This window comes from Oncorhynchus mykiss, chromosome 26 (assembly GCF_013265735.2).
Source record: "Oncorhynchus mykiss isolate Arlee chromosome 26, USDA_OmykA_1.1, whole genome shotgun sequence".
Classification (NCBI taxonomy): Eukaryota; Metazoa; Chordata; class Actinopteri; order Salmoniformes; family Salmonidae; genus Oncorhynchus; species Oncorhynchus mykiss.
In genome coordinates, this window is record NC_048590.1 from 9,700,415 (window position 1) to 9,831,569 (window position 131,155).

At 40.2% G+C, this 131,155-nt stretch overlaps 1 protein-coding gene across 50 annotated transcripts; it reads left to right on the forward strand.

The window, feature by feature from the left end:
- The first annotated feature begins 7,039 nt into the window (after positions 1-7,039).
- Positions 7,040-111,684, forward strand: si:ch211-266g18.10 (muscle M-line assembly protein unc-89). 50 transcript variants are annotated; one of them, XM_036964412.1, is made up of 84 exons: positions 7,040-7,274; positions 7,417-7,500; positions 7,596-7,706; positions 8,239-8,382; positions 8,511-8,609; positions 8,700-8,819; positions 9,328-9,447; positions 10,308-10,358; positions 10,548-10,574; positions 19,611-19,874; positions 27,483-28,157; positions 39,857-39,925; positions 40,275-40,418; positions 42,486-42,584; positions 42,824-42,904; positions 46,138-46,161; positions 47,906-47,986; positions 50,264-50,344; positions 50,457-50,504; positions 60,897-60,944; positions 63,030-63,074; positions 65,029-65,073; positions 68,249-68,296; positions 68,474-68,527; positions 68,699-68,746; positions 68,840-68,887; positions 69,138-69,182; positions 69,295-69,363; positions 69,487-69,534; positions 70,011-70,058; positions 70,236-70,289; positions 70,461-70,508; positions 70,602-70,649; positions 70,900-70,944; positions 71,057-71,125; positions 71,249-71,296; positions 71,773-71,820; positions 71,998-72,051; positions 72,223-72,270; positions 72,364-72,411; positions 72,662-72,706; positions 72,819-72,887; positions 73,011-73,058; positions 73,535-73,582; positions 73,760-73,813; positions 73,985-74,032; positions 74,126-74,173; positions 74,424-74,468; positions 74,581-74,649; positions 74,773-74,820; positions 75,297-75,344; positions 75,522-75,575; positions 75,747-75,794; positions 75,888-75,935; positions 76,185-76,229; positions 76,342-76,410; positions 76,534-76,581; positions 77,058-77,105; positions 77,283-77,336; positions 77,508-77,555; positions 77,649-77,696; positions 77,948-77,992; positions 78,105-78,173; positions 78,297-78,344; positions 78,821-78,868; positions 79,047-79,100; positions 79,272-79,319; positions 79,410-79,457; positions 79,707-79,751; positions 79,864-79,932; positions 80,056-80,103; positions 80,574-80,666; positions 80,805-80,852; positions 81,523-81,570; positions 81,782-81,865; positions 87,149-87,193; positions 87,456-87,503; positions 88,421-88,468; positions 91,092-91,139; positions 91,256-91,303; positions 100,582-100,623; positions 108,363-108,407; positions 109,122-109,157; positions 109,371-111,684. In XM_036964412.1, the coding sequence occupies exons 1-84, from the start codon at positions 7,055-7,057 to the stop codon at positions 109,451-109,453; spliced, it is 5,916 nt and encodes a 1,971-aa protein (XP_036820307.1). In that variant the 5' UTR covers positions 7,040-7,054; the 3' UTR covers positions 109,454-111,684. The 50 variants fall into 50 exon arrangements, with proteins under 50 accessions (XP_036820307.1, XP_036820308.1, XP_036820316.1 ...); XM_036964413.1 differs by having other exon boundaries at positions 109,125-109,157; XM_036964421.1 differs by having other exon boundaries at positions 79,885-79,932.
- Positions 111,685-131,155: the final 19,471 nt, after the last annotated feature.

A 131,155-nucleotide genomic window follows, 5' to 3' on the forward strand; every position in this document is an offset into this window, starting at 1 on the left:
AATTTTCCTAAGTCCCTCTTTGTGGCACTTGACCACACAACTGAACAGGTGGAACAAAACTAGGGCCTGTAGGACCTGCCTTTTTGATAGTGCTGTTAAGAATGCAGAGCAGCTCTTTATGGACAGAATTCTCCCCATCCTAGTTACTGTTGTATCAATATATTTTGACCATGACAGTTCAACTTGCTCAATCACCACATTGTTCATTACAAGATTTAGTTGAGGTTTAGGGTTTAGTGAATGATTTTTCCCAAATACAATGCTTTTAGGTTTAGAAATATTTAGGACTAACATATCCCCTTTCCACCCATTCTGAAACTAACTGCAGCTAAGTTAAGTGTTGCAGTTAACTTCTGTGACTGTGGTAGCTGACGTGTATAGTGTTCAGTCATCCGTATACATAGACACACTAGCTTTCCTCAAATCTCGCATTAAAGAACACCCTCTGTGTTCTGTTAGACAGGTAACTTTTCATCCATAATATAGCAGTGGGTGTAAAGCAATAACACATACGTTTTTCCAGCAAAAGACTATGATCAATAATGTCAAAAGCCGGACTGAAGTCTACCAAACAGCCCCCACAATCTTTTCATCATCAATTTCTCTCAGCCAATCATCAGTCATTTGTGTAAGTGCTGTGCTTGTTGTATGTCCTTCCCTTTAAGCATGCTGAAAGTCTGTCTATTTGTTTACTGTAAAATAGCACAATCTTTTCCAAAGGTTTACAAAGGGTTGGTAGCAGGCTGATTGGTCGGCTATTTGAGCTAGTAAAGGGGGCTTATGTGTCCTTAGTTAAGGGAATAACTTTTGCTTCCTACCAGACACTTTCTAGTCAGCTTAAATTAACAATATGGCAAATAGGATTGGCAATATCATCTTCTATTATCTTCAGTAATTTCCCATCGAAGTTGTCAGGACCTGGTGGCTTGTCATTGTTGTCTATCAGATACATAGGCTAAATATAGTAAGACAGGGGGGTGTTCACTCGGTGTGGCAGTTTAAGACTTGTAAATGTAAGAAGTTGGTCAGGTGCACCTTGCGCTGTTCGGATGCTAGAATTATTTTGGATGAACGTGCAAAGGTAACAGGGATGTAGTGCTTCCTTAGCACGGGGGCTAAATAAGTTCTAAATAATTAAGTGATAATGGCAGAGAAGCCGGTATTTGGCGGATATATTGGCATGGGTGTTTGTCTCGGGCCGGCAAACTGTGCCAATATATCCTCTAAATACCTGATTCAAGGGCGTTATCACTTTTATACAACAGGTTACCAACATATTCAAATAATGATTGACATATTTAACAAAAATATGTTATTTTGATTGATTAATTAGCACCAGGTCCTGACAACATCCTTCCACAAGATATTGCTACCCAAGCCGGCTGGTTGTTTGTTCCATTGGTTCAGTTGCCAGAGACTCAACCCAGTCATTAAGTATTTTCTTTCTATATCTATGGACATTAGCTTGCTCTAAATGTTCCATTATCATACTGGCTGGTAACATTCTTATCCCTTGCTACCTAGCTAGCCAACAATGGCTAATTTACAGTCAAGTCATACAGTGCTGCCATAATAACAACAAAGAAGCTGCATTTGCATTTGTTTAGGCTGTTTTCTAGTGACATTTATTCGGATACATTCATAACAATGAGCTAATGAGGCGCAATTTCGCCTGGCATAAAACATTTGCTCTCTCCTCAGGACACTGTTGTTCAGAGGAGTTAACCAAACACACAGCTAACAGAATCACTGAAGCTGGAAAGACTGCAAACTAGCTGCACTTCGTTGTGTTCGACATTTTCTCAATTAACATTTCTTTGTAAATATCCATAAATTATGCCAGCTGATTCATGATTTGGCATGGGTGTTCCGACTTCTGATACGTTCAATATTTTGGGACCGCTAGATATCGAATTTGAATATTGAAACAATGTTGAGGATATCGGAGAGACAGAATGGTTTATACAAATCTCTGATTTTGAACATGAAATGGTAGTCTAAAAGAAAAAAATACATGTGAGATATAGTCTAGATGGTTTTTATAGTGGAGATCAAGTCTATAAATTGCCTGGCTGTGCTGATGAGACAGTGAATTGCGCAGTCAGATGGAACAGAGTAAATAGGCATTTTAATGTCAAAGATTTAGCCGGTGGTAACTTGTGGATTAGACACCGGCTGGAACGTGGTTTTAACCAATCAGCATTCAAGATTAGACCCACCTGTTGTGTAAATTGTATTTAATTACCACAAAAATTCCATGAAAATGATACAATGATAAACTACACCGAACAAAAATATAACGCAACATGCAACAATTTCTAAGATTTCACTGAGTTACAGTTCATATAAGGAAATCAGTCAATTGAAATGAATTCATTAGGCCCTAATCACATGACTGGGAACACAGATATTAATATATTGGTCACAGATACCTTGGTAGGGGTGAGGATCAAAAAACCAGTCAGTATCTGGTGTGATCACCATTTGCCTGATGCAGTGCGACACACCACCTTTCCATTGCGTTGATCAGGCTGTTGATTGTGGCCTCTGTAATGTTGTCCCAATCTTGGTTGTGCGAAGTGGCTGGATATTGGCGGGAACTGGAACATGCTGTCTTACACGTCAATTCAGAGCATCCCAATTATGCTCAATGGGTGACATGTCTGGGGAGTATGCAGGCCATTGAGGTACTGGGAAATTTTCGGCTTACAGGAATTGTATACAAATCCTTGCGACATGGGCCTCAGCACCTCGTCACGGTACCTCTGTCCATTCAAATTGCCATCTGTAACATGCAATTGTGAGCAAATCTCTCATCGAAGGTGAGCATTTGCTCACTGAGGTCGGTTATGATGCCGAACTGCAGTCAGGTAAAGACTCTGGTGAGGAAAACGAGAACACAGATGAGCTTCCCTGAGACAGTTTCTGACAGTTTGTGTGTAAGTTATTTGGTTGTGCAAACTGACAATTTCATCAGCTGCCCGAGTGGCTGGTCTGAGATGATCTTGCAGGTGAAGATGCCAGATGTGGAGGTCCTGAGCTGGCATGGTTACACATGGTCTGCGGTTGTGAGGTCGTTTGGACGTAGTGCCAAATTCTCTAAAATGAAGTTGGAGGCAACTTACGGCAGGCAACAGCTCTGGTGGACAATACTGCAGTCAGCGTGCCAATTGCACGCTCCCTCAAAACTTCAGACATCTGTGGCATTGTGTTGTGTGACAAAACTGTGACATTTTATTGTCCCCAGCACAAGATGCACCTGTGTAATGATCATGCTTTTTGAACAGCTGCTTGATAAGCCACACCTGTCAGGTAAATTGATTTTCTTGGAAAAGGAGAAATGCTCACTAAATGGGATGTAAAAACATTTTTGCACAAAATTTGAGAGAAATAAGCTGCTTGTGTGCATGGAAACGTTCTGGGAATTTTAATTTCAGCTTAAACATGGGACCAATTAAACATGGGACAAACTTCACATGTGCCGTTTTATATTTTAGTTATATATAAATACAAAAAGTATTCATACCCCTTGACTTATTACACATTTTGTTGTTACAGCCTGAATAAAACATTGATTGAATAGATGTTTTTCTCACCCATCTACGCACAATACCCCATAAGTTCTAAAGTGTTGAAAGATTCCGAAAGCACAGTGGTCTCCATCATTGGGAATTGGAAAAAAACAACCCAGATTCTGCCTAGTTCTGGCTGTCCGACCAAACTGAGCAACCGGGGCAAGAAGGACCTTGGTCAGGGAGGTGACCAAGAACCCAATGACCACTCTGACAGAACTACAGAGTTTCTTGGCTGAGACGGGAGAACCTGCCAGAAGGACAACGTCTCTACAGCACACCACCAATCTGGACTTTATGGGAGAGCAGCCAAATGGAACCACTCCTGAGGCACATGACAGCACCCCTGCAAAAATGCACGTGAAGGACTCTGAGATCATAAGGCAAATGATTATGTGGTCGGATGAGAAACATTTTACTCTTTGGTCTAAATAAAATGCGCTGTCTGGAGAAAACCAGTCACAGCTCATCACCTGTCTAACACCATCCCTACCGTGAAGCATGGTGGTGGCATCATCATGTTATGGGGATGCTTTATAGTGGCAGGGAGACTGGTAAGAATAGAGAGAACAATGAATGGAGAAAAAATCCAAGCTAGTCCTTCATGAGAACCTCTTCAGAGTACTAACAACCTTAGACTGGGGCAAAGATTTACATTCCAACAGGACAATGATCATACAGCTAAAGCAATGCTGGAATGGCTTCAGAACAAGAAAGTGAAAGTCCTCGAGTGGCCCAGCCAAAGCCCAGACGAATCCCATTGAATCTAATTTGTGACTCACCAGTTGGATTCGGTCTTAAGTAGCAAAATTTGAAATGGTGTGTGGATGAACGTAGAGACTCAGAGCTACAAAATGATATATCATACACTGCATTTTTGAGGAATGGGAGAGTAATTCTGCTTAATTTTGAGAGAACTTAATTTAGAGAAACAGCATTTGAATGTTTTGGTATCTAGTGAAGAGCTCTTCTTTGTCTACACCCATTCAGCACCGTTCACACCCTCTTTTAAGCTTTAGCCCCATCCACATAATTTCGCTCTCAGACCGTTCAGAGCACACACTTGACGCTCTGGCCAATTATTTGTGTTCCCTCAGGAAAACATGGAAACAGCCTAACCAGCTCTGCTGGCAACAATTTCATTATGATTTTTTGCCCACGTTTACTGACAATGACCATATTCAGCGAGTGTTGTACGCTTTAGCTTAAGCTTTCTGGTGCAGGCGTTCCGCTAGCGACCCACCTCGACAACATCCGGTGAAATTGCAGAACGTCAAATTCAAAATACAGAAATAGTCATAATAAACATTCATAAGTGTTATACATCGTCTTAAAGATTAACTTGTTAATCCAGCTGCTTTGTCAGATTTCAAAAAGGCTTTACGGCGAAAGCATACCATGCAATTATCTGAGGACAGTACCCCGTTTACAAAAGCATACAAACATTTTACAAACAAGTAAAGGAATTACAAATGTCAGAAATAGACATAGCTAGCTAACATTGGGCTCTAACTAGCCAAGCAAATTGCTCTGGGATACGAATAATAACGTCAGCTAGGGAGCCAGCCAGCTAACGTTAGCTATCTAGCTAACAGTACACTTTAGCTTAAGACATGTAGCTAGCTAGGTAAACAATAAACCTAGCTAGATAAACAACATGTAAGATCACACACGTCACATAACGTTAGCCTATGAGCCTGCCAGTTAGCCTGCCAGTTAAACAACAATGAACATAGTGCCAAATTCTGTCGTTGCTACCCTGCATGAATCTGCTGGGAGCTAACCAATGAGGTTCAATGTTAGCTAGCTAACATTAGGCTTTAACTAGCAAAGCAAATGGTTCTGGGATACAAATAATAACGTCATACACTTAATGTTCACTAGGGAGCCAGCCAGCTAACATGAGTTGGCTAGCTAGCAGTACACTTTAGCTTTAAGTGAAACCACTTTCTGTCAAAATTATAAACGTGTAATATCTGAAAATGTAGCTAGCTATCTTACCCATATACATCATCATGCATGTCACGTATTCCATGCCACAGTTTTCCTTAGTTTGAAGATGTAATTGTAACAGTATAATTTTAGACCGTCCCCTCGCCCATACCCGGGCGCGAACCAGGGACCTTCTGCACACATCAACAACTGACATCCACGAAGCATCGTTACCCATCGCTCCACAAAAGCCGCGGCCCTTGCAGAGCAAGGGGAACAACTACTTCAAGGTCTCAGAGCAAGTGATGTCACCGATTGAAACGCTATTTAGCGCACACTGCTAACTAAGCTAGCCGTTTCACATCCGTTACATAATCCGTCTTCTCCAACTCTTTAGCTTTCATTCTCTAATTCCACTGATTTCAAAACTCGATCCCCCAGAAAGTGGAGAGCAACACTTTATGCAGCACCACTACTTTTTTAAAGCTGTGTTCGACAGGATTACCAACACAGACTGACCAGCTCAAACAGACAGAAGCCTTCATACCTGTATATGCCAAACCAATCCAAACTCCTCTCTCAGCATGCCCAGCCCACTCATTATCTCAGCCAATCATGGTTATTGGGAAGGTTGTTGTCCTTTTCTGTGGCTTAACAAACAAGGCTCATAATTTAACATTGGTATTCACATTTACAGATGGCATACAACTTTGTTATTAAGGCACATGAAAATTATAAAAAGCCTCTCCTGTGACTTGTGACATATGCCTAGCTTCCTGAAACGGGTCACATTTAACAGAGATTGAGAAAAGGAGAAAATCCCCAAATCCACATGTGGAAAGCTGATAGACATACCCAAGATGAGTTGGTAATACATATTTAGTTAAATGATGGCTTTACGATAAAAGCATTTTTTTTTATCACGGGACCACCCATGAAGAAACATGGTCCTATATGGAAATGAAATGCCCGTCCAACTGGTTCTGGCACCGCCCCAGAATCGGTAACGCTAAAAACCATCAACTACATCAACCTCCCTTTGACCTCCTCTGCAGCAACCCCAGAAGTTGACTGAGTCAACTTTGCACATCTGAGTCACTGGCATCACTGAGGTCCTTCCCTGTCTGGATGGGGCCTTAGACTTATTAACCACAACAAACATGTGGCTAAAGCTGTCTTATGACAGCTGAGGGATAATACTAGTAGCATTTTTCTTTTAGAGTGTATAATAAGGGTACCAAAAACACCTGAAGATTTATCTGTCTAGAGGCCAGTAAATAACCTATTGAATGTCAAACTATTTGTGTTGTATTTATTTGTGTTAACTGGGTATTGAAAACAATTATACTGCCATGCACTTAACAGGACGTGTACATATTCCAAGCTTTGTGGCATATTTAAAGATATCACTACTATAATAGGAAATATCACTGACATAATAGCTACCTGATTTGTTGAATTTCTACTCCTCACTCAGCCCCAAGATGAATCACTAGTATAGAGTAAGTATGACGATCATGCATTACTTGGCAGCAATTTAAAGCTTTCTCATGCTTCCAGGTGCAGTGGTGGAGTCCATCTCAGCTGCTGTAGCCGATGGGCTGAATGGGAACGTGGTGCCCCCATCATCCCCTCCTAAGGCCCAAGGGTTTGGAATACTCAAGAAACTAACCTTTTCTGTAGAGTTAGTGGTGACTATTAGCCTCCTTCTCTCCTGGATTACTGCAGGCTTCATGATGTTTGATGTTGTAGAATATAAAGGGGTCACTGGTAAGTCTCTTTCTTTGACATTTGTTAAGTCTTATGGAGACCATTAGTTTGAAAATATTTGAACATATTTCATGTTAAACAGTATTACATTTTCTTCCCAAACCCTTACCCTAACCTTGTTTTTCACAATGCTTTTTTGCAGACATTCAAGACGTAGTTTTGGATCCCATGAAAGCTGTTAATGATGCTGTAGAGGGAATGTCCAACATGTTCTATGAGGCTCAAGGTAGCTATATATATATCTTATAATATTTTTACGCAGAATCCTGTCCAATTTAAAAACTGTGTAAAGCAATATACATTTTCTTACTGTGTCCTCAGAATGTGCATTTGCTCCTCATTTGAGTCTGGACCACATGAATGCTGTCAAAGATGTAAAAGACTTATTTATGGACTTCCTCTCTGATGATGACGGTATAAGGATGCCCAATGGTGTTAAAGTGGTCTTATGTTCTTGACATTTTTTGGGGAATTTTTTTGGGGGAGGTTAATTTAGTTTTTTTGTTTCCTTACATTAATGAACGTTAGGCCGGGATTCCAAGCAACACAGATTAATGATATTGCACTGTACTTGACTTTGCACTGCAATATTGATTAGTACTTGTAACTTCCTATCACGGAAATACATCACAAAAACACAACTCTTCTGAAAATCTGTATTTAATTCCAACATTATATGCCATGTTCAATCATTCAAAATGCTAATAGAAAAGTTGCAAACCTGATTATAAATAGAATAAAAATGGTAGAGTTTATTTTTATAGGCAGTGATTTTTCCGTAGATCCACCTACGACACATAATCTACACATTCATGTCAAGTGCTGTGCAATAATTAGTAATCTGTGCCCCCCCACTGTATTAATTTAAAACACCAAATTACACCTAACTTCTGCAACTATTTAGATATTACTACATTGGACTAACAAATTAATATGACATGTTTGAAAATGTTTATTTTCTCAGGAAACTTTTACCTGAGCTACGTTGACCCGGTGATTATTGGCAGGGGTGTGTTCAATGTCACCAATAACTCTATATGTGGAGTCGTGGGTTACATACAAGGCACACTCTGTGTTCTATTGGATGCCATATTGGATATCTTACAGGGTATGTCCACATTGTTATTACATAACATTAATTTCTATAAATATTATTTTATTTCTTTGTTGGTATTGATAAAAAGTAAATGTCCTTAATACATGTGATGAGCTCTCCATATTTTCTTCTATGCTCAGCCCTTATCCATGCACTGAACATCAATGCAGAAGACATAGTGCATGTTATCAAGGACTGTACAAGTTCTACTGGAACCTACATTTGGGACCTGCTGCCAGGTATGCACTTCTGTAGAGCAATTTACAGCAAAATAGTTCAAATCAATGCATGGATTATCAGAATTTTCAGTTCACCTCTCCTATGAACAGGTATCCCTCAAGAAGTGAACATCGATCCCATACTGGTTCTCAGAAGAATGTTTGGGATTGTCATTGAGCAGAAGAACATGCTTGTGGACTATGTCTCCAACTTGCTAATAGGCGATCAAGGTACTTATAAATAGCAAGTAGCTTGTCTTAGAGCACATGTCAAACTCATTCCACGGAAATGTCTGCGGGTTTTCGCTCCACCCTTGTACTTCATTGATGAATTAAGGTCACTCGTTAGTAAGGAACTCCCCTCACCTGGTTGTCTAGGTTTTAATTGAAAGGAAAAACCAAAACCCTGCAGACACTCGGCCCTCCATGGAATGAGTTTGACACCCCTGTATTAGTGGGTATTTTCAGAGAACAGTTATAATAATGTATGAATTTGCTTATTCAATTGCTATGAAGCTGTGTTACTGTATGTCATGTCTTGGAAGTTACCATTGAACAAGCCTAGCCTCTAGCCATTCTTGGTTCATGGTGTGTCTGGGAACACAAGACCACCACTGAACTTAATATTAGGACGAAGAAGAAAAAAACAAATCTTTCAAAGATCCAGTTCTTTCAATCCAATTCTTCTTTTCATATCCTAATGGAACACCACCAGCTAATGGTCTTTTTGTATCTTTAGGGGTCATTCCTGAGATGAACTTTGACCCTATGAAAGTGGTCACAGATGCAGTGCTTGAGATTGCAGATGGGAAAAACATGTTCATGGATTATCTGTCCAACATGCTTATGGATGATAAAGGTATACCTGGTTTGGTGTGACCATCATATGCATTCTATGACATAGGAACAATAATAGGACATAGATAATGTGACATGTGACATACAGTCAGGTCCAACATTATTGGCACCATTGATAAAGATTGCTCAGTATTTGTATTATTTATCAAGGGTGCTAATCATTTTGGACCTGACATCAATAACGTACCATCTCATTCATGATACTGTTCTGGCTATACACCGAGTGTACAAAACATTAGGAACTCTTTCCATGACATAGACTGATCAGGTGAATTCATATGAAGCTATGATTCCTTACTGATGTCACCTGTTAAATCCACTCCAATCAGTGTTGATGAAGGGGAGGAAACAATTTCAAGAAGGATTTTTAATCCTTAAGACATGGATTGTGTATGTGTGCCATTCAGAGGGTGAATGGGCAAGACAAAATATTGAAGTGCCTTTGAACGGGATATGGTAGTATGTGCCAGGAGCACTGGTTTGAGTGTGTCAAGAACTGCAACGCTGCTGGGTTTTCACACTCAACAGTTTCCTGTGTGTGTCAAGAATGGTCCACCACCCAAAGGACATCCAGCCAAATTGGCACAACTGTGGGAAGCATTGGTGTCAACATGGGCCAGCATCTCTGTGGAATGCTTTCGACACCATGTACATGCACTGGCGAATTTAGGCTGTTCTGAGGGCAAAAGGTGTTCCTAATGTTTTGTACACTACACTGGGCCTTTACTTGTTATCTGCTCAAGTAACTCAAATGTATGCAAATCTCTTTACATAAGCACATGATTTTCACATATGAAATTAGGAATAACACGTATGTTTCAAGATATTGACTCCTACATGTCTGTTTTCTTTTGGGTGTAGATGAACCTAGTACTATACCAGCATCTGTGATGCATGTGATAAGGAAGAAAGGTTGGTTTTTGTTCATTTCTCAGTTAGTTAATAATTACCAAACTCTCTTAGAATTTGTTAAGGTTGATTTTTAAGCAAACGCTCACGATACTGTAGATGTACTATTAGGTTGTTTGATGAAATCTCTTCCCTTTAATTTCATCAATAGATTTTCAATCAAATCAATGTTTTTCCTACTTCCAATCCTAGGACAGTTTTTGCCACCCCTGGAAAAAGGTACGTAACAATCGTTCGTACACCTATTGTCACCACTACCAAAGGATGATGTTAATACAGTAACAAATGTAGAGTTTCATCAATTGTCAACTCATTTGATCCGGCTGTGGAATTCTGCTTTCATGTGGTGTGATGTTTGATGACTTGAAATGTTTTTGTTTTGTTTGTTCAGTTGTGTAAATCAAGGTGTATTATAAGGGGCGACTAAGGTTGTCACATAATATTTTTGAATATGATCAGTTACAAGATTTTCCTCATTACAAAATGATCTACATAATATTTTTGTTTTGTATCATCCATGGCAATAGTTGAGACAATTTGAAAATCTCGGTCTCCCGTGTTAAAATCAACCAATCTCATTCAGTGTGCAAAGGTGTGGCTGCCTGTACTAAACATTGTTGCCTTGCAAAATGGATTTGTATTTGTAACATTCTGACACTAGCTTGGTTTTCACCTAATTGGTGACAGATTTTCATGTCAATACACGAGAATCCGCATAAGAAAAAAATCAGTGCGTGATGTAGTGCACACAATTAAAATGTAAAATCTAAAGTTCAACATGTTTCCATTGCGTTTTCAACTATACCGATAGTTTCTTCACAAAACATGTTTGCGTTGAATAGCAAATGTTCCTACTCTTGTCTTGACACATGCACTCTAGCCAACAGCAGGCTGTGCAGGTATAGTCTGCATGATGAGATTACCATGGATAAGAGCGAGAATATTAGTATTTGTCAAACAGCAGTCAAGCATCGATCATCATGTCACCAGAATAAGACCCTCGATATTTATTGGAAGGGCGCATCAACATCACAGTGCACATTCACCACCCTGTGAAGTTCATCATAACTAGTTTCATGTGTAGCCTAATAAACTGTATGGTTTCCCGAGTCGTAATGGGAGGAGGACAACACACCGTTACTCTGATACGATGGTTATTATATCAATATCAATATTGTATCAATACATCAATAATATCCATATTTGTGCATAAAGGCATTTTGTGGTGGTTCATGTCTTTACTATCAAATGAGGAGAGACAAAGTTATCGCACAAGTCAGTTATACTTAAACGAAATCTTTAATAGTGAGAGCTTTTTAATAGAAATGGCTTGTCAACGAATCACCACCGTCTCTGATGATTCATTCAGTGCGGCGACACAAATGCTACTGAGATCTTTTATAGTAAAGATACACCCCTTTCCAGCTACATGACGAACAACAGATATACAGTGCCTTGCGAAAGTATTCGGCCCCCTTGAACTTTGCGACCTTTTGCCACATTTCAGGCTTCAAACATAAAGATATAAAACTGTATTTTTTTGAGAAGAATCATTAACAAGTGGGACACAATCATGAAGTGGAACGACATTTATTGGATATTTCAAACTTTTTTAACAAATCAAAAACTGAAGAATTGGGCGTGCAAAATTATTCAGCCCCTTTACTTTCAGTGCAGCAAACTCTCTCCAGAAGTTCAGTGAGGATCTCTGAATGATCCAATGTTGACCTAAATGACTAATGATGATAAATACAATCCACCTGTGTGTAATCAAGTCTCCGTATAAATGCACCTGCACTGTGATAGTCTCAGAGGTCCGTTAAAAGCGCAGAGAGCATCATGAAGAACAAGGAACACACCAGGCAGGTCCGAGATACTGTTCTGAAGAAGTTTAAAGCCGGATTTGGATACAAAAAGATTTCCCAAGCTTTAAACATCCCAAGGATCACTGTGCAAGCGATAATATTGAAATGGAAGGAGTATCAGACCACTGCAAATCTACCAAGACCTGGCCGTCCCTCTAAACTTTCAGCTCATACAAGGAGTAGACTGATCAGAGATGCAGCCAAGAGGCCCATGATCACTCTGGATGAATTGCAGAGATCTACTGCTGAGGTGGGAGACTCTGTCCATAGGACAACAATCAGTTGTATATTGCACAAATCTGGACTTTATGGAAGAGTTGCAAGAAGAAAGCCATTTCTTAAAGATATCCATAAAAAGTGTAATTTAAAGTTTGCCACAAGCCACCTGGGAGACACACCAAACATGTGGAAGAAGGTGCTCTGGTCAGATGAAACCAAAATTGAACTTTTTGGCAACAATGCAAAATGTTATGTTTGGCGTAAAAGCAACACAGCTGAACACACCATCCCCACTGTCAAACATGGTGGTGGCAGCATCATGGTTTGGGCCTGCTTTTCTTCAGCAGGGACAGGGAAGATGGTTAAAATTGATGGGAAGATGGATGGAGCCAAATACAGGACCATTCTGGAAGAAAACCTGATGGAGTCTGCAAAAGACCTGAGACTGGGACGGAGATTTGTCTTCCAACAAGACAATGATCCAAAACATAAAGCAAAATCTACAATGGAATGGTTCAAAAATAAACATATCCAGGTGTTAGAATGGCCAAGTCAAAGTCCAGACCTGAATCCAATTGAGAATCTGTGGAAAGAACTGAAAACTGCTGTTCACAAATGCTCTCCATCCAACCTCACTGAGCTCAAGCTGTTTTGCAAGGAGGAATGGGAAAAAATGTCAGTCTCTCGATGTGCAAAACTGATAGAGACATATCCCAAGCGACTTACAGCTGTAATCGCAGCAAAAGGTGGCGCTACAAAGTATTAACTTAAGGGGGCTGAATAATTTTGCACGCCCAATTTTTCAGGTTTTGATTTGTTAAAAAAGTTTGAAATATCCAATAAATGTCGTTCCACTTCATGATTGTGTCCCACTTGTTGTTGATTCTTCACAAAAAAATACAGTTTTATATCTTTATGTTTGAAGCCTGAAATGTGGCAAAAGGTCGCAAAGTTCAAGGGGGCCGAATACTTTCGCAAGGCACTGTATAGAATGGGTCACAAGGTTAAGATTTGTATGAAAGTTTTCATTGTATAGACCAAACTGGAACCATCTATCTCTGGTACCATATGGAACAGAAACATTAGCTCGTGCTCTGGTATGCTCTTTAGGTTTTATCACCCAAAGACATTGTAAATCTCCTCTGTCAGTGTTATCTCCCAGAGGCCCATCCACACAATAGCTATAAGAATACTCTATTATGTCGAATAAAACAACCATTTGATGCAATACAAATATTATAACATAATTTGCAATTTTGCCACCATAGTTTCCATCGCCATTTCTCACATATTTCATTTTATAGACACCTAAAAATTTCCTGTTTCCATCATAGCTGTCGTGATCATTTTTTTTAGACAGTATGACTTGGATGGAAATGTGGTTACTGAGTTGTAATAATGCTCTGTGGCGTGAACCTTTTTTTTCACTATTTCATAATCTAATTTTGCATAGTGCCTTCAGAATGTATATGCATACCCCTTGACTTACTCCCCATTTTGTTTTGTTACACCCTGAATTCAAAATGTGTTTTCTTCTCACCCAAATCAAATTGTATTTGTCACATGTGTCGAATACAACAGGACCTTACTGTGAAATGCTTACTTACAAGCCCTTAACCAACAACGCAGCTCAAGAAACAGAGTTAAGAAAATATTTACTAAATAAACAAACGTTTTTAAAAAAGTAACACAAGAACAATCTATAACAATAACGAGGCTATATACTGGGGGTACCAGTCAATGTAAATGTAATGTAAATGTCAATGTAAAACATGGTGGCCATTTGATTAATTGTTCAGCAGTCTTATGGCTTGGTAGTAGAAGCTGTTAAGAATCCTTTTGGTCCTAGACTTGGCGCACTGATACCGCTTGCTGTGCGGTAGCAGAGAGCACAGTCTGACTTGGGTGACTGGAGTCTTTGACAATTTTTTGGCCCTCTGGCACAACCTAGTTTATAGGTCCTGGTTGGCAGAAAGCTTGGTCCCAGTGATCTGCTGGGCCATACGCACTACCCTCTGTAGCGCCTTATGGTCAGATCCCAAACAGTTGCATCTACAGTACACACAATACCCCATAATGACAAAGTGAAAACATGTTTTTAGTCATTTAAAAAAATCATATCAAATCAAATTGTATTAGTTACATGCACCGAATACAACAGGTGTAGACCTTACAGTGAAATGCTTACTTACGAGCCCCTAAACAACAATACAGTTTGAAAGAAATACGGATAAGAATAAGAAATAAAAGTGACAAGTAATTAAAGAGCAGCAGTAAAATAACAATAGCGAGACCATATACAGGGGGTTACCGGTACAGAGTTAATGTGCGGGGGCACCAGTTAGTTGAGGTGGTATGTACATGTAGGTAGAGTTATTAAAGTGACTATGCATAGATAATAACAAAAGAGGGGGGCAATGCAAATAGTCTGGGTAGCCATTTGATTAGAAGTTAAGGAGCATTATGGCTTGGGGGTAGAAGCGGGTTAGAAGCCTCTTGGACCTAGACTTGGCACTCCAGTACTGGTTGCCTTGCGGTAGCAGAGAGAATAGTCTATGACTAGGGTGGCTGGATGTCTTTGACAATTTCTAGGGCCTTCCTCTGACACTGCCTGGTATAGAGGTCCTGGATGGCAGGAAGGTTGGCCCCATTGATGTACTGGCCCATTCGCACTACCCTCTGTAGTACCTTGTGGTCGGAGGCCGAGCAGTTGCCATACCAGGCAGTGATGAAACCATGCTCTCGATGGTGCAGCTGTAGAACCTTTTGAGCATCTGCGGACCCATGCCAAATCTTTTCAGTCTCCTGAGGGGGAATAGGTTTTGTCGTGCCCAATTCACGACTGTCTTGGTGTGCTTGGACCATGTTACTTTGTTGGTGATGTGGACACCAAGGAACTTGACGCTCTCAACCTCAGCAACTGCAGCCCAGTCGATGAGAATGGGGGCGTGCTCGGTCCTCTTTTTCCTGTAGTCCACAATCGTCTCCTTTGTCTTGATCACGTTGAGGAAGAGGTTGTTGTCCTGGCACCACACGGCCAGGTCTCTGACCTCCTCCATATAGGCTGTCTCATCATTGTCAGTGATCAGGCCTACTACCATTGTTGTGTCATCGGCAAACTTAATGATGGTGTTGGATTCGTGCCTGGCCGTGCAGTCATGAGTGAACATGAAGTACAGGAGGGGACTGAGCACGCACCACTGAGGGGCCCCTGTGTTGAGGATTAGTGTAGTGGATGTTGTTACCTACCCTTACCACCTGGGGGCGGCCTACCAGGAAGTCCAGGATCCAGTTGCAGAGGGAGGGGTTTAGTCCCAGGGTCCTTTGCTTATTGATGAGCTTTAAGGGCACTATGGTGTTGAATGCTGAACTGTAGGCAATGAATAGCATTCTCAAATAGGTGTTCCTTTTGTCCAGGTGGGAAAGGGCAGTGTGGAGTGCCATAGAGATTGAATCATGTGGGGATCTGTTGGGGCGGTATGCACATTTTAGTGGATCTGGGATAATGGGATTGATGTGAGCCATGACCTGCCTTTTAAAGCACTTCATGGCTACAGACATGAGTGCTATGGGTCGGTATGAGATGAATATGAGATGAGATGAATAATGTAGGGTATGTAAACATTATATTAGGTAGCATTGTTTAAAGTGGCTAGTGATATATTTTACATCATTTCCCATCAATTCCCATTATTAAAGTGGCTGGAGTTGAGTCAGTGTGTTGCAGCAGCCACTCAATGTTAGTGGTGGCTGTTTAACAGTCTGATGGCCTTGAGATAGAAGCTGTTTTTCAGTCTCTCGGTCCCAGCTTTGATGCACCTGTACTGACCTCGCCTTCTGGATGATAGCGGGGTGAACAGGCAGTGGCTCGGGTGGTTGTTGTCCTTGATGATCTTTATGGCCTTCCTGTGACATCGAGTGGTGTAGGTGTCCTGGAGGGCAGGTAGTTTGCCTCCGGTGATGCGTTGTGCAGACCTCACTACCCTCTGAAGAGCCTTACGGTTGTGGGCGGAGCAGTTGCCGTACCAGGCGGTGATACAGCCCAACAGGATGCTCTCGATTGTGCATCTGTAGAAGTTTGTGAGTGCTTTTGGTGACAAGCCAAATTTCTTCAGCCTCCTGAGGTTGAAGAGGCGCTGCTGCGCCTTCTTCACGATGCTGTCTGTGTGGGTGGACCAATTCAGTTTGTCTGTGATGTGTACGCCGAGGAACTTAAAACTTACTACCCTCTCCACTACTGTTCCATCGATGTGGATAGGGGGGTGTTCCCTCTGCTGTTTCCTGAAGTCCACAATCATCTCCTTAGTTTTGTTGACATTGAGTGTGAGGTTATTTTCCTGACACCACACTCCGAGGGCCCTCACCTCCTCCCTGTAGGCCGTCTCGTCGTTGTTGGTAATCAAGCCTACCACTGTTGTGTCGTCCGCAAACTTGATGATTGAGTTGGAGGCGTGCGTGGCCACGCAGTCGTGGGTGAACAGGGAGTACAGGAGAGGGCTCAGAACGCACCCTTGTGGGGCCCCAGTGTTGAGGATCAGCGGGGTGGAAATCTTGTTGCCTACCCTCACCACCTGGGGGCGGCCCGTCAGGAAGTCCAGTACCCAGTTGCACAGGGCGGGGTCGAGACCCAGGGTCTCGAGCTTGATGACGAGCTTGGAGGGCACTATGGTGTTAAATGCCGAGCTGTAGTCGATGAACAGCATTCTCACATAGGTATTCCTCTTGTCCAGATGGGTTAGGGCAGTGTGCAGTGTGGTTGAGATTGCATCGTCTGTGGACCTATTTGGGCAGAAAGCAAATTGGAGTGGGTCTGGGCAGCTCTCTGCTGTGCTTCCTTTTGTAGCCTGTAATGGTTTGCAAGCCCTGCCACATCCGTCCAATGTCAGAGCCGGTGTAGTACGATTCGTAGCAAATGTATTGAAAATTAAATACAGAAATAACTAATTGACATTATTCACACCCCTTTGCTCTGACACTCCAAATTGAGCTGAGGTGCGTCCATTTTCTTTTGATCATTTTTTAGATGTCACTACAACTTGCGGCTATGGAACCCTGACCTGTTCACCGGATGTGCTACCTGTCCCAGACCTGCTGTTTTCAACTCTCTAGAGACAGCAGGAGTGGTAGAGATACTCTTAATGATCGGCTATGAAAAGCCAACTGACATTTACTCCTGAGGTGCTGACTTGCTGCACTCTCGACCACTACTGTGATTATTATTATTTGACCATTCTGGTCATTTATGAACATTTGAACATCTTGGCCATGTTCTGTTATAATATCCATCCGGCACAGCCAGAAGAGGACTGGCCACACCTCATAACCTGGTTCCACTCTAGGTTTCTTCCTAGGTTTTGGCCTTTCTAGGGAGTTTTTCCTAGCCATCGTGCTTCTACACCTGCATTGCTTGCTGTTTGGGGTTTTAGGCTGGGTTTCTGTACAGCACTTTGAGATATCAGCTGATGTAAGAAGGGCTATATAAATACATTTGATTTGTTCAGGGGCAGAACGACATTTTTACCTTGTCATCTCGGGGATTCGATCTTGCAACCTTAGAAAGAAACACACCTGTCTATCATTTCCCACAGTTGACAGAGCAGAAACTATACCATCAAGCCCAAGGAACTTTCCGATGATCTCTGAGATATAATTATATCTGGGGAAGGGTATAAAACATTTCTACTGTTGAACGTTTCCAAAAGCACAGTAGTCTCCATCATTGGGAAATTGAAAAAATATGGAACTACCCAGGCTCTGCCTAGAGCTGGCCGTCCGACCAAACTGAGAAACCAGGCAAGAAGGACCTTGGTCAGGGAGGTGACCAAGAACCCAATGACTACGCTGACAGAACTAGAGAGTTCCTAGACTGAGATGGGAGAACTTGCCAGAAGGACAACGGTCTCTACAGCACTTCACCAATCTGGGCTTTACAGGAGAGTGGGTAGACTTCCGCCTGACCACTGACAAAATGTTGCCACTTCTGAGAAAAAGGCACATGACAGCACGGCTGGAGTTTGTGAAAAGATACTTGAGAGAGCATAAGGCAAAAGATTCTGTGGTCTGCTGAGACAAAAATTGAACTCTTTGGCTTGAGCGCAAAGTGCTATGTCTTGAGAACAATTACCCCAAGCATACAGCCAAAGCAATGATGGAATGGCTTCAGAACAAGCATGTGAAAGTTTGAGTGGCCCAGCCAAAACACAGACTTGGAATCCCACTGAAAATCAGTGGAAAGACTTGAAGAATATTGTTCACCACCACTCCCCATCTAACTTAATAGAGCTTAAGAAATTCTCCAATTCCAGATGTGTAAAGCTGATACAGACATACCCAAGATGACTCAAAGCTGTAATTGCTGCCAAATGTGCTTCTGCAATGTATTGACTCAGGGGTGTGGCTACTTATGTAAATTAGCTATTTCTGTGTTTTATTATCGAGAAATGTGCTAACATTAAAAAATATATTTGGCACGGGGTATTGTGTGTAGATGGGTGAGATTTTTATTTTGAAATCAGGCTGTAACACAACAAAATGTGGAATAAGTCACGGGTATGAATAATTTTAGTTAATGCATGTAGACTACTAATGGGACAATAATTATGTTTCATGTAAAGCATGAGGTGCCTCTGAAATCGAAATATATTGGTTTAGGAGATGCATTCTCTTCTTCCATGTTGTCTTGTACCCCTCTTGCATTGTTTCTGCATTATCTGTTTGACTGACCACGGACTAAATGTTGCAATTCAAATGTTCACTACTGGTTAAAGTAAATAGATGTTGTCTACAGTCCATCAAGGAAAAAGTTAAACAGTTGGCATCATATTTCAATAGGGATTATTTAATGGATGACTGCTTAAAGATTTTATGTCTGGAACAGTTTTCATCTATGCAACAAATGATAGACAGTCAACACAACCATTTAGATAAAAATGTGTCAATTGAATATAATTGCAGGCTAGATAAAACAGGAAATCAGCCAATCAGAGTTCAGCATGTGGTGTATCTTGTATGAATATGACGAATGTTGGAATGTGTTGCCATTTAATTTCCATAACTCTGTCAATGTCTTAATGTTTGCGTGTTTGCATCTGCACCAACTCACCTCTGACAAATGCTAATGAGATGTGGAGATGGTAAAGTCAATAATAAAGACAGTGGCTTGGTGACACAGTTGCAGAATTGATAGGCACTACAAAGGACGGCGACCCTGCACCTGAAATACGCGTCACTCCAGTTGTGGCGGAGAAGGATGATGCTGTCAAAGAGGCTGAAGAAGAGCAAGGAGACAAGGACAGTACTGATGACAGTTCAGAGGGGGTGAAGAAATACACCACCCCAAAAAAGTTGTGGATCCAAAAACAGATGCTTAGAGTCATGGGATCTAAGGCCCACCTAAGAGCTGGAGAGGTTATGGATATGGATGAAGACCAACAAGGTATTTGGAAATATTTCATATCATTAACTACGATGTCCAAAATGTGATTTTCACATTTGATTTGATAGGGTAGTCGTCATATCAAAGTAAATAGCTATTAAAGTTAATTAAAGACAGGGGGAAATATGTTAATTTGTTGCCATTACATCACTGATGTAGATTGTGATGTTGAAGAGCTTGACCATGAACAAACAATGGACGATGAAGAAATCATGGATGTTAGCAAGGAGGGGGAGAAAGAAGAGGTGAAAGAGGAGAAGGATCATCACTTAGAGTTAGATGAGGAGGAGGAGGGTGATACCAATGAGGTTGACGTCAAAGATAATGGTGTTGAAGATGAAGGCATTTACAATGAAAACAGTTCAAAGGGATTCATGACATACACCACCAAAATAAATGTGCAGATTCAAAAAACGATGCTTAGAAAAGTGGAATCTAGGGCCAATATTGAAGTTGGTGATGAACATCATGAATATGATGGAGAGGAGGAGGCAGAGGAAGACATTGATGATGAGTATAAACATGATGATCACAGTGACATTGACACTAACGATCAAGTTGTTGATGATGATGATCATGAAGAAGCTGAAGCTGATGAGGACAATCATGACACAAATTACCTTGATGTCAAAGATCAAGAGGTTGAAGATGGAGAAGACATTGACGATGAGGACAGATCAGAGGGGACCAAGACATACACCACCAAAATAAATGTGCTGATGCAAAAACAGATGGTCAGAAAAGTGGGATCTAGAGCCAGTGTTGAAGTTGGTGATGAACATCATGAAGATGATGGAGAGGAGGAGGCAGAGGAAGACATTGATGATGGGAATAAAAATGATCACAGTGACCTTGAAATTAAAGATCAAGTTGTTAGTGACGATGATCAAGAAGAATATGAAGCTGATAAGGACAATCATGATACAGATGACCTTGATGTCAAAGATCAAGAGGTTGGAAATGGAGAAGACATTGACGATGAGGACAGTTCAGCGGGGGCCAAGACATACACCACCAAAATAAATGTGCGGATCCAAAAACAGACGGTTAGAAAAGTGGGATCTAAGGCCCATCTAAGAGCTGGAGAGGTACTTCCTAAGGATATGGATAAAGACCAACATTTGGAAATATTTATAATATAATATTATTATGTCCAATGTACAAAATCTGATTTTAATTTATGATCATAAAACATATCAAAGTAGGGAAGAGTGGGGTAACTTGAGTGTAATGTTAAGTTGAGTTACCCCTTGTTTCTAGGAAACCATACACACAATATATAATTTGTCCAAATATTTAGGGAGTCTAGGTCCAAAACATTGATTTTCACCAAGGCAAATCAATGTATTGTGTTAGTCATGATGCTTGTATCTAAACCAAAGTAGAGAACTTTAAGATTGTTCTACACATCAGAGTCTCTATACACTTCAATATGAGGTCTTAAATTTAGCATGAATGTGCATCCTTGTACCTGTGTGGGCTAATATATTCAAAATGTTTGCCTATGGGTAAGTTGAGCCAATGGCAAGTTGAGAAAAATGAAGTATCATTGCTGGAATATAAGGTAACACCAGGGCCTGGCCAATGTTGAAGGTGTTATCAAAAAAGTACAGTGTTTGTTAGGTGTTAAGCTTGTGTTAAAATATGCTTAAAATTATATATATATATATATATATATATATATAAACACACACACACACACAACGGGTCAAAAGTTTTAGAACACCTGCTCATTCAAGGGTTATTCTTTATTTTTACTATTTTCTACATTGTAGAGTAGTAGTGAAGACATCAAAACTATGAAATAACGCATATGGAATCATGTAGTAACCAAAAAAGCAACTCAATTTGGTTGAGGTCGGGTGATTGTGGAAGCCAGGTTATCTGATGCAGGACTCCATCACTCTCCTTCTTGGTAAAATAGCCCTTGCACAGCCTGGAGGTGTGTTGGGTCATTGTCCTGTTGAAAAAGAAATGACAGTCCCACTATGCGCAAACCAGATGGGATGGCTTATCGTTGCAGACTGCTGTGGTACCCATTCTGGTTTAGTGTGCATTGAATTATAAATAAATCACAGACGGTGTCACCAGCAAAGCACACCATAACACTTCCTCCTCCATGCTTTACGGTGGGAAATACACATGCCCGAGATCATCCGTTCAGCCACACCGTGCCTCACAAAGATACGGCGGTTGGAACCAAAATTCTCCAATTTGGACTCCAGACCAAAGGACGAAATTACCACCGGTCTAATGTCCATTGCTTGTGTTTATTGGTCCAAGCAAGTCTCTTTTTCTTATTGGTTTCCTTTAGTAGTGGTTTCTTTGCAATAATCCGACCATAAAGGCATGATTCACACGGTCTCCTCTGAACAGTTGATGTTGAGATATGTCTGTAACTTGAACTCTGTGAAGCATTTATTTGGGCTGCAATTTCTGAGGCTGGTAACTCTAATAAACGTATCCTCTGCAGCAGAGGTGACTCTGGGTCTTCCATTCCTGTGGCGGTCCTCATGAGAGCCAGTTTCGTCATAGCACTTGATGATTTTTTTGACTGCACAAAGTTATTGTCTTAATATGGCTGCAGGGGCAGTATTGAGTAGCTTGGATGAAAAGGTGCCCATTGTAGATGGCCAGTTCCTCAGTCTCAGTAGCTAATATATGCATAGTATTATTAGTATTGGATAGAAAACACTCTAAAGTTTCCAAAACTGTCAAAATATTGTCTGTGAGTTTAACAGAACTGATATTGCAGGTAAAACCCTGACGAAAATCAAAACAGGAAGTGGCTTCTATTTTGAAAACTCCATGTTCCATAGCCTCCCTTTGCTGGATTTAAAGGGATATGAACCAGATTCCCTTTCCATTCGCTTCCTCGAGGTGTCAACAGTCTTCAGACATAGTTTCAGGCTTTTATTTTGAAAAATGAGCCAGAACGATAACATCGCGTCAAGTGGTCACATGAGTTTTGCTCGCGCAACAGTTTGGATAGGTTTTGCTTTTCCCTCTCCTACTGTGAAAGACATTTGCGGTTGATATATTATCGATTTATATATTTTAAAAACAACCTGAGGATTGATTATAAAAAACTTTTGACATGTTTCTGTGGACATTATGGAAACTATTTGGAATTTTCGTCTGTGTTGTTGTGACCGCTCTTTCCTGTAGATTTCTGAACATAACGTGACAAACAAAGTGAGGTATTTTGGATATAAAAATAATCTTTATGGAACAAAAGGAACATTTGTTGTGTAACTGGGAGTCTCGTGAGTGAAAACATCCGAAGATCATCAAAGGTAAACGATTAATATGATTGCTTTTTTGATTTTCGTGACCAAGCTACCTGATGCTAAGTGTACTTAATGTTTTGTTGTGATATCGATAAACTTACACAAACGCTTGGATTGCTTTCGCTGTAAAGCATAATTTCAAAATCTGACACGACAGGTGGATTAACAAAAGGCTAAGCTGTGTTTTCCTATATTGCACTTGTGATTTCATGAATATAAATATTTGTATTAATATTTATTGAATGTAGCACTATGCTATTCAGCGGTTGTTGAATAATAAATAGGGCTACCTTCTGTATACCCCCCCACCCCCACCTTGTCACAACACAACTGATTGGCTCAATGCATTAAGAAGGAAGACATTCCACAAATTAACTTTTAAGAAGGCACACATGTTAATTGAAATGCATTCCAGGTGACTAACTCATGAAGCTGGTTGAGAGAATGCCAAGAGTGTGCAAAGCTGTCATCAAGGCAAAGGGTGGCTATTTGAAGAATCTCAACACTTTTTTTCCTTATTCCATATGTGTTATTTCATAGTTTTGATGTCTTCACTATTATTCTATCATGTAGAAAATATATTTAAAAAAATTTAAAAACCTGTGAATGAGTAGGTGTTCTGAAACTTTTGACCTGTAATGTATATATCAAAAAAGTGATTGTGTTGAATTCTGTTCGGGAAATAAAGATAGACCTAATTTAAAAATGTAGTGGTAATATTTTATTCAGTCCAGAAATTTGTAGGCGGCTCAAATAACCCTGTCCCATAGCCGGAGTAAGTTGTGCCAAGAAGACACTTTTTTTGGATGGGCTATGTTTTCAAAACTGCTAATTTCGAGGGACACACAATATCCTGAAATACACTGAGTATACCAAACATTAGGAACACGCCCTCGCCCCCATTTTTGCCCTCAGAACTGCCTCAATTCATTAGGACATGGACTATACAAGGTGTCGAAAGCGTTCCACAGGGATGCTGTCCCATGTTTACTCCAAAGTTTCCCACAGTTGTGTCAAGTTGGCTGGATATCCTTTGGGTGGTGGACTATTTCTGGACTATTTCTAAAACTATATCAGCTGAATAGCCTAGTTTCACTGCCAAAATTAATATTAAACGATTTAGTATTCAGCGAAATAATAACACAATGTCAAATACAGGTCACCTAGTCAAATAATTAACATCCAACCACATTAACCGCTACTCTCTCACGATAATTTTACTAACGGTCTGTATGTAGCAAAACGTAGCTGCTGCTCATTCCGTTTGCTCGAAAATTGATAAATGGTAAAAAAAAGTAAGGCCTGCGTCCATAGAGACACATTCCAGCTCTACTGGTAGTACTGCTACTACCAGCAGTACTACACCTGCACCTGTCGACTACACAACTTGTTCTGCTTCCATGAGCACATCCAATGCTAGCATCAGTAATTCTACATTTGTTGCTAGCCCAGCTAGCATGGACACTGACAGTTGTGAATCCGATGCAGCCAAAGAGCAACTGCCCCCTTACCCGGGAAAGCACCGAACAGACAGGGACGTTGGACCATCGAAGAGGCACAAATATTATGAGAACTACATTGATTTGGAGTTCACTTATATTGGGAGTAGTGCCTTTTCTAAGACATGTACAAAAGCAACAGATACCATTAATAAGAAGGGGCTAGAAGCGTCTTATATGGTGTGCTACCGAGTGGATAGGACAGGCAAGCCCCATACTATTGTGGAGGTCTTAATTATTCCTGCTGCTGCGGATATGGTTGGGACAATGCTGGGGGAAAAGGCCCAGAAAACTATAACGACAATAGATTCATCAAAAAACACTGTTTCACGACGCATTAGTGACATGGCAGGAGACGTCTTGAAACAATTACTGCTTCGCATACAAGCCAGTGAATTCTATGCCAAAATACCAGCAACAGTGTGTGAAAACCTTGTGAAGACTTACAGAAAACGTTTGACCTCTGTCATTGCCAACAAAGGGTATATAACAAAGTATTGAGAAACTTTTGTTATTGACCAAATATTTATTTTCCACCAACATTTTAATTCATAAAAAATCCTACAATGTGATTTTCTTCTCTCATTTTGTCTGTCATAGTTGAAGTGTACCTATGATGAAAATTACAGGCCTCTCTCATCTTTTTAAGTGGGAAAACTTGCACAATTGGTGGCTGACTAAATACTTTTTTGCCCCACTGTATATGCATATTATATCTGGTCCTGAGAAATAGGCCGTTTACTTTGGGAACGTTATTTTTCCAAACATAAAAATGGTGCCCCCTAGTTTCAAGAGGTTAAGATAATTATTTTCTCAATGTTCATAAACCACTTCGATTAAACTACTCAGTCTGCAACCCAGAGTTTGTAAGATTATGGTTGAATGAAACAGCCGGAGGCCCAGCTACAATAGTCCAAAAATGTATTCACAAGAGCGCTCTCCCCCGTTGTACAAAACCATCAATTTTATACTGGCTCCTTAGCACATACCTTCACACACAAACAGTAGGTATCCTACACACATACTGTATCACTACCCAGCCGACAAAGATAAGAGAGACCTTGAGAAGTACTCCCTGTCCTCTCCCAAATCTCTGAGGCCTAGTCAGGTTGGCATCGCATTTTGTCTTAGACAGTCGGTGTTTTTCCACTACACAGTTTATACTGTTTTACCCTAATTCTGACTAAAACTACACACGTCATCAGATTAATAATTTTAGGATTCTAATCAATTTCATACAATTATAAGGTTTCAGAGTGGAATTATTTCATCATTATCTTTCCACATTTAAATGATTTTTTTTTTTAACCTTTTTAAGTCAGTTAAGAACAAATTCTTATTTTCAATGACGGCCTAGTGGGTTGAACTGAACTGCCTGTTCAGGGGCAGAACGACAGAAAACGGCCTATTATCATTGAGACGTTTCTACAACTTGATTTGGAAAGGCACATATATATAAGGTCCAACAGTTGACAGTGCATGTCAGAGCAAAGACCAAGCCATGAGGTCGAAGGAATTGTCCATCTGGGGAAGGGTACCATAAAATGTCTGCAGCATTGAAGGTCTCCAAGAACACAGTGGCCTCAATCCTTTTTAAATTAAAGAAGTTTGGAACTACCAAGACTCTTCCTAGAGCAGGCTGCCCAGCAAAACTGAGCAATCGGGGGAGAAGGGCCTTGGTCAGGGAGGTGACCAGGAACCTGATTGTCAATCTGAAAGAGCTCTAGAGTTCCCCTGTGGAGATGGGAGAACATTCCAGAAGGACAACCATCTCTGCAGCACTCCACCAATCAGGCCTTTCTGGTAGATTGGCCAGATGGAGCCACTCCTCAGTAAAAGGCACATGACAGCCCACTTGGAGTTTGCCAAAAAGCACCTAAAGACTCTTAGACCATGAGAAACAAGATTCTCTGGTCTGATTAAACCAAGATTGAACTCTTTGGCCTGAATGCCAAGCGTCACATCTGTTGGAAACCTGACACCATCCCTACGGTGAAGCATTGTGGTGGCAGCATCATAATGTGGGGAGGTTTTTCAGTGGCAGGGACTGGGAGTCTAGTCAGGCAAAGATGAATGGAGCAAAGTACAGAGAGATCCTTGATGAAAACCTGCTCCAGAGCGCTCAGGACCTCAGACTGGAGTGAAGGTTCACCTTCACTGGAGTGATGGTTCACCTAACAGGACAACAACCCTAAGCACACAGCCAAGACAATGCAGGAGAGGCTATGGGCCAAGTATCTGAATGTCCTTGTGTGGCCCAGCCAAAGCCCGGACTTGAACCCGGTCGAACATCTCTGGAGAGACCTGCAAATAGCGGTGCAGCAACCTGACAGAGCTTGAGAGGACCGGCAGAGAAGAATGGGAGAAACTGTCCAAATACAGGTGTGCCAGGCTTTTAGTGTCATACACAAGAAGAATCGATGCTGTAATCGCTGCCAATGGTGCTTCAAAAAGTACTTAGTAAATGGTCTCAATACTTATGTAAATGTGATATTTCAGTTTTTATTTTTCATAAATTAGCAAAAATGTCAAACTTGTTTTTGCTTTGTCATTATGGGGTATTGTGTGTAGTTTGAGGTAAAAAAAAATAATATTTAATACATTTTAGAATAAGGCTGTAACATAACAAAATGTGAAAATGTCAAGGGGTCTGAATTCTTTCCGAAGGCACTGTAGATATCTTTGTTAGAAAGAATACTATATTTCTCTTGACTGAGTGATGCTGAATGTAAGATTTGGCTCAACTTCCACCACTCGCCCCTAAATAATGTAAGATTTGAAAAACACCTTAATTTGTTACCATTACGTCACACATGTAGATGGAGATGTTGAAGAACTTGACCATGAACAAACGATGGATGGTGAGGTAATCAATGTTGATGGCCGCGAGGAGGAGGGGAAAGAAAAGAAGATGGAGAAAGAGAAGGTTCATCACTTAGAAGTAGATGAAGAGGGTGATACCCATGACGTCAAAGATCAAGATGTTGAAGATGGAGAAGACATTGACAGTGAAGACAGTTCAGTTGGAGCCAAGACATACACCACCAAAATAAATGTGCCGATCCAAAACCAGTTGTTTCGAGAAGTGGGATCTAATGCCAGTATTGAACTCGGTGATGAAGATCATGAAGATTATGTAAAAGATGAGGAAGAAAGAGAGGAGTTGAAACAGTCAATTGATGAATATGAATATATTGATGTCAGTGGAGCTGAAAAGCTTGATGTTCTTGATGTAGTGGCTGACATTGCAGAAATGGCCCAACTTCCTGATACTGATGGAGATTACTCTGAAATCATTGATGATGACGATGATGATGATGATGATGATGAAAACAACAACAACAGTGAGAGCAAGAAAGCTGGTGTCAAAAGGAAGATAAATGTTCCAATTCCCTTTAAGATGTTTAAAAGACTGGGATCGAAGGCCCACCTTAAAGATGTTGGGGAGCACGAGGATAAAGATGACCAAGACAAAGACATTCAACGTGCCAGAGGTATTAATACTAACAAATGTATTTTCACTTAACTTTCTGTAGAATGGTTAGCATAACTTATTTATCTTTCTATTAGCTATATAAAACAAGTATTTATTCTTATTTAGCAGCAATGTAATACATTAGGGCCTATGCAATATGACTAACGATTTGAGATAATACCTTCATGAGGAGTCACCTGTACACTACAGGATTTTCAATTCTCTAAATTGCACACCTACATCTAGCACTTATATTCTGTAATGACTTGCAGGACTTGGGACAACTGACATAAATGGGATGACTGACATAGGGGACTCCAGTGGTTGGTGGCTTTGATTCCTTGTCTGTAGCCTTTTTATTTAGAACAGAAGCTTATTATATACATTTCAGTATGGAAAGAAGATATTGGACTAAGCCTTGAGCCTATGGAACTAAGCCCCCTCAAGGCTTAGTCCAATATCTACTTTCCGTACTGCCTCAGTTATTCCATCTCTTTTTGTTGAGGCAAACAAATTATAAAATTGACAAATAGATACAATTTATCGATTAACAGTATGTTGAAAACAGTCTCTTTCTGGAACCCTTTGTGTAAGTCATGGTAAAAAATGAAGATAATAGGGCTGCGTGGGTGTGTGTGCTGTTCTGCATTCTGAGGGTAGACATTTCCATCTGGACTGGGTCCCTCCCCCATCATTTTCCCTGTGTAAGCACTAGTGTTATTTTGGGGAACTGACACACGACTTGTGAAGAGCAGAATCAACAACCTCGCTTCTGAATTGTCTAAACAGTTTATTTTAAGAATGAAAGGATCAATTGTTGTGTTAACTTCTCTTCAACATTTAAAATGTGAAGTCGGTTGTGTAGATCGATAAGAAAAAAATAGAATTTATTCACTTTTGAGAACATTTTAAGGCAGCAAAATGTAAAGAGTGTGCAAGGGTTTAGGCACTGGGGGGAATTTGTACTTTTCTAAAGTGGGCTACTTTACCATCTACTGGATTTGACACAATATATTTTGTGAATTGGGCCTTTTTCGAACATTTGCTAAAAACCTGTATGCTACCCAGCCGGCATAGATGTTATCTGCATATGAGAGAATTCTGTGACCAGTGCATCATGTCGTCGATGTGGTGTTTGGCAGTGACAAAGTAGATGCCCAGCAGACCAGTGTCGCTGTAAGAGGAGTGGAAGGCCTTGAAGCATTTTCCCCTGGTTTACATTTGCTCTTTTAATTTTAACTAGGCAAGTCAGTTAATAAGAACAAATTCTTATTTACAATGACAGCCTAGGAACAGTGGGTTATTAACTGCCTTATTCAGGGGCAGAACAACTGATTTTTACCTTGTCAGCTCAGGGATTCAACCTAGCAACCTTTCGATTAATGGCCCAACACTCTAACCATTAGGCTACCTGCCACCCCGGTAGGTGGATCAATTGCCCAGATCTGCAATAGGCTAACTAACAATCATACCACACATATGCAATGGAAATGCATTTAACTTGTATTTTTTATTCGGTACATGGGAATTTAACCTAAAAGTTGTTTTTATGTGCACTAATTATTTACATAAGCGCAGACTTTTATCCGCAACAATTCAATTTGATGGAAATACAACTGATGGGAAAATGGGCAGATTTTAGAATATTCACATGAAAATCTGTCGCAAATTGAATGGAAATTTAGCATTTTTTTTGTAACTATTTATGTATAAAAAAAATATGTACCACAATGGAAATAAGTACCAGACTTAATAGTGCAATCACTTTTAAAACTCTTTGTACTGTGTGTACACTAAGTGCACAAAACATCCTAATATATTTCCTCAGAACAGTCACAATTAGTCGGGGCACGGACTCTACAAGGTGTCGAATGTGTTCCACAGGGATGCTGGCCCATGTTGACTCCAATGCTTTCCACAGTTGTGTTAAGTTGGCTGGATGTCCTTTGGGTGGTGGACCATTCTTGATACATACGGGAAACTGTTGAGCTTGAAAAACCCAGCAGTGTTGCACTTCTTGACACACTGAAACTGGTGTGCCCTGGCACCTACAAAGGTTAAAGGTACTTACTGTAAATCTTTGGTCTTGCCCAATCACCCTCTGATTGGCACACATACACAATCCATGTCTCAATTGTCTCAAGGTTAAAAATCCATCTTTAAACCTGTCTCCTCCTCTTCATTTACACTGATTTGAAGTGGATTTAACAAGTGACATAAATAAGGGATCATAGCTTTCACTTTGATTCACCTGGTCAGTCTATGCCATGGAAATAGCATGGCTTGTACACTCAGTGTATATGTACACTGACCAAAAATAAGTGGACACCTGCTCGTCGAACATCTCATTTCAAAATCATGGACATTAATATGGAGTTGTTCCCCGCTTTGATGCTACAACAGCCGTCACTCTTCTGGGAAGGCTTTCCACTAGATGTTGGAACATTGCTGTGGGGAATTGCTTCCATTCAGCCCCGAGCATTACTGAGGTTGGGCATTGATATTGGGCGATTAGGCCTGGCTTGCAGTCGGCATTCCAATTCATCCCAAAGGTGTTTCGTGGGGTTTAGGTCAGGGCTCTGTTCTTCCACACTGATCGAAGGAAAAAAATAAGTTGTCATGCTGAAACAGGAAAGGGCATTCCCCAAACTATTGCCACGATGTTGGAAGCACAGATAGTCTAGAATGACATTGTAAGCTGTAGCATTAAGATTCCCATTCACTGGAACTAAGGGGCCTAGCTCAAACCATGAAAAACAGCCCTAGATCATTATTCCTCCACCAAACTTTAGAGTTGGCAGTATGCATTCGGGCACATAGCGTTCTCCTGGCATCCGCCAAACTCGTCCGTCGGACTGCCAGATGGTGAAGCGTGATTCATCACTGGTGGTGAGGTTTACACCCCTCCAGACGACGCTTGGCATTGCGTATGGTGATCTTAGGCTTATACGCGGCTGCTCGACCAAGGAAACCCATTTCATGAAGTTCCTGACGAACTGTTCTTGTGCTGATGTTAGGTAGTGAGTGTTGCAACTGAGGACAGACAATTTGTACACACTATGTGCTTCAGCCCTCGGTGATCCCGTTTTATGAGCTTGTGTGGCCTACCACTTCGTGCCTGAGTCATTGTTGCTCCTAAACGTTTCCACTTCACAATAACAGCACTTACAGTTGACCGAGGTTGCTCTAGCAGGGTAGAAATTTGCCGAACTGATTTGTTGGAAAGGTGGCATCCTGTGATGGTGCCACGTTGAATGTCATTGAGCTCTTCAGTACGGCCATTCTACTAACAATGTTTGTCTATGGAAATTGCATGGCTGTGTGCTCGATTTTATACACTTTATACAGCATATCCACTAAGTTGAAGGGCTGTCCACATACTTTAATATGTTAGTGTTTTTTTGACTGACAAATAAAATCAATCAATCCAAACTGTGCATAGGCCATTTGATGAAAGGAAAGAGACATCTGTTACAACACACCAAAAAGTTTAATGACATTAGGAGATTGTCAAGCCAAGCATTCAATACTGGGTAGGCCTATAAAGTAAGGAGGGATGTATTTTCTGTTTGTCGAGATTTTCAATGTTCATTTATTCTGGTGTTGAAAATGAAAACCATATTGACGTGTCGAAGTTGGTGTGCTTTGTTAATTGGTTGTGTGGTGCATTGGCACAGAAACCTGTTGGTGGATTATTCACTGCATAATTTTTATATATTTATAAATATGGCATCAAAATGTTGAAAATCAGATTTCCACCTAGCTGATCATTGTGTGCAGCCGGCTCTGATTTGTAGTGTAATGAAACAGGCAGGGAGAGGGAGCTCGTCCGTGGTCGGCAAACCCTCAACCTTTCTGTCCCGTAGCCCTTTGTGTCGTGCCACAAAAGCATACTGAAGGGGAATAGTTGATATCCACATTTATAAACACCAGGTTGCTACAGTTGTTATTTGTGGTCGTAAACAATATTTGTATGAGTGGGAAGGGCGTGCAACTTATTTTACAGTACAAAGGAAGGGTCATGTGAAAATATGTTTTGGGTGTGGTCAACGTTTTTATTTATCTTCCACTTTATACAATACACATAACGGAGGATCATGTTACAAATATTATCCGTCATGACAATACAAACAAAACAAACATTTGTACAAACAAAAAAACATAAAATATAACTTAACATACTGTTGTTGTCATGGCTGTTGGAAGGAGCGGAGCAAGGTGCAGTGTGGTGAGCATACATTTCCTTTATTAATCCAAATGACGCCAAACAAAACATTAAGCACAACAAAAACAAACCGTGAAGCTCACAAGCAAAGTGCTCCAAAAAAGTCAACCTCCCACAAACACAGGTGGGGAAAAGGGTACCTAAGTTTGGTTTCCAATGAGAGACAATGATCGACAGCTGTCCCTGATTGAGAACCATACCCGGCCAACCACAAAGAAATAGAAGACATAGAACACAAAACATAGAATGCCCACCCCAACTCACGCCCTGACCAAACCAAAATAGAGACATAAAAAGGATTTCTAAGGTCAGGGTGTGACAGTTGTCAAGAGGTGAGTGTAGCTTGTGTATCGAAGTCAGGCGCAGAAGAGCAGAGATGAGTGGACAAAGCACTCTACAAAGGCAAGAATTTGCACAGAACGCAACTGCGTTACCAAACAAATGCCCATCGAACCAGTGAGGCAGCACAAAGTACAAAAACAACAGGTGCAGGGCGATCCAGACGGATACGGTGGAACTCCCGCAGCATTGAAGGGTCCAGCACGTCCTCCAACGGAACCCAGCATCTCTCCCCCGGACCATACCCCTACCACTCCACAAGGTACTGAAGGCGCACGATGCCTCGAGTCCAGTATGGAGCGAATGGAATACGCCGGGGCCCCCTCGATGTCCAGAGGGGGTGGAGGAACCTCCCGCACCTCAGACTCCTGGAGCGGGCCAGCCACCACTGGCCTAAGGAGAGACACATAGAACGAGGGGTTAATATGGTAATCGGGGAGAAGCTGTAACCTGTAACTAACCTCGTTCAATCTCCTCAGGACTTTAAATGGCCCCACAAACCGCGGCCCCAGCTTCCGGCAGGGCAGGTAAAGGGGCAGGTTTCGTGTCGAGAGCCAGACCCAAACTGCTGGCTTTCTGGCGCAGCACGGCCCGCTGAAGGTGAACATGAGTGGCGTCCCTTGTCTCCTCCATGCGCCTGAACCAGTCGTCCACCGCAGGAGCCTCGATTTGACTCTGATGCCAAGGCGCCAGAACAGGCTGTACCCCAGTCCACACTGGAAGGGGGAGAGGTTAGTGGAGGAGTGGCGGAGCGAGTTCTGGGTCATCTATGCCCAGGGCACGAACGCCGCCCACTCCCCCGGCCGCTCCTGGCAATAAGACCTCAGAAACCTACCCACATCCTGGTTCACTCTCTTCACCTGCCTGTTACTCTCGGGGTGAAAACCCGTTCCATGAACGCCCTCTAGACCCTCGAAGTGAACTGGGGACCCCGATCAAACACTATATCCTCAGGCACCCCAAGTGCCGGAAGACGTGTGTAAATAAGGCCTCCGCAGTCTGTAAGGCCGTAGGGAGACCGGGCAGAGGGAGGAGACGGCAGGACTTAGAAAAACGGTCCACAACGACCAGGATCGTGGTGTTACCCTGTGAGGGAGGAAGATCGGTAAGGAAATCCACCGACAGGTGCGACCAAGGCTGCTGTGGAATGGGTAAGGGGTGTAGCTCCCTTCTGGGCAGGTGCCTAGGAGCCTTACACTGGGCACACACCGAATAGGAGGACACATAAGCCCTCACATCCTTAGGCAAAGTGGGCCACCAGTACTTCCCACTCAGACAGCGCTGTCCAATCGATGCCTGGATGACCAGAGGAGGTTGACGTGTGGGCCCAATAGATCAGCCGGTTACGGACAACAGACGGAACGTACAGACGCCCAGCGAGACACTGGAGGGGAGTGGGCTCTGCACATAGCGCCTGCTCAATGTCCGCGTCCAGCTCCCACACTACCGGCACCACCAGGAGGGAGGCTGGGAGTATGGGGGTGGGATCCATGGGCCGCTCCTCTGTGTCATACAGCCGGGACAGTGCGTCTGCCTTCACATTCTGGGAACCTGGTCTGTAAGAAAGGGTGAAAACAAAACGGGTGAAAAACATGGCCCACCTTGCCTGACGAGGGTTCAGTCTCCTCTCTGCCCGGATGTACTCCAGTATGCGGTGGTCAGTACAGATGAGAAAGGGGTGTTTAGCCCCCTCAACAAGCCAATGTCTCCACGCCTTCAAAGCCTTGACAACAGCCAACAGCTCCTGGTCACCCACGTCATAGTTTTGTGGTGCTTCGGTGGCGTACCCGAGCGCTGAGAGAGCACGGCTCCTATCCCAGCCTCGGACGCATCCACCTCCACTATGAATGCCAAAGAGGGATCTAGATGGGCCAGCATGGGAGCTGAGGTAAACAGAGCCCTCAGGTGACCAAAAGCCCTGTCTGCCTCAGCCAACCACTACAAACATACCGGTCCCCCTTCAGCAGTGAGGTAATGGGAGCCGCTACCTAACCAAAACCCTGAATAAACCTCCGGTGGTAATTGGCAAACCCTAGAAAAAGCTGCACCTCCTTTACCGTGGTTGGAGTCGGCCAAGAACAGGCATTTCTCAGCCTTGGCGTACAAGTCATGCTCTAACAGTCGATCCAGCACCCTGCGTACCAGGGACACATGCTCAGCGTGTGTATCAGAATGTCATCAATATACACCACTACACCCTGCCCGTGCAGGTCCCTGAAAATATTGTCTACAAAGGCTTGGAAGACTGATGGAGCATTAATATATCTGTACAGCATGACGAGGTACTCATAATGCTCTGAGGTCGTACTGAGCGCCATCTTCCACTCGTCTCCCTCCCGGATATGCGCCAGGTTGTAAGCTCTCCTGAGATCTAGTTTGTAGTTTGGTGAAGAAGCGCGCCCCATGCATTGACTCAATCGCAGTGTCGATAAGAGGTAACTGTACCTCACAGTGATCTGTTTAGGCCTCGATAGTCAATACACAGGCGCAGACCTCCCTCTTTCTTCTTCACAAAAAAGAAACTTGAGGAGGCGGGTGAAGTGGAGGACCGAATGTATCCCTGACACAGGGATTCAGAGACATACAGTGCCTTGCGAAAGTATTCGGCCCCCTTGAACTTTTAGACCTTTTGCCACATTTCAGGCTTCAAACATAAAGATATAAAACTGCATTTTTTTGTGAAGAATCAACAACAAGTGGGACACAATCATGAAGTGGAACGACATTTTTTGGATATTTCAAACTTTTTTAACAAATCAAAAACTGAAAAATTGGGCGTGCAAAATTATTCAGCCCCCTTAAGTTAATACTTTGTAGCGCCACCTTTTGCTGCGATTACAGCTGTAAGTCGCTTGGGGTATGTCTCTATCAGTTTTGCACATCGAGAGACTGAATTTTTTTCCCATTCCTCCTTGCAAAACAGCTCGAGCTCAGTGAGGTTGGATGGAGAGCATTTGTGAACAGCAGTTTTCAGTTCTTTCCACAGATTCTCGATTGGATTCAGGTCTGGACTTTGACTTGGCCATTCTAACACCTGGATATGTTTATTTTTGAACCATTCCATTGTAGATTTTGCTTTATGTTTTGGATCATTGTCTTGTTGGAAGACAAATCTCCGTCCCAGTCTCAGGTCTTTTGCAGACTCCATCAGGTTTTCTTCCAGAATGGTCCTGTATTTGGCTCCATCCATCTTTCCATCAATTTTAACCATCTTCCCTGTCCCTGCTGAAGAAAAGCAGGCCCAAACCATGATGCTGCCACAACCATGTTTGACAGTGGGGATGGTGTTCAGCTGTGTTGCTTTTACGCCAAACATAACGTTTTGCATTGTTGCCAAAAAGTTCAATTTTGGTTTCATCTGACCAGAGCACCTTCTTCCACATGTTTGGTGTGTCTCCCAGGTCGCTTGTGGCAAACTTTAAACTACACTTTTTATGGATATCTTTAAGAAATGGCTTTATTCTTGCCACTCTTCCATAAAGGCCAGATTTGTGCAATATATGACTGATTGTTGTAATATGGACAGAGTCTCCCACATCAGCTGTAGATCTCTGCAGTTCATCCAGAGTGATCATGGGCCTCTTGGCTGCATCTCTGATCAGTCTTCTCCTTGTATGAGCTGAAAGTTTAGAGGGACGGCCAGGTCTTGGTAGATTTGCAGTGGTCTGATACTCCTTCCATTTCAATATTATCGCTTGCACAGTGCTCCTTGGGATGTTTAAAGCTTGGGAAATCTTTTTGTATCCAAATCCGGCTTTAAACTTCTTCACAACAGTATCTCGGACCTGCCTGGTGTGTTCCTTGTTCTTCATGATGCTCTCTGCGCTTTTAACGGACCTCTGAGACTATCACAGTGCAGGTGCATTTATACGTAGACTTGATTACACACAGGTGGATTGTATTTATCATCATTAGTCATTTAGGTCAACATTGGATCATTCAGAGATCCTCACTGAACTTCTGGAGAGAGTTTGCTGCACTGAAAGTAAAGGGGCTGAATAATTTTGCACGCCCAATTTTTCAGCTTTTGATTTGTTAAAAAAGTTTGAAATATCCAATAAATGTCGTTCCACTTCATGATTGTGTCCCACTTGTTGTTGATTCTTCACAAAAAAATACAGTTTTATATCTTTATGTTTGAAGCCTGAAATGTGGCAAAAGTTCGCAAAGTTCAAGGGGGCCGAATACTTTCGCAAGGTACTGTATGTTTCCATAGCCACCGTCTCTCCCTGTGACAGGGGATACACGTGACTCCTGGGAAGTGCGGCGTCTACCAGGAGATTTTTCCCCCAAAAACCCCCCTGTTGATGGGGTGGTAATTGAGTCGCTGTCTTTTTCGAGAAGGCGAGAGCCAAATCGGCATATTCGGGGGGAATGGGCATGGTGGAGACCTGGTCTGGACTTTCCACCATAGTAGCACCAATGGAAACCCCTAAACACCTCCCCGAGCACTCTCGCGACCACCCCGTGAGAGCCCTCCTTTGCCATGAAACAGTGGGGTCATGACAAGCTAACCAGGGTAGGCCTAGCACCACGGGAAACGCAGGAAAGTCAATGAGGAAGAGACTGATTCTCTCCGTGTGACCCCCCCCCTGCGTCACCATGCCCAGAGGAGCGGTGGCCTTCTAATCAACCCTGACCCTAATGGTCGACTGTCTAAGGCATGAACTGGGAAGGGCATAGCCACTGGAACGATGGGGATCCCTAAACTATGGGCGAATGATCTGTCTATAAAATTCCCAGCTGCGCCTGAATCGACGAGCGCCTTAAGCTGGGAATGCGGGGGAAACTCAGGAAAAGTAACAAACAAAAACATGCGTCCAACAGAGGGATCTGGGTGAGAATGGTGCCTTCTCACCTGGAGTGACGCCAGAGTGCCCTGCCTGCTGCCTCGACCCCCAGAGGAACCAACCCGACACCGACCGGCAGTGTAACCTCTGCGGCCACAGATGGTGCACGAGACTGTACCACCTCCGGTCTCCCTGAGCGCAGCACCTCCCAGGTCCATGGGCATCGGCGCTGTGGTGCTGGGGGATGGAACGGACAGACCCCTGTCTGGACATTCGCGGGTGGCCAGCAGGTTATCCAGCCAAATGGACAGCTCCACCAGATGGTTGAAGGTGAGATTGGTGTCCCTGCAGGCCAACTCCCGATGGACGTCCTCGCACAAACTGCAGTGATAGTGGTCGATCAGGGCCCTGTCGTTCCATTCTGCGCCGGTGGCCAGGGTCCGAAAGTCCATAGCGAACTCCTGGGCGCTCCTCGTCCCCTGCCTCAGAGGAAAGAGACGTTCACCCGCCGCTCTACCCTTGGGCGGGTGGTCGAAGACTGCCCGGAAGCGGCGGGTGAAATCCTCACAATGATCCTCACAATTGGCCCACTCCAGGGTTTTTCCCGAGAGGCCTGAGACAAGGACACCTTCTCACGGCCCGAAGGAGCCGGGTGGACAGTTGCCAGGTAAAGGTCCAGCTGTAACAGAAAATAATTTGCACAAAACGCAACTCCGTCACAAAAAAATGCCCAATGAACCAGTGAGGCATCACAAAGTACAAAAACACAAGTACGAAGTACAGGCTGCCACAAAGCATGGGATATAAAATAAACCCCGTGCAAACCAGCCGTCTATCACATCCATTCTCGAGTGACACCAAATGGAGAGATTGGAGTGGGAATCAGCTTCATCTTAAAATGTCTAAATGGGGTTGCACAACTTTATTGTATAAGCGGGTGTGCTGGGTTAGCCAATTTTCCCAAATGGTATCCCAGTTCAGGTCTTGCCCCAACCTCTCCATTTCACAGTTCCATATTAGAGTGACACCCAATGTAGAGCATTTAACACACAGCAGGGAATCATAAGTGCCATATACAATTTTAGAAATACATTTGTCATTTTTTTTTATTTAACCAGGCAAGTCAGTTAAGAACAAATTATTATTTACAATGACCGCCTAGGAACAATGGGTTATTTACCTTGTTCAGGGGGAGAACAAACCATTTTTTACCTTGTCAGCTCAAGGATTCGATCTAGCAACCGTTCAGTTACTGGCCCAACACTCTAGACTAGAAGGGTCAATCCATGTGTGCATTATGTGGGATGTTACTGGGGCTCCAATAGCTTTTGACAAAGCACTAAATTGTAGGTTACGGAACCATGAAAAGCCTGGAAGTGAATATATTTGTTTGAGGTCCTGTAAAGATATTAGCTCCATATCATTATACTGTTTATGTCTCGCAAGGTATGCACACCCTTATCCACCCACAATGGATATATTAAAGGCGTAATATTTGTCAACAGGTTATGGTTATGATATGAAAATATTTTTTACGATGGGGAAATGTTGAACTGTCCCTAGTGGTGGATTTGGATTTTGAGTGCTCAACCGACCTCTGAGGTTATACACTGAGTGTACACAACATGTCATAGACTGATGATCTGGTGATCTGTGTAGATGAAGGGGAGGGGACAGGTTAAAGAAGGATTTTTAAGCCTGAAGATAATTGAGACATGGATTTTGTATGTGTGCCATTCAGAGGGTGAATAGGCAAGACAAAATATTTAAGTGCCTTTGAATGGGTAGTAGGTGGGTAGTAGGTGCCAGCAGCACTGGTTTGTGTCAAGAACTGCAACGCTGCTGGGTTTTTCACGCCCAATAGCATCAAGAATAGTGTACTACCCAAAACTTAATGTTTTGTACACTCAGTGTAGGTTCTAAAGTTACTTTTCAAATGATGCCATGGTCAGGTTGAATACTGGTTTTGTTAAGGCCTTCTTAGTTACCAGATAAATAATACTATCTGACTAGATAAGAACCAAAATATGATGTCTTTCCTAATCTAATAATCACATTTTCATCTTTACATGTTTCTACAGAAAACCAGTTTACAACCAGAGAATGATGTGCAGTTGTTCTGCATGATGGGAAAATTGCAATATTTAAGTACAATATATTTTTAAAACGGTCTCGTCACACAAAACCATGACACCATGTTACCACCACCCAACCATATCACCTGCTAAATATGCTATTACATTTTTTTTTAATATAACTAATGCATGCTTTAACTGTCACAACTACCTAATTACCATCACTGTAATGCACTACCTTTCATTTTATAGGAACAATTGCAAAATGTCGTATTTCTTTGTGTGATAGTTCTCAGACAATCCAAGGAGAGGCAAGCAAGAGAAGAAGTAGTAGAAGAGGTAGAAGTGGTCCTTAAAGGTAAATCATGTTTTTTTCTTTTTAATTTCAATTCAAATCTATCTATGTCCTTTTTTACAGTTGGGAGGGATTGATGTACTGATGTAATTTGTAATTCAATAATACCCCAAAATAAACCCAAACTTAATTTCCTAATTCCCTGGCTGGCATATGAAGTAAAAACCTACTGTATCTGTGAACATTGTGGGGTGGTTTCCTGGACTAAAAAGTTAGATTTTTCATTGAGTTCGCTTTTTAGGCCAGGACTAGGCTTAATCTGTGTCCAGGAAACTACCCAACAGGAATTGTGCTCTAATTTTACATGAAGAGAAGGAGGCATTTGTTCACAGGATCATGTCTTTACTTACAGCGATGAGGGATGCACAATCCATGAAAGAGGTAGAAAATAAGAAATTGGAGGTCAAGACGGAAAAGAAAGAGGAGCAGGCCGAGGAGAAAGCAAAGCCTGAGGCAATGCCCAGTGTGAAGAAAGCAGAGAAGACAGGACCCAAAGGTAAGCTAGGCTTGCAGTACTGTTTGTCTCTATGGCTTCTACCAAATTATAATGGAATTTACATATCTATAGAAAATCAAGCCTTCTTTACATTATTCTTAACCACAATAAACATACTGTAAGTAGCCTGTGGGACAGTGAATTAATAAGTAAGCAAGCCTTGGACAAGGAACGGCCCATAGGGTCAATAAATTAATAATTGTCATTTATATAGGGAACGCTACCTTGGACATACAGTCCTAGCTTCATGTTACACTATGTTACACTATCAATGTTAATCTCATTGCCCTTTGACTATGTGCTGACGACTCCTTTTCCATTACGTATAGCAAGCACATGATGATCCACATGATAGGCTACACTATAGATAGTGGATGTGTGTTATGACGTTGGTCCTCAAGTTTAGAACGGCTGTCAGTTAAAACCCATACAGCACTCTGAAACGCAGAGCCAGAGCTCCTCTATTTTTTAACTGACAGCCGTTCTAAACTTGAGGACCTCGCGTGACAAGAAGATGCCCCTATCCCTCCCGCTAATTGGACAACTTTTTGTTGTCTGAGTGAGGGAAATGCTGTAAATTAAGAGGACTATGTATTTTGACATATGAGACATTGAGGATTATAATAAATACTGCTTTGATTTCATAAAAGCAAGCCAAACACCAAATGTGCACTTTACATTTCCATATCATAAAACTCATGTCATATACACCGTCAACGTTTATGATCACTATGTTTTATGTACAGTTACAGTATAGCATGTTACTATACAGCCACTGCGTTCCGATTTAGGCATTTATCAGTGCCCAAATGTGCCATTTTCAACCACATTTTTTTTGCAATATTGCTTTAGCGCTTTGTTGCAGGATGCATGTTTTAGAATATTTTATTTTTCTTTTCACTCTGTAAATTACAATTAGTATTGTGGATAATTACAATGTTGATCTATCCTTAGTTTTCTCATATCTCCTATTAAAGGCATCATTGGCCTCGTGGTGAAATCCCTGACCGGTTTCCTTCCACTCTGACAACTGAGTTAGGAAGGACACCTGTTTCTTTATAGAGACTGAGTGTATTGATACACCATCCAAAGTGTAATTAATAACTTCCCTATGCTCAAAGGGATAGTCAATGTATTTTTTTCTTGTTTTTTAACCAATCCACCAATATGTGCCCTTTTTGCGAGGCACTGGAAAAACTGAGGGACCTTACAGATAATTGCATGTGTGTGATAAAAAAGTAATGTTCAACACTATTATTGCACACAGAGCGAGTCCATGCAACTTATTATGTGACTTTATACTACTGAACTTAATTTGGCTTGCCATAACGGGGTTGAATACTTAGTGACTCCAGATATTTCAGCTTTTAATTTTTTATGAATTTGTAAAAAATTCCACTTTGAAATTATGGGGTATTGTGTGTAGGCCAGTGAAGAGAAATCTAAATGTAATCCATTTGAAATTTAAAGCTGTAACACAACAAAATGTGAAGAAAGTTGAGGGGTGTAAATACTTTCTGAAGGCACTGTAATGTTCGTCAGGTTTCAATAAGAAAGCATACTCTTAGTGAACAGCTAGCTTGTGCTATTCATTTTTTATTTATCATTTTTTAAAGTTTATTGTTTACATGACCTTTCAACTGTTGTAAAGCACTGTTGTTATTCAATACCAATTATACCGCTCACACTTAGTGGTAGAATAACAAATTGCAAGATAACTGCAGCTCATTACAACTTTCTGTTCATATTTAATTGTAGTGAAATTATGAAGAACTTTCTAGTGACTATGCAAAAGCATACAAAAACATTGTCCCAACGATGGGCCAGTTGTGCACCACCCTATGGGACTCCCAATGACAGCCGTTTGTCATACAGCCTGGATTCAAACCAGGGTGTCTGTAGTGACACCTCTAGCAATGAGATGCAGTGCCTTAGACCGCTGCGCCACTCAGGAGCCCATGACATTTACATGGAATCTGTATGATCTAGTGTCAAAAAGTTAACTTGAGAAGTTTCAGGGATCCAATGGCAATGTTACTCAAAAATGTATGTTATCACTACATTTAGAAGAGCCAAAAAAGAAGACTGCCAGAGAGGAGAAAGAGATGAAAAAGGAGACAAAACATTTGGAGAAGAAAGTCATCCATGACTTTTTCAACAAGAAAGGTTTAGCCTACTTTGTTTATTCCTGTGAAATGTCAAATCTGTGGGGTTTGTAGGCTAAGCGATAATTTATACAGTCAAAGTAAAATGTCAAGCATGTGAGTTATGTATATTTGGGTAACTTTGGATTTAAAATATGTCATATATTTTATGTTAGTGTACAATACATGACACAAATATTTTAATTTCTAGGTAGAAACTGGAAAGTTTATTAACATGACTCAATCACGCTTTCATTAAAGTTGTGGTGGAACCCAAAAAGAAGGTGGACAAAAAGGTGAAGGAGACCAAGAAGGATGTTCAGTCAACTCTTTGGAAATCTGGTATGCCACTGTTATTTTTTTGTTACATATCTTTGTAACCCTATTGAGCATGTCATTTAAAGCAGGAATGCGCAGGTCGTGAGTGACCCTGTGCTGCCTTGACTTCTTGTGTCGTGTTTTTACATCAAACAAAAAAAAGGGCATTGAGCCCGGAGCTGCCTTGGACTGGCCTTCTGCGCAAGGTTTTTAATTTTAAAAATAAAATGTAACCTTTATTTAACTAGGCAAGTCCATTTGGAACAAATTCTTATTTACAATGACGGCCAAACCAGGTCGACTCTGGGCCAATTGTGCACCGCCCTATTGAACTCCCAATCATGACCGGATGTGATACAGCCTGGCTTCAAATCAGGGACTGTAGTGTCACCTCTTGCACTGAGATGCAGTGCCTTAGACCGCTGCGCCACTCGGGAGCAAAAAACAAACATATTTTCGTTAAGTCCTGCCTACTCGAATGACCCTGGTGCCATGGCCCCGAACTTGCAAGCTAGCTAACTTTACAGCCACCAGAAACAAACACAGAGCAGACAAAGTCAACAAGCTAGCTAACGTGTTTGCAGATAAACTGCCCTTGTAGCAGGGACAAAAGAAACAAGCATCGTTCTCAGTTCTGAATCAACTCGATCCCCAAAAGATAAAAAGAAGCAAGAAAAATATGGCTCATGCCCAAGCGGATAAACATTGGAATGGATTTTGAAAGGTGGAGGAGTGATGCCAAAATGGCCACCATTCTCATGGACTGGTAGGTAAGTGTTTGGTAGCGTTTTTAACCTGCTAGCTACGTTCGCTGCTAACCTTAGTGTGTTCAATGTTCATGCTAGCTAATATGGCTACTTAGCTAGCTAGCTAAAATCTTCTGTATTCTGACTGTTTTGTACTCAAATGAATCTAACAATAGCATCATGTAGTGCTACACTGCATGAACCCCACAAGATGCCAAATGCCTTTCTTTTAACTACCTAATGTTAGCTGGCTATAGCTAGATATGCAGATTGTTGACATGATAATGTTTGTGAGTTGGTGATTGACAGCATTTCCGGCACAGGACCACCACTAGCTTATTCTCAGGGAGATACTGGTGAAGAAAATCTGATTTAGAGGGAACCGGAGGCTGTACAAGTTGTGGTTGTGCAAACCCCAACACAGGAGGAGAGGTAAGAAATACTGTATGCATTTTTTGTTACACTTTGTGACTCTTTCATTATTTTGTTGGTAATCGACCAAAATAATTAGCTATGATTGCCTGTTTAGCACATTGTCTGCCTATATACAGCATTGATTTCTACCTGGTGTAGAACTACCCACCAGAACAAATTAAATTAATATCCAGTCAAATAACAATGGCTAATCTGCATGAAATATGAGCCATCAAGTAATAGCATGGCACTTTGCACTTGCACAACACCACATACTCAGTAAGTAAAGGACACTGTTGTGATTCTGACTTATTTGGTGGTAAACCCCCCCACCCCCATTTAGCTGTAGTCAAAATATAGTTGATGGTGGTTATTTTTATCTCTTACTTTTTTTAAATAGGTATTTTCTTAAAACTGCATTGTTGGTTAAGGGCTAGTAAGTAAGCTTTTCACTGTAAGGTCGTATGTGACAAATACAATTTGATTTGATATTCCATCAATATTATGTTATCAAATCAACATTTATTTGGCATATACACTGGATACTGTGGGGTGTATACGGGAATATGACATTGCATTGCATAACCCTATTCAATTAACAATTTGTTGAATTTGTTCCCAATATCAACCTATAATGCACAGGAGAACTTGGACCTGTTGGATGGAGGAAACAAAGTCAGCCATAGATGATGACGAACATCCTAACCCTTCAACTACATTACATGCGTTGCCATGCCTTTCCCACCTTTCACCCCCTACTAGTAGGTAATCAGAGCCAATATGACCTCAATATATACTTATGGCCCTGCTACAGAAGTTAAATGTTTAATGGTTGTTTTGCATGTTCATTACATATTTAATTTAAATAATGAGAAATACATTTGATGTGGTTGGTTTCTTGTGTAGCAGGTTAGATCGTCACATTGACAATGCTGATGACAGCGCATGTAGTGTAGCTGAAGGGTTAGGATGTTTGTCATCTTCAATTGCTGACTTTGTTTCCTCCATCCAGCAGGTCCAAGCCATCCTTTGCATTATATGCCAAGAGTGTGCAAAGCTGTCATCAAGGATACTTTGAAGAATCTCAAATATAAATCATATTTTGATTTGCCTAACACTTTTTTGGTTACTACGCGATTCCATATGTGTAATTTCATATTTTTGATGTATTCACTATTATTCTACAATGTAAAAAATTTTAAAAATAAAGAAAACCTTGGAATGAGTAGGAGTGTCCAAACTTTTGACTGGTAGTGTACTTTTATATATATATATAGTGCATCTGATTTCCTTATATGAACTCTAACTCTGTAAAATCTTTGAAATTGTTGCTTGTTGCGTTTACATTTTTGGTGAGTGTAGTTTAAATAATGGCATTGGGCATCTTTGTGAATTCTGTAGTGATGATGATGCTATCGTTACATTCCTTTGAGTACAAAACATTCTGAATACAGAAGATGTTAGCTTGCTGGCTAAGTAGCTGTATTAGCTGGCTTGAACTTTGAACACACTAAGGCTAGCAGGCTAAAAACACAACCAAACACTTACCTACCAGTCTATTAGAGCGGTTGCCCTTTCGGCGTCACTCTTCCACCTTTCAAAATGAATTTCAACGTAAACATTTGCAGTCTTTTCCGGATTATTTTTCTCTTTTAGGGTAGAGTTGATTCAGATCCAAGAACCGAGAACAATGCTTGTTTATTTTTGTCCCTGCTACAAGGACAGTTTATTTGTAAACAAGTTCACTAGTTTGTCCGCTTTGTCTGCTCTGTGTTTGTTTCTGGCAGCTATAACTTTAACTTGCTTGCAAGTGACTTTCAATTCCGGGACCATGGCAGCAGGGACATTTGAGTATAATGGATTTAACACACCTTGCCCAGAAGGCCAGCCCAAGGTGGCTCAGGGCTCAACCCTCTTTTTTTCGTTCAAAGTGAAAACCCTACACAAGAAGTGGGGCAACATAGGGTAGCCAATGACCTATGGATTCTTGCTTTAAATTACAGTACTTTAAAAAGTGACATTTCCCGAATGCTTCTCTGTGGTACCATGTTACACCTAACACAAAGTTCAGTGGCAGTTTCATGTTTTGTCTTCCAGAACCCTCCATGGCTTTGCAAAAATGTAAGTCATAATTTACATGATAAACTGAACCCATTATCTGATACACAATAATACACAACGTAACGGTGGACTACCAAGAAATGCAAAATGTTTTTTGAACTAATTGCCCCTTTTTAATGCAACCGCTGTGTCAGATTTCAATTTTCTTTTACAGAAAAAGCATACCATGAAATAATCTGAGTACAGCTCTCAGAGCCCAATCCAGCCAAAGACATATCTGCATTGTTGGAGTCAACATTTGTCAGAAATAGCATTATAAATATTCACTTACCTTTGATGATCATCTGAATGCACTCCCAAGAATCCCAGTTCCACAAAAAATGTTTGATTTGTTTGATAAAGTTAATAATTTATGTCCAAATAGCTACTTGTTGTTAGCGCGTTCAGCCCCGTAATCCATCTTCATGAGGCGCGATCGCTAGGTCCAGACAAAGTCCAAAAGTTCCGTTACAGTCCGTAGAAACATGTCAAACGATGTATAGAATCAATCTTTAGAATGTTTTTAACATAAATCTTCAATAATATTGAAGATGGAATGGGAACGGGAGCTATCTCTCACGTGAACGAGCGTCACGAGCCTGTGGCACTCTGCCAGACCACTGACTGAAACAGCCCTCCTTTACAGTAGAAGCCTCAAACAAGTTTCTAAAGACGGTTGACATCTAGTGGAAACCTTAGGAAGGGCAATATGACAACCATAGACACTGTGTATTTGTAGGCCAAGCTTTGAAAAACTACAAACCTCAGATTTCCCACTTCCTGGTTGGATGTTTCTCTGGTTTTCGCCTGCCATATGATTTCTGTTATACTCACAGACATCATTCAAACCGTTTTAGAAACTTCAGAGTGTTTTCTATCCAAATCTACTAATAATATGCATATCTTAGCAACTGGGACTGAGAAGCAGGCAGTTTACTCTGGGCATGCTTTTCATCCAAACTTGAAAATGCTGCTCCCTATCCCAAACAGGTTAAGGAGAAGTCTATCTTTAATTCTGTGAATAAGACTTGTATCTTTTATCATTGTTGATTATGAGTATTTCTGGAAATTGATGTGGCTCTCTGCAAAATCACCTGATGTTTTGGAAGCAAAACATTACTGCACGTAACGCGCCAATGTAAACTGAGATTTTTGGATATAAATATTAACTTTATCGAACAAAACATGCATGTATTGTGTAACATGATGTCCTATGACTGTCATCTGATGAAGATCAAAGGTTAGTGATTAATTTTATCTATATTTCTGCTTTTTTTCTGTTTTTTTGTAAATTGGCTCTGACCTAACATAATCATATGTTGTGCTTTCACTGTAAAGGCTTTTTGAAATCAGACAGGATGGGTAGATTAACAAGAAGTTTATCTTTCATTTGGTGTATTGGACTTGTTAATGTGTGAAAGTTACGTATTTCAAAAAAACATTTTTGATTTTCGCGTGCTGCCTTTTCAGCGGAATGTTGTCAGGGGTGCCGCTAGCGGAACCCCTAGCCATAAGACAATGGAACGGTGGACTGCCAAGAAATGTAAAATGTATTTGAAAGAATTGCCCCTTAAGAACATTAAACACATAATTTAAGTTCAAGTGCTTAAATTTCCTGAGTGCTTTGCTGTGGAGTACAGTATCATGTTGCACTAAGTTGGATGTATTCTAACAACCCATGCAATGGCTTAGCATAGAAGCAAGTAATTACTGCCGTGAAACTGAATTAATCCATTATCTAATATTGCATTGCCTTTGTTTTCAGACGATGAATCCAAGAACCCTGTCAAGGTGGTGAAGACAGAGTCCACCATGAAAAAAGAACATATTGATGTTAATAAAGAAGGTAATGGCTATTACGGGACAGGTAAAACTAGTCTTATTCGAAAAACAAAAAAATAAGGTCACTAACATTGGGAGATGTAACCCCTCAAATTCATAGACATTCATATTCACAGTCCATGTCAAACACTTTTTTAACCTTTTTGAAGATTTAAATTCTTGTTGGTGGTAAACAATACATACAGTATGTACATATTCTTATTCCATCCATTTACTTAGATTTGTGTGCATTAGGTAGTTGTTGTGGAATTGTTAGATTACTTGTTGATATTGCTGCACTGTCAGAACTAGAATCACAAGCATTTTGCTATATTCACAATAACATCTGCTAACCATGTGTATGTGACCAATACAATTTGATTTGATGTGATGTGAGTAAATATCAACTTAAATTACATTTTAGTGAAAAAAGCCAACTCGGCTCCTTCATTTATCCTTCATCACAAAGCCCACTGATATTGCAAACCATTTTAATGACTTTTTCATTGGCAAGATAAGCAAACTTAGGGATGACACACCAGCAACAAACGCTGACATCCAAACATATCTGACCAAATTATGAAAGACAAGATTTGTACTTTTGAATTCCGTAAAGTCAGTGTGGAAGAGGTTAAAAAAAAATTGTCTATCGACAATGAGAAGCCATCAGGGTCTGACAATCTAGATTGAAAATTACTGAGGATAATAGCAGACGATATTACCACTCCTATTTGCCACACCTTCAATTTAAGCCAACTAGAGTGTGTGCCCTCAGGCCTGGAGGGAAGATAAAGTCATTCTGCTTCCCAAGAATAGTAAAGCCCCCTTTACTGGCTGAAATAGCCGAATAATCAGCCTGTTACCAACCCTTAGTAAACTTCCAGAAAAAAATGGTGTTTGACCAGATACAATGGTATTTAAAAGTAAACAAATTGACAATAGATTTTCAGCATGCTTATAGGGAAGGACACTCAACAAGCACAGATCTTACACAAATGACTGATGATTGGCTGAGAGAAATTTATGATAAAATGATTGTGGGGGCTGTCTTGCTAGACTTCAGTGCAGCTTTTGACATTATTGATCATAGTTTGCTGCTGGTAAAACATATGTGTTAAGGCTTTACACCCCCTGCTATAATGTGACATGACACTTCAGCTTGACAATGCCACCAGCCATACTGTACGTTCTGTGTGTGCTTTCCTGCAAGACAGCAATGTCCGTGTTCTGCCATGGCCAGCGAAGTGCCCGGATCACAATCCCATTGAGCACGTGTGGGACCTGTTGGATCGGAGGGTGAGGGCTAGGGCCATTCCCCACATAAATGTCCGGGAACTTGCAGGTGCCTTGGTGGAAGTGTGGGGTAACATCTCACAGCAAGAACTGGCAAATCTGGTGCAGTCCGTGAGGAGGAGAAGCACTGCAGTACTTAATTAATGCAGCTGGTGGCCACACCAGATACTGACTATTACTTTTGATTTTGACCTCCCCCCTTTATTCAGGGACACATTATTCAATTTCTGTTAGTCACATGTCTGTGGAACTTGTTCAGTTTGTCTCAGTTGTTGAATCTTGTTATGTTCATACAAATATTTACACGTTAAGTTTGCTGAAAATAAATATAGTTGACAGTGAGAGGATTTTTTTTTAAGTAAGTACAAATGCAAATACAAGGCACAGGGCCCAAACAATCAGCTCAAAGTTTAACAGATTATTTTCTTCAAAACTCATATCATTCATCATTGCACCTTTAACTGTATGTTTTTCTAGATAAGAGTGTCTGCTAAATGACAAACATTTATTTTTATACATTTTATTTAGATTTAGACTTATTAGCGTTAAGCCACAATCCTTAATTACTTTTTCAGTCAAACGACAGCCCTGTCACTTGCTAAAAAGCAGAGGAATTTGGCTGGAGAAACGTATTCAAATATTTTGAAGCCATAAATATTGTTTACAGTCAATTGAACATTTTCTTCATGAATTAATTGGTATGTATAATGAACTGAAATTTCCATTGAACAGCAATGACTATTGTATATTGTAGATTGCTCAAACTTTCAAAGCTTATGTGACACCGTAAGCAGCTGGTTAAAGCAAGCACAGAGCATAGAAATTACTACTAACGAATGGTGCATCTTGCTGTATTCATATTTTATTTTTTAGGACTGATACTAGGTGGAATATACTGTACTTGCCCTGTAACACCAACACATGGTATATCGTATTTTGTCAGCTATAAATATGTTAAATAGCCTTTAAATTAATGTTACTGTTATGTCGTTTTTGTCACATTTTGCAGGCAAAAAGAAACCTGTCAAAGAGGTTAAGGAAGAAAAGACAGCTAAGCTACCAGACATAAAAGTAAAGGTAAAAAAAACAGGTAAAATATTATTTTGACTTGGAAATTTTGAACATAGAAATCTGCATTGGATGAAGTCTGATACATGAATATTGTGTAACGCTACTCTACTGTTCTTGTGTATTTCTAATAGAACTTGAGGTTCTAAAGGAGGAGGCTAAGCTGGTGAATGTTAAGAAAGGTAACCAATTTGTTCACCTTTAACTTATATACACTGCTCCATATACATTGCTCTTATACACTGCTCTTTCCATGACATAGACTAACCAGGTGAATTCTATGATCCCTTATTGATGTCACTTGTTAAGCCCACTTCAATCAGTGTAGGTGAAGGGGAGGAGTCAGGTTAAGGATCTTTAAGCCTTGAGATAAGACATGTATTAAGACATGTATGTGTGCAATTCAGAGTATCACGTTTGAAGGTAAGACCCAGGTGCAGACAGTGTCGGAGTAACAAATGTTTATGAAATCGAACACGGGCAGGCAAAGGTACAGGATGGCAAGCAGGCTCAGGGTCAGGTCAGACAGAGGTCGGTAATCCAGAGTAGTAGGGCAAAGGTTTTTATTTATTTATTTTTTATTTTACCTTTATTTAACCAGGTAGGCAAGTTGAGAACAAGTTCTCATTTACAATTGCGACCTGGCCAAGATAAAGCAAAGCAGTTCGACAGATACAACAACACAGAGTTACACATGGAGTAAAACAAACATACAGTCAATAATAAAGTATAAACAAGTCTATATACAATGTGAGCAAATGAGGTGAGAAGGGAGGTAAAGGCAAAAAAAGGCCTTGGTGGCAAGGTAAATACAATATAGCAAGTAAAACACTGGAATGGTAGTTTTGCAATGGAAGAATGTGCAAAGTAGAAATAAAAATAATGGGGTGCAAAGGAGCAAAATAAATAAATAAATAAAATACAGTTGGGAAAGAGGTAGTTGATAGGGCTAAATTATAGGTGGGCTATGTACAGGTGCAGTAATCTGTGAGCTGCTCTGACAGTTGGTGCTTAAAGCTAGTGAGGGAGATAAGTGTTTCCAGTTTCAGAGATTTTTGTAGTTCGTTCCAGTCATTGGCAGCAGAGAACTGGAAAGAGAGGCGGCCAAAGAAAGAATTGGTTTTGGGGGTGACTAGAGAGATATACCTGCTGGAGCGTGTGCTACAGGTGGGAGATGCTATGGTGACCAGCGAGCTGAGATAAGGGGGGACTTTACCTAGCAGGGTCTTGTAGATGACATGGAGCCAGTGGGTTTGGCGACGAGTATGAAGCGAGGGCCAGCCAACGAGAGCGTACAGGTCGCAATGGTGGGTAGTATATGGGGCTTTGGTGACAAAACGGATTGCACTGTGATAGACTGCATCCAATTTGTTGAGTAGGGTATTGGAGGCTATTTTGTAAATTACATCGCCAAAGTCGAGGATTGGTAGGATGGTCAGTTTTACAAGGGTATGTTTGGCAGCATGAGTGAAGGATGCTTTGTTGCGAAATAGGAAGCCAATTCTAGATTTAACTTTGGATTGGAGATGTTTGATATGGGTCTGGAAGGAGAGTTTACAGTCTAACCAGACACCTAAGTATTTGTAGTTGTCCACGTATTCTAAGTCAGAGCCGTCCAGAGTAGTGATGTTGGACAGGCGGGTAGGTGCAGGTAGCGATCGGTTGAAGAGCATGCATTTAGTTTTACTTGTATTTAAGAGCAATTGGAGGCCACGGAAGGAGAGTTGTATGGCATTGAAGCTTGCCTGGAGGGTTGTTAACACAGTGTCCAAAGAAGGGCCGGAAGTATACAGAATGGTGTCGTCTGCGTAGAGGTGGATCAGAGACTCACCAGCAGCAAGAGCGACCTCATTGATGTATACAGAGAAGAGAGTCGGTCCAAGAATTGAACCCTGTGGCACCCCCATAGAGACTGCCAGAGGTCCGGACAACAGACCCTCCGATTTGACACACTGAACTCTATCAGAGAAGTAGTTGGTGAACCAGGCGAGGCAATCATTTGAGAAACCAAGGCTGTTGAGTCTGCCGATGAGGATGTGGTGATTGACAGAGTCGAAAGCCTTGGCCAGATCAATGAATACGGCTGCACAGTAATGTTTCTTATCGATGGCGGTTAAGATATCGTTTAGGACCTTGAGCGTGGCTGAGGTGCACCCATGACCAGCTCTGAAACCAGATTGCATAGCAGAGAAGGTATGGTGAGATTCAAAATGGTCGGTAATCTGTTTGTTGACTTGGCTTTCGAAGACCTTAGAAAGGCATGGTAGGATAGATATAGGTCTGTAGCAGTTTGGGTCAAGAGTGTCCCCCCCTTTGAAGAGGGGGATGACCGCAGCTGCTTTCCAATCTTTGGGAATCTCAGACGACACGAAAGAGAGGTTGAACAGGCTAGTAATAGGGGTGGCAACAATTTTGGCAGATAATTTTAGAAAGAAAGGGTCCAGATTGTCTAGCCCGGCTGATTTGTAGGGGTCCAGATTTTGCAGCTCTTTCAGAACATCAGCTGAATGGATTTGGGAGAAGGAGAAATGGGGAAGGCTTGGGCGAGTTGCTGTTGGGGGTGCAGTGCTGTTGACAGGGGTAGGAGTAGCCAGGTGGAAAGCATGGCCAGCAGTAGAAAAATGCTTATTGAAATTTTCAATTATGGTGGATTTATCAGTGGTGACAGTGTTTCCTATCTTCAGTGCAGTGGGCAGCTGGGAGGAGGTGTTCTTATTCTCCATGGACTTTACAGTGTCCCAGAACTTTTTTGAGTTAGTGTTGCAAGAAGCAAATTTATGCTTGAAAAAGCTAGCCTTGGCTTTTCTAACTGCCTGTGTATAATGGTTTCTAGCTTCCCTGAACAGCTGCATATCACGGGGGCTGTTCGATGCTAATGCAGAACGCCATAGGATGTTTTTGTGTTGGTTAAGGGCAGTCAGGTCTGGGGAGAACCAAGGGCTATATCTGTTCCTGGTTCTAAATTTCTTGAATGGGGCATGTTTATTTAAGATGGTTAGGAAGGCATTTTTAAAAAATATCCAGGCATCCTCTACTGACGGGATGAGGTCAATATCCTTCCAGGATACCCCGGCCAGGTCGATTAGAAAGGCCTGCTCGCTGAAGTGTTTCAGGGAGCGTTTTACAGTGATGAGAGGAGGTCGTTTGACCGCTGACCCATTACGGATGCAGGCAATGAGGCAGTGATCGCTGAGATCTTGGTTGAAGACAGCAGAGGTGTATTTAGAGGGGAAGTTGGTTAGGATGATATCTATGAGGGTGCCCGTGTTTAAGGCTTTGGGGAGGTACCTGGTAGGTTCATTGATAATTTGTGTGAGATTGAGGGCATCAAGTTTAGATTGTAGGATGGCTGGGGTGTTAAGCATGTTCCAGTTTAGGTCGCCTAGCAGCACGAGCTCTGAAGATAGATGGGGGGCAATCAGTTCACATATGGTGTCCAGAGCACAGCTGGGGGCAGAGGGTGGTCTATAGCAGGCGGCAACGGTGAGAGACTTGTTTTTAGAGAGGTGGATTTTTAAAAGTAGAAGTTCAAATTGTTTGGGTACAGACCTGGATAGTAGGACAGAACTCTGCAGGCTATCTTTGCAGTAGATTGCAACACCGCCCCCTTTGGCAGTTCTATCTTGTCTGAAAATGTTGTAGTTTGGAATTAAAATGTCTGAATTTTTGGTGGTCTTCCTAAGCCAGGATTCAGACACAGCTAGAACATCCGGGTTGCCAGAGTGTGCTAAAGCAGTGAATAGAACAAACTTAGGGAGGAGGCTTCTAATGTTAACATGCATGAAACCAAGGCTATTACGGTTACAGAAGTCGTCAAAAGAGAGCGCCTGGGGAATAGGAGTGGAGCTAGGCACTGCAGGGCCTGGATTTACCTCTACATCGCCAGAGGAACATAGGAGGAGTAGAATAAGGGTGCGACTAAAAGCAATAAGAATTGGTCGTCTAGAACGTCTGGAGCAGAGAGTAAAAGGAGGTTTCTGGGGGCGATAAAATAGCATCAAGGTATAATGTACAGACAAAGGTAAGGTAGGATGTGAGTACAGTGGAGGTAAACCTAGGTATTGAGTGATGAAGAGAGAGATATTGTCTCTAGAAACATCATTGAAACCAGGAGATGTCATTGCATGTGTGGGTGGTGGAACTAATAGGTTGGATAAGGTATAGTGAGCAGGACTAGAGGCTCTACAGTGAAATAAGCCAATAAACACTAACCGGAACAGCAATGGACAAGACATATTGACATTAAGGAGAGGCATGCTTAGTCGAGTGATCAAAAGGGTCCAGTGAGTGGAGAGGTTGGTTGAGGCTCACGGCGATTTAGACAGCTAGCCGGGCCATCGGTAGCAAGCTAGCATAGGATGGAGTCTGTTGTTAGCCACCTCTTGCGTTCGGTCAGTAGATTAGTGGGGTTCCGTGTGGTAGAGGGGATTAATCCAAATCACACAACAACAACAAAAATAAGAACAATAGATATAGTTATAGAGGCCCGAGAAGAAAACATAATAATAAAAATAAATAAATTGTCCGATTGTCTATTCAGATAGCAGCCGGTAAGACGTACAAGATGGCAGACAGGCTCAGGGTCACAGCAGGCAGAAAGGTCAAAACCGGGAAAACTAGAAAACAGGCACTATAGACATGTCACGATCATCGTAAGAACATTCGGACCAAAGCGCAGCGTGAAATTGGTGCGACTTTTTATTATTATAAGTGAACCGCACAAAAATAATAAACGATACGTGAAGCTACAGTGGGCTCCAAAATTACTGGCACCCCCCCCCCCCCCCCCCCCCCCACCTCTGACTGGCAATGCACAAACAATGCTTAAAACACAGATAAACAATATAATTATAGAGAAACTCAAAATACCAACAGGTGAGAAATACTGTACTTTATTAATGTTTCAATGGAACCAACCAAAATAATAAAAATCAATGTCCTCCAAATCAAGGTATTCACTATTAATGGCACCCTTAAAGATTATTGTAAATAACATCTACCAAAATTAAATTAAATTCCACTTATTTAAATGTATCTAAGTCTTAAGGAACTATATTGAGCCATTACATCACTTCCTGTTTCACTGAGGTATAAAAATGAGGTAACACACATGCAATATCCCGCTGTCATCCAACACCATGAAGAAATCAAAAGAACTAGCAGTTCAAAAGAGACAGATGGTTGTAGACCTTCATAAATCTGGAAATGGCTACAAGAAGATCCACAAACGATTGAATTTACCACTGAGCACTGTCAGGGCAATTATTAAAACATTCAAAAGATATGGATCAGTTGAAAACCTCACGGGTAGAGGATGCAAATGCATTTTGCCCCCCAGATTAGGGAGGAGGATGGTGAGAGAAGCAATAAAATCCCCAAGAATCACTGTGAAGGAATTGCAGGCCTTGGTGGCGTCTTGGGGTCACCAGGTTTCAAAAAGCACCATCAGACGCCACCTCCACATCCACAGGCTCTTTGGATCGGTTGCCAGAAGAAAGTCCTTTCTGACCCCAAGACACAGACGCAAGCGCTTGGATTTTGCTAAACGTCATTTAAATTATGACTGGAAGAAGGTGCTCTGGTCAGATGAGACCAAAATTGAATGTTTTGGTCAGATACAGCATCGGCATGTTTGGCGTTGAAACAGAGATGCATACAAGGAGAGGCACCTCATACCCACGGTGAAATATGGAGGGGGATCAGTGATGTTTTGGGACTGTTTTAATTCCAGAGGTCCAGGGGCACTGGTTAAGATTGATGGCATAATGAATTCTACCAAGTATCAGCCAATTTTGGCTGACAATTTGGTTACCATTGCCAGAAGGCTAGGACTTGGCCGTAGGTGGACTTTCCAACAAGACAATGACCCAAAACATACCTCAAGATCCACACAGAAATGGTTCAGCGACAACAAAATCAATGTTTTGCCATGCCCATCTCAGTCGCCGGACCTCAATCCAATCGAAAACCTGTGGGCTGAGTGGAAGTGGGCAGTTGATAAGCGCAAACCCAAGAATGTGAAGGATCTTGAAAGGATCTGCATAGAGGAATGGTCCAAAATCCCTCCAAATGTGTTCCTTAACCTTGTCAAACATAACAGGAAAAGACTCCATGCTGTTATCCTTGCCAGAGGTGGTTGCACTAAGTACTAAATGAGGAGTGCCAATAATTACAAAACCTTGATTTTGGTTACATTTATTTTGTATTAAATAATTGAATGATTTTGGTTGGTTCCATTGAAACATTAATATAGTACACTATTTCTCACATGTTGGTATTTTGAGATATCTCTATAATTATGTTGTTTACATTTTTTAAAGTATTGTTTGTGCATTGCCAGTCAGGGGTGCCAGTAATTGTGAAGTCCACTGTATGGAGTGCTCACAGGCAATTACACATAAACAAGATCCCACAAAACACAGTGGGGAAATGGCTGCCTACATTTGATCCCCAATCAGAGACAACTATAAACAGCTGCCTCTGATTGGGAACAATACCAGGCCAACATAGAAATAAAAGTTCCTTTGAAAGGGGTAGGTGCCAAGAACTGCTGGGTTTTTCATGCTCAGTTTCCCGTGTGTGTCAAGAATGGTCCACCACCCAAAGGACATCTAGCCAACTTGACACAACTATGGGAAGCATTGGAGTCAGCATGGGCCTTCATCCTGTAGAATGCCTTCGACAACTTGTGGAGTCCATACCCCGACGGATTGAGGCTTTTTTAAGGGCAACTCAATATTAGGAAGGTGTTCCTAATGTTTGGCATACTCAGTGTATATGTCCTGCATATGTATGCTACTGTATTCTTGACTGAAGTTTAAAAAAGTCAGGAACACAAAAGATGGTCTTTTCCACAGGTACATTTTTTTATGTCACTAAACAATATTTGGTGTGTCGGAGTCTGGCGCAGCAGTAACGCTCCCAACTCTGGACCACACATTCCCCGATGAAAATGCCTCTGCTTGGCTGACTATCGGTCCTTCTTACCTATTCCTCCTCCTCCATTGTCTATTCCCTTCTCACATCCTACTATACTATCAAATTGCACTGTAATGCTCTGTAACTTGTTAGTTGATATGCCTTGACAACGTGATATATAAAAATGTATAAAAAAAATTAACAACGTGATATAAGACAGAATAAATTCAACCACACCTTTGTTTCATCACAAAACCAGAAGGCAACATCGGTCGAGTGAAGTCCACAAAACATGTTGTATGTAACAAACAGTTACATGACCTACAGCATGGTCAAATAAGTTAATGTAAAACCACATGTTCAAATCCCTCTCTCCATCTATGGCTAAAATAGGAAAGGGATGATTTAGCTAGCTAGCTAGCCACAGGAGTAAAAAATGACAATGTGATGTGATTGGTGTGAAGCCAAATCCAAACTGGCTTCCCTTTTTTTGTGTGCCAGGACCATTCACAGCTGAGCTCTCAGTTTAGCGCAATGCTGATTGGCTATTATTTGACACTTTTTATATCAAGGGAGACCAAATGCTCGTTGGCTTCCCGTGCATTCAATGCTACGGGCGACAATAGTGTCTTTTGGTCTTTTGACCAGACCGCATCAGATAGATGGGCTACACATACTGAGACAGAGTGGGCACTATTTAGTTCGCTCTGATACTTTCTCCGGTGAGATACATTCAGCCTCTTGCGAATTGAAGGACATTTAAGACTAAATCCTCCAAAAATTATTGATCTATTTTTTGGGGAAGCCTGGCATCCAGGTTGCTACAGAGAAGGTCAAACCAGCTCCTGTAAAGCAAGGTAAATTATTAGTTCTTTGACTTCTACAATCAAAACAATTGTGATATTATCACATATGGTCCAGTTTCATTAAAGGTTAAAGATATATCCAGCAATATGTTACAATAAGTAGCAGGGAGACTTCTGACACAAGATGAGTATTTACATTTTAGCAAACAACATTCAGGAGCAATAAGGGTTAAGTGCCTTGCTTAAGGGCACATCGTCAGATTTTGCACCTAGATGGCTCAGGGATTCAAACCAGCAACCTTTTGATTACTGGCCCTATGCTCTTAACCGCTACCAAACAGCAGGATGTCAATCTCATAACTATTTGTTTGTCACACAGCAATCACATTGCACAAGAGTGGAGAGAAAGGTGACTCCCCTTACAGAGGGTCAAACTAGCAACAAACTGTAAACTGTATCTCTGTTGATGGAACAACCCGAGAGTCAGGTTAGGGATTCAAATCAAATCAAATTTTATTTGTCACATACACATGGTTAGCAGATGTTAATGCGAGTGTAGCGAAATGCTTGTGCTTCTAGTTCCGACAATGCAGTAATAACCAACAAGTAATCTAACTAACAATTCCAAAACTACTGTCTTGTACACAGTGTAAGGGGATAAAGAATATGTACATAAGGATATATGAATGAGTGATGGTACAGAGCAGCATAGGCAAGATACAGTAGATGGTATCGAGTACAGTATATACATATGAGATGAGTATGTAAACAAAGTGGCATAGTTAAAGTGGCTAGTGATACATGTATTACATAAGGATACAGTCGATGATATAGAGTACAGTATATACGTATGCCTATGAGATGAATAATGTAGGGTAAGTAACATTATATAAGGTAGCATTGTTTAAAGTGGCTAGTGATATATTTACATCATTTCCCATCAATTCCCATTATTAAAGTGGCTGGAGTTGAGTCAGTGTCAGTGTGTTGGCAGCAGCCACTCAATGTTAGTGGTGGCTGTTTAACAGTCTGATGGCCTTGAGATAGAAGCTGTTTTTCAGTCTCTCGGTCCCAGCTTTGTTGCACCTGTACTGACCTCGCCTTCTGGATGATAGCGGGGTGAACAGGCAGTGGCTCGGGTGGTTGATGTCCTTGATGATCTTTATGGCCTTCCTGTGACATCGGGTGGTGTAGGTGTCCTGGAGGGCAGGTAGTTTGCCCCCGGTGATGCGTTGTGCAGACCTCACCACCCTCTGGAGAGCCTTACGGTTGAGGGCGGAGCAGTTGCCGTACCAGGCGGTGATACAGCCCGCCAGGATGCTCTCGATTGTGCATCTGTAGAAGTTTGTGAGTGTTTTTGGTGACAAGCCGAATTTCTTCAGCCTCCTGAGGTTGAAGAGGCGCTGCTGCGCCTTCTTCACAATGCTGTCTGTGTGAGTGGACCAATTCAGTTTGTCTGTGATGTGTATGCCGAGGAACTTAAAACTTGCTACCCTCTCCACTACTGTTCCATCGATGTGGGTAGGGGGGTGTTCCCTCTGCTGTTTCCTGAAGTCCACAATCATCTCCTTAGTTTTGTTGACGTTGAGTGTGAGGTTATTTTCCTGACACCACACTCCGAGGGCCCTCACCTCCTCCCTGTAGGCCGTCTCGTCGTTGTTGGTAATCAAGCCTACCACTGTTGTCTCGTCCGCAAACTTGATGATTGAGTTGGAGGCGTGCGTGGCCACGCAGTCATGGGTGAACAGGGAGTACAGGAGAGGGCTCAGAACGCACCCTTGTGGGGCCCCAGTGTTGAGGATCAGCGGGGAGGAGATGTTGTTGCCTACCCTCACCACCTGGGGGCGGCCCGTCAGGAAGTCCAGTACCCAGTTGCACAGGGCGGGGTCGAGACCCAGGGTCTCGAGCTTGATGACGAGCTTGGAGGGTACTATGGTGTTGAATGCCGAGCTGTAGTCAATGAACAGCATTCTCACATAGGTATTCCTCTTGTCCAGATGGGTTAGGGCGGTGTGCAGTGTGGTTGAGATTGCATCGTCTGTGGACCTATTTGGGCGGTAAGCAAATTGGAGTGGGTCTAGGGTGTCAGGTAGGGTGGAGGTGATATGGTCCTTGACTAGTCTCTCAAAGCACTTCATGATGACGGATGTGAGTGCTACGGGGCGGTAGTCGTTTAGCTCAGTTACCTTAGCTTTCTTGGGAACAGGAACAATGGTGGCCCTCTTGAAGCATGTGGGAACAGCAGACTGGTATAGGGATTGATTGAATATGTCCGTAAACACACCGGCCAGCTGGTCTGCGCATGCTCTGAGGGCGCGGCTGGGGATGCCGTCTGGGCCTGCAGCCTTGCGAGGGTTAACGCGTTTAAATGTCTTACTCACCTCGGCTGCAGTGAAGGAGAGACCGCATGTTTTCGTTGCAGGCCGTGTCAGTGGCACTGTATTGTCCTCAAAGCGGGCAAAAAAGTTATTTCGTCTGCCTGGGAGCAGGACATCCTGGTCCGTGACTGGGCTGGATTTCTTCCTGTAGTCCGTGATTGACTGGATTATGGCAATAAGAGCTAAGGTTAGGGCGAGGTTTAGGTTGATTAACTACACTTTAACACTTTTGTCGACAGTGTGTAGGCCTATTTTTCTGAGTGTACTGTATTTATTTCTCAGATTGAATTGCAGTCTGAATTGTTGCAGTAAATTGTCTTGTTCGTATTTGATTAGAGCCCAAGGAAGCTAAGGAGCAAGCCAAACCAGAACCTACAAAAAAAGATACAGATATGATTGTTTTTGTTGCATTAAATGTATAATAGCCCAGTTCCTGAGATTAATGTTGTGTCTCATCCAATGATTGTTTTAGAAGCTGAAGTTCCCAAAGAAAAAACCAAAGCAGCTACATCAAAGAAAGGTACAAAGTACAGTGCCTTGCGAAAGTATTCGGCCCCCTTGAACTATGCGACTTTTTGCCACATTTCAGGCTTCAAACATAAAGATATAAAACTGTATTTTTTTGTGAAGAATCAACAACAAGTGGGACACAATCATGAAGTGGAACGACATTTATTGGATATATCAAACTTTCTTAACAAATCAAAAACTGAAAAATTGGGCATGCAAAATTATTCAGCCCCTTTACTTTCAGTGCAGCAAACTCTCTCCAGAAGTTCAGTGAGGATCTCTGAATGATCCAATGTTGACCTAAATGACTAATGATGATAAATACAATCCACCTGTGTGTAATCAAGTCTCCGTATAAATGCACCTGCACTGCGATAGTCTCAGAGGTCCGTTAAAAGCGCAGAGAGCATCATGAAGAACAAGGAACACACCATGCAGGTCCGAGATACTGTTGTGAAGAAGTTTAAAGCCGGATTTGGATACAAAAATATTTCCCAAGCTTTAAACATCCCAAGGAGCACTGTGCAAGCGATAATATTGAAATGGAAGGAGTATCAGACCACTGCAAATCTACCAAGACCTGGCCGTCCCTCTAAACTTTCAGCTCATACAAGGAGAAGACTGATCAGAGATGCAGCCAAGAGGCCCATGATCACTCTGGATGAACTGCAGAGATCTACAGCTGAGGTGGGAGACTCTGTCCATAGGACAACAATCAGTCGTATATTGCACAAATCTGGCCTTTATGGAAGAGTGGCAAGAAGAAAGCCATTTCTTAAAGATATCCATAAAAAGTGTTGTTTAAAGTTTGCCACAAGCCACCTGGGAGACACACCAAACATGTGGAAGAAGGTGCTCTGGTCAGATGAAACCAAAATTGAACTTTTTGGCAACAATGCAAAACGTTATGTTTGGTGTAAAAGCAACACAGCTGAACACACCATCCCCACTGTCAAACATGGTGGTGGCAGCATCATGGTTTGGGCATGCTTTTCTTCAGCAGGGACAGGGAAGATGGTTAGAATTGATGGGAAGATGGATGGAGCCAAATACAGGACCATTCTGGAAGAAAACCTGATGGAGTCTGCAAAAGACCTGAGACTGGGACGGAGATTTGTCTTCCAACAAGACAATGATCCAAAACATAAAGCAAAATCTACAACGGAATGATTCAAAAACAAACATATCCAGGTGTTAGAATGGCCAAGTCAAAGTCCAGACCTGAATCCAATTGAGAATCTGTGGAAAGAACTGAAAACTGCTGTTCACAAATGCTCTCCATCCAACCTCACTGAGCTCGAGCTGTTTTGCAAGGAGGAATGGGAAAAAATTTTAGTCTCTCGATGTGCAAAACTGATAGAGACATACCCCAAGCGACTTACAGCTGTAATCGCAGCAAAAGGTGGCGCTACAAAGTATTAACTTAAGGGGGCTGAATAATTTTGCACGCCCAATTTTTCAGTTTTTGATTTGTTAAAAAAGTTTGAAATATCCAATAAATATCGTGCCACTTCATGATTGTGTCCCACTTGTTGTTGATTCTTCACAAAAAAATACAGTTTTATATCTTTATGTTTGAAGCCTGAAATGTGGCAAAAGGTCGCAAAGTTCAAGGGGGCCGAATACTTTCGCAAGGCACTGTAGTCTTTGTTAAACACAGAACCCTTTTTCACAACTGAGTTAAGCCATGCTACAGTATACTGGGCTGGCCTAGATACCCATCAACAGTAGTTGCTGGAACTGTGCTGGAAAGGACAATGTGAAAAGAAAATATCTGAACAAGCACAGTACGTTTTGGCTTGACTCTATAGTCTGAATCAGGTAAGATTGTAATGTATGATACAATAGCGGCAGGTAGCCTAGCAGAGCGTTGGGCCAGTAACCAAAAGGTCGCTGGTTCGAGACACCAAGGTCTTCCTTGGTGTCTCGAACCAGCGACCTTTTGGTTACTGGCCCAACGCTCTGGGTGAAAAATCTGTTAATTTGCCCTTGTGCAATGCACTTAACCCTAATCGCTCCTGTAAATTGCTCTGGATAAGAGGGTCTGCTAAATGACAAAAATGCATCATTTTTAATTTTTTAAATTCTGATTTAGATACTGGAGCAAAAGAAGAGGCCAAACTAACTCCAGCAAAGAAAGGTGTCAAATTAATTTCAAAATGTTATTTTTCCATTTATTCCAATAATAAGTAGGCCTATGTCTCTGTTTTATGCTATTTATTAAAAGTTATATCAATATCTTATTGTAAAGACTTGTATTTGAACTTAGAAGCTGAATTTTCTAAAGAAAAGGCCAAACCAACTCTTGAAAAAAAAGTTACCTTTACTTAGACAGATATATATATATATATATATATATATATATATATATATATATATATATATATATATATATATATATAATACACATACACAGTGCATTCGGAAAGTATTCAGACCCCTTAACTTTTTCCACATTTTGTTACATTACAGCCTTATTCATCCATCTACACAATACCCCATAACGGCAAAGCAAAAACAGGTTTTTAGACATTTTTTCTCATTTATATATATTTTTTTTAAATATCACACTTAAGTATTCAGACCCTTTACTTAGTACTTTGTTAAAGCGCCTTTGGCAGCGATTACAGCCTCGAGTCTTTTTGGGCATGACACTACAAGCTTGGCACACCTATATTTGGGGAATTTCTCCCATTCTTCTTTGCAGATCCTCTTAAACTCTGTCAGGTTGGATGGGGAGCGTTGCTGCACCACTAATTTCACATCTCTCCAGAGATGTTCAATCGGGTTAAATTCTGGGCTCTGGCTGGGCCACTCAAGGACATTCAGAGACTTGTCCCGAAGCCACTCCTGCCTTGTCTTTGCTGTGTGCTCAGGGCCGTTGTCCTGTTGGAAGTTGAACCTTCACCCCAGTCTGAGGTTCTAAATGCTCTGGAGGAAGTTTTCATCATGGATCTTTCTGTACTTTGCTCCGTTCATCTTTGCCTCAATCCTGACCTGTCTCCCAGTCCCTGACGCTGTAAACATCCCTACAGCATGATGCTGCCACCACCATGCTTCATCTTAGGGATAGCGACATGATTCCTCCAGATGTGACACTTGGCATTCAAGCCAAAGAGTTCAATATTGGTTTCATCAGACCAGAGAATCTTGTTTCTCATGGTCTGAGAGTATTTAGCTGCCTTTTGGCAAACTCCAAGCGGGCTCTCATGTGCCTTTTACTGAGGAGTGGCTTATGTCTGGCCACTCTACCATAAAGGCTTGCTTGATGGTGTGCTGCAGAGGTTCTCCCATCTCCACAGAAGAACTCCAGAACTCTGTCAGAGTGACCATCGGGTTCTTGGTCACCTCCCTGACCAAGGCCCTTCTCCCCCGATTGCTCAGCTGGGAGCTGGGAGGCCCGCTCTAGGAGCTCTAGGAGTCTTGGTGGTTACAAACTTCTTCCATTTAAGAGTAATGGAAGCCTCTGTGTTCTTGGGAACCTTCAATGCTGAAGAACTGTTTTGGTACCCTTCCCCAGATTTGTGCCTCGACACAATCCTTTCTCGAACCTCTACGGACAATTCCTTCAACCTCATGGCTTGGTTTTTGCTCTGACATGAACTGTCAACTGTGGGACCTTTAAATAGACAGGGGTGTACTTTTCCAAATCATGTCCAATCAACGGAATTTACCACAGGTGGACTCCAATCAAGGTGTACAGTAGAAACAGCTCAAGGATTATTAATGGATGCAGCTCAGCTCAATTTTGAGTCTCATAGCAAAGGGTCTGCATACTGTTAATAATTTCTGTTTTTTATTTAAAATACAAATCCTGTTTTCACTTTGTCATTATGGGGTATTATGTGTAGATTGCAGAGGATTTTAAAAAATGTAATCCATTTTAGAATAAGGCTGTAACGTAACAAAATGTGGAAAAAGTCAAATGGTCTGAATACTTTCCGAAGGCACTGTATATGCACACATTACCATTCTAATAAAGGAAACAACGTATTTAGACTTTTTCACAAAAATTACAGACCGTACATAATCATAGAGACATGTTGGTCTTGCTATATTCATAGAGAAACACATTTATGTTGTATTTTATTCAGATGCTGCAGCTAAAGAAAAGGTGAAAACATCCCCTGCAAAGAAAGGTAAGAATGTTTTCAAATCTGCGGTTAGAACGCAATTTGTAATTTTTTGAAGCATTTGTAATTTGATAGAGCTTGATAAAGACGGAACTTGCCAAACAAGTAGTTCCTGCAAAACAATATTAAAATGTTTTTGGAAGTGGCTCTTCCTAATCTTTATTATCTTTTTTTCTGAGGCTATGTTTGCTTGAATGAGCAAATTCTCGCAGTATATATCTGGAATTTGGATCACAAATTTTCTCATATCAGTTAAATGTCAAAAAATATATTTGCATGTCACTAAGAATATCACTAAGCAAAAAAACTAACACGTCAATAGCCACTAAAATGTTGAAACATGATTTTGTCATGACTTCAGTACCATTTGCTTGATTTTGCGAGCCCACAACTAGTGTATCGACATTAGCTAGCTAATGTTAACATGCTTGCAACGCTAGTCATCATATGCTACTATAGAATAATTAGCTTGCATTAGCTAGCTAGCATTAGCTACCTCACTAGCCAGCATACCAAGCTCTAGTCCAATGGAAACCGATGATATCCTGCTGGTTACGTGGCTAGGTAGATGACCAGTGGTGAAAGTGAGGTCCTTATGAGATTCAAGGTTTTAACAAGTGCCATTGTGCAGAAATCGTAGAGAAAATACTGATTGATGAGCAAGTTAGATGGTAAGATAGCTGTGACAGTTATCAGTTTGCATGCACAAATGCTTGACAACACATTCTATTGAAGTCAAGAAGGCATGCAGAACAGACTGCCTCTCTGAGACTGGAGAGCCCCATCTAACTAGTGAGCAGAGGGGTACAAAATCAGTTGCATAGCTCAAACAATTACGTTTTGTTCCAGTCAATGACAATACATGTTGCAAAGTAAATACCTGCGTCAAATACACAATATATACAGAAGTATTTGGACACCCCTTCAAATTAGTGGATTCGGCTATTTCAGCCACACCTGTTGCTGACTTGTTTAAAATTTATCACACAGCCATGCAATCACCATAGACAAACATGGCAGTAGAATGGTCTTACTGAAGAGCTCAGGGACTTTCAACGTTGCACCGTCATAGGATTCCACCATACTAACAAGACTGTTAGTCAAATTTCTGCCCTGCTAGAGCTGCCCTGGTCAACTGTAAGTGCTGTTGTGAAGTGGAAACGTCTAGGAGCAACAATGGTTTATGCTCAAAGTGGTAGGCCACACAAGCTCACAGAATGGGACCACCGAGTGCTGAAGAACGTATTGCTTAAAAATCATGTGTCTTCGGTTGCAACACTCACTATCGAGTTCCAAACTACCTCTGGAACAGTGGTGAAAAAAGTACCCAATAGTCATACTTGAGTAAAAGTAAAGATACCTTAATAGGAAATGACAGAAGTAAAAGCGAAAGTCACCCAGTAAAATACTACTTGAGTAAAAGTCTAAAAGTATTTGGTGTTAAATATACTTAAGTATCAAAAGGAAATGTAATTGCTAAAATATACTTACAGTGCCTTGCGAAAGTATTCGGCCCCCTTGAACTTTGCGACCTTTTGCCAAATTTCAGGCTTCAAACATAAAGATATAAAACTGTATTTTTTTTGTGAAGAATCAACAACAAGTGGGACACAATCATGAAGTGGAACGACATTTATTGGATATTTCAAACTTTTTTAACAAATCAAAAACTGAAAAATTGGGCGTGCAAAATTATTCAGCCCCCTTAAGTTAATACTTTGTAGCGCCACCTTTTGCTGCGATTACAGCTGTAAGTCGCTTGGGGTATGTCTCTATCAGTTTTGCACATCGAGAGACTGATATTTTTTCCCATTCCTCCTTGCAAAACAGCTCGAGCTCAGTGAGGTTGGATGGAGAGCATTTGTGAACAGCAGTTTTCAGTTCTTTCCACAGATTCTCGATTGGATTCAGGTCTGGACTTTGACTTGGCCATTCTAACATCGGGAGATGTTTATTTTTGAACCATTCCATTGTAGATTTTGCTTTATGTTTTGGATCATTGTCTTGTTGGAAGACAAATCTCCGTCCCAGTCTCAGGTCTTTTGCAGACTCCATCAGGTTTTCTTCCAGAATGGTCCTGTATTTGGCTCCATCCATCTTCCCATCAATTTTAACCATCTTCCCTGTCCCTGCTGAAGAAAAGCAGGCCCAAACCATGATGCTGCCACCACCATGTTTGACAGTGGGGATGGTGTGTTCAGCTGTGTTGCTTTTACACCAAACATAACGTTTTGCATTGTTGCCAAAAAGTTCAATTTTGGTTTCATCTGACCAGAGCACCTTCTTCCACATGTTTGGTGTGTCTCCCAGGTGGCTTGTGGCAAACTTTAAACGACACTTTTTATGGATATCTTTAAGAAATGGCTTTCTTCTTGCCACTCTTCCATAAAGGCCAGATTTGTGCAATATATACGACTGATTGTTGTCCTATGGACAGAGTCTCCCACCTCAGCTGTAGATCTCTGCAGTTCATCCAGAGTGATCATGGGCCTCTTGGCTGCATCTCTGATCAGTCTTCTCCTTGTATGAGCTGAAAGTTTAGAGGAACAGCCAGGTCTTGGTAGATTTGCAGTGGTCTGATACTCCTTCCATTTCAATATTATCGCTTGCACAGTGCTCCTTGGGATGTTTAAAGCTTGGGAAATATTTTTGTATCCAAATCCGGCTTTAAACTTCTTCACAACAGTATCTCGGACCTGCCTGGTGTGTTCCTTGTTCTTCATGATGCTCTCTGCGCTTTTAACGGACCTCTGAGACTATCGCAGTGCAGGTGCATTTATACGGAGACTTGATTACACACAGGTGGATTGTATTTATCATCATTAGTCATTTAGGTCAACATTGGATCATTCAGAGATCCTCACTGAACTTCTGGAGAGAGTTTGCTGCACTGAAAGTAAAGGGGCTGAATAATTTTGCACGCCCAAATTTCAGTTTTTAAAAAAGTTTGATATATCCAATAAATGTCGTTCCCACTTCATGATTGTGTCCCACTTGTTGTTGATTCTTCACAAAAAAATACAGTTTTATATCTTTATGTTTGAAGCCTGAAATGTGGCAAAAGGTCGCAAAGTTCAAGGGGGCTGAATACTTTCGCAAGGCACTGTATATCAGATTATACAATAATCCAATTAAATAATCATATATACTGCATGTATGTTTGTATCAATATTTGACATAGATGCTGCAGTTATTAAAGAAAAGGTGAAATCAGCCCCTGCAAAGAAAGGTAAAAATGTTTTCAAATCTGTGGTTAATATGTCATTTGATAGTGTTTGATAGAGGCTGAAAGTCACTATTTACTGAGAAGCTGAATTTAGCAGTGAGAAGACCAAACCAGCTCTTGCAAAGAAATAAATAAATAGCCCAATTCTTTAGATTAATTTTGTGTCTTCTCCAATGATAGTTTTAGAAGCTGAAATTCACAAAGAAAACGCCAAAGCAGCTTCATCAAAGAAAGGTATGGATAACTTTTTTCTTTAGACTTGAAACAAAAAACGCTAGTCTTACTCTAAATAGATGTCTGCCACAGAGTGTGCTTCATTTCTCTCTCAAACAAATACTCAGTATGGGTTTGAATCAATTGCAGTTTGAACCTTTGCTGTATATGTTATCATTCTTGTTTAATTAGAGTCCAAGGAAACTAAGGAACAAGCCAAACCAGAGCCTTCAAAAGAAGGTACAGATAGGATATTTTTTTCTGGCTTCAAAATGTATAATGGCGTAATTCTTGAGATTCATGTTGTGTTGTCTTGTCCAATGCTTGTTTTAGAGAGTGAAGTTCCCAAAGAACAGACCAAAGCAGCTACATCAAAGAAAGGTACAAAGTATTCTTTGTGTACCACAGAACCCATTTTCGCATTACTGAGCCAAGCCAGCCTACAGTATACTTGGCTGGCCTAGATACTCATCAATCATAGCTGCTGGAATTGTGCTGGAAAGGACAATGTGAAAAGAAAATATCTAAACGAGCACAGTTCAGTTTGGCTTGGCCCGATAATCTGAATCAGATAAGCCTGTGTTGTATGACAGAAGGTCCAGTTTATTAAATCTTTTTTTTTCTGATTTAGATGCTGAAGCAAAAGAAAAGGCCAAATTAGCTCCAGAAAAGAAAGGTATGAAATTATTTTTGAATTGTTAATTTTCCACTTATTCCAATAATAAGTAGGCAGCCTATGTGTCCATTTTATGCTATTTATAAAACATTCAATAAGTTATTATTGTAAGGACTGTTGTACGTGAACTTAGAAGCTGAAGTTTCCAAAGAAAAAGCCAAAGTAACTCCTTCAAATGAAGGTAACCGAATGTATTGATTTTTAACACCACCAATATAATATTACAGACAGTACATCATCTCAGAGAAAAACATGTATCCTGCTATATTCATAGAGAAACACAATTATGTTGCTTTTGATTCAGATGCTGCAGTTATTAAAGAAAAGGTCAAATCAGCCCCTGCAAAGAAAGGTAAGAATTTGGTTAGTATGTAATTAGGAATTTGTTATAATATTTGTTTGCATTGTGTTGTATTTATTTAAATTCACGGCATATTTTTTGTTACTTTCATTGTTTATAAATGTTTATAATCTCTTCCAAATGTGACAAATCTAAATTCAGAGTTAGCAATTGAAAATGCACTCACTACTGTAAATAGTTCTGGATAAGAGTGTCTGTTAAATGACAAAAATTGTAAATGTAAAATAAATATTGAGGTGAACAGATAGCCATAACAAATTATTTAATTTAAATGTAAATATGTATTTTCTCTTTGCACACAAATGTTATTTTGCAATATTGTGTATTGTTTGATAAGCAGTATATTACATTTAAGAACATATGTATTCTGTACAATAATTTAGTGTATAATATATATCAGATTATACAATAATCCAATTAAATAATCATATATACTGCATGTATGTTTGTATCAATATTTGACATAGATGCTGCAGTTATTAAAGAAAAGGTGAAATCAGCCCCTGCAAAGAAAGGTAAAAATGTTTTCAAATCTGTGGTTAATATGTCATTTGATAGTGTTTGATAGAGGCTGAAAGTCACTATTTACTGAGAAGCTGAATTTAGCAGTGAGAAGACCAAACCAGCTCTTGCAAAGAAATAAATAAATAGCCCAATTCTTTAGATTCATTTTGTGTCTTCTCCAATGATAGTTTTAGAAGCTGAAATTCACAAAGAAAACGCCAAAGCAGCTTCATCAAAGAAAGGTATGGATAACTTTTTTCTTTAGACTTGAAACAAAAAACGCTAGTCTTACTCTAAATAGATGTCTGCCACAGAGTGTGCTTCATTTCTCTCTCAAACAAATACTCAGTATGGGTTTGAATCAATTGCAGTTTGAACCTTTGCTGTATATGTTATCATTCTTGTTTAATTAGAGTCCAAGGAAACTAAGGAACAAGCCAAACCAGAGCCTTCAAAAGAAGGTACAGATAGGATATTTTTTTCTGGCTTCAAAATGTATAATGGCGTAATTCTTGAGATTCATGTTGTGTTGTCTTGTCCAATGCTTGTTTTAGAGAGTGAAGTTCCCAAAGAACAGACCAAAGCAGCTACATCAAAGAAAGGTACAAAGTATTCTTTGTGTACCACAGAACCCATTTTCGCATTACTGAGCCAAGCCAGCCTACAGTATACTTGGCTGGCCTAGATACTCATCAATCATAGCTGCTGGAATTGTGCTGGAAAGGACAATGTGAAAAGAAAATATCTAAACGAGCACAGTTCAGTTTGGCTTGGCCCGATAATCTGAATCAGATAAGCCTGTGTTGTATGACAGAAGGTCCAGTTTATTAAATCTTTTTTTTTCTGATTTAGATGCTGAAGCAAAAGAAAAGGCCAAATTAGCTCCAGAAAAGAAAGGTATGAAATTATTTTTGAATTGTTAATTTTCCACTTATTCCAATAATAAGTAGGCAGCCTATGTGTCCATTTTATGCTATTTATAAAACATTCAATAAGTTATTATTGTAAGGACTGTTGTACGTGAACTTAGAAGCTGAAGTTTCCAAAGAAAAAGCCAAAGTAACTCCTTCAAATGAAGGTAACCGAATGTATTGATTTTTAACACCACCAATATAATATTACAGACAGTACATCATCTCAGAGAAAAACATGTATCCTGCTATATTCATAGAGAAACACAATTATGTTGCTTTTGATTCAGATGCTGCAGTTATTAAAGAAAAGGTCAAATCAGCCCCTGCAAAGAAAGGTAAGAATTTGGTTAGTATGTAATTAGGAATTTGTTATAATATTTGTTTGCATTGTGTTGTATTTATTTAAATTCACGGCATATTTTTTGTTACTTTCATTGTTTATAAATGTTTATAATCTCTTCCAAATGTGACAAATCTAAATTCAGAGTTAGCAATTGAAAATGCACTCACTACTGTAAATAGTTCTGGATAAGAGTGTCTGTTAAATGACAAAAATTGTAAATGTAAAATAAATATTGAGGTGAACAGATAGCCATAACAAATTATTTAATTTAAATGTAAATATGTATTTTCTCTTTGCACACAAATGTTATTTTGCAATATTGTGTATTGTTTGATAAGCAGTATATTACATTTAAGAACATATGTATTCTGTACAATAATTTAGTGTATAATATATATCAGATTATACAATAATCCAATTAAATAATCATATATACTGCATGTATGTTTGTATCAATATTTGACATAGATGCTGCAGTTATTAAAGAAAAGGTGAAATCAGCCCCTGCAAAGAAAGGTAAAAATGTTTTCAAATCTGTGGTTAATATGTCATTTGATAGTGTTTGATAGAGGCTGAAAGTCACTATTTACTGAGAAGCTGAATTTAGCAGTGAGAAGACCAAACCAGCTCTTGCAAAGAAATAAATAAATAGCCCAATTCTTTAGATTCATTTTGTGTCTTCTCCAATGATAGTTTTAGAAGCTGAAATTCACAAAGAAAACGCCAAAGCAGCTTCATCAAAGAAAGGTATGGATAACTTTTTTCTTTAGACTTGAAACAAAAAACGCTAGTCTTACTCTAAATAGATGTCTGCCACAGAGTGTGCTTCATTTCTCTCTCAAACAAATACTCAGTATGGGTTTGAATCAATTGCAGTTTGAACCTTTGCTGTATATGTTATCATTCTTGTTTAATTAGAGTCCAAGGAAACTAAGGAACAAGCCAAACCAGAGCCTTCAAAAGAAGGTACAGATAGGATATTTTTTTCTGGCTTCAAAATGTATAATGGCGTAATTCTTGAGATTCATGTTGTGTTGTCTTGTCCAATGCTTGTTTTAGAGAGTGAAGTTCCCAAAGAACAGACCAAAGCAGCTACATCAAAGAAAGGTACAAAGTATTCTTTGTGTACCACAGAACCCATTTTCGCATTACTGAGCCAAGCCAGCCTACAGTATACTTGGCTGGCCTAGATACTCATCAATCATAGCTGCTGGAATTGTGCTGGAAAGGACAATGTGAAAAGAAAATATCTAAACGAGCACAGTTCAGTTTGGCTTGGCCCGATAATCTGAATCAGATAAGCCTGTGTTGTATGACAGAAGGTCCAGTTTATTAAATCTTTTTTTTTCTGATTTAGATGCTGAAGCAAAAGAAAAGGCCAAATTAGCTCCAGAAAAGAAAGGTATGAAATTATTTTTGAATTGTTAATTTTCCACTTATTCCAATAATAAGTAGGCAGCCTATGTGTCCATTTTATGCTATTTATAAAACATTCAATAAGTTATTATTGTAAGGACTGTTGTACGTGAACTTAGAAGCTGAAGTTTCCAAAGAAAAAGCCAAAGTAACTCCTTCAAATGAAGGTAACCGAATGTATTGATTTTTAACACCACCAATATAATATTACAGACAGTACATCATCTCAGAGAAAAACATGTATCCTGCTATATTCATAGAGAAACACAATTATGTTGCTTTTGATTCAGATGCTGCAGTTATTAAAGAAAAGGTCAAATCAGCCCCTGCAAAGAAAGGTAAGAATTTGGTTAGTATGTAATTAGGAATTTGTTATAATATTTGTTTGCATTGTGTTGTATTTATTTAAATTCACGGCATATTTTTTGTTACTTTCATTGTTTATAAATGTTTATAATCTCTTCCAAATGTGACAAATCTAAATTCAGAGTTAGCAATTGAAAATGCACTCACTACTGTAAATAGTTCTGGATAAGAGTGTCTGTTAAATGACAAAAATTGTAAATGTAAAATAAATATTGAGGTGAACAGATAGCCATAACAAATTATTTAATTTAAATGTAAATATGTATTTTCTCTTTGCACACAAATGTTATTTTGCAATATTGTGTATTGTTTGATAAGCAGTATATTACATTTAAGAACATATGTATTCTGTACAATAATTTAGTGTATAATATATATCAGATTATACAATAATCCAATTAAATAATCATATATACTGCATGTATGTTTGTATCAATATTTGACATAGATGCTGCAGTTATTAAAGAAAAGGTGAAATCAGCCCCTGCAAAGAAAGGTAAAAATGTTTTCAAATCTGTGGTTAATATGTCATTTGATAGTGTTTGATAGAGGCTGAAAGTCACTATTTACTGAGAAGCTGAATTTAGCAGTGAGAAGACCAAACCAGCTCTTGCAAAGAAATAAATAAATAGCCCAATTCTTTAGATTAATTTTGTGTCTTCTCCAATGATAGTTTTAGAAGCTGAAATTCACAAAGAAAACGCCAAAGCAGCTTCATCAAAGAAAGGTATGGATAACTTTTTTCTTTAGACTTGAAACAAAAAACGCTAGTCTTACTCTAAATAGATGTCTGCCACAGAGTGTGCTTCATTTCTCTCTCAAACAAATACTCAGTATGGGTTTGAATCAATTGCAGTTTGAACCTTTGCTGTATATGTTATCATTCTTGTTTAATTAGAGTCCAAGGAAACTAAGGAACAAGCCAAACCAGAGCCTTCAAAAGAAGGTACAGATAGGATATTTTTTTCTGGCTTCAAAATGTATAATGGCGTAATTCTTGAGATTCATGTTGTGTTGTCTTGTCCAATGCTTGTTTTAGAGAGTGAAGTTCCCAAAGAACAGACCAAAGCAGCTACATCAAAGAAAGGTACAAAGTATTCTTTGTGTACCACAGTACCCATTTTCGCATTACTGAGCCAAGCCAGCCTACAGTATACTTGGCTGGCCTAGATACTCATCAATCATAGCTGCTGGAATTGTGCTGGAAAGGACAATGTGAAAAGAAAATATCTAAACGAGCACAGTTCAGTTTGGCTTGGCCCGATAATCTGAATCAGATAAGCCTGTGTTGTATGACAGAAGGTCCAGTTTATTAAATCTTTTTTTTTCTGATTTAGATGCTGAAGCAAAAGAAAAGGCCAAATTAGCTCCAGAAAAGAAAGGTATGAAATTATTTTTGAATTGTTAATTTTCCACTTATTCCAATAATAAGTAGGCAGCCTATGTGTCCATTTTATGCTATTTATAAAACATTCAATAAGTTATTATTGTAAGGACTGTTGTACGTGAACTTAGAAGCTGAAGTTTCCAAAGAAAAAGCCAAAGTAACTCCTTCAAATGAAGGTAACCGAATGTATTGATTTTTAACACCACCAATATAATATTACAGACAGTACATCATCTCAGAGAAAAACATGTATCCTGCTATATTCATAGAGAAACACAATTATGTTGCTTTTGATTCAGATGCTGCAGTTATTAAAGAAAAGGTCAAATCAGCCCCTGCAAAGAAAGGTAAGAATTTGGTTAGTATGTAATTAGGAATTTGTTATAATATTTGTTTGCATTGTGTTGTATTTATTTAAATTCACGGCATATTTTTTGTTACTTTCATTGTTTATAAATGTTTATAATCTCTTCCAAATGTGACAAATCTAAATTCAGAGTTAGCAATTGAAAATGCACTCACTACTGTAAATAGTTCTGGATAAGAGTGTCTGTTAAATGACAAAAATTGTAAATGTAAAATAAATATTGAGGTGAACAGATAGCCATAACAAATTATTTAATTTAAATGTAAATATGTATTTTCTCTTTGCACACAAATGTTATTTTGCAATATTGTGTATTGTTTGATAAGCAGTATATTACATTTAAGAACATATGTATTCTGTACAATAATTTAGTGTATAATATATATCAGATTATACAATAATCCAATTAAATAATCATATATACTGCATGTATGTTTGTATCAATATTTGACATAGATGCTGCAGTTATTAAAGAAAAGGTGAAATCAGCCCCTGCAAAGAAAGGTAAAAATGTTTTCAAATCTGTGGTTAATATGTCATTTGATAGTGTTTGATAGAGGCTGAAAGTCACTATTTACTGAGAAGCTGAATTTAGCAGTGAGAAGACCAAACCAGCTCTTGCAAAGAAATAAATAAATAGCCCAATTCTTTAGATTCATTTTGTGTCTTCTCCAATGATAGTTTTAGAAGCTGAAATTCACAAAGAAAACGCCAAAGCAGCTTCATCAAAGAAAGGTATGGATAACTTTTTTCTTTAGACTTGAAACAAAAAACGCTAGTCTTACTCTAAATAGATGTCTGCCACAGAGTGTGCTTCATTTCTCTCTCAAACAAATACTCAGTATGGGTTTGAATCAATTGCAGTTTGAACCTTTGCTGTATATGTTATCATTCTTGTTTAATTAGAGTCCAAGGAAACTAAGGAACAAGCCAAACCAGAGCCTTCAAAAGAAGGTACAGATAGGATATTTTTTTCTGGCTTCAAAATGTATAATGGCGTAATTCTTGAGATTCATGTTGTGTTGTCTTGTCCAATGCTTGTTTTAGAGAGTGAAGTTCCCAAAGAACAGACCAAAGCAGCTACATCAAAGAAAGGTACAAAGTATTCTTTGTGTACCACAGAACCCATTTTCGCATTACTGAGCCAAGCCAGCCTACAGTATACTTGGCTGGCCTAGATACTCATCAATCATAGCTGCTGGAATTGTGCTGGAAAGGACAATGTGAAAAGAAAATATCTAAACGAGCACAGTTCAGTTTGGCTTGGCCCGATAATCTGAATCAGATAAGCCTGTGTTGTATGACAGAAGGTCCAGTTTATTAAATCTTTTTTTTCTGATTTAGATCCTGAAGCAAAAGAAAAGGCCAAATTAGCTCCAGAAAAGAAAGGTATGAAATTATTTTTGAATTGTTAATTTTCCACTTATTCCAATAATAAGTAGGCAGCCTATGTGTCCATTTTATGCTATTTATAAAACATTCAATAAGTTATTATTGTAAGGACTGTTGTACGTGAACTTAGAAGCTGAAGTTTCCAAAGAAAAAGCCAAAGTAACTCCTTCAAATGAAGGTAACCGAATGTATTGATTTTTAACACCACCAATATAATATTACAGACAGTACATCATCTCAGAGAAAAACATGTATCCTGCTATATTCATAGAGAAACACAATTATGTTGCTTTTGATTCAGATGCTGCAGTTATTAAAGAAAAGGTCAAATCAGCCCCTGCAAAGAAAGGTAAGAATTTGGTTAGTATGTAATTAGGAATTTGTTATAATATTTGTTTGCATTGTGTTGTATTTATTTAAATTCACGGCATATTTTTTGTTACTTTCATTGTTTATAAATGTTTATAATCTCTTCCAAATGTGACAAATCTAAATTCAGAGTTAGCAATTGAAAATGCACTCACTACTGTAAATAGTTCTGGATAAGAGTGTCTGTTAAATGACAAAAATTGTAAATGTAAAATAAATATTGAGGTGAACAGATAGCCATAACAAATTATTTAATTTAAATGTAAATATGTATTTTCTCTTTGCACACAAATGTTATTTTGCAATATTGTGTATTGTTTGATAAGCAGTATATTACATTTAAGAACATATGTATTCTGTACAATAATTTAGTGTATAATATATATCAGATTATACAATAATCCAATTAAATAATCATATATACTGCATGTATGTTTGTATCAATATTTGACATAGATGCTGCAGTTATTAAAGAAAAGGTGAAATCAGCCCCTGCAAAGAAAGGTAAAAATGTTTTCAAATCTGTGGTTAATATGTCATTTGATAGTGTTTGATAGAGGCTGAAAGTCACTATTTACTGAGAAGCTGAATTTAGCAGTGAGAAGACCAAACCAGCTCTTGCAAAGAAATAAATAAATAGCCCAATTCTTTAGATTCATTTTGTGTCTTCTCCAATGATAGTTTTAGAAGCTGAAATTCACAAAGAAAACGCCAAAGCAGCTTCATCAAAGAAAGGTATGGATAACTTTTTTCTTTAGACTTGAAACAAAAAACGCTAGTCTTACTCTAAATAGATGTCTGCCACAGAGTGTGCTTCATTTCTCTCTCAAACAAATACTCAGTATGGGTTTGAATCAATTGCAGTTTGAACCTTTGCTGTATATGTTATCATTCTTGTTTAATTAGAGTCCAAGGAAACTAAGGAACAAGCCAAACCAGAGCCTTCAAAAGAAGGTACAGATAGGATATTTTTTTCTGGCTTCAAAATGTATAATGGCGTAATTCTTGAGATTCATGTTGTGTTGTCTTGTCCAATGCTTGTTTTAGAGAGTGAAGTTCCCAAAGAACAGACCAAAGCAGCTACATCAAAGAAAGGTACAAAGTATTCTTTGTGTACCACAGAACCCATTTTCGCATTACTGAGCCAAGCCAGCCTACAGTATACTTGGCTGGCCTAGATACTCATCAATCATAGCTGCTGGAATTGTGCTGGAAAGGACAATGTGAAAAGAACATATCTAAACGAGCACAGTTCAGTTTGGCTTGGCCCGATAATCTGAATCAGATAAGCCTGTGTTGTATGACAGAAGGTCCAGTTTATTAAATCTTTTTTTTTTCTGATTTAGATGCTGAAGCAAAAGAAAAGGCCAAATTAGCTCCAGAAAAGAAAGGTATGAAATTATTTTTGAATTGTTAATTTTCCACTTATTCCAATAATAAGTAGGCAGCCTATGTGTCCATTTTATGCTATTTATAAAACATTCAATAAGTTATTATTGTAAGGACTGTTGTACGTGAACTTAGAAGCTGAAGTTTCCAAAGAAAAAGCCAAAGTAACTCCTTCAAATGAAGGTAACCGAATGTATTGATTTTTAACACCACCAATATAATATTACAGACAGTACATCATCTCAGAGAAAAACATGTATCCTGCTATATTCATAGAGAAACACAATTATGTTGCTTTTGATTCAGATGCTGCAGTTATTAAAGAAAAGGTCAAATCAGCCCCTGCAAAGAAAGGTAAGAATTTGGTTAGTATGTAATTAGGAATTTGTTATAATATTTGTTTGCATTGTGTTGTATTTATTTAAATTCACGGCATATTTTTTGTTACTTTCATTGTTTATAAATGTTTATAATCTCTTCCAAATGTGACAAATCTAAATTCAGAGTTAGCAATTGAAAATGCACTCACTACTGTAAATAGTTCTGGATAAGAGTGTCTGTTAAATGACAAAAATTGTAAATGTAAAATAAATATTGAGGTGAACAGATAGCCATAACAAATTATTTAATTTAAATGTAAATATGTATTTTCTCTTTGCACACAAATGTTATTTTGCAATATTGTGTATTGTTTGATAAGCAGTATATTACATTTAAGAACATATGTATTCTGTACAATAATTTAGTGTATAATATATATCAGATTATACAATAATCCAATTAAATAATCATATATACTGCATGTATGTTTGTATCAATATTTGACATAGATGCTGCAGTTATTAAAGAAAAGGTGAAATCAGCCCCTGCAAAGAAAGGTAAAAATGTTTTCAAATCTGTGGTTAATACGTCATTTGATAGTGTTTGATAGAGGCTGAAAGTCACTATTTTACTGAGAAGCTGAATTTAGCAGTGAGAAGACCAAACCAGCTCTTGCAAAGAAATAAATAAATAGCCCAATTCTTTAGATTAATTTTGTGTCTTCTCCAATGATAGTTTTAGAAGCTGAAATTCACAAAGAAAACGCCAAAGCAGCTTCATCAAAGAAAGGTATGGATAACTTTTTTCTTTAGACTTGAAACAAAAAACGCTAGTCTTACTCTAAATAGATGTCTGCCACAGAGTGTGCTTCATTTCTCTCTCAACCAAATACTCAGTGTGGGTTTGAATCAATTGCAGTTAGAACCTTTGCTGTATATGTTATCATTCTTGTTTAATTAGAGTCCAAGGAAACTAAGGAACAAGCCAAACCAGAGCCTTCAAAAGAAGGTACAGATAGGATATTTTTTTCTGGCTTCAAAATGTATAATGGCGTAATTCTTGAGATTCATGTTGTGTCTTGTCCAATGCTTGTTTTAGACAGTGAAGTTCCCAAAGAACAGACCAAAGCAGCTACGTCAAAGAAAGGTACAAAGTATTCTTTGTGTACCACAGAACCCGTTTTCGCATTACTGAGCCAAGCCAGCTTACAGTATACTGGGCTGGCCTAGATATTCATCAACCATAGCTGCTGGAATTGTGCTGGAAAGGACAATGTGAAAAGAAAATATCTAAACGAGCACAGTTCAGTTTGGCTTGGCCCGATAATCTGAATCAGATAAGCCTGTGTTGTATGACAGAAGGTCCAGTTTATTAAATCTTTTTTTTCTGATTTAGATGCTGAAGCAAAAGAAAAGGCCAAATTAGCTCCAGAAAAGAAAGGTATGAAATTATTTTGGAATTGTTAATTTTCCACTTATTCAAATAATAAGTAGGCAGCCTATGTGTCCATTTTATGATATTTATAAAACATTCAATAAGTTATTATTGTAAGGACTGATGTACGTGAACTTAGAAGCTGAAGTTTCCAAAGAAAAAGCCAAAGTAACTCCTTCAAATGAAGGTAACCGAATGTATTGATTTTTAACACCACCAATATAATATTACAGACAGTACATCATCTCAGAGAAAAACATGTATCCTGCTATATTCATAGAGAAACACAATTATGTTGCTTTTGATTCAGATGCTGCAGTTATTAAAGAAAAGGTCAAATCAGCCTCTGCAAAGAAAGGTAAGAATGTGTTTAGTATGTAATTAGTATGTAAGATTTGTTTGCGTTTTATTTTATTTTATTCACTGCATAGTTTAGTTACTTTCATTGTTTATAATTATTTATAGTCTGTTCTAAATTTGACAAATCTAAAATCAGAGAAAATGGAAATGGACCCACTACTGTAAATAGTTCTGGATAAGAGTGTCTGTTAAATTACATGTTTTGTAAATGTAATATAAAGATTGAGGTGAAAACAACCCTTACAAATGATCTAATTTCAATATAAATATGTATTTTCTCTTTGCACACAAATGTTATATTGCAATAACGTTTGTTTCTTGTTAGTGTAGGCTTGAGAAGCAGTATATTACATTTAAGAACATATGTATACTATAGAATCATTTATTGTATTTTAAATATCAGATTATACAATACTCCAATTAAATAATCCTATACTGCATGTGTGTCCTTATCAACATTTGAAATAGATGCTGATGTTGTTAAAGAAAAGACTAGACCAGTTCCTGCAAAGAAAGTGAAAACTGTAAAAGACAAGGCAAAACCAGCACTAGCTAAGAAAGGTATTGAAGCAATGTTTTTTTTAAATTGGTTTTACATCTAAAATACAGTATGTATTTACTATGAATTAGTACATTTGTGCTATTATGCTTTAATTTGACCTGCCAGTCTTTCAACTTAAATGTTTTTATTTTATTCAGAGGCTGAAGTTGGCAAAGAAAAGTCTAAACCAACACCTGCAAAGAAAGGTACTGGTGTATTACAGTACTTCACTACAGTAGTTTTTAGACTGAGTAGAACAGGGTGGTCAAAGATATGGCCTGCCTCCTGTGAAATCATCCTGTGCAACCAATGTTGTTTTAAATGTAAGTATTATATTCTTCCTAATATTTAAAAATCATCTAAACATGTTATTTCTGTAGAAAGATCTGGATTCAGCTACTAAGGCTAAATTAACTAAACAACCCCAAGTGTACTAGAGACATCAAACTGGCACATATTGTCTAACATTATTCTTGTCCTCCATTCTCAAGTATCAGAACCTGAATGTTCAAAAGAGAAAACAAAAGCAGCTCATGTCAAGAGATATACAGTGCCTTGCAAAAGTATTAATTCCCATTGGCGTTTTTCCTAATTTGTTTCATTACAACCTGTAATTTAAATGGATGTTCATTTGGATTTCAAGTAATGGACATATACAAAATAGTCCAAATTTGGTGAAGTTAAAACATTTAAAAAACGGGAAAGTGGTGCATGCATATGTATCCACCCCCTTTGCTATGAAGCCCCTAAATAAGATCTAGTCCAGAAGAGAATTTCAAGGGAACACCAGTAAAGAAAGGTAAAGCAAAGCTAAGATATTGGAGTTGTTCATTTACTGAGATTAATAAGATATATGAAATTGTTTTATTTGTTTAGAACTTGTTGCGCCACTGGGGAAAGCACGACCAAACATTGGAATCAAAGGTAGTAACGTCCCCCATTTTTTTCATTGTTCTTTTTACATTGAATGTTTTCATACTTTGGGAAGTGAAGCCATTGTTAGATTGTATTTGAATTAATACATAAATCAACTTTGAGAACAGGTTTAATAGAAATTGACACATTTTCTCTACCTTGATTTTCATCCTAAGACTTGAAAGATTCTGATGTGGATTGTATGGTCTTTTTTTGACAGAACCTGAAGTGATTCGCAGAAATCACAGTCACATAAATGCTTCTCTTACAAAGGAGAGAGTTAAAGTTGTACTTGTAAAGAAAGGTAAGTGGCATCACTTAAACATAGTATCCATGTTCATGCCCACTGTATTCATTATTTTAAACTTTTAAACACATCTTTAATGTTTCTGTTTTGTTTAGACCTTGCAATGCACAGTGATAAGGCAAACCAACAATATTTGTACACTGAATATTTGATTTTCTGATTTTCTTTTTAAAAATCAGAGCCAGAGAGATTCTTGCAATTTTCATATCCAAAATTCTTTACTAACCATACGAAATTCTTACATTAGTAAGTAGATATTACGATCCCACTTTCCAGCAAGTGTCCCTAATACCTATACATATTTACATGGTACTTACAGTGTCTTCGTAAGGTATTCTCACCTCTTGATTTCTTACACATTTTGTTGTGTTACACTGAATTAAAAAAAATGGTTAAATTGAGATTCACCCCATAATGTCAAAGTGGAATTATATTTTTAGACATTTTTACAAATTAATTAAAAATGAAAAGCTGAAATGTCTTGAGTCAATAAGTATTAAACCACTTTGTTACGGCAAGCCAAAATAAGTTCAGGAGTATAAATTGGCTTAACAGGTCAAATAATAAGTTGCATGGAATCACTGTGTGCAATATGTGTTTAACATTATTTTTTAATGACTACCTCACCTCTGTACCCCACACATAACCTCTGTACCCCACACATATAATTATCTGTAAAGTCCCTCAGGCGAGCAATGAGTTTCAAACACAGAGTCAACCACAAAGACTAGGGATGTTTGCCAATGCCTCACAAAGAAGGGCACCTATTGGTAGATGGGTAAAAAATCAAATAAAAAGCAGACATTGAATATCCGTTTGAGCATGGTGAAGTTATTAATCACACTTTGGATGTTGTGTCAATACAGCCAGTAACTACAAACATATAGGCGTCCTTCCTAACTCAGTAGCCGGAGAGGAAGGAAACCACTCAGGGATTTCACCATGAGGCCAATGGTGATTTTCAAACGTTACAGTGATTAATATCTGTAACTGGCTGTGATAGTAGAAATCTGAGAAAGGATCATCAACATTGAAGGCACAGACTGTAAAAAATGTGGCAAAGAAATTCACTTTATTTCCTGAATTCAAAGCGTTGTTTGTTGCAAATCCAACACAACACATCACTGAGTACCACTCTTCATAGGTTCAAGCATGGTGGTGGCTGCATCACATTATGGGTATGCTTGTCATTGACAAGGACTAGGGAGTTTTTTTTAGGATTAAAAGAAACGTAATAGAGCTAACCACAGGCAAAATCGTAGAGGAAAACCAGGTTCTGTCTGCTTTCCAACAGACACTGGGAGACAAATTCACCTTTCAGCAGGACAATAACCTAAAACACAAGGACAAATAAACACGAGTTGCTTACCAAGACGACATTTAAAGACCAAAAAAAATGGACAGCTGTGCCATACAGATTCCAAAATAGTTGGGAAGAGATTTTCGATGTACCGATTCAATTGCACATGGTTTATGAACTGATACACAAAACAACGGCGGATTCAACACTTTGAGTTTTCGAATTTAAATGATAATACAATATGTTTTGCTACCACTAGAATGCTTTAAATATGGGGGATACAAGAGATTCTGCGAAGAGACAGAATCATTAGAACATTTGATTTGGTATTGTCAATACAGTGTATTCTGAAAGTATTCAGACCCCTTCACTTTTTCCACATTTTGTTATGTCGCAGTCTTATTCTAAAATTGTTTTTTCCCCCCCTTAGCAATCTACACACAAACTCCATTCTTCTCTGCAGATCCTCTAAAGCTCTGTCGGGTTGGATGGGGAACATCGCTGCACAGCTATTTTCAGGTCTCTCCAGAGATGTTCGATTGGGTCCGGCTCTGGCTGGGCCACTCAAGGACATTCAGAGACTTGTCCTGAAGCCATTCCTGCCTTGTCTTGGCTGTGTGCTTAGTGTTGTTGTCCTGTTGGAAGGTGAACATTCACCCCAGTTTGAGGTCCTGAATGCTCTGGAGCAGGTTTTAATCAAGGATCTTTCTGTACTTTGCTCCGTTCATCTTTCCCTTGATCCTGACTAGTCTCCCAGTCCGTGCCGCTGAAAAACTTTCCCACAGCATTATGATGCCACCACCATTCTTCACTGTAGGGATGGTATTGATCAGATGATGAGTGGCGCCTGCTTTCTTCCTGACGTGACTCTTTGCATTCAGACCAAAGAGTTCAATCTTGGTTTCATCAGACCAGAGAATCTTGTTTCTCATGGTCAGATTCCTTTAGGTGCCTTTTGGCAAACTCCAAGTGGGCTGTCATGTGTCTTTTAATGAGGAATGGCCTCTGTCTGACCACTCTACCATAAAGGCCTGATTGGTGGAGTGCTGAAGAGATGGTTGTCCTTCTGTGAGGTTCTCAAATCTCCACAGAGGATCTCATGAGCTCTGTCAGAGTGACCATCGGGTTCTTGGTCACCTCCCAGACCACGGCCCTTCTCCCTCGATTGCTCAGTTTGGCCAGGCGGCCAGCTCTAGGAAGACTCTTGGTGGCTACAAACTTCTTCCATTTAAGAATGATGGAGGCCACTGTGTTCTTGGGGACCTTAAATAATGCAAACACATTTTGACTTTTTCGTACCCTTCCCCAGATCTGTGCCTCGGCACAATCCTGTCTCGGAGCTCTACGGACAATTCCTTCAAACTTTGATAGATTGGTTCTTACTCTGACATGCACTATCAACTTTGAGACCCTATGTCCCTATGTGTGTGCCTTTCCAAATCATCTCCAATCAAGTTAATTTACCACAGGTGGGATCCAATCAAGTTGTAGAAACATCTCAAGGAGAATCAATGGAAACAGGATGCACCTGTGCTCAATTTCAAGTCTCATAGCAAAGAGTCTGAATACTTATATAAATAAGGTATCTGTTTTTTATTTTTCCTACCTGTTTCCACTTTGTAATTATGGGGTATTGTGTGTAGATTAATTAATACATTATTTTTTGTGACTGCACTTGAAGAAACTTTAAAAGTTCTTGACATTTTCCGAATTGACTGACCTTCATGTCTTAAAGTAACGATGGACTGTCGTTTCTCTTTGCTTGTTTGAGGTGTTCTTGCCATAATATGGACTTGGTATTTTACCATTTTACTTCTGTATATCACCCCTACCTTGTCACAACACAACTGATTTCTCAAACGCATTAAGAAGGAAAGAAATTCCACAAATGAACTTTTAACAAGTCACACCTGTTAATTGAAATGCATTCCAGGTGACTACCTCATGAAGCTGGTTGAGAGAATGACAATAGTGTGCAAAGCTGTCATCAAGGCAAAAGGTGGCTACTTTGAAGAATCTCAAATCTAAAATATATTTTGATTTGTTTAACACTTTTTTGGTTACTACATGATTCCATATGTGTTATTTCATCGTTTTGATGTCTTCTATATTAATCTACAATGTAGAAAATAATAAAAATAAAGAAAAACCCTTGAATGAGTGGGTGCGTCCAAACTTTTGGCTGGTACTGTATATAGGTTCAGAACTTTTGTGAAACACAACAGCACAGTTGAAAATATATGGCAAATATACTAAACAAAAATATAAATGCAACAATATCAAAGGTTTTACTGAGTTAAAAGCAAATCAAGGCCCTAATCTATGGATTTCACATTACTAGGCAAGGGTTCAAGCCGGATGTGGAAGTCCTGGGCTGGCAGGGTTACACGTGGTCAGCAGTTGTGAGATGGGTTGGATGTTCTGCCAAATTCTAAAAAAATTCTGGCAACAGTTCTGGTTGACATTCATGCAGTAAGCATGCCAATAGACTTTTTGCACAACGTAGCAAGGCCCACTTCCGCTCAACTTCCTACCCGATACATAGCTTCCTGTCCGGATCGTGTCCTGTTGCCTGATTGTAGCCATACTAGCCTCGAAGTCACTTGTTTAATCATTACCTCAGTATATTAATATAATCATATTTCTATCGCATTTTTTATCATTCTTGTTGAAAATAGTGTTTATCCGTTCTGTTAGTGATTTTTGTAAGTCGATGATTGTGTTCTGTGGCTTATTTTGTCTCTTAGCTAGCTAGCTGTTAACGCACTAACTAGTAAGCTGGCTAGCAATTAGCCAACACACCCTCCCTTACCAACCATGGCACTGTTTTACACAAGGTGCTTGCAAGAGCTGCCAAAGATAACAGTGGCGGATGTACATCGTCTGGCCAAGACAAGTAATGAAGCACCGATCAGGACTGTTTGAAACAGACACCTCACAAGTCCTCAAATGGCAGCTTCATTAAATAGTACCCACAAAACACCAGTCTCAACATCAACAGTGAAGAGGCGACTACGGGATGCTAGCCTTCTAGGCAGAGTTGCAAAGAAAAAGCCATATCTCAGACTGGTCAATAACAATAAAAGATGGGCAAAAGAACACAGACACTGGAAACAGGAACTCTGCCTAGAAGGCCAGCATCCCGGAGTCGCCTCTTCACTGCTGACGTTAGTCTAGTGTTTTGTGGGTATTATTTAATGAAGCTGCCAGTTGAGGACTTGTGAGGCGTCTGTTTCTCAAACTAGACACTATAATGTACTTGTCCTCTTGCTCAGTTGTGCACCGGGGCCTCCCACTCCTCTTTCTATCCTGGTTAGGGCCAGTTTGAGCTGTTTGGTGAAGGCTGTCATCAAGGCAAAGGTTGGCTACTCTGAAGAATCTCAAAAATAAAATATATTGTGATTTGTTTAACACTTTTTTGCTTACTTCATGATTCCATATGTGTTATTTCATCATTTTTGATGTCTTTACTATTATTCTACAATGTATAAAAGAGTAAAAATTAAGAAAAACTCTTGAATAACTTTTGACCGGTAGTGTATATCTGGCTAAGGCATGCACAAATTGTTGCTTAAGAAATGTAATGTATAATGAAAATGTTAAAATTGAATTACACAAACAGATATTATTCAGACCTCTCCTACTAAATCATACACTTCCAAAGACAAGATCAAAACAGTCCGTATACATATGTTCCATATCTACAAATGTTTTGGGCTTTTGTAGAATACCTAGATACTTATGCTCATCTTTTGTTTGTTAGCTGTGTTTGTTAGTAGAGTACTGCTCCACTTATCATGGCTTCTCATTGGTTTTATTCTTGTTTGATTTCGAGTCTGAAGCTTATAAAGGGAAAGCCAAAGGGGCAGCTATAGCAAAATATGGATGGCTCTTATTGCAATATCTGTCCCATTCAGTTCCTCACACATAATATAACTTAATGGGATGCAGTAAAAATGTTGGTTTTTCATTTTTTTCAGAACCTGCTCTGAAAGAGAAGGCCATGCCAGCCCCTGCAAAGAAAGGTATTAGAATTTACTCCCACTTCTCTTACTTAATGAGTTTATTTGATAACAATCCTAGCATCCTTGGTATTTCATTGTTGTTTATTATGTAACGGTAGCATGTAATTCATGTCTACAGTATATACCGTACATTAGATGACCAATTCCCGGATGTCTGACTTTGGGAAACTTTTTTAATAGAAATTGTTAGTTGTACTTTATGTATGCCCTAACCTCCCATTATAACTATTATCATTGTACTTAAATTTGTGTTTTTGTTTAGAACGTGAGGCTCCCAACCAGAAGGACAAACCAGTATCTCAAAAGAAAGGTACTGATTCAATTCAAGGTATTGTTTTTCAGGGAAACGTTCATTTAGCAGAAGATAGAATTACGTGTCTTTTCATTTATTTTGATTCAGTTGTGGTGAAATATGTATATTTGTGTAATTTGATTCAGAACCTGCTCTTAAAGAATATACCAAACCAGCCCTTCTAAAGAAAGACACTGACACGGTTTAATCTCTCTAGTTTATTTTCAATACTCTATTTTTCTAAGTATAACTCATATAACTCATAAAAGGTTTATATAATACTTGAAGCATCTATTCTATTCCAATAACTAATACTTGAACATCTATTCCAAGTGTGTCAAACATCCCACATTATTAATTCAGGAGTAATTGATGGCAAGGCATAATATGCAGTGTGGCTCCCCAAACCTCAGTGAAGACGGCCTCAGTGCAAAATGGGGGGCACCCCTGATTTCACCTCTGATTTGACTGTGGTAATAATGGACAGATTGGTTTGCTAATTGTACAGTGTGAGGGGACATCCATAATTTCCTGTACACTGACCAATCATTCTGATATGATTCTGTTTGTTTGTAACTCATTTCTTAATACTTGTTCATGCTCCTTAGACTATGTTTACAATGGTAGAGATGCTGTATAGGTGCTTGCTTCCATGTTCTTTATTACTGCTCTTTGAAATACTAAACAAATATTGTTTTTTTAATGCTTTTATTTAACTTGGCAAGTCAGTTAAGAACAAATTCTTATTTACAATTACGGCCTACCAAAAGGCAAACGACCTCCTGCGGGGACGGGGGCTGGGATTAAAAATAAAAATGTAATTAAAATATAGGACAAAACACACATCACGACAAGAGAGACACAACAACATTACATAAAGAGAGGCCTAAGACAACAACAAAGCATGGTAAAATAGTTTCCTCCTATGTTTTTAGTGCCTGAGGCTCCCAAAGAAAAGGCCAAGCCAGCAGATCCTACAAAAAGTAATAATTTTTTGTCACACTTTAAACAAACTTAATTTTCTCAACTGTCCATGAAAAAAAAAAGTTGTATTTTTCACAGAACCTGATGTCATTCATAGAAATTATTATATTACAAAGGAGAGAGTTAAAGTTGTCTATGAAAAAAAGTATTACAATTCATTCCAAATAATATGCATATTAAATATTTCTGTGAATTAAACTAGAGATTGTTTAGAATGTTGAGATATGTCACTTTTCCAGAAAAAAGGGAAGATTTCACATGGGATTACATTTCTGACTAAATATATTATAGCAGCACCTATGAATGCTTCATAGAGCATTCATGAATTCTTCATAAACACATCATAGATGTTTAAAACATTTAACAGAAAAGTCATACTACATAAATGATAAAAGGACCTTACATCAGTTACCCTTTCACCAACCATATAGCATGGGATTTGTTCATGATTTGTTTCAAAAGCATCTATATATTTATCATTCTATAGGCTGCTGTACATTTAGGTTGTTAGTGTGGATTCTGTTCCTGTCGGCATGTCCCTAGTTAAAGGTCACTTCATTCCATTTGATTTAGTCTCTCCTGAAAGAGAAGACCAAAACATCATATACTTAAAAAAATATAGATATTTAGATACTCGGCAAGTCAGTTAAGAACAAATTCTTCTTTACAATGACTGCCTACAACGGCCAATTGTGCGCCACCCTATGGAAATCCCAATCACAGCCGGTTGTGCCGATACTGCCTAGTCAAATAATTAATTTTTTATTTATTTAATCTTTATCATGAAATGGATGATGGGTGGGTGGCAGGCGGGTTGAATAAAGACAAGATAATACCTTAAATCCATAGGCCTAAATGTATCTTTCCTGTGCAATTTATATCTATCTATAGGCTACATTAGAGGGTTTTCTTTCATTATTTTTGCATTAGTGCAAAAGCCTATTACCTAATTGTATATGGCCAAATGCTTTTGGAAACCACCAGAAAACGTTCATGTCAATTCACTGAGGCAAAACGGACAATGACCAGTTGCATCACTGCCTGGTATGGCAACTGCTCGGCATCCGACCGTAAAGCGCTACAGAGGGTAGTGTGTACTGCCCAATACATCACTGGTGCCAAGCTTCCTGCCATCCAGGACCAGAGGAAGGCCCAAAAAACTGTCAAAGACTCCAGTCTCCCAAGTCATAGACTGTTCTTTCTGCTGCTGCATGGCAAGCAGTACCAGAGCTAGGTAATAGGTCTAAAAAGCACCGTTAACAGCTTCTTCCCCCAAGCCATGAGACTGCTGAACAATCAAATGGCCACCCATACTATTTACATTGTTATGCATTTGTTATGCATTTGATCCCTGGTCCCCAAATGGCTTTGCTCCTCAAAAGGAGCAGATATGAAAGAGAAAACTTTACCAATGTCAACTAGATTGAATCATTCATTCTGACAATTTATGACATTCTGGTGAGCTCTATTTAGTCTTCACGGGCAACGTAAAGGCTAATGACAGAAGAGAAGCAGCATGTAGCCTAAAAACCTATTTAAATACAGTCTCTGACTGTAACCTACAGCGCATTTTCTATATTAGCAGGTTAGTGTCTGGTGCGGACCACAGAGTTTCACTTTATCAACTATAGTCAGGTGGATGCAGATGGGTAATTAGCAATTGCGGGCGAGTGCAGATGAACAAACAGCTGACTAGCGCACCACTAGTGGCTAGCACTGGGATTGAATACGTGACCCTCGGAGTGGGAGTCTGCAGTTTAAAGGCACATCCACCAACCGCAATCCTACTTGACAGTATTTTTTTATATACTTTTTATTTTACCTTTATTTAAGTAGGCAAGTGAACAAATTCTTATTTTCAATGACAGCCTAGGAACGGTGGGTTAACTGCCTTGTTCAGGGGCAGAACAACAGATTTTTACCTTGTCAACTTAAGGATTCGATCTTGCAACCTTTCGGTTACTAATCCAATCAATGCTTTTACCACTAGGCTACCTGCCGCCCCTAAGTAACGTTAATAGGCACTCACATAGCTTCCTCATTTCGCCAGGTCCAAATGTAATTTGGTACCTGCAGAATCGGCACCTTCTGGCGTATTCCATAAGAAAATGAGCTGGTTTTATGTTTCATGAGTCCCCTACAAACAAGAGAGCTGTGATCAATATAGTTTTATATAAACACCATTTGTTTTAGTTCATTTTAATAACCAGAATCAGAACCAGGAATCCCCTTCAAAAGATATAGATTTATCTCAGATTCATCTTTTTTTTGTACAAAGTAACAGTTTTGAGAAAGTGTTCGGTCTGTTTTTACATGTACATACTATGTACAGTAAATTGCATATGGTTTATATATACTGAAAAATTATAAATGTTCCCTACAATTTACAACCGCTTTCCTCCCCTCACAGCCTACATTGTCAATCAACACTACACAATATTTGACTCAAATGTGACGTTTGCGTGACTTTGTAATGTTTTGTCATTTCACAAAAAATTGTGAAATAATCAGCTTTAGGACAAGCAAAATCATCTTGTCCTAAAGCTGATGTTTTTATCGTACATGCAGTTAAGAGCCGTGCTGTAATAATGCTATGTCATTTCTTGTTCCTACTTGTTTCAGAACCTGAGGGTGTGAAAGAGATGGACAAACCAGACCCTGTTAAGAAAGGTACAGTGTATGGATTTAGTTTCCATGCTCACCCATTCATGTCTTCTGTCAACTCAATACCCTTCGACTGTTATTTAGATAGGGTCTCATTCAAAACTGTTCTGTTTTTGACTTAGAACCTGAAGCTACAAAAAAGAAGGCTAAGCCAGCAACTGTAACGAAAGGTACAGGTGTCGTTTTTGTTCATTTTAATCACTGTTGGATCTCTGTTAATTCTCGGTTTTCATGTCCTCCGGATCAGATGACCCCTGGATATAGCTTTGTTTTCTATATGTACAGTGCCTTCAGAAAGTATCCACACCCCTTAACTTTTTTCTATTTTTTTTGTTTTACAAAGTGAGATTAAAATGGACCTAATTGTCAATCCTTTGTCAACAATCTACTCAAAATACGCTGTAATATCAAAGTGGAAGAAAAATTCTAACATTTGTAAAAAATAATATGAAACATAACACACTAACCTATCTTGAAGATTCACCTTTGGCAGAAATTACAGCTGTGAGTCTTTCGTGGTATTTTGTATTCGTATTTATTATGGATCACCATTAGCTGCTGCCATAAGGTTCCATAAGGCGTTTTATTAATCTGTTTTTTAAAACAAATTTTACTGCTTGCATGAGTTACTTGATGTGGAGTAGAGTTCCATGTAGTCATGGCTATATTTAGTACTGTCCCATAGTCTGTTCTGGACTTGGGGACTGTAAAGAGACCTCTTGTGGCATGTCTTGTGGGGTATGCATGGGTGTCCGAGCTGTGCGCCAGTAGTTCAAACAGACAGCTTGGTGCATTCAACATGTCAATACCTTTCATAAACACAAGCAGTGACGAAGTCAATCTGTCTTCCACTTTGAGCCAGGAGAGATTAACATGCTTATTATTAATATTAGATCTCTGTGTACATCCAAGGGCCAGCCGTGGCCTGTTCTGAACCAATTTCAATTGTCCTTTTTTGTGGCACCTGACCACACGAATAAACAGTAGTCCAGGTGCGAAAAAACTATGGCCTGTAGGACCTGCCTTGTTGAAAGTGCTGACAAGAAGGTCGAGCAGCACCTTATTATAGACAGACTTCTCCCCATCTTAGCTACTGTTGTGTCAATATGTTTGACCATGACAGTTTACAATCCAGGCAAACTCCAAGCAGTTTAGTCACCTCAACTTTCCCAATTTACACATTATTTATTACAAGATTTAGTTGAGATTTAGGGTTTAGTGAATGATTTGTCCCAAATACAATGCATTTAGATTTAGAAATATTTATTTAACTTATTCGGGCAACTGAGTTAGGAAAGACACCTGTATCTTTGTAGTTATTGAGGGTATTGATACACCATCTGTTGTACCTATTGCTGTTGCATCTTCTTCACCACACTGTCTGTGTGGGTGGACTATTTCAGTTTGTCAGTGATGTGTACGCCTAGGAACTTGAAGCTTTCCTCCTTCTCCACTGAGGTACGGTCAAAGTGGATAGGGGGGAGCTCCCTCCGCCTCTTTCCTGAAGTCCACAATCAGCTCTTTTGTTTTGTTGAGTGAGAGGTTATTTTCCTGGCACCACACTCCCAGAGCCCTCACCTCCTCCGTGTAGGCTATCTTGTCATTGTTGGTAATCCGGCCTAGCACTGTTGTGTTGTCTGCAAACTTGATGATTGAGTTTGAGGCGTGCATGGCCATGCAGTCATGGGTGAACAGGGAGTACAGGAGGGATCTAGGCACGCAACATTGTGGGCCCCAGTGTTGAGGATCAGCAAAGTGAAGGTGTTGTTTCCTACCTTCACCACCTGGGGGCGACCCGTTAGGAAGTCCAGGACCCAGTTGCGCAGGGCGGGGTTCAGACCCAGGGCCTTGAGCTTAATGATGAGCTTGGAGGGTAATATGGTGTTGAATGCTGAGCTATAGTCAATGAACAGCATTCTTACATAGGTATTCCTCTTGCCCAGATGGGATAGGGCAGTGTGCAGTGCGATGGCTGTTACATTGTCTGTGGATCTAGTGGGGCGGTGTTTGAAATGAGCTGTTCGACTGAGGGACCTTACAGATAATTGTATGTATCGGGCCCAGAGATGAGGTAGTCATAAAAAAATTATGTTAGACACTATTATTGCACACAGTCCGTGCAACTTATGTGACTTGTTAAAGCAAGTGTTCACTCCTCAACTTAATTAGGATTGCCATAACAAAGAGGTTGAATACTTATTGCCTCAAGACGTTTCAGCTTTTCATTTTTAATTAATAACAATTCCGAAAAATATAATTCCACTTTGACATTATGTGTTATTGTGTGTAGGCCAGTGACAAAAAAAATCTAAATTGAATCCATTTTAAATTCAGGTTGTAACACAACAAAAATGTGTAAAAAGTCAAGGGGTGTGAATTCTTTCTGAAGGCTCTGTATGTTCTCTGTGTGTGTTTTTCAATATTGTGAAATACATTTTTGTAATGTAACAAAACAATTTACACAATAGATTCACACCCCTTTTGATAACTTTACAGAACTATACAACCCCTTTTGACAAACACTGAAATCAGTGGAGGCTGCTGAGGGGAGGACAGCTCATAATAATGGCTGTAACGGGAATCAATGGAATGGTATCAACCACATGGAAACCACGTGTTTAATGTCATTCTATTGACTCTATTCCAGACATTATTATGAGCCGTCCTCCCCTCAGCAGCCTCCAATGACTGAATTGTACGCTAACATGTATTTCCTATACTACCAGTGGTTTCCAAAGAGACAGCCAAACATGTCCCTGTAAAGACAGGTATTTACGTAGTGTTCAGCTGCTGACGTTAAGCTGCATTTAAGCTTTTTCATGAAACAAAGCAATTTTTCTGAGGGGCTGCCAAAATTGGATAATTTCTTAAAAGGCCCAGTGCAGTCAAATGTAATTTTCCTTTTTGTATATGTATATATATACATATACAAAAAGGAAAATTACATTTGACTGCACTGAATATTTTCCAAATGCACTGCATGTATGTGTATATATATATATATATATATACACATACATGCAGTGCATTTGGAAAATATTCAGACCCCTTAACATTTTCCACATTTTGTTACATTACTGCCTCATTCTAAAATGTATTAAATAAAAACATTTATTCAGCAATCTACTCACAAAACCCCATAGTGACAAAGTGAAAACAGGTTCTTAGAAATTTTTGCAAAAACTAAATACCTTTTTTTAGACGCTTTGCTATGAGACTTGAAATTGAGCGCAGGTGCATCTTGTTTCTATTGATCAACCTTGATTGGAGTCCACCTGTGGTAAATTAAATTGATTGGACATGATTTGGAAAGGTACACACCTTTCTATATAAGGTCCCACAGTTGACGGTGCATGTCAGAGCAAGAACCAAGCCATGAGGTCGAAGTAATGAGCTGTAGAGCTCCGTGACAGGATTGTGTCGAGGCAGGGAACTGGGGAAGGATACAAAAAAAATTCTGCAGCATTGAAGGTCCCCAAGAACATTGGCCTCCATCATTCTTAAATGGAAGAAGTTTGGAACTACCAAGACTCTCGTTAAGGCTGGCTGCTCGGCCAAATTGAGCAATCGGGGAAGAAGGGCCTTGGTCAGGGAGGTGACCAAGAAGCCGATGGTCACTCTGAGAGAGCTCTAGAGTTCCTATGTGGAGATGGAATAAACCTCCAGAAGGACAACCATCTCTACAGCACTAACCAATCAGGTATTTATGGTAGAGTGAACTCTTTGGTCTCAATGCCAAGTGTCACGTCTGAAGGAAACCTGGCACCATCCCTACGGTGAAGCATGGTGGTGGCAGCATTATACTGCTGGGATGTTTTTTAGTGGCAGGGACTGGGAGACTAGTCAGGATCAAGGGAAAGATGAACAGAGAGATCTTTGATGATAACCTGCTCCAGAGCGCTAACTAATGTTGGTGCCAACTAATGTTGGTGTAGTCTAATCTTAATGTTTCATTTGTTCCCAATTTATGTAATCCCTTAAAACTGTCTTTAAAATAAAATTGTCTGATATGGTCATCATCAAGATCAGAGGTGAAATATGTCTGCACAGTCCATATTTGAAATCTGCAACCATTTTTTATCAAATGAAAATGTAGTCTATAAAGTTGTTTTGAATGGTATATATTATTTTACCATTTAAGGTGAAACATTTGAATTAAATATAGGCCTAATAGTTATACATTCTTAATCTATAATAATAATAATTTTTGCATTCATCAGCCTTACTCTTTCCGATGCTCCTGAGGTCGATACTTTATTGGGGGCAAGAGTAGAAAACCCAGACCAGCTGTCTGGTATCATAATCACTTGACACGGTAACAACTGATCTGCTGGTTTATCCTCGTGGATTTTTTTTATTGCAATCAAGCTTAGTTTAGCATGCAGGTGCATGTAAACTCCTGTTAGTAGTGTTTTAAGATATCCAGCTGTATTGCGTTGCATAGCGCTACATTGACTTGTTGGTTTTTACGGGGTTTACTATCATATCCTAACAGCCCTCTTGTTTTAAATTTCTTTTGACCTTTACCCTTTCAGGTGACCAAATAAGCAATACAAATGTAAAGTTTTCTTGGAATGTTTATGGGCAACACAGAGACTGAAGCTACAAAAGACAATGTCAAACCAACAGCTCTGAGGAAATGTTGAGAAATAATTTCTCAGCTGATCTGTCTGTAAATTACACCAATCCAATTTGTGTTTCACTGGAAAATACTCAAATCTAGAGTCTGAGTAGGCTGAACCAGAAACAACAACTCCTTAGCTATGTAATATTTGTCAAAATGTGCATCAACTTGTACACAATCAAGATATCCTCGATGTCTGATGAAATCCCTTAGTTTATTTCCAAAACAGAAATTTTACCAGGAAATGAAAACGAACACACAATTATGAAACATCAGACGCTTTTTTGAATACATTTTCTTGGTCCTAGAGTTATACAATGTTCAGAGTACATTGAGGGGAGTTACTGCTTTCAATAAATGTAAAAAAAAATAAGATTTGCTCAAATTGAGTTACAAGGTTTTCATCAGATAGTATGTTTTGTTTCATATATTTATAAATTAATTCCTTACATCATGAAGTATTGAAATGTTTAGAACTAGTCATCAAATGAGATTGGTTAGATGGTGCTCTCTCTTATTGAAGCAGATAATCCCAAAGGAATGGCCCAACCAGTCTCCGTAAATAATATAGGCATCCATGTACAGTAGTGTTTGGACGTACATAAGATTTACTAATGCTAAATATATTTCATTTAGAACAATTCAATGCATCTGAAAATTAGCGAAACGATGTGGGAGAAAGTTTCGGGGCCAAATTGTCTGCTTCCTTGCTTCCTCGAAATTTGTATTTTGGTATTTTATTAGGAGACCCATTAGCTGTTGCAAAAGCAGCAGCTACTCTTCCTGGGGTCAGCTACTCTTGCTGGACCCCAGGAAGAGTAGCTGCTGCCAAAGCAACAGCTAATGGGGATCCATAATAAATACAAAAAATACAATACAATACCCCATAATGTCAAAGTGGAATTTTGTTTGTATAATTTCTTTGAAATAAATTAACAAAAATGAACCCATTTGTTATGGTATACCTAAATAAGTTCAGGAGTAAAAAATATGCTTAACAAATCACATAAGTTGCATGGACTCATTCCTCAATCAAGTAGTGAATTTCAAGCACAGATTCAACCACAAAGCCAAAAAGGTTTTTCAATACCTTGCAAAGAAGGACACCAATTGGTAAATATGTAAAAATAAAAAAAGCAGATGCTGTATATCCCTTTGAGCAGGTGAATTAATTAATTACACTTTTGATGGTGTATAAATACACCTGGTCACTATAATGATATAGGCATTTTTCCTAACTCAGTTGCCAGAGAGGAAGGAAAATGGTCAGGGATTTCACCATGAGGCCAATGGTGATTGTATAGCAGTTTCATAGTTTGTATTTATTATGTATCCCCATTAGCTGCTGCCAAAGCAGCGACTCTTCCTGGGGTCCAGCTAAATTAAGGCAGTTTATACAGTTTTAAACATTACAGTACACACACTGCGTGCCCTCAGGCCCCTACTACACCAATACAACATATCTAGGGTACTAAATCCATGTGTATGTATATAGTGCGTATGTTATCGTGTGTGTGTGTGTGTGTGCACCAATGTTTGTGTTGCTTCACAGTCCCGACTGTTCCATAAGGTGTTTTTTTAATCTGTTTTTTAAATCTAATTGTACATCTTGCGTCAGTTACTTGATGTGGAATAGAGCTCCATGCAGTCATGGCACCTATGTAGTACTGTGTGCCTCCAATAGTCTGTTCTGGACTTGGGGAACGTGAAGATAACTCTTGTGGCATGTCTTGTGGGATATGCATGGGTGTCCAAGCTGTGTGCCAGTAGTTTAGACAGACAGCTTGGTGCATTTAACATGTCAATACCTCTCATAAATAAAAGTAGTGATGAAGTCAATCGCTTCTCCACTTTCAGCCAGGAGAGATTGACCTGCATATTATTAATATTAGCTCTGTGTCCATCCAAGGGCCAGCCATGCTGCCCTGTTCTGAGCCAATTGCAATTTTCCTGAGTCCTTTTTTGTGGCACCTGACCACACGACTGAACAGTAGTCAAGGTGCGACAAAACTATGACCTGTAGGACCTGCCTTGTTGATAGTGTTGTTAAAAAGGCAGAGCATCACTTTATTATAGACAGACTTCTCTCCATCTTAGCTACTACTGCATCAAAAGGTTTTGACCAGGTCAGTTTACAATCTAGTGTTACTCCAAGCAGTTTACTCATCTCAACTTGCTCAATTTCTACATGATTTATTACAAGATTTAGTTGAGGTTTAGGGTTTAGTGAATGTTTTGTTCCAAATAAAATGCTTTTAGTTTTAGAAATATTTAAGGCTAACTTATTCCTTGCCACCCACTGAAACTAACTGCAGCTCTTTGTTGAGTGTGGCAGTCATTACAGTCACTGTAATAGCTGACATGTATAGTGTTGAGTCATCCGCACACATAGAAACTCTGGCTTTACTCAGTCAGTGGCATGTTTTTAGTAAAAATTGAAAAAAGAAAGGGGCCAAAACAGCCTCCATGGGGATTTCCTGATTCAAACTGGATTATTATTTGATAGGCTTCCATTAAAGAACACATTTTGTGTTCAGTTAGACAAGTAACTCTTTATCCACATTATAGCAGGGGGTGTAAAGCCATAACACATACGTTTTTCCAGCAGCAAACTATGATCAATAATGTCAAAAGCTGTACTGAAATTTAACAAGACAGCCACCACAATAATTTGATCATAAATTTATCTCAGCCAATCATCACAGTCATTTGTGTAAGTGCTGTGCTTGTTGAGTGTCCTTCCCTACATAAGCATGATGACATTCTGTTGTCAATTTGTTTACAGTAAAAGAGCATTGTATCTGGTCAAACACATTTTTTTTCAGAAGTTTACTAAGGGTTGGTAACAGGCTGATCGGTTGGCTATTTGAACCAGTAAAGGGGGCTTTATTATTCTTGGGTAGCGGAATGACTTAGCTTCCCTCCAGTGCTAAGGTCACACACTTTCTAGTAGGCTTAAATTGAATATGTGGTAAATAGGAGTGGCAATATCGTCTGCTATTATCCTCAGTAATTTTCCATCGACATTGTCAGACCCTGGCGGCTTGTCATTGTTGATAGACAACAATAATTTTTTCACCTCTACCACACTGACTACGGAATTCAAAGTACAATACTTGTTTTTCATAATTTGGTCCGATGTACTTGGAAGTGTAGTGTCAGCATTTGTTGCTGGCATGTCATCCCTAAGTTTGCTTATCTTGCCAATGAAAAAGTCATTAAAGTAGTTTGCAATATCAGTGGGCTTTGTGATGAATGAACCTTCTGACTAAATAAATTATTTTCTTTCCAAAAATGTAATTTAAGGTGCACCAAATATTTTTACTATCTTTGCTTCATAGTGTAGTTTTTTTTTAAATTTTCTTTAGTCTAGTCACATGATGTCTTAATTTGCAGTATGTTTGCCAATCAGTTGGGCTGCCAGACTTAATTACCATACAATGTTTTCAATTCCTCGTCAATCAAAGGGGATTTATCAGGTTTTACAGTCATTTTTTTTAATGGGTTGGTGCTTATTAGTAACTGGAATAAGTAGTTTCATAGGTGTGTCAAGTGCAGCATCTGGTTGCTCCTCATTACACACCACAGACCAGCAAATATTATTTACATCATCAACATATGAATCACTACAAATCTTCTTGTATGACCTCTTATACACTATATTAGGCCCAGCCTTTGGAACTTTGGTTTTCCGAGATATGGCTATTATATTGAGATCATTAGATGCTATGGATTTGGATACTGCTTTAAAGCAAATATCTGTGTTAGTAAAGATGTGATCAGTACATGTTGATGATTTAATTCCTATGCTGTTTGTAACTACCCTGGTAGGTTGACTGACAACCTGATCCATGTTGCAGGCACTGGTTACAGTTTGACATTTTTTCCTGAGTGGGCAGCTTGATGATATTTAGTCAATATTTAAATCACCCAGAAAATAAACTTCTCTGTTGATATCACATACATTCTCAAGCACTTCACACATATTATCCAAATGCTGACTGTTAGCACTTGGTGGTTTATAGCAGCTTCCCACAAGAATGGGCTTTAGGTGAGGCAGTTTAATGGCTGTGTTAGGAGAAAACTGAGTATGGATCATCAACTTTGAAGATGCTCCACAATACTAACCCAAATGACAGATGTAATCCTGTACAGAATACAAATATTCAAAAACATGCATCCTGTTTGCAGCAGGGCACTTAAGTAATACTGCCAGAAGGGTGGCAAATAAATTTACTTTTTGTCTGAATACAAAGTGTTATGTTTAGGGAAAATCCTACATAACACATCATTGAGTACCACTCTATATTTGCAAGCATGGTGGTGGCTGCATCATGTTATAGGTATGCTTGTCATCGGCAAGGACTAAAGAGTTTTTTATTATAAAAAATAAACGGAATACTTTTTGAATAAGCACAGGCAAAATCCTAGATGAAAACCTGGTTCAGGCTGGCTGCATACCAAGATGAAATTGAATGTTCCTGAGTGGCCTAGTTACAGTTTTTACTTTTAGAGACATACCCAAAAACACTCAGATTTGTAATTTTTCCCCCAAAAGTGGTTCTTTAAAGTATTGACTCAGGGTTGTGAATACTTATGTAAATGGTATACTATATTTCTGTATTACATTTTTCTAACTATGCAACAAATACTCAAAAGATGTTTTCACTTTGTCATTATGGGGTATTATGTGTAGATTGGTGAGAGAAAAAAAATGTAATTCATTTTATATTCAGGCTGTAGCACAGACAACAAAATGTGGAATAAGTTAAGGGGTATGAATACTTTCTGAAGGCACTTTATCCCTCTCTTTTTTTCAATAAGAGCCTGATGCGCCAAAGGAGAATGCCAGACCTGTGAAAAAAGGTAGGTAATTCCAGTATTGACACATCAACAATGTTAATTATAATAATTATCACACATTGACAGTGTCTAAATATCATCCTTACCTTTACTGAATGCTGTTTATGAACAATCTGAAATGTCTGAAGATCAAGGAGTGGTCCTATTTCTTTAGATTGTGTTCTCTCTTGTCAATGCAGATACTCCCAAAGAAAAGGCTTCCAAATCAGTCCCTGTAATGAAAGTTATTCATGTATTGTTTGGCAGCTGTAGAAATGCCAGAATGTTGTTGCAAAGCCAACTTTTTTGATCAATTCTAGACTGCCTTTTTGGAATAATTTCAGGGTATTGCAATTTGAGTTGAAGTGTGTGCTTTAATACATTTAGCTCACTAAACAGCCATGAATCACAGTTTGGTTTATTTTGCAGTGTCTGAAGTAAACCTGAATGCATTGTATTAGGTGCTCTTTTTTTAACCTCAGTTTATGCCAGTGTTTAGCTTTAAATGGATTGATTACCCTATATTCATAACCATGATGAATAAGTTGGACAGTCTTTTCCAAAATCGTGAACAATTACGTTGCTGGCCGCTTCTATCCTTAAGATATACCCAAAGGTATAGTTGCTACTTCATTGTCATTCACATTTCTTTCACTGTAAAATAACGGGTTTATACTGTAATCAATTATTGCTTTTATTAAATACTTAGTAAGGTTTATTTGATCTTGTTCACATTCTCAAGCTAAAAGCATAATTGTAGTATACAGACTAAAATTAAAATAAGTATATGTCTAGATTTAGGTAAATAAAAGGTGAATTGAACGGTGCATCGTTGGTCACTGAGTGGAGAGAGCACTGCGGTAGCTGCTAGGGGAGTGTGTCAGTCAGACATGGACAAGTCGGGAGCTTCTGGACGTACTGTATATTTCACCATCTCTGACGTTCTGCCCACCTTTCCATATAGCAAACTCCAATAAACCCACCCACTTGGGTGATGCTACTGCAGCCGACAGGCGCTGAAAGCTCACCACACTTTAGTTTTCTGAATATTTTCCGCTTTTACGAGACATCGTATGGATCTCTCTTTTCTCTCTTTAATAATAGTGCATTTTATTTCACATTTATTTCAAAAGAGAGTCATAAATAGACATATAAACTTGCTATTGGACAAGCACCAAAATTACCATTCCACAATTTTAATGAGTTTTAGGTTTGAGTTTTACCTGTTTAAAACTACTAATAAACCCTATACCGTAACTTAATGTAAAGTGTTCCGTTTCTATTTGAATGAAGTGATTTATACAGGTTTTTCAACAGTTCTATCAGCATTTTGAATCTTTGAACTTAACACAACATACAGTGGGGCAAAAAAGTGTTTAGTCAGCCACCAATTGTGCAAATTTTCCCACTTAAAAAGATGAGAGGCCTGTAATTGTCATCATAGGTACACTTCAACTATGACAGACATAATGAGAAAAAAAATCCAGAAAATCACATTGTAGGATTTTTTATGAATTTATTTGCAAATTATGGTGGAAAATAAGTATTTGGTCACCTACAAACAAGCAAGATTTCTGGCTCTCACAGACCTGTGACTTCCTCTTTAAGAGGCTCCTCTGTCCTCCACTTGTTACCTGTATTAATGGCACCTGATTGAACTTGTTATCAGTATGAAAGAAACCTGTCCACAACCTCAAACAGTCACACTCCAAACTCCACTATGGCCAAGACCAAAGAGCTGTCAAAGGACACCATAAACAAAATTGTAGACCTGCACCAGGCTGGGAAGACTGAATCTGCAATAGGTAAGCAGCTTGGTTTGAAGAAATCAACTGTGGGAGCAATTATTAGGAAATGGAAGACATACCAGACCACTGATAATCTCCCTCGATCTGGGGCTCCACGCAAGATCTCACCCCGTGGGGTCAAATGATCACAAGAACGGTGAGCAAAAATCCCAGGACCACACGGGGGGACCTAGTGAATGACCTGCAGAGAGCTGGGACCAAAGTAACAAAGCCTACCATCAGTAACACACTACGCCGCCAGGGACTCAAATCCTGCAGTGCCAGACGTGTCCCCCTGCTTATGCCAGTACATGTCCAGGTCCGTCTGAAGTTTGCTAGAGAGCATTTGGATGATCCAGAAGAAGATTGGGAGAATGTCATATGGTCAGATGAAACCAAAATAGAACTTTTTGGTAAAAACTCAACTCGTCGTGTTTGGAGGACAAAGAATGCTGAGCTGCATCCAAAGAACACCATACCTACTGTGAAGCATGGGGGTGGAAACATCATGCTTTGGGGCTGTTTTTCTGCAAAGGGACCAGGATGACTGATCCGTGTAAAGGAAAGAATGGGGCCATATATGGTGAGATTGTGAGTGAAAACCTCCTTCCATCAGCAAGGGCATTGAAGATGAAACATGGCTGGGTCTTTCAGCATGACAATGAACCCAATCACACCACCCGGGCAATGAAGGAGTGGCTTCGTAAGAAGCATTTCAAGGTCTTGGAGTGGCCTAGCCAGTCTCCAGATCTCAACCCCATAGAAAATCTTTGGAGGGAGTTGAAAGTCCTTGTTGTCCAGCAACGGCCCCAAAACATCACTGCTCTAGAGGAGATCTGCAAGGAGGAATGGGCCAAAATACCAGCAACAGTGTTGTGAAGACTTACAGAAAACGTTTGACCGCTGTTATTGCCAACAAAGTATTGAGAAACTTTTGTTATTGACCAAATCCTTTTATCCACCATAATTTGCAAATAAATTCATAAAAAATCCTACAATGTGATATTCTGGATTTTTTTTCTCATTTTGTCTGTCATAGTTGAAGTGTACCTATGATGAAAATTACAGGCCTCCCTCATCTTTTTAAGTGGGAGAACTTGCACAATTGGTGGCTGACTAAATACTTTTTTGCCCCACCGTATATAGTTGGAATCAAAGTGATAATTAAACAACAGAAGATTGATATAGTTTTGCCTTGCCTGATCGAATGGAATTTTCCTCCTCCGTTACACCTCATAATCAGGATTGTAGTGTTAAGTCAAGTGCAGTTTGCCATTTATTTCTGTTTGTCTGAAACCCAGTCTGAATCTGCCAAATGATAGCTACCCTGTTGCTTTTCAATAGCACAACAAATGGCGCTGACAGAGAGGGCTGCCTCGATTCTAGTCCTTAGGAAACTTTGCAGTATTTTATTTTTTATGTATTATTTCTTACATTATTAGCCCAGAAAATCTTATGTGTTATTACATACAGCCGGGAAGAACTATTGGATATCAGAGCGGCATCAACTTATCAGCACTATGACCAGGAATAGGATTTTCCTGAAGCGGATCCTTTGTCCAGGGCATTTGAACTGGTTCCAGAGGCCGAACCAAAACAACGCTGCCGGAGGAGTGGGAGTCGGAGCGGTCTTCTAGTCAGACTTCGGAGGCTTGCACACCACCCACCTCTTCCGAGTATATTATCCGTTAATGTCCAGTCCCTAGACAACAAAGTTAACAAAATCTGGGAAGGTTTGCTTTCCAGAGAGACATTGCAACGTACTCTGTTTCACAGAAACATGGCTCTCTCAGGATATGCTGCCAGTACAGCCACCTGGATTCTCAGTGCATCGCGCCGACAGGAATAAACCTCTCTCTGAGAACAAGAAGGGCAGAGGTGTATATTTCATGATTAACGACTCATGGTGTAATTGTTCACTTGACCTAGAATTCCTCACAAGAAATTGCTGACCGTATTATCTTCGGTTATTGTCACAGCCATGTATATCCCCCCTCAAGGCAATACCACGACGGCCCCCAAGCAACTTCACTGGACTTTATGCAAACTGGAAACCATATATCCTAAGACTGAATTTATTGTAGGTGGGGATTTTAACAAAGCAAATTTGAGAAAAAAGCTACCTAAATTCTATCAGCATATCGACTGTAGCACTCGCGGTGAAAAAACACTGGACTATTGTTACTCTAACTCCTGCAATGCATACAAGGTCCTCCCCCACCCTCCTTTCGGCAAATCTGACCATGACTCCATTTAGCCCCTCCCTTCCTATAGGCAGGAACTCAAACAGGAAGTACCCATGCTAAGGACTATTCATTAGTCTGATCAATCGGAATCCACGCTTCAAGATTGTTTTGATCACACAGACTGGGATATGTTCCAGGTAGCCTCGGAGAATAATATTGACGTATGCGCTGATCGGTGAGTGACTCTATAAGGAAGTGTATAGGACCTGTCGTACCCAGTGGGACAATTAAAACCTACCCTAACCAGAAACCGTATAAAGATGGCGGGCCTGCTGGTAAATAAAGCCCAACCCAACCAGGAAGCGCGCGGCTTACGCAGCGCGCCGGCACCGGCCTCGAGGGCGACCCGGAGGGCGAGGCACAGGGCGATCCGGATGGAGGCGATGGAAATCCCTCAACAGTGACGGTTCCAAGATGTCCCCCACCGGTACCCAGCACTTCTCCTCCGGACAGTACCCCTCCCAGTCCACGAGGTACTGCAGGACCCTCACCCGGCATCTCGAGTTCAGAATTGCCCGTATCGTGTACGCCGGGGACCCCTCGATGTCCAGAGGGGGTGGAGGGACCTCCGGAACCTCACCGTCCTGCAGGGGACCAGCTACCACCGGCCTGAGGAGAGACACATGAAACGAGGGGTTAATGCGATAATCAGAAGGGAGTTGTAACCAAAAACACACCTCGTTTATCCTCCTCAGGACTTTTAAGGGCCCCACACACTGCGACTCCAGCTTCCGGCAGGGCAAGCAGAGGGGCAGGTTTCGGGTCGAGAGCCAGACGCTGTCCCCCGGTACAAACACGGGGGCCTCTCTCCGGTGGCAGTCAGCACTCCTCTTCTGCCATCCACTGGCTTGTTTGAGGGATTCCTGGACGGCCTTCCGGGTTTTCTTGGAGCGCCTCCGAGGCTGTAGGGAGATCGGGCAACGGGAGGAGATGGCAGGACTTAGAAAACCAAGACCATAGTGTTCCCCTGGGATGGGGGAAGATCGGTCAGGAAATCCACTGATAAGTGAGACCATGGCAGTTGTGGAACGGGGAAGGGTTGTAACTTCCCTCTAGGAAGGTGCCTAGGAGCCTAGTGGGGCGCACACTGAACAGGAAGAGACATAAAACCTAACGTCCCTAGCAAAGGTGGGCCACCAATACTTCCCTCGGAGGCCCCCCACTGTCCTCACCAACCCAGGATGACACGAGGAGGGTAGGGTGTGAGCCCACCCGAACACCAAGCGACACGTACTTAGGCCCAGCCGGACACTGAGGAGGCGCAGGTTCCGCCCTCAATGCCCGCTCGATGTCCGATTCCACCTCCCATACCACTGGTACCACCAGCCTCGAGGCTAAAAGGATGGGTAGTAGGCTCGATGGACTGATCCTCCGTGTCATAGAGACGGGACAGCGCGTCGGCCTTTGTGTTCAGGAAGCCTGGTCTATAAGACAGAGTGAACCTGAATTGGGTGAAGCACATGGCCCACCTTGCCTGACGTGGATTCAGTCTCCTAGCTACCCGGATATACTCCAGATTCTGGTGGTCGGTCCAGATGCGAAAAGGGTGCTTAACCCCCTCAAGCCAGTGTCTCCACACCCTCAGGGCTTTTACCACCGCTAACAACTCCCGGTCCCCCCCATCATAGTTACGCTCTGGCGGAGTTTTGGTGGCGTACCCGAGCGCTGTGATAGCAAGGCACCCACCCCAGCCTCGGACGCGTCCACCTCCACTATGAATGCTAGAGAGGGGTCCGGGTGCGCCAACACGGGTGCATCCGTGAACAGCGCTTTCAACCTATTGAAGGCTCTGTCCGCCTCTGCCGAACACCGCAAACGCACCGCCTCCCCTCCCTTCAGCAGTGAGGTAATGGGGGCTGCTACCTGGCCAAAACCCCGGATAAACCTCCGGTAGTAATTGGCAAACCCAAGGAACCGCTGCACCTCCTTCACCGTGGTCGGAGTCGGCCAATTACGCACGGCCTTAATGCGGTCACACTCCATCACCACCCCTGAGGTGAAAATGCAATAGCCCAGGAAGGAGATGGCTCATTTGGAGAACACACACTTCTCAGCCTTGACTTATAGGTCATGCTCCAGCAGTCTACCAAGCACCTTGCGCACCAGAGACACATGCGTGGCGCGGGTGGCGGAATAGATCAGAATATCATCGATATAGACAACCACGCCCTGCCCGTGCAGCTCCCTGGGAATTTCATCTACAAAGGATTGAAATACGGCTGGAGCATTCTTTAACACATACGGCCTGACGAGGTACTCATAGTGGCCCGATGTGGTACTAAACACGGGTTTCCACTCGTCTCCATCCAGAATACGCACCAGACTATACGCGCTCCTGAGGTCCAGTTTTGTGAAAAACTGTGTTCCGTGAAATGATTCCACCGCTGTAGTGATGAGAGGTAGTGGGGTAACTAAACCCCACTTTGATGGCGTTTAGACCTCTGTAATCAATGCACAGACGCAGACCTCCCTCCTTTTTCTTCACAAAAAAGAAACTCGAGGAGACGGGTGAGATGGAGCGCCGAATGTACCCCTGCCCCAGAGATTCCGTGACATATCTCTCCATAGCCAACGTCTCCTCCTGTGAGACAATGAGTACACGTGACTCTTGGGAAGCGCAGCGTTTACCTGGGGATTTATTGCACAATCCCCCTGTCGATGAGGTGGTAATTTAGTCGCTCTCTTCTTACTGAAAGCGATTGCCAAATCGGCATATTCAGGGGGAATGCGCACAGTGGAAGCCTGGTCTGGACTCTCCACCGACGTGGCACCGATGGACACTCCCATACACCTTCCTGAACACTCCTCTGACCACCCCTGGAGAACTCCCTGTCTCCACGAAATCGTAGGATTGTGACTAGCCAGCCAGGGAATCCCCAGGACCACTGGAAACGCAGGCGAATCGATAATGAAGAGACTAATCCGCTCCTTATAATTCCCCTGCGTCACCATGTCCAGTGGAACCGTGGCCTCCCTGACCAACCTTGACCCTAATGGCCGGCTATCTAGGGAGTGCACGGGGAAGGGAGAATCTATCGGCACTAGTGGAACACCCAGTTTGATGACGAGTCCACAATCCATAAAATTCCCAGCTGTGCCTGAATCGACTACCGCCTTTTGCTGGGAAGAGGGGAAAAAAAATCAAGAAACAAAATCAAGACAAACATTTGACCAACAGGGGGTTCTGCATGAGTTTGGTGCTGACTCACTAAAACAAATGCCCCAAACACGGGGGACTTAATTAAACAGTCCAGCAAAAAACCCAAACACAGGCGGGCCTGCTGGTAAATAAAGCCAAACCAATCAGCCTAAAACAAACACAGGTGAAACCTATAAACAGAAAAGGGGAAAAGGGATCAGTGGCAGCAAGTAGGCCGGTGACGACAACCGCGGAGCGCCACTTCGGTAGGAGTCGTGACACCAACCTTAATATGATGGTTATTATATCAATTTTTGCGCATAAAGACGTTTCCACTGCTATTTCTCACATAATTCATTTTACAGAGTCTAAAAGATCCCACCTTGTCTAACGTATTTTGTTTTGTCGACATAGTTTACCAACCAATTTTACCAACAATTTTGCTGTTTACATCAACCCTGTCGTGACATTTTGTACTTTGTACTTTACTAACATCAAAAGGTTGGATGGAAACCTGGTTAATGGCACAAAAATGGTTAGAAGATTTTCAGAAACACATAATTGTTTTATTGGTATCCCTTTCTAATATAGAGAAGTCTGCTGAGAAGAAGCCTGCCAAAGAAGAGAAAGCAAAGGGTAATAACCCTATTCTTTTATATTCCATTCCATTCTAGTCTTTTCTATTTTATTCTCTTTCTATTCTATCCTATTCAGCAACTGAAATCTAAAGGCACTCCGTGATTCTGAAGCAATTTCATCTCACAAGAAACTTAAACATTGTGTGATTCGTAATTTGCATGCATGCACAAGAGGTTAAAGTGGTTATGGGTTAGGGTAGCATCTGTTAGGGTAGCATTTGTTGGCAGAAAGATAGTCAGAAGGGATGGTGACCCGTTGCCACTTATCAAACCAATCAGATGTATCTTGGGTGGAGCTGCATAACAGAAGTGGTGTTTCTGAAAATAATTCTGACTTGCAACAATCTAGCTCGCAATCAAACACGAGGCTTGTCTAAACTTCTAATACATGTGTCAACAAGACAAGATTTGTGAAAGCTAGCCACGTGAGACTAGGGTTTGGTTTAAGCATGCTAGAGGGTGGTTAGGGTTAGGGCAAAGTTAGAGAAAATAAACATGCCAAAACAAAGACACTTGCAGCATAGCAGTCCTGCAAGTTATGCCACCCCCGACCAACTTTTCATTCATTCCACACCTCTTCTTTCCAAAACGTAACTTACAGAGGTTTCCATCCTCAAAACAATTAGCTCAAGTCTGTGTTTCTCATGAATGTCTAGACTCATTGAAACATTGATCATCGTGACATTAAAATCATGACCTCTTTCTTCAACAGCAGAGCCTGTTATAACAGACCCCTTCGCCACAGAAGGTAAATATTATTTTCACACAGTAGCACTCCAAATATTATATTTTAAGGGCAGTCTATGGATCACATACCAGTTACACTTTTAATAAAGTATAATTTATGAGGCCTTCATAAGCCCTGTGCAGTATAAGGCCAACATAAATGCTTCACAAATGATTTATAAGCTAATGATGGGAAGTGGACTGTTTCTTTTTTTATACTCTGGATAATTTTCAGATGAGATGCCCTACTTCCAGTGCTTTTTTGTGGATGAAGATGAGGCCCAGTATCCCTTCTACCCTTTCTCACCTCTCCAGTGAAGAGCACAGTATAGAAAGCAATGGGACGAGATGGGCGACACCTTTAGTGTGGAGTTCATAATAAAACCAAGCCATGGAATCCACTACTGCTATGTTGCAGCCTAGCGTCCTGAGCTGGTCTTCAACAGAAACCTAGGACAGCAAAGCACTTTGAGTGAATTCGTTGAGCTCTTATGGGTAGCCAACATCATTCCTGTCCAAATGTGTTCGTGTTATATTTTGTTTTTGATAGCTGATATGGCATGAGTTGATCTATATCAGGACATAAGTATTTTGAATGAAACAATGCATACTGTGTTTACATCTGCAGGTTAGCCTTTTTTAGGGCCATGCTAATTTGCTTGATTCAATTCCCGCTTTGATAGTTGTCAGTTTTCTCAATTGAATGGTATATTTAAACAAATTGGAACACAGATTGTACCGTTGGCTTTCATACTTCTCAGTGCAGCGCAAGCAATTTCTCTGTCTGTCATCACATTCAGTTGAATTGGAGCTGCATATGGAAGCCGAGCAGTGTTGTTCTAGATTTTGGGCGAAGAGCTTGGTTGGGCTGGACTACAGACTGCTGCTCTGTTGCTGTGGACTCTGAATTACGCTTTATTTACATGAACATGGGCTCTATATCATTGCTCTCATACTAAGACATCAATGGGTCGTTCCATCTAAAAAAAATCACAAGAAAGAGGCTTTCGACACCCACCTTCTCAGATTGTACTGAAATAGTTTCTGTTAGAGAACAGATAAGATTAGTGTTCCTGCAACAATATTATGTTGAAATATAATTTGATATCTGAGAAATTAAGCTAATTGATTCCACCCAAATTGGCCATTACATTCAATAAATGTAGACACTAACCTCCAGGATTGCTTTTCTTAAGGAATTCCTCCCCCACATGTTAAAGGGACAGTTCACCTAAATTACGTAATTACATTTGGTTTCCTTACTTGTTAGCAGTCTTTGAAGAAATAAATTAAACAGCCCATGTGTTGGTTTTGTTGTCCACTGACTCAAATGCAAACTGTTTTGCATTTGTGACACAACTCTAATTTAAGTCAATGGTACCTGTATTAGCATTTTCATGCTTCATGTCCAAATCATTCTGAAGTATTTAAAGCTGTTATGTTACTGACAGATGATTTAGATATGAAGCTTGGAAATGCTTAGGTACCATTGACTTGCATTGGATTTGTGCCACAAATGCTAAAAAGTTAGCATTTCAAACACCGGCCAGATTAACAAAACCAAAACATGGGTTGCTGTCATAACTTGTCCCTAAACTGCTTACAGGGTAAGGAAACAATATGTCATTTGGGTGAACAATCCCTTTAACACTGAGTGGGATTCTGAAAAAAATAACTACAAGTAGGAACAGCACCATCTAGTGGTCAGAACATTGTAATATCAAGATGTAGGATGGGGCATTAACCTAACTTAAATTATTAATTTCTCTGAACAGGAAGAAAAAAACATCACCAAATTCACTGAGAATACATTACATAGGATGAAGAAATAACACTCTGAGTCACAGCTCCATACTATTCGTCAAACATAGAGAACTAATACTGTATTCTCTTTTTTAGGGTGGGATTGGCGTGGGGTGTGTAGTGTCCATGGGTGGCTTTTGATAGTTTCTTTCGATTCTTCATGTCTTACTCCTTGTTAGAAAAAGGTTTGGTCCAAATCCGATGTTAGGTACTATATTTATTGAATATTATATGGTTCATATAATATACAATAATTATACTACCTAACATCGGAGTGAGACATGAGGAATCAATAAATTTAAATGGGCAATTTGTGTGCAATCAATTAGTGTAAGTACTCAGAGATTAAATTATATTTCAACAAAATAATATTGTAGAAATGCTAATCTTATCTGTTTCTAAGTACAGAAATGAAATTATTTCAGATCAATCTGCGATGGTGTGTGTCATGGCTTGCTGAAATGACATACAACAACCTCAGTGGATTTTTACCTTACTTTGTGAGACGTTTTTGTTTTTAATGTTGCATTTCTTGCCCTTCTGTTCACAATGGTAACTCACAATGAGATAGTACTTCCATTGTAGCTGAATATGTTTCCTCATTGATTTTCAGGCTACATTGCTTTCTTCCATTTTCTTCTATTCCTCTTCATCAGTCTGCGTTTGTTAACTTTGAGGTAGCATAAAGCTTTTCATCAAATTCGCAGGGACCTCATACTCACATTAAAAAAAATTATGTTGGTGCCTCGAAGTCTGTGAAGTTGTTTTTGTATTGTATGTACTATATGTCTGGAAAGGAATAACCATAACCTATATGTCCATGAGAGCTCCCAGATTCTGATAAAACACCCTCTGGCTTCCCCACAGGTGACAAGTGGCAGACTCAGTCATGGTGTTCTGAAGCCTTATCAACCATCTATACTTCTACAAAATGCTCCTCATTTTGATAGGAGTGCTGATTCTAAGCATTCCATTGTCTGAACCTCCAGAATGAGGTTGAAGAATAATTTTTAATGGGTAACACGTCCGTTGGAATGCACTTGTTGCAATCAGGTGTCGTTGAAATATTTCATTTTGTGTGATAATCCATTTTGAACTCATTTAAAGTTGGTGTTGTCCATTTGTATCAACAAAAGTTAGATATAATTTATTGCACTGGATTACACCATCAAGGACCTTAAACTAACTGGAACATGAGAGGAGAATACATATATTAATGATCAAAATCAATGTTTGTATCCCGTATCTATTTATTGATAGACCAAAAGGAACAGCTGCATAGCTCATGAGTGTCACAGAGTAGTGTCCTTTTGGTAGGGTTTACACAACTGGCAAACTGGTTGAAATAAGGTGTGGGAAAAATAAACAAGTCCAGTTTACCATTCTGTGATGCGTATAGTGACTTATGAATCATATATAATCAAGTGATATAGTAATAAAACAATATATTATGATATTATTTATATAATTATAATATCAACAATAATGGTAATAATAATGCATGTATGACAATTGTATTTATTTTTGTGCTATGTTATGAACAGATGTATAACATTTCAGATTGATTACTTTATAATCTCTGAAAGACAAGTTGGGATAGCCGTCAACACATAAACTTACTTCTACTTAAGTTAAATTGCGTCTTGGCTAATTTTATGTTTTTAATTAAAGTGACAACTTGAATTTTGACAATGAAGTACATGTGTAGCCAAATATTGATACTGTTCCATCTTTCAGTTTCGGTACCTCTGCACAAAACATGTATTTGTTGAAGAAGAATGTGATACTTTGGTACATGAAATGCCTATAAATTCCCATTTAGCCTGTACAAAATGTTAACACATATATTTTTGTGGAGAGCAAAAGATAAGACTGATTGTGAAATAGTGCATTTATGCTGATTCCACTAATCATGTAAGGGAGGTATGTAAATACATGCATTACTTCTTTTTATTTATTTTATTATATTGATTTCACCTTTATTTAACCAGGTAGGCAAGTTGAGAATAAGTTCTCATTTACAATTGCGAGCTGGCCAAGATAAAGCAAAGCAGTTTGACACATACAACAACACAGAGTTACACAGAGTTACACGTGGAGTAAAACAAGCATACAGTCAATAATACAATAGAAAAATAAGTATATATACAATGTGAGCAAATGAGGTGAGATAAGGAGGAAAAGGCAAAAAAAAAGGCCATGGTGGCGAAGTAAAACACTGGAATGGTAGATTTGCAGTGGAAGAATGTGCAAAATATAAATAATGGGGTGCAAAGGAGCAAAATAAATAAATAAATACAGCAGGAGAAGAGGGAGTTGTTTGGGCTAAATTATAGATGGGCTATATACAGGTGCAGTAATCTGTGAGCTGCTCTGACAGCTGGTGCTTAAAGCTAGTGAGGGAGATACGTTTTTCCAGTTTCAGAGATGTTTCTAGTTCGTTCCAATCATTGGCTGCAGAGAACTGGAAGGAGAGACGGGCAAAGGAGGAATTGATTTTGGGGGTGACCAGAGAGATATACCTGCTGGAGCGCCTGCTACAGGTGGGTGCTGCTATGGTGACCAGCGGGCTGAGATAAGGGGGGACTTTACCTAGCAGGGTCTTATAGATGACCTGGAGCCAGTGGGTTTGGCGAAAAGTATGAAGCGAGGGCCAGCAAACGAGTGTACAGGTCGCAGTGGTGGGTAGTATATGTGGCATTGGTGACAAAACGGATGGCACTGTGATAGACTGCATCCAATTTATTGAGTAGGGTATTGGAGGCTATTTTGTAAATGACATCGACGAAGTTGAGGATTGGTAGGATGGTCAGTTTTACGAGGGTATGTTTGGCAGCATGAGTGAAGGAGCTTTGTTGCAAAATAGGAAGCCAATTCTAGATTTGACTTTGGATTGGAGATTTTTGATGTGAGTCTGGAAGGAGAGTTTACAGTCTAACCAGACACCTAGGTATTTGTAGTTGTCTACATATTCTAAGTTAGAACCGTCCAGAGTAGTGATACTGGACGGGCGGGCAGGTGCAGGCAGCGATCGGTTGAAAAACATGCATTTAGTTTTACTTGTATTTAAGACCAATTGGAGGCCACGGAAGGAGAGTTGTATGGCATTGAAGCTCGTCTGGAAGGTTGTGTCCAAAGAAGGGCCAGAAGTATACAGAATGGTGTCGTCTGCGTAGAAGTGCATCAGAGACTCACCAGCAGCAAGAGAAACATCATTGATGTACAGAGAAAAGAGTCGGCCCAAGAATTGAACCCTGTGGCACCCCCATAGAGACTGCCAGAGGCCCGGACAACAGGCCCTCTGATTTGACACACTGAACTCTATCAGAGAAGTAGTTGGTGAACCAGGCGAGGAAATCATTTGAGAAACCAAGGCTATCGAGTCTGCCGATGAGGATGTGGTGATTGACAGAGTCGAAAGCCTTGGCCAGGTCAATGAAAACGGCTGCACAGTATTGTTTCTTATCGATGGCGGTTAAGATATCGTTTAGGACCTTGAGCGTGGCTGAGGTGCACCCATGACCAGCTCTGAAACCAGATTGCATAGTGGAGAAGGTGCGGTGGGATTCAAAATAGTCAGTAGTCTGTTTGTTGACTTGGCTTTCGAAGACTTTAGAAAGGCAGGGTTGGATAGATATAGGTCTGCAGCAGTTTGGGTCTAGAGTGTCCCCCCCTTTGAAGAGAGGGATGACCGCAGCTTCTTTCCAATCTTTGGGAATCTCAGACGACACGAAAGAGAGGTTGAACAGACTAGTAATAGGGGTTGCAACAATTTCAGTAAATAGTTTTAGAAAGAAAGAGTTCAGATTGTCTAGCTCGGCTGATTTGTGGGGGTCCAGATTTTGCAGCGCTTTCAGAACATCAGCTGACTGGATTTGGGAAAAGCAGAAATGGGGAAGGCTTGGGCGAGTTGCTGTGGGGCGCAGTGCTGTTGACCGGTGTAGGGGTAGCCAGGTGGAAAGCATGGCCAGCTGTATAAAAATTATTCTTGAAATTCTCAATTATAGTGGATTAATCAGTGGTGACCGAGTTTCCTATCCTCAGTGCAGTGGGCAGCTGGGAGGAGGTGTTCTTATTCTCCATGGACTTTATAGTGTCCCAGAACTTTTTTGAGTTTGTGTTGCAGGAAGCAAATTTCTGCTTGAAAAAGCTAGCCTTGGCTTTTCTAACTGCCTGTGTATATTGGTTTCTAGCTTCCCTGAAAAGTTGCAAATCACGGGGCTGTTCGATGCTAATGCAGAACGCCATAGGATGTTTTTGTGTTGGTTAAAGGGCAGTCAGGTCTGGAGAGAACCAAGGGCTATATCTGTTCCTGGTTCTAAATTTATTGAATGGGGAATGCTTATTTAAGATGGTGAGGAAGGCATTTAAAAAAAAAACAGGCATCCTCTACTGACGGGATGAGGTCAATATCCTTCCAGGATACCCGGGCCAGGTCGATTAGAAAGGCCTGCTCGCTGAAGTGTTTCAGGGAGCGTTTGGCAGTGATGAGTGGAGGTCGTTTGACCGCTGACCCATTATGGATGCATGCAATGAGGCAGTGATCGATGAGATCTTGGTTGAAAACAGCAGAGGTGTATTTAGTATTTATTCTTACCCATAAGAGCGGCAGTTCGGGGCATGGAATTAGGGCTAAACTAAGTGTAGTTTACCAACGTATCCAAGTGTTGTTTCTTTTTCTCTCTCACGCTTTCGCTCTCTCTCTTTTAAGTCTCCATCTTGTGAAACACATGTCATTAATGTGTTGGTCCGCTAGGGACACGTTGTCATCGTATTATGTTTCTAATCAATAACCTATGCTGTGTGTGTATCTTATGCTATCATTTAGCTTGTTAGTAAATAAATAATGAAATAAACTTGTGTGGTACAGAATGATCAGTGAGACCCAGGTTTGTGCAGATTTGCGGAGTGTACGCTGTTCAAAATGAGACTGATATGAGGAAATTATTAATTGATGACTGGTAGGATATTTATATATTCTTGAGTTAATTTGGGAAACAGTAACTCATTAAACAAAGTTTTCCCGTGGTGCCCCAGATACCTAAACAGTTAATTGTTACATAATTAATTTAATCAAGTAATAATTAAACCTAGTAGGTAATGATTCGATAAAAAGCAGTCCTCATATTAATGATAGTCACATCATGACAAGGTCAATGCAAATAGTCCGGGAAGCCATTTGATTAACTGTTCAGCAGTCTTACGGCTTGGGGTGGAAGCTGGCATCTATGTTCTCTTGATAAGTATGTTAATTTGACCATTTCCCTGTCCTACTAAGTATAAAAATATAACAAGTACTTTGTATGGAGTGAAAAGTACATTATTACTGTAGTGAATAGGAAAACAGTGAATAAATTGCTAATAAATTGCTAATAATACCTATTAAAGGCTTTATAAGCTACTTACATAGTCACAAATTATATTTTGGATTTATTATCTATGCTGATCAAGTCCCTAAATGAAGACTCATTGCTCACCACTGTCTCTCTGGCCGAAACTGAGCTCCCTCAACCTGCTCCTCCTCCTCAATAACTTCATCCTGAGTCTCAGTGACTGGTTCACTAGTACTAACAGTTCATTTTCCAGACATAATAAATTCTTACATTGTATAAAGCAATTATTAGAATGAAGTAGAAGTTTAGATAAACATTATATTCACAAATGTATTCATGGTCACCTTACCGTAGCTTCCAATCTTGACCTCTTGCTTTAAGAGGTAAAGAATGAAATGATTTTGCCCTTGGTATCTCTGTCAAAATATGACATAGGCCTACTAAGAGCATTGTCTGCTGAAGTGATGTATCTCAAAGTGAGTTCTCTCAGACTTGTCCAACAACTAGCTAGCTAACATTAAACTCTAACTTGAACTGAAAATACTTTGTCAACATTAGAAATGTGTAATATATGAAAACGTAGCTAGCTAGACTATCTTACCCGTGGTCTGAAATCGGAGTAGATAGCCAGAGCGAATTTACCAGCTAGTATAATGGTGCGTTTTAAAACCTCTTTTAAATATGTCCACTGTTTCGGCCTCCCTCAGGTTCTCTGGCAGGCTATTCCAGAGACTGGGGACATTGCAATTAAAGGCTGTCTCTCCATGCCTTTTTGTTCTAGGCTTTGGAATAGTTAAAAGGCCAGTGCCAGAGGACCTGAGGGACCTACTATAAACATAACTCAAAAGCATGTCTAATATGTTTTGGGGTGCACAATTAAAACCAGTGTAATGTGTGCTCTCCGTCTGGTCTTGGTCAGTACCGTGCTGCAGAATTCTGTACTTTTTGCAGTTTACCAATGGCTTCCTTGGATAGACCAGACAGGAAAGCATTACAGTAGTCAAGCCTGCTTGTAATAAAAGCATGTATGAGTCTCTCTGTATCAGCCTGAGAAAGAAACGGCCACACCTTGGCAATGTTCCTGAGGTGGTAAAAAGCTATTTTGGTCACATTCATAATGTGTGATTTGAAATTGAGTTCAGAATCTAAAATGACACCCAGGTTTTTTACCTTGTGCTTTATCTTGCTCATCTTGATTTAGCTGGAGGAAGTTGAGCCATCCAAATATTTAAATCACTAATACAGTCTAATAATTGATCTGTGGAACTAAAATCCTCTGGTGACACAGAAATGTTGTGTATCGTCTTGAACATTGTTTTTCCATAGATGATGTGCGCACCAGCACCGCCTTCTGCTAGGGAGATTACTGTATTGCAGACATTTTATGCATCATTTCTGATGGAGTTAATATGGTTTTTGTGGGCGGATTATCAGCATTTCTTTATTTAGGCGGCCCAAAAAAATTGCAGAAAAAGCCTGAGCTGCACTGGAAACGCCATCATGGTTGCATTATCCCATATCTCGTGCAGGCTCCATGCTGTCTTAATGTAACCATGATTGCGTTTCCAGTGCAGCTCAGTGTAAACAATCATAACAGTAGGGTTGGTATTTTCTGGCAAGCGAATTCTAGGAGTTGAAGTCTTTCCATTGAGCTGTCCTTGCGTTCCGAATGAAATAGAAAGTTAGAACTGTATCCAGCATGTGTCTGAAGCGGAGCTTCCTTCCGTTAAATATCCTTTACTGATTATTTTGACTTGATTGTAGTGACTTCTTTACCATGCTGACATAGTCACTGCCCAAGCTGAAGCGGAGTTGTTTCTGATGCATACAGTCTACAAAGTTCCCAAAAGGTAAAGAGCACAGAGATCCAGGGATATGATGCAAAAAAATAGGATTTTTCTTCCTTTAAATAACCAAACAAAAGTATTATCTGATTAATATAGATCATAGATTATGTGAAATTCTATTTTCAAAAGAATTTGCTAGGACTCCTACTACACAAGGCCTAACTTCCTCCATTTATTCTGTACAGCGCAATGGGCAAAAGTGGGAGCCATATACTAAGGTACACTAAGGCACATTAATAACCAAAATAATACATCAATGATCAGGTATATTATACACAACATATAATATTTCAACAATATACATCCTGCTTGGTACACCTTCTGTGTTCAATAAAATATGACAAACACACACACAGTTTTGTAGAAGGCATGAAGGTGTCAGGGTTAATGGAGTGTACACCCCCCCCCCCCCCCCCCCCCCTTCTGGAGATGAAACAGATCCCCCTGTCTCCTTTCATCCATCTTGTTTAGAGAAAAGGGGAGAGAGGAGGAAAGGGAGAGGGATAATGAGAAAGAGAGGATGAGAAAAACCCGAGCATGATCAATCTGCTCCATGAATAATTGAAGAGGGTTGTGTTTTGGAGAGGTCTCTTCTCAGCCCAGCCAAAGCATCCTACAATGATTTCTCTCTTTCTACTCTCGTATAGTACATCTGATGTACATCCGGGACAGTGTAAACATTGATGATTCGAGAAAAGGCTCTCGGTGGGAGAGGAGAAGAGAGGAGTTGGTCACCTAATAGCACTTTGCGCTGGCTGCTCCTGCCGCTGCAAACGACGATACTCCTATATTCCCATTCTGGGCTCAGGAACATTTAGGGCGACAGGAGGAAGGAGGGATAACCAGAGCAGGGCTTTGAATCGTATGCCTATCCTATCGACCCAGCTGAGCACCCCCCCCCCCCTTTTTCTCCTTCTCCTCTCCTCTGTGGATGCCCTCACTTGCAGCAAGGACCCCCGGAGGGGAAAGAGAGAAAGGGTGGATGGAAGACCAGTGGGAGAAATGGTAGGGAAACACTGCATCTATCTTTCCTATCCTAGGTGTCTACCACACTGTCAGAAATCTAGTGGAGGGCTGGGTGACCTTGTGTGTGTGTATGTAACTGCTGAAAATATGTCGCTCCCTATGCTTCACTCAGTGTTATAGCATAGGACAGGGATGCCCTTGAATTAGAGAGGATGCATAGGAGAGAGGCAGAGAGAGAAGACAGCGAGATAGTGGAGGTAGAGGACTAGAGGTAGATGTAGCAGCTTTTATCATTTGGACACATGTCATATACTGTAACTCTTGGGAGAAGAATACAGAATATGATGATATCACCAGGATGCTGGTATGTTGAAAGCACAGACTTGCTGACTCTGAGTTTGTTGTCATACGGTGTTGGATGTAAAAGGTGACCCATTAGATGGCACTGTCCTTATGAACAAAACAAATGTGAGCAGCCGAGATTGATGAATGAACGGTAATGTTGAATGCAGCCTATTAATATGCCTGATTTGGGATGAAGAGGTAAATTAGCAGGAGAGAGAGTCAGGCAGACGTGGCTGTATTAATGACTCAATCATGGGTCTAATGCTTAACATGGAGAAGCCAGAAATGTGATAATTTAATCAGCAAATGAAGGAAGATTCACAGCCATATATGTCAGTAATTGGGTAATTCAATAAATCACAGTAAACAGATTATCTCACTGTGTTATGGTTTATTATGAGTTTTACAGAGTTTGGAGTTTTGCTCAAATTTGTGTTCGATAAAATGTTTGATTTCGAGGTTGGTACTGTTTGGTTGTGGCTGGCCCTGATTATGATTATCCTCACTGGTCAGGATGTGTTCAAATCAAATCAATCCAAATAAATGGTATTTGTCACATGAGACGAATACAACTGTGAAATGCTTAGTCACAAGCCCTTAATCAACAATGCAGTTCAAGAAAAAAGCATTTTGCTACACCCGCAATAACATCTGATAAACATATGTATGTGACAAATACAATTTGATTAGATTTGATTTACTAAATTTACCAGGGGGGGGGGGGGGGGGGGGGGGGGGGGGGGGAGTATAAAAAAAAGTATAAAAGTAACAAGAAAATTACATAACAGTAACAAGGCAATATGCAGGAGGTACCATAGGTTAGTCGAGGTCATTTTGTAAAGTGACTATGCATAGATAATAAACAGCGAGTAGCAGCATTGTAAAAACAAAGGGTAAGGGGGGATCAAAGACTTTTATCTCCCTCACCAACTTTACACATCTGCTATCTGAGCAGCTAACCGATCGCTGCAGCTGTACATAGTCCATCGGTAAATAGCCCACCCAATTTACCTACCTCATCCCCATACTGTTTTTATTTATTTACTTTTCTGCTCTTTTGCACACCAGTATCTCTACCTGCACATGACCATCTGATCATTTATCACTCCAATGTTAATCTGCTAAATTGTAATTATTCACCTACCTCCTCATGCCTTTTGCACACAATGTATATAGACTCTTTAAAAAAAAGAATTCTACTGTGTTACTGACTTGTTTATTGTTTACTCCATGTGTAACTCTGTGTTGCTGTCTGTTCACACTGCAATGCTTTATATTGGCCAGGTCGCAGTTGTAAATGAGAACTTGTTCTCAACTAGCCTACCTGGTTAAATAAAGGTGAAATAAAAAATAAAAAAATAAAATGTAAATAGTCCGGCTGGGCATTTGTGTTGTTGTGCCCTCTTCACAACTGTCTTGGTGTGTTTGGATGATGATAGTTTGTTGGTGATGTGGACAACAAGTAACTTGAAACTCTCGTTGAGCTTCACTTCAGCCCCATAGATGTAAATGGGCCTGTCCGGCACTCCTTTTCCTATTGTCCACGATCAGCTCCTTTGTCTTGCTCACATTGAGAGAGGTTGTTCTCCTAGCACCACACTACCTGGTCTCTGACCATATAGACTGTCTCATTGTTGTCAGAAATCACTGTTGTGTTGTCAGAAATCTTAATGATGGTGTTGGAGTCGTGCTTGGCCATGCAACTGTGGTTGAACCGGGAGTACAGAACGGGACTAACCATGCACCCCTGAGGGGCCCCAGTGTTGAGGATCAGCGTGGCAGGTGTTGTTTTTTCTCCCCAATTCCGTGGTAGTTAGTGTCTTGTCTCATAGCTGCAACTCCCGTACAGACTAGGGAGAGGTGAAGTTCGAGAGCCGTATGTCCTCCGAAACACAACCAAACCAATCCACACTGCTTCTTGACACAATGCACACGTAACCCGGAAGTGTGCACTGCGCCCGGCCCGCCAAAAGAGTCCCTAGTGCGCAATGGGACAAGGACATCTCTGCCGGCCAAACCCTCCCCTAACCAGACAACGCTTGGAAAATGTTGTGCCGCCCCATCGATCTCCCAGAGCCTGGACTCGAACCCAGAATCTCTAGTGGCACAGCTAGCACTGCTATGCAGTGCCTTAGACCACAGCACCATTCGGGAAGCCCGGCAGATGTGTTTTTTGCCTACCCTTACCAACTGGGTTGGGGTGGGGGTGCATCAGGAAGTCCAGGATCCAGTTGCAGAGGGAGGGGTTTAGTACCAGGATCCTTAGCTTTATGATGAGCTTTGTGGGGACTATGGTGTTGAACGCTGAGCTGTAGTCAATGAACAGCATTCTCACATAGGTATAGGTGTTCCTTTTGTCCAGGTGGTAAACGGCAGTGTGGAGTGGGATTGAGAATGCATCATCTGTAGATCTGTTGGGGCGGTATGCAACTTGGAGTGGGTCTAGCGTTTCTGGCATGATGGTGTTGAGCCTTGACCTTGATCAAAGCACTTCATGGCTTCCGACGTGACTGTTACAGGTTGGTAGTCATTTAGGAAGGTTACCTTCGGTTTCTTGGGCACAGGGACAATGGTGACCTTTTTGAAACATGTAGGTATTACAGACTCGGTCAGGGAGAGGTTGAAAATGTCAGTGAAGACACTTGCCCGTTGGTCCATGCATGCTTTGAGTACAAATCCTAGAAATCCATCAGCTGGTGCTCTTATGCATGATTCAGTGTTGCTTGCCTCGAAGTGAGCATAAAAGGCATTAAGCTCGTCTGGGAGGCTCACGTCACTGGGCAGCTCGCGGCTGGGTTTACTTTTGTAATCCGTAATATTTTTCAAACCCTGCCACATCCGACGAGCATCAGAGTAGTAGGATTCAATTTATATCTGCATTGACACTTTGCCTGTTAAGATGGTTTATTTAAGGGCATAGCGGGATTTCATATAAGCGTCCGGATTAGTGTCCCATTTCTTGAAAGTGGCAGCTCTTTAGCTCGGTGCAGCTGTTGCCTGTAATCCATGTCTTCTGGTTGGAGTATGTACAGTGGGGCAAAAAAGTATTTAGTCAGCCACCAATTGTGCAAGTTCTCCCACTTAAAAAGATGAGAGAGGTCTGTAATTTTCATCATAGGTACACTTCAACTATGACAGACAAAATGAGGGAAAAAAAATCCAGAAAATCACATTGTAGGATTTTTAATGAATTTATTTGCAAATTATGGTGGAAAATAAGTATTTGGTCACCTAAAAACAAGCAAGATTTCTGGCTCTCACAGACCTGTAAATTCCTCTTTAAGAGGCTCCTCTGTCCTCCACTCGTTACCTTTATTAATGGCACCTGTTTGAACTTGTTATCAGTATAAAAGACACCTGTCCACAACCTCAAACAGTCACACTCCAAACTCCACTATGGCCAAGACCAAAGAGCTGTCAAAGGACACCATAAACAAAATTGTAGACCTGCACCAGGATGGGAAGACTGAATCTACAACAGGTAAGCAGCTTGGTTTGAAGAAATCAACTGTGGGAGCAATTATTAGGAAATGGAAGACATACAAGACCACTGATAATCTCCCTCGATCTGGGGCTCCACGCAAGATCTCACCCCGTGGGTCAAAATTATCACAAGAACCACATGGGGGGGACCTAGTGAATGACCTGCAGAGAGCTGGGACCAAAGTAACAAATCCTACCATCAGTAACAAACTACGCCGCCAGGGACTCAAATCCTGCAGTGCCAGACGTGTCCCCCTGCTTAGCCAGTACATGTCCAGGTCCGTCTGAAGTTTGCTAGAGAGCATTTGGATGATCCAGAAGAAGATTGGGAGAATGTCATATGGTCAGATGAAACCAAAATATAACTTTTTGGTAAAAACTAAACTCGTCGTGTTTGGAGGACAAAGAATGCTGAGCTGCATCCAAAGAACACCATACCTACTGTGAAGCATGGGGGTGGAAACATCATGCTTTGGGGCTGTTTTTCTGAAAAGGGACCAGGACGACTGATCCGTGTAAAGGAAAGAATGAATGGGGCCATGTATCGTGAGATTGTGAGTGAAAACCTCCTTCCATCAGCAAGGGCATTGAAGATGAAACGTGTCTGGGTCTTTCAGCATGACAATGATCCCAAACACACAGCCCGGGCAACGAAGGAGTGGCTTCGTAAGAAGCATTTCAAGGTCCTGGAGTGGCCTAGCCAGTCTTCAGATCTCAACCCCATAGACAATCTTTGGAGGAAGTTGAAAGTCCGTGTTGCCCAGCAACAGCCCCAAAACATCACTGCTCTAGAGGAGATCTGCATGGAGGAATTGGCCAAAATACCAGCAACAGTGTGTGTGAACCTTGTGAAGACTTACAGAAAACGTTTGTCATTGCCAACAAAGGGTATATAACAAAGTATTGAGATAAACTTTTGTTATTGACCAAATACTTATTTTCACCATAATTTGCAAATAAATTCATAAAAAATCCTACAATGTGATTTTCTGGATTTTTGTCTGTCGTAGTTGAAGTGTACCTATGATGAAAATTACAGGCCTCTCTCATCTTTTTAAATGGGAGAACTTGCACAATTGGTGGCTGACTAAATACTTTTTTGACCCACTGTACGTACGTCACTGTTTGGACGACGTCGTCAATGCACTTATTGATGAAGCCATTGACTGATGTGATGTTCCAGTCTGTGCTAGCAAAACAGTCCTGTAGTGTAGTATCCGCTTCATCTGACCACTTCCGTATTGAGTGATTCACTGGTACTTCCTGCTTTCGTTTTTGGTTGTAAGCAGGAATCTTGGAGGATAGAGTTATGGTCAGATTTGCCAAATGGAGGGCTAGGGAGAGATTTCTTTGAGTCTGTGTGTGTGGAGTAAAGGTGTTCGAGAATTTTTTTCCCTCTGGTTGCACATAGTTTTTAATCCAGTGCAGTGTAGGGCTCTGCATTGAAGAAGAATATACACAAACACCATTATTTTGTCCTTCTTGTTACTTTTCCCCTCTTTCCTATAACTGTTTAGGAACATCTCTGGCCTGGCTCTTGATGTGCTGAGTCAGGGAGTGTTGATAGCTGTGTGTGTGTGTGTGTGTGTGTGTGTGTGTGTGTGTGTGTCTTCGTTTGCACGCATGTGTTTTTTTGGCCTGAGTTTACGTACATGCATTTCTATGCAGATGTGTCTCTGTGTGTGTGTGTGTGTGTGTGTGTGTGTGTGTGTGTGTGTGTGTGTGTATTTAACAGCACAGGTGGTGAAATTACAAGGAAATAGCTACGCAACCTCAGGAGGCTGAAGAAATTCGGCTTGTCACCAAAAGCACTCACAAACTTCTACAGATGCACAATCGAGAGCATCCTGTCGGGCTGTTACGGCAACTGCTCCGCTCACAACCGTAAGGCTCTTCAGAGGGTAGTGAGGTCTGCACAACGCATCACCGGGGGCAAACTACCTGCCCTCCTGGACACCTACACCACTCGATGTCACAGGAAGGCCATAAAGATCATCAAGGACAACAACCACCCGAGCCACTGCCTGTTCACCCCGCTATCATTCAGAAGGCGAGGTCAGTACAGGTGCATCAAAGCTGGGACCGAGAGACTGAAAAACAGCTTCTATCTCAAGGCCATCAGACTGTTAAACAGCCACCACGAACATTGAGTGGCTGCTGCCAACATACTGACTAAACTCCAGCCACTGTAATAATGTAAAAATGGATGAAAAATGTATCACTAGCCACTTTAAACAATGCCACTTCATATAATGTTTACATACCCTACATTGATCATCTCATATGTATATACTGTTCTCTATACCATCTACTGCATCTTGCCATCTTGATGTAATACATATATCCCTTGCCACTTTAACCTCTCTAGGGTATGTGGGACGCTAGCGTCCCATCTGGCCAACATTCAATGATTTTGCAGAGCGCCAAATTCAATTACAGAAATTTTCATTATAAAAATTCAGAAAACAAAACATATTTTATATAGGTTTAAAGATTAACTTCTTGTTAAACCAACCACAGTGTCATATTTATAAAATGCTTTTCGGCGAAAGCATACCTAGCCCAGAACATAGCCCAGTTGACAAATTATTACAAACAGTAACCAGCCAAGCAGAAGCGTTACAAAGCTCAGAAATAGATAGAAAATTAATCCCTTACCCTTGATGAACTTCATATGGTGTTGTCATGATGTTGCCCTCTTTGAGTACATCTTGCTCTCTGCTTCTACAACCAGACTGCTGTGGGCAGTGAGGTCATAAATTCCTAAGGAAGACCCTGCCTCATGGACACACAGTTATAGAGAGTAGTTTAATGGAGACAAAGGAAATCCTTCCACCTCACAGAACGTGAGGTACGAACAAATTTCATTTTCCAGAGAAAGTGTAAAAGATTGGTGAAGAATCCCGCTACGAACTGGTGCGTTTGTCACAACTTGGGAAGCTCAAGAGAGACGGTGTGGCCACATTATCATAACGCTGTTTATATAATAGCCTCAGATATGAGGTTTACATCTAATTGTTGTATAAGATGAATGAGTGAGGATGATACTGTTTGAATAATGGTGGAATATGACTGTGGACTGTTAAATGAAGAAAAATACAATTCCCTTTTGATTTGAACTAAATCAGAGGATCGCCCCTGAGCCCAGTTAGGACCAGACATCCTGAGACAGCCCTCTTCTGCCATTCTGAATAAAAACCCACTTTGGGAAATGATCAGGATACCATTTTTTTCTCCAGTAGGAGGGGGACTAAAGGTTGCAGACCTTTGCTGAATCTTTTAACCATACCACTTGGTTAAAACTCTTAGACTATCGATACCGACAGAATAAGAACAAGTCTTTGATACTAATTACTAGGAATTTGGCATCATTGAACGCGAAGAACGACAACCGCCGAAACATCCATCCTATAACGAATGTCACTCTGAACAAGCCTCTCTAACCACAACTGAGAGAGAGAGGGAGAGCGACGGACAATTCTGCAAAAGAAATTAACTTTTCACCAGCGATCAAGACGACACACTGAGCGGAAATATATATATTGATTGCAATTGTTCAAAACTGAGTGAGCGTTCGTTTGTAAGGATTATAATTTCAATTTGTATAATTATTAACTCTGTAGTGACTTCTCAGTCGACCCCCCCCCCCCCCCCCCCCCCCACTCCCCTTTTGTCAAACAAGCCGCGATGCCGGTTTAGCCCACTAGGGCACATTCTATCATTTCATGTAACCATATTTACTGTTTGTTTATGCATTTCTGTGAATTACTTAGTTAGTAATAAATAAATGATTTAAGACAATTGATGTATGGATGACTCACAGTCAAGACTGGATTCGTGCAGATAACCAACAATTTATGACGTTTGGAATGAGACTAACGTGAAGTAAAATAAATAAATCATTAATCGGAAGACTATTGATCAGATATGAAAATATCTGAAAGGTTATATTGGGAAATTATAACTTTGTAATCTGAATACTTTCCTTGGTGCCCCTATTTCCTAGTTAATTACAGTTACACGATTAATTACTTTGATCGCGTTATACTAATTACAGGGAATCTTTGATAAAACTATGTCTTCAATGTAATGATAGTAAAGACACGACAGTGTTAATCAGAAGACATTAATTTACTCAATAAATGTTCCTTTTGTTCGATGAAGTCTCTTTATATCCAAAAACCTCCTTTTTGTTAGCGAGTTTTCTTCAGTACTCCACAGGCTCAAACTCAGTCAAAACAATCAGACAAAAAAATCCTAATTGTATCCGTAAAGTTCATAGAAACATGTAAAATGATGTTTATATTCAATCCTAAGGTTGTTTTTTAGCCTAAATGATCTATAATCTTTCAACCGGACAATAAGGTCGTCAATATAAAAGGTAAACAAGAAATGCACATGCGCCTGAAAAAACTCTGCGTCACGTTTGGGTCCACTCATTCAGACTGGTCTTACTCCCTCATTTATAAGAATACAAGCCTGAAACAATTTATTTCTAAAGACTGTTGACATCTAGTGGAAGGCATAGGAACTGCAAATGGAGTCCTATGTCAATGGATACTGTAATGGCATTGAATTGAAAACTACAAACCCCCCCCCCCAAAAAAAAACTTCCTGAATGGATTTTCCTCATGTTTTCTTCTGCTGTTATAGTCACAGGCACTATTTTAACAGTTTTGGAAACTTTAGAGTGTTTTCTATCCATATCTACCAGTTATATGCATATCATATATTCTGGGCTCGAGTAGCAGGCCGTTAAATTTGGGCATGCTTTTCATCCAAAATTCCGAATGCTGCACCCTACCCTAGAGAGGTTAAACAATGCCACTTTTATATGTTTACATACCCTACACTTCTCATCTCATATGTATATACTGTACTCGATACCATCTACTGCATCTTGCCTATGCCGTTCTGTACCATCACTCTTTCATATATTTTATGTACATATTCTTCATTCCTTTACACTTGTGTGTATAAGGTAGTTGTTGTGAAATTGTTAGGTTAGATTACTCGTTGGTTACTACTGCGTTGTCGGAACTAGAAGCACAAGCATTTCGCTACACTCGCATTGACATCTGCTAACCATGTGTATGTGACAAATACAATTTGATTTGATTTGACCTCAACTAAAAATTGAGCAATTTGAGATGACTAAAGTGCTTGGAGTAACCCTAGATGGTAAACTGTCATGGTCAAAACATATTGATGTAGTAGTAGCTAAGATGGGGAGAAGTCTGTCTATAATAAGCGATGCTCTGCCTTAACAACATTTATCAACAAGGCAGGTCCTACTGGCCCTAGTTTTGTTGCACATTGACTACTGTTCAGTTGTGCGGTCAGGAGCCACAAAAAGGACGTAGGAAAATTGCAATTGGCTCAGAACAGGGTAGCACGGCTGGCCTTTGGATGTACAGTACACAAAGAGCTAATATTAATAATATGCATGTCAATCTCTCCTGGCTGAAAGTGGAGGAGAGATTGACTTCATCACTACTTTTATTTATGAGAGGTATTGAAATGTTGAATGCACCATGCTGTCTGTCTAAACTATTGGCACACATCTCGGACACCCATGCGTACCATGCAAGACATGCCACAAGAGGTTTCTTCACATTCCAAGTCCAGAACAGACTATGGGAGGCACATAGTACTACATGGAGCCATGACTACATGGAACATATTCCACATCAAGTAACTGATGCAAGCAGTAAAACTAGATTTAAAAAACAGATAAAAAACACCTTATGGAACAGCGGGGACTGTGAAGCAACACAAACATTGGCATATATACACACAACGTACATGCACATGGATTTAGTGACAAATGACAATGACAAAGCAAAAACAGGTTGTTAGAAATGTTTGCAAATATAAAAAATAAAAAAACGTTAATATCACAAGTATTCAGACCCTTTACTAACTACCTTGTTAATTAAAGCACCTTTGGCAGCAGTTACAGCCTTTAGTCTTCTTGGATATGACGCTACAAGCTTGGCACACTTGTGTTTGGGGAGTTTCTCCCATTCTTCTCTGCAGATTCTCTCAAGCTCTGTCAGGTTGGATGGGGAGCACCGCTGTACAGTTAAAGTATTTTCAGGTCTCTCCAGAGATGTTAGATCGGGTTCAAGTCCGGACTCTTGCTGGGCCACTCAAGGACTTGTCCCAAAGCCACTGTGCTGTCTTGGCTGTGTGCTTAGGCTCGTTCTCCTGTTGGAAGGTGAACCTTCGCCCCAGCCTGAGGTCCTGAGCAGGTTTTCATCAACAATCTCTCAGTACTTTGCTCCATTCATCTTTCCCTCAATTCTGACTAGTCTCCCAGTCCCTGCCACTGAAAAACATCCCAAAAGCAAGAGGCTGCCACCAACATGCTTCACTGTAGGGATGGTGCCAGGTTTTCTCCAGACGTGACGCTTGGCATTCAGGCCAAAGAGTTCAATCTTGGTTTCATCAGACCAGAGAATACTGGTTCACATGGTCTGAGAGTCATTTAGGTGCCCTTTGGCAAACTCCAAGCAGGCTCTCATGTGCCTTTTACTGAGGAGTGGCTTCTGTCTGGCCACTCTACCATAAAGGCCTGATTGGTGGAGTGTTGCAGAAATGGTTGTCCTTCTGGAAAGTATATTCCCATCTCCACAGAGGAACTCTAGAGCTCTGTCAGAGTGACCATCGGGTTCTTGGTCACTTCCCTGACCAAGGCCCTTCTCCCCCGATTGCTCAGTTTGGCCGAGCAGCCAGCTCTAGGAAGTCTTGGTGGTTCCAAACTTCTTCAATTTAAGAAATGTGTTCTTGGAGTCCTTCAATGCTGCCGAAATTGTTTGGTGCCCTTCCCCAGATCTGTGCCATGACACGATCCTATCTTGGAGCTTTATGGACAATTCCTTCGACCAGATGGTATGGTTTTTGCTCTGACATGCACTGTCAATCATGGGACCTTATATAGACAGGTGTGTGCCTTTCCAAATCATGTTCAACTCCAATCAAGTTGTATAAACATCGCAAGGATGATCAATGGAAACAGGATGCAGCTGAGCTCAATTTCGAGTCTCAGAGCAAAGGGTCTGAATAATTATGTAAATAAGGTAGTTTTATTTTTTAAGACATTTGCAAACATTTTTTAAAACCTGTTTTCACTTCATCATTGTGGGGTATTGTGTGTAGATTAATTTTAGAATAAGGCTGTAACATAACAAATTGTGGGAAAAGTCAAGAGGTTTGAATATTGTCCTAAGGCACTGTATATCATCCTCAGTTCTAATGGTTGTCTTGTTATTGTCATTATCGTATTGTTTGTATTTTGCAAAAGTAAAATACATTACAAAAAAGACTACCCAACTCAGTCAGAAAGAAGTTGGACTTGAACAAGCAGGGTTAAATGAAGCAAAAAAACTCAACTGTGAATCTTGCCCAAAAATCATCTCCTTAAACACTGTAGTGTTGTCACGATACCAGAATTCTGACTTAGATACGGATACCAGGTTTAGTATCATGTTTCTCAATACCTTCACGATACTCAATTCCAAAATGATACCACTGCAAAAAAAGAAGGCATATTAACCAGAGTCACAGAGGGGCAATTGATCCAGACAGATAAACTCAGTTACTGCTTTCATCAATCGTTTGGCATTTTTTCTTACATTTAATATCATTGCATTGACATTCATTAATGCGTTCATGGCAGTCACTGAAATATGTTGAAGTAACTTCAACATATTTCAGTGACTGCCATGAACGCATTAATGAATCAATTATACAATCATATAATCAATTTGACTTGTTTTGTTTTTACCAATCCAACTACATAGCAACATAATGGTAATCCATTTCTTTGAATGGTAAATCTCTATTGATAAACTGGGCGAATCAAGATTTACCGAGCTTATTCCCATGAAATCAATGAGTGTCCATGCATTTAGTTATTGAGCTTGTTTTGGCTGATTTCAAGGTGATACAGATGACAAAACAACCGTTTTCCCTTCCATTTGGGACTTATTTTATTGTACTGATTAACAACATTTGCACAGAACCCTTGATAAATAGTTCATAAGCTATTGTAAAGGATGAATTGTATGAAGAAATATTCATGAAAATATGTGACCCACCACCAGGATTCGGTCCAATGTAACAAAATGAAAAATAAAAATAAATACTTTTTATTTTATTTTTTACATTTGATAAAAGTACTACAAAATGGTATATCGTACAAACATGTTACCCACTTTTGAGAAAATGGACCTTGAATG

What these genes read in the sequence shown, in the direction of transcription:
- si:ch211-266g18.10 (XM_036964412.1), top strand. Translation starts at nt 7,055, where the DNA reads ATGCTTCCAGGTGCAGTGGTGGAGTCCATCTCAGCTGCTGTAGCCGAT. An exon ending in CTCCATGGCTTTGCAAAAAT is followed by an intron (nt 46,162 to 47,905) that starts GTAAGTCATAAT and finishes CTTTGTTTTCAG; the next exon opens with ACGATGAATCCAAGAACCCT. An exon ending in AGCAGCTTCATCAAAGAAAG is followed by an intron (nt 70,290 to 70,460) that starts GTATGGATAACT and finishes TTGTTTAATTAG; the next exon opens with AGTCCAAGGAAACTAAGGAA.